Here is a 126,446-nt window from a genome sequence, read left to right on the forward strand (position 1 = left end):
GAACTTACAGGTTTCTAGTCAACACCAAGGCAACCCAAACGGCCCAGGTGCTGCAAATCACCAGTGTGAAGACACAAACCGACTATGCACCCCAGGCCTACGCAGCCAATCCTTATTTTTCATGTGATATCCTAATAATAACTTTGAAGATACTTGCAATGTCCACATTTTATTGCTTAATAAAAACTTGCATTTTTGTATTCTTCATGAAGCACCGAGTAACAGTTATTTTCCGCTTACCACATGATGAAATCAGAGTTCAAAATGAAGGTAGAAGTTGTAAAAATCAAAGTTATCCTTTAGCCCAAAGAGACTGAGAGTTCACTGGTTACGGTAAACTTTTTCAGAATATGAAAAGGATATCACTGAAAGCAGAGTAGTGCTAGTGAGCTGTTTACGGAATATTCCCAGATCTCATCCCCTGTCCCATCCACCCCATCCAACCTATCTGAATCTCTCTGCTCTCGCCTGGGCTCTGCATTTTTCAAGGATTTCCTCATGGAGGTCTTTCCCAGCTGCCCTGACCCAAGGAGGGTCTTCCTGCAGTGTTGGCCGTGTTGACACTAGATTATGTCAGCTAAGTGCTGCGTCCTGCCCTTGGGTCACAACAACCCCATGCAACGCTACAGGCTTGGGGAAGAGTGGCTGGAAAGCTGCCCAGAGGAAAAGGACCTGGGGGTGTTGGTCGACAGCCGGCTGAACATGAGCCGGCAGTGTGCCCAGGTGGCCAAGAAGGCCAACAGCATCCTGGCCTGTCTCAGAAATAGTGTGGCCAGCAGGAGCAGGGAGGTGATCGTGCCCCTGTACTCGGCACTGGTGAGGCCGCACCTTGAATACTGTGTTCAGTTTTGGGCCCCTCACTACAAGAAGGACATGGAGGTGCTGGAGCGTGTCCAGAGAAGGGCAATGAAGCTGGTGAAGGGTCTGGAGCACAAGTCCTGTGAGGCGTGGCTGAGGGAACTGGGACTGTTTAGCCTGAAGAAACAAGAGGCTGAGGGAAGACCTTGTCACTCTCTACAACCACCTGAAAGGAGGTTGTAACAAGGTGGGTGTTGATCTCCTCTCCCAAGTAACAAGTGATAGAACGAGAGGAAATGGCCTCAAGTTACGCCAGGGGAGGTTTAGATTGGACATTAGGAAAAATGTCTTCACCGAAAGGGTTGTGAAGCTTTGGAACAGGCTGCCCAGGGAAGCCATGAGTGACCATCCCTGGAGGTATTTAAAAGACATGTAGATGTGGCGCTTAGGGACATGGTTTAGTGGTGGGCTTAGCAGTGTTAGGTTTATGGTTGGACTTGATGATCTTAGGAGTCTTTTCCAACCTAAAAGATTCTATGATTCTATGATCCACGGATTGCCATGTGGGTTTTTCTAACAATGGCATAGGGTAGTAGTGCACGTGGTATTTCTCAAGAGCAGCACCTCTATACGCTAGTGGATCTACAGCACATAGCACCAGGAATTAGCTATGACAAAGCTGCATTGTAACAGTTCCATTGTGTTTGAGTCTTGAAGCAATTACTTAATGAAGCCCAATATGCTGGAGAAATACCTATCTTGAAAGATGGAAACCAAAACAGAAAGGGACAGCTGTGGCTACGAACTCCCCGTTTTCTAGGGTGTTCAGTGCATCTTTATTGTTCTCTGTGACAACTTTGAAATGCGGTCTGAAAAAATTTTTGTTCATGAGTAAATTAATGGTGATAATAACTTTATAGTGGACATGTCACCATCCTTAAAATCAAAACCAAACTGTAGCGTCCTTTTTCATTTCCCGATTTCCCTTCAGAAAACATTTGGAATAAAGGCTACTTTAATTAAAAGACCTCTCCTTTTTAAAAGACCACTCCTCGAGGCTTATTAACTTTGTTAGAAGCGCTGCATTTTACCTCAATTAATCGGCACCAGCTAACACAAGATAAAGGGGAAAAGAAAAACAAACCCCTTGCCACCCTTACTCTACCACTAACCAAACTATCCCCGAGCGCGGAGGGCGGGAGGTGCTGCTCTGCGCAGTGACTCCCCCGCCGGCCCTCGGCGGGGGGCGGGCCGCCGCCTGCCCCGCCTGCGCGGGGCGGGGCGGCGCGGTGCGCATCCCGCGGCCGCCGCCGCCGCCGCCCGCCGCAGACGGCGCGGCGAGGGGTCGTGGCGGTGGACGCCCGTGCGTGTGCCCGTTCCCGTGCCCCAGCCCAGCCCAGCCCAGCCCAGCGCAGCGCAGCGCACCGCCGGGTGAGCGTCGCCGGTTTGCGCGGGCGGGGGTTGGACTGCGGCGGTGCGGGGTCTCCCCGCCCCAAGTGCCCGCCCCCGTGGGTGACACCCGGCGGCTGAGGGGTGCCCTGTGCCCCCAGCCAGCCGGTCAGTGCCTCCGCGGCTGTCCGCAGTTGGGGCTGGGGGACTCTCCAGCGCTGGACCCGCTTCCCTGTCGGAGAGGAAAAAAGTTTGTGCGGTGTGGAGGGGTGCGGAGCGAAGTTGGGCTGAGTTAGGCGAGGCTCTGCGGCATCTCCGCGGGGGGACGGGGTCGGCGGGGTGGGGAGCCGTCCGGGCGGGCGCGGCTGTGCCTGCTGCCGGGCAGGGGACAGCGCCGGCGCTTCTCCCGTTTCCCATTGGCGTGATTTATAACGGTGTGGGGTAGTCGGCCCATCCGCCGTAAATTGCGCACAGTAGCGGTAGCGCCGTTCCGATCTCTCTCCTGCTTAATGCTTTTATGGCAGTCCGGTGAGCAATAACTCTAAGGTGGAAAATAAAATATCTCCGCTGTGGTGCTGTATCTTGCAGATGGAGTATGTCTCTATGACATCTTCGTAGTATGGAAGCCGTTCGTAAAAATCAGGAGAAACTGCACGTGACTTAATAACTTTTATGTAAATAACTGCATGTAATAGTTGTAGTTCTGTATTTGAGAATACAAAATCAATATTCTACTAACTAATAGATTGTTCACTATTCAGCTATTACTAGAAATGATTTGAATAAGTGGTGTAACAATGTATTTTTTGACTAACAGTAAGGACTAATAATTTTATTTAGAAAGTATTTTATATTTTGTGTCATGTAAAATGCAACTTACTGTGCATAATGCATATGTAACTAATTTCTACATTGCATATATTCTTCAAATTCAGTAACCAAAACACCTGTTATATAGTGTTTTTTTCCTGTTTTAAAAGTGCTGTTGGTCTAATATGCTCAACTCTTACGTGAATAGTCCTTTTCACATAGTTTAGTTTCTCACTGTTCCATTTGTTTCAGGATCAACTCTTGTGTAGATTTAAACTATTTTCTTAAGGATCTGTAAGAGGAGCGCTTTTAAAAGATACTTACTACGTAGGTATTCTTAGTGACTTCCTACATTTATAGCTGAATGTGTGAAATAAACCAAAACAAAACCAGAGTTGAATGAAAATTTTGTCTTAGCTAGTCCAGGCTAGTGTGCTAGGTCTCATCAGAAGCAAGCTGAGTTCTCTGTGTAAACTTCAGTCAATTTTGCAGAGGAATTAAAGAAACTATGGATGTGTTAGATCTTCATTTCGATTCTGTTCCAATAGCATAGTGTTTTACCTACATATTAATGTTGCTCTATGCATGCGTAACATTTCAATTAATACTGCCTCAGCTGCCTAAAGGTCTGATGAGATGCTTGTTAGCACTTTGATTGCTTTTTCATACATTATTGCCCCTGCATTTGGGATTTGGACTTTACATGATCATGGTGGAAAGTAATTACACAAGGTAATAATCTTTGGTGTATCCATTAAAATAGTAGTTTTTTTTCATTTTTATGCAACATTTGGGGACAGTTTTTACCTTCCACTAGGATTTTTTGTCAGAGGAGAACAGTGGCTCAGAGACATATGAGAGGCATAAAATGATCTGAGTATTGATAGACTGTTATCCGCAGGGTTACCGCTGAAACAAACATATCGTTGCCGTGTGTGATGGGATGTGACAGGGGTTTATGTTACGGTTGGTAATATTCTGCTTTGAATTCTAAATTTAACCCAGTCTGTAAAATGCTTTTCAGAAGCTTCTAATTACATGCTGTTTCACTAATATTAATAATATCTGTTTGTCCTTTTAAGACGAAAGAAGAAAATACTTCTTATGAAGAGTAAAAGTACTTGATTCTTGGAAAACTCTTAAAGCACTTCTGACTTCAAAGCTGGAGAAGGTATGAAGGAACAATCCATCTGACTCCCTCAGCATCTCACACAGAACACAAAATGGCTTTTCAGAAAAAAACTGTTGCTGGTGTCTTGGAGGAGTGGTGTTTAGAGGAACCGCTGTTTGGTTGCAGACGGCACCAGAATGTCAGGAAAAAACTGAGACTGATACGAATTATAGGGCTTCTTGTCAGTGTAGTGGCCATTAGTACTTTCTCTCTTTCAATCGGTGCCTTTTTCAAGATGGAACCACATAGCATGGCGTTGGCCAGCAGCCTGGATAGCCAAAACCTGGTGCGTGGGCACCAAAGAACTCTGATGGATTTTACGGAACAGAATGAAAACGGCACTCCAGACCCACACGCTTCTACGAAATACGAAGCTGAGCATGACAATGCAACAGATGATCATACCGAGGGAGAGTACCCCAAGGACCTTTTCTCTCTTGAGGAGAGAAGAAAGGGAGCAGTGATCCTGCATGTAATTGGAATGATTTACATGTTTATAGCCTTAGCCATAGTTTGCGATGAGTTCTTTGTTCCTTCCTTGACTGTCATCACTGAAAAACTGACCATATCTGATGATGTGGCAGGGGCAACCTTCATGGCTGCTGGTGGGTCAGCCCCAGAACTCTTCACTTCTTTAATAGGAGTGTTTATATCCCACAGCAATGTCGGCATTGGTACAATAGTGGGATCTGCTGTGTTCAATATCCTGTTTGTTATTGGAATGTGTGCTTTATTTTCCAGAGAGATCTTGAACCTTACTTGGTGGCCACTCTTTCGAGATGTGTCCTTTTACATCATTGACTTGATCTTGCTAATCATCTTTTTTCTGGATAACTTGATCATGTGGTGGGAAAGCTTAACACTCCTGACAGCATATTTTTGCTATGTGACTTTCATGAAGTTCAATGTTCAAGTAGAAGAATGGGTGAAGAAATTTTTAAACAGGAACAAGGTTGAGAAGGTAACAACAGCAGAGGCTGAAGGAAAGGTTGGTCAATTTTTAATTAGCATATATGTAATAATGTCCTTGTAAGTGCTGATCTTAATATAGTACACTAAGCAACATAAAAAAATTCCATGTTTTGCTAAAAGGTCTTTTTGTTTAATCAGTCCAATAGGATTGAAAATATAAAACATGAGGTAGCCTTCTAGTAAATCAATAGCTTTTAACTGCAGAATGATCCTAATCACACAGACAGCAAGAAAAAAATGCCAGCAAAAAGACATAAACCTTTACTCAGCATTTTGGCACATTGATGAGGTCTGAAATATCGCTACTATTTTTCCCCTAAGCTTTTGGATTAAGCAGTAACAATATCTGGGTAGGATCTTGTGACAAAATCTGGCTTTTTAAAGACTTTCAATGCACTTTCTTCCTCAAAAAAGCAAATCACTCGGAACAGTATACAGAGGTATTTTTATACATGTTTTTTCATCTACTGATATTGATATACAGTATTAACTTCCAGTTGTAATTAGTGGCAATTACATGAAAAAAATCTCTGGAAAAACCACAATGGCAAAAGATGGAGGTCCTCTGTTTAAGTAGGATGGTTTCCCATTCACGGTATTTGCAACTAAGCAAACTAATTTTTGGCCTTCTACCTGGCCACAAGTAGAAAGGGAATTTATGCACAGAGGGCTCGGTGAGTCTTCAGCAATTATTATAATCTTTTAAACAGCTCTCTTCTTAAAGCAGGCCATATTTAAGGGACTTATGAAGCTGAACCCATAAATACTTATCTATGTAGCAATATGTTAATTGGATGTTTAATACTGAAATTTAAATGTCTGGTTTTATATGACAATAGGGTTATTCATCAGATAAGGTTTTATTATCCAGTAATTATTCAGAGTCTCAGGGAACTATTCACTGTTTTGTTTCTTTCGTTTGACAGCCCTATATGAGTGGTTCAGAAGAGACACAATCCACTGATATAAGTGTACAGCCATATAAACAGGAGGATAGAGAGACAGAGCACATATAACAATAGAGAGGGGACACCTGCCTGTGACTCACAGAAAACTGATGATTCTCCCTGTACGACCAACTTTGAAGAGAGAAATTGTTATTTTAGCAGTACAGACAGGTGCTTTCAGTTTTGGGACAAGCCACAAAAAAGTCCACCAAAAATAAAACCAGAAAATTCTCAATTTTTTTATTTTCTAACCAAGTTTAACACCTATACACTTACTTGTAATTCTATATTTTCCTTTTTGTTCCATTCCATTCCAAAATCAGCATGCTCATCTTCATCTTTCTCGAAATGCACAATTAGAATTTTATAAGTAAATGAAAAGGAGGGTCAACACCAACAAAATATTTGCCCTAATGAATTGAGAGCTTCTTTAACTACATTAGTTGATTTCTAAATAATTTAATATTTCACAGTGCATTGTAAGTACTTGACAGTTTGTGCTAAATGTGTGTGATGACAGGAAGACACTATGGTATACGAAGCAACCGTTTAATGCACCTTCATCTGTCCATAAACTGGATTTGAAGGGCATGTGAATCTATAACTGGTCTTAAAACAATAGTCGATATGAAAAGCCACTGCCTTGGGTTGGGTTGTCCAGGCTATAAGGTGGGGTAGAGTAGCTATATACCATGGTAAGCGCTCAATTTTCAACTGGATGGAAGAAAATCATTTGGGACCCATATTGAACATAATAAATGTTTAAAGTACTCCAGATGGACTTGATTTTAAAAAGATACCTTTAGGAGCACTCATTTATTGTTTAATATATTAATTACTTTTTCTTAGAGTTTATTCGTATTATAGGAATTCAGATAGGGATGAAAAAATCAGAAAACTGGCTACTTTTCCTAAAAACACAAGGTTTGCATCGTACGTTTCATGAAGATATTTTTCATGAATTAACTTGAAGTTAATTAAAATGATAAAATAATGTATTCTTAAATCGTTGAGGGGTAGAGAGGGATGAAAGAGATGCTCTAATTTTGTTGCAATTTAGCTGATACGTATTTTTTGCTTCCTGGCGAAAATAGCTTCTGAAGGTATCAGACCATGTATTTCTTCTATAAGCCATGCTGTGAAGACAGGTTTTTGAATATTCAGCTAACACTTTGAAATTATAACTCATTATGAATTATTTTACTATTCAGTTGAACAGCATTTAGCAGGATGAATGAACTGATTTTCTGATAGCAAGGATGTCACAGATTACGTTCTTTGGAAAGAATCTCACTGAAGTTATGTGCTCATTTATTTACCGTTACTAGATAGTTGGTTTTGTTGCTTTCTAAATTAAAAAAAAAAAAAAAAGAGAAAAGAAAAACTGTGACATGTAGTCCCAAGCCTGATAGAAATGCTTACATTTTCAGCTTGAAAGTTATTGCCTTTAGGATCAAATGTTTTTGTAGCCTGAGATCTGGTGCCTAGCGATCTGGTGCAGTGAATGCAAGGCATATGGGTGCTTATTTCCTAACGAGTGGGGATTTTAAGTATTGCAGTCCTGGCTTTTCGTGGCAAAGGATGCTTCATTTCTACAGTGTTAGCTGTTAGCCTAGATTGCTTCCAGTCGTCAAGAGTGTGCTATGTCGAGACAGCCAGCATGGCTTCACCAAGGGCAAGTCCTGCCTGACCAACCCCGTAGGCCTTCTGTGATGGAGTGACTGCATCAGTGGACATGGGAAGGGCTACAGATGTCGTCTGTCTGGACCTCTGTAAGGCCTTTGACACAGTCCCCCACAACATCCTTCTCTCTAAACTGGAGAGGTATGGATTTGATGGGTGGACTGTCCGGTGGGTGAGGAATTGGTTGGATGGTCGCATCCAGAGGGTAGTGGTCAACGGCTCAATGTCCAGATGGAGGTCGGTGACGAGTGGTATCCCGCAGGGGTCCATATTGGGACCAGTACTGTTTAATATCTTCAACAATGACACAGACAGTGGGATCGAGTGCACCCTCAGCAAGTTTGCAGACACCAAGCTGAGTGGTGCGGTTGACATGCCAGGGAGGGACAGGATTCCATCCAGAGGGCCTGTCCTCCCCACATGAGAAGTGGGCCTGTGTGAACCTCATGAGGTTCAACAAGGCCAAGTGCAAGGTCCTGCACCTGGGTCGGGGCAACCCCTGCTATCAATGCAGGCTGGGGGATGAAGGGATTGAGAGCAGCCCTGCCGAGAAGGACTTGGGGATACTGATGGATGAAAGGCTGGACATGAGCTGGCAACATGCACCCGCAGTGCAGAAAGCCAACTATATCCTGGGCTGCATCAAAAGAAGCGTGGCCAGCAGGTTGAGGGAGGTGATTCTGCCCTCTGCTGTGCTCTGGTGAGACCCCACCTGGCGTACTGCGTCCAGCCCTCAGCACAAGAGAGGTATGGACCTGTTGGAGCAGGTCCAGAGGAGGGCCATGAAAATGATCAGGGGGCTGGAAGGCCTCTCCTATGAAGAAAGGCTGAGAGAGTTGGGGTTGTTCAGCCTGGAGAAGAGAAGGCTTTGGGGAGACCTTATTGCAGCCTTTCAGTACTTAAAGGGGGCTTATAAGAAAGATGGGGACAAACTTTTTAGCAGGGCCTGTTGCGACAGGACAAGGGGGAATGGTTTTAAACTAAAAGAGGGCAGATTTAGACTGGATATAGGGAAGAAATTTTTTACAGTGAGGGTGGTAAAACACTGGGACAGGTTGCCCAGTGAGGGTGGTAAAACACTGGGACAGGTTGCCCAGAGAGGTGGTAGATGCCGCATCCCTGGAAGCATTCAAGGTCAGGTTGGACGAGGCTCTGAGCAACCTGATCTAGTTGTAGATGTCCCTGCCCATAACCTTTAAAGGTCCCTTCCAACCAAAACTATTCTACGATGCTATGATTCTATGTCAATGTAAAATAAAATTGTATATAATCAAATTAGTATATCAAATGCAGACTTTGCGATCTCAGTTGTTTCTAATGGAAACTTTTTCATCCTTTTTTTCTCCATTAGGGCAGAGAATTGCTAGGCAGCTCTCTGTAATCGGTGGGTTAGAGTGTCTTGAAAGAACTTTATTTCAGGAGTGTACAGAAAATTCTCTTCTTTCCTCTAACCAATACTCCTTTTGCCTATCTATTGTTGATTCTGCTGTTGCCAAACTGGCAAGTGTTCTGTTAAAAAACGTGCCTGCCGTATTTATCTTTAAGACTTTGTGTTGTAATCTGAAAGCAGCTCAGCAAAGCTGAGCGGTCTAAATAAGGCATCATAAAGCTGGATAGTTGAAGGGTTAGGTGGCTTATTAGCAAACAAGTATCAAAGAGTAAAAATCTGATCAGATGAATAACCTCTTGAGATAGTAAAATATATTTTAATGTTAATTTCAGTACTTTTATTATCAGTCACCTTGAAAGGTTGAAGAAAGTTTTACAAGCTTTTTGCATTTAGAGTTCATGGGGGGCATTGGCAAGGTCCTGTTTAACTGTGGATAGTCTTGTGCCCCATCTCACCCTCAAGGAAACCTGATGGCAGTCTGATACTGATGAACTCCGGAGATCATTGTGACAAGGATGGAAAAAAGGAGGAAAGATGAAAAAGCAAGACGGCATGAAAAGACAGAATAAAACCCAGATGGCTAAGTTCTACAATGTAGGGTGGCATATGGCATACCTAGGCCAAGATGGATTTCTGACAAGTGACACCAAGCCCTGTGGGCTGCCCTAAATTGGCCCTACTGTAGGTAGTGTGATCCCACCACCGGATACTTCCAGAAGTCCCTTCCAGCCTAACTTATTCTGTGGTGTGACTTTTGTTTTATGTCGTTATCCTGCAAAGAATAGATGATTTTTTAGAAATGGGAGGAAAATTTTATATTAATTCTATATCTTCCTCAGTTGAGTGAAGATGTTTAAAAACAGCAGCGTGAAATTGAGTATAATGCACAGGAAGAGGAAAATGGAAAAAGCTGATGTATAAAATGTACTGATGTAAAAATAAGACTTTTTTGACCTTCAGCTAAGGTTTCAGTCTTTTCTTCATAGTCTGTACTGGTGAAGGCATGTTGAATATATTAGATCATGGTAAAACATCGTGCAAAATTATATTTCAGTTTTTAAGTACTTTTTTTTCTTTAATGTAGTATGGAGATCATTGCAGAAATACTTGAATCTGATCGCTCAGTAAATAACTCAAAACAGTTCTGTTTGGCAACTAGGAGAACAGAATGTGGGTGGCACAGGGATATTGTGCAATGACATCTGTTTCACTGACAGTACCATTTTAGATTAATAGCTTATGATATATACAAGACAGTTACAGTTCTTCTACATTTACAGAGAACTGCATTTGGAAAATGAGCTATTTTTACCAACAAGACATAGTTTGACATTATTTTATTGCCAATTTTCTTGTCTTAAGAAACTTGAATAGTTTGTGTGTGATATTTTAAGATCTATACTGATCTCAAGTGTTGCCACATTGTATTTAATGGCAGTATTTGCATTCTAAAGGAAAGGCTGTTAACAGTATTTTTAGGTACTTCTCTACTTGGTGGCTGTATTAACACTGCAAATGCACAGTCACTGTTACAATGTATGATCTAATATGTGTTTGTTTAAGGAAAAACACAAATTACCTGCGCGTACAGGAAAAACTGGAATCTGCAAAAGGTCTGAGTTTGTAGTTGGTTTGAACTCCTGAACAGTTCTTTTTCAGGGCTTCTAATGTTGAATCCACAGACCCCGTAACTGTAAGTCTATCTATAGTATAGCCTTTCTTCTCTCACCATCAACAAAAGGTATTTTAAAGTGGTGTTTCATAGTTCACAGGGAGATTGGAGTCTTATTCTACAGCCATTTCACAGTTGGTCTACTTGTGCAAGCATGTGTGTGAATATAGACTATGAGTATCTGGAGCTTGCATACCAAAGTAAGCAAGATGGTTGCATTATTCTAAGTACATGTTTGGAACATGAGCATCATCACTGTCCTTGTACCGTGTTTTATTTTGGTAAAAGCCTGCTTTTGTGTTATGTTTTATCTGCTTTTATTATCTCAAAAACTTTCAAGTTACTTCTGTGTTAACGTAATGTTACTCCAGTAGCAGTAACTGTTAGTTCATTTGCCTTGAGTATTTAGCATACTAAATTCAATTTAGGGCTATTACTGACATACCCAAAGGCTGATACTTTATATATGCAACTGTCAGTACAGTGAAATGGATACTATTCTTTATTTTAGTTTATTTTAGCGCCTCCCAGTAATTTATTGACTACAAAGCAATGATGATAGTGGTTTTCACCACTGGAGTCTCTTGGTTTTGTATGTATGTGCCCTGGTAATGAGCAGAAAGTGACAGCGTGGAAATGCAGTATAGATTGAATGCTCTTAAATCATGGCCATCCACTAAGATTCATTAGGCAACCCTTGCTAATTGTGCTGGGAACAGGAAGGCTAGAACTGTGCCACCTTTAATTAACACCAAAGGGACAACATATCCATCAATATATTTGAAAATAAAAAGCCTATGTAATTAAAAAGAAGTCAGATGATACTTCTTAGAGGCCGCGCAAAACCAGCGGTGTTGGCAAATGTTCAACATGCTGTGTTTCAGAAGAACTCCAGCCATGATTAAATCCATTGTGCTAGAAGCTGTACAAAGAGAGGAATATGCAGTCCCAAAGTCTGGAGACTTTATAAATGTTTTTCCTTCTGTCATCTCAGTCTTGGGTACTTTGGTCCAGATCCTCAACTGGATGTGGGAGCTACAAGAGACTGTAGGTGGAATTCCAATACCCAAATCAATATATCAGACCTCAAAATACTTGCCTGCTTGGCGGTACTTAAGCTGCACTTTTAAACAGAGAAAACCTTCAGATGCCATAGTTTTGTTGACTTTAGAGTGGCCTTGGCCTTTCTGAGTGGTGACACTCCGTAGCCAGCCAGCACTACACCACCAGGGCCACATGCCAAAAAATTAGGTTTGATGAAGTGCTTCTGCCCAGTTAATGATCTGAGTTTTTGTTGATTTTATTAGCAGGAGTCAGTTTTCCACTGCCAACTGTAGAGGTGAGAAAATAGCTCCTTTTGGGTTCTTCCTTCTTCTGAAATTGTTTCTAAGAATTCAGGCATTTTGCTTTTGTAACTGTAGAATAAGATTATAACCAATCTGAATTTGTTACTGCATAATGGATAGTATGTTCATACTGAAGAAAGTCCTATAACAAAAGCGATGTAGAGGTAGAATAGTGTAATGGTCAGGAGAGTTCTTAAAAATAAGGTACATGCCCACTCTTGTCTGGTGTTTGTGGAAAGCCAGGCTTTTTAACCATAGAAATTAGAGACCACCTGTGCAGAAAGCTTTTGAAAGGACTAAACCTAAAGTGGACAGTCTGGGTTCCTGTGTTCTGTTGCTTGTGGTTGGACATTTGTATGTTTTATAAAGATGGTGTAAGGCAATGCGGGATTTGGACATGTATTAACTTTCTACCCGTTAGGTACAGACAACAAACATACAAAACCAGTGAGTACTTTCTGGTAAACAGCAATCAATACAGTACCCGTATTTCAAAATTAAAATAGCTTCCCTTGGTCCTTTCGACCAGAATTCAAACTCTCATTTTAGCCAGCAAAGCAAAGAAATACAGAGACAAAGGAAGTCTGAAAGTTTATACCTTAAAAGATCTATGTGGGATGAATGAGTATTAAAAGTGTTTTATACACAAGGTACGGAACATATGGGAAGATGTATTAGAGATGGTATAATTAAACAACTGTAATACCTGTAACAATTGATTAAGACATTTCTTATCTATTTTGCAACCTTTCTTGCTATTTGTAAAATAAACTTTAATATAAAGAGTAAGACTTCTTAATTTCTCCCCAGTCATCTACAATGTTTTGCCTAACCTGCAAACTATGACTAGTGTGGTGTTACTCATTCTGTAGAATAAAGAATGGTGTTTCCTTCACCTTAACATAGATTAGCCATATTCCATTGTATTTCAGCCAGCTCTTATGTAAATATCACTTTTTATTATTTAATTTAATGGCTGGTTCCATTAATCTGTGCAGCAGTAAGTGTGCTGTTGGCACAAACTAGAGATTCAAATTCTTTCTTGGCACTGGCAGCTTTTTTAGAACCTAAAATGACAAGATAGAGCAAAATCAGATAATTGTAATGAATTTATTACTATGCACAGATCAGTTGTTACGCATCATATGGTGAGATACAGGTAGTTTAGAAAAAGAATGGTGACTGGTTTTGTGATTTTAATCCAAAACTCATTAAGTACTTCTCTTGAAAATCGCTATGTTCCTTTATCGATACAAACCAAATACCTTATCGATACAAACTAAATACCTTATCAATACTTAGCTGTGCATTTCAAAATTCTGGAAATTTGGGCTGTCAATGAGAACTCCTTACGGAATGCTCTTGACTCCATATTGTTCTGTTTTAACACAGACACAAATGTTTTAACTATTATTAATTTTCATACCAAAGTACCAAGATGATAATCCGGTCTCCATCACACTAGGTGCTTAGACAACTGTATGAAATTACAGTTCCTCCCCTCAGTAGCTGATGGTGGAAAAAGATAAATGCCATTCAGAGTACCTGGTAAGAAGAGTACGATTCATCATGTATATAATTTTATGTACATTGATAGATGCTTACCCTTCTATATAGTTAGCATACCATCAGACTTTTCCTCATCATCTGAGCTGTCACTGAGTTGCTGATCATTTATTGCACATAGATGTCCCGGAGGTAATTTAAAGAAACAGTTTGTTTCTCTATGTGATCTAGCAATAGATCTTTGCAAGTATCAGGCAATGATGCATCTAGTAGAAAGCAGCATCTTTTGTATAATAGGACTTAAGTGAAAATAGTAGTATTGGTTCTCTATTTTGCTTTTTGGGAAAACAGGCAGATAAGGTGGTTTTGGTTTAGTTTGGTTTTGTTGTAAATTTGTGTGTGTGAAATTCTTGCAGTTGTATTGTTAAGCACAGGTCACTGTTGCAGGCAAACCGAAAATCCTAAGTTAGAGCAGCCTGAGGGCATACTTTTGGCAAACCACTTACACCTGACAGAAAATATACTGTAGTACATTACCACATATTTCATTATTTTGCAGGCACTACCTGTAACTTTGAGGAAATACAGTTGCTATTTGCTGTCATTGGTGGTTTGTTGGCTTACATGTCTTCCTATCTGAAAAGAGAAGATGAAAAAAATGCAGTCATGGAAAAACAGCCATTGCCTTGCTGGCAGTAGAATTGAGCCTCATGGCTTGGGAGGGCAATGAGAGTTTTAAGTGTTGATCGTGTACTTGTTTCTACAGCAAGTGGAGGGTTCAGAGCTCATGTTGCCTCCAAAGCAGCTTTATCTAGCGATATAACCACTACTCTGCCTTAGTCAACAGTGGCTCACTTTGGGTAATATTACTATCCCTGTCAGATACAATCACATCAGGACAGTTCAAAGAATAGTTACTGCTCAGTTACTGTGTCTTGCATTATTCCATTACTATTCCACTGTCCTCCGTATCATTGAAGTTGTATTCATTTACATGAATAGCCATAAATAGCAATGATCTTGGATGGGTTCTTTTAAGGTGAGTGTGTGAGCATGGGCTTAAAGGTGTGTGTGCAATGATATTAACACCGCTATGATGTGCTACACTTAAGGGATGAATAGATTGGTGCACAATAATTTCTTGTTTGAGGAAAGATAGCAGGGAATTTGTACTGCATACTACACTGACAAATTACTAATAAATTTTCCTCAGGAATTAATCCTGCTTTATCACCTCTTAACTGCTTACTGCTAGGAGTCCAGTCTAAAGTCAGTGGTAATACCAGTGACATTTATTGCATAACCAGCTAGTGTAAACTTTTCACCCTCTCACATTGCTGTAAAACAGCTCTAGCGGATGTAGAGCACTAAAGAAAAGGTTCGTCCGCTGTCACAGCCTGTGTTTGGTGACCCTCAGGGCATCGTTTGAGACCTGTCCAGTTATGTAGGATTTTGCCCAAGGGAGAAGGTTGCAGTTTGCAGGGTTTGCAATGCTAGAGGATGAGCACCTCTTTTGGGATTAATCAGGTGTTAATTTTGTTGTTTAATTTGTGGTGCAAGCTTTTATCAAATTACTAATTAAATCCCTTTTATTGCTACCAGTCACCAAGTTATCATTTAGCTAAAATTTATGGCAATCATACGTTTGAGTGGAAAAAACCCAGATTTTGGAACTCCAGAAATTGCTTTGCCCAAGAGTAGTTAGAAATAGTTCATATTATTAAGTTACTTACACATTTTTAAAGCAGTCAGCTGAAGTAATTTGAAAGCATCATGCTGTCTAGCAGCTATTTTTTGTTTCTGTATAATTTTATTGCTATTTAAATATTCCTATTTTTCTGCATTATTCTTAATACTCATTGTATATATTTGCTGCACTTTGTTTTAATTTAGAATGTTACTGGGTGGAGGCATATCCTGTTTGAAGGCTTCATCTTGGCTGGATTTTTAAATGCTGCAGTGATATAAATAATTATGAAATACTCTGCAAAGTTTGGGTTAAGAAGTGCTTATTATTTCCTCTTTGTATTGAAACCATGAAAAACAGTTAAGTTCTCCAGTTCAGAATGAGTTTTTGACCCATATGTATCTTTGAAGCAGGCACAGCAATGCTAGTTTCTCTTCAGCAGTCACGAACAGAATACCTGAGTCTCCTCTCACTCAAAACCAATGGCAAAATTCCTCTAAAATTTAGTCAGAGAATGATCATGGACTAAATTTCGAAGGAATATTGCCATTGGTTTTTGTGTTCAGTTTCTGAGATAAAATTGCTACTTGCTGCCACTCAGAATCCTACTCTACACATTGTAATGAAGTGATCTCGTTTTCAGTCTGTACTGGAACCATTTACCATTTCTCTGTGTGTGTGTATAGGCACACCTGTGTGTACACGTGCACGCATGCACACATAATCATGGGTCTGAAAGGTGCCATGAAGGCCATATGAAAGGTCAATGAGATACGGTACAGATCCATAGGGTAGCAATTTGCATGCTTCCTACATCATTTCACCTGTCCTCTGTCTAGTAACCCATTTCCGTAAGACTTACTCAAATATTTAAAATTTCTGAGCTCCACATTTCTCATAGGTTTTTTCCAGATTAGCTGTTCAGAGAAATACTGTTTTTTCTCCTTAAATTTGGACTCCTTCCAAGCAACAAATCACTACTGCCTGAGGCCGAGGACATGACGTACTGAGCTCTTGACATATTTTATTATACTTTAATATATCATTTTAGTAATTCCTGCTATGCTGTGCCTCTACAGGGATAGAAACAGGAGGTCTGCATCACTGGAGAGGGATGATTTCTCGCTTCCCAGTGAGGTAATCAGGACTTGATTCTATCATGGGAATGGCCCAGGGCACTATTCTTTACTACATGACATTTAATGCAGAGAAAAGGCCATTTCTTATTCAGAGGAAAGGCCACCAGCTGGAATTACAGTAACTAAAATTTGTTACATAAGCAAGAAACTGCGCAGTAGGTTGGGACGTGAATTTGAAGTATTACTTTCTTCATTTAAAGTATCTACCCAGAAAGCATAAGTCGTCTTAAGCAAAGGAATAGAAAAGCAAAGGAACAGAAGAGTTGCCAGATCCATTCCCTACTTATTTGCAAATATATTAGTACATACATTTGTATGTATACATACAATATATTAGTAATTATTTGCAAATATCAATATTGAAAACAAGTATTTTAAAATATATTAGTATTGAAATGACTGAATTATTTGGATAACTTCCTTTGTCCATTGTTTATTTGCAAGTATATAGTATATATATTTAGCATCCAAAAAACATGCAACCTCTTCTTTCATATTAAGGGCCATGGGAAATAAATGCTGGTTTATAATCTCACACGTGGACATGCATAAAGAAACACAGACTCTCATCTTAAAATAACAGCAATAGGCTCAGTAACAGGCATGGACTGAATTGCAAACTCATGCCTTGGTTTTGGATTTAAGGGTCAAGATGCGGTTCTCTCTTTCATTTAATCTTCTTAGAAACCCGTGGCTTTCAAGCCTTGTAGAACGTTGTACAGTAGGAAGGTTTATTTCTGCTTGCTTGATTGGATTACTGTGTGCAAGAAAAACAATGGTCAGCATATTGACAGCAAAATGGTCTTGAGACAAGGCAGAACATGTGGTATCTGAGAGAAAAGTGGTAGATACAGCAGTGGTGAGGTGTGGTAGAAACTGGCAAACAAACCAGATACCATATATGAGGCTCTCATTTAGTGGCATGCTATTTTTGAAGCATCTGGGTAAGCATAATCGTGTTAGCAGCTGTTTTTGCCAAAGTTTTAAATGTTAGTAGGTTTCCTGCTTAAGAATTCTTCCCATCATTAACATTATTGTCTCTCCTTAAAAACATTAGGAGAAATAGTAGGGGAAAAAGTGAAACTGGACTTGAACAAACTTGTAGATGTAGATTTTTATAATTCCAAGAATTATTTTCTTTTTTTTTTGGTGAGGGAAAGGACTGTACTGAATATAAGGTAGATTTGAAGTTGATGGCAAGTTTTGGTGTTGATTTTGATGAAAGTGACATTAAGCCTAAAAGTCAGGACATTGAGAATTATGATGTTGCTGCTTCTCTGGTCTCTCTGTGCCACTGTATAATTCCAAGCCTCTGAGCTGTTCTCCTTCCATATTAAATCACCCCTAGCAAACAAACAAAGCAATTTCTTTTGGACTCAGAGCCAGCAAAACAGGCTTTATCAGCTTTCTGTGCCCTTGGACATAAACTGGAAAAGGGCACTCAGTGTTTCACAACCTGATCTATCCTGTCATGTGGCTAGTTTTTGGATTATTGATAAATCTCAAAGCGATTATTATACGATGGGCCCATAATAGTCTTTTCTCAGACACCTCATCCCTAGAAACGACTGCTGCCTTCATCATTTTTAGGAGTCCATTTCTTTAAGGGGAATACTGGGCACGGGTAAAATCAGTTAATTACTTTCTGAGATGTGGGAAAAGCTACTGGTCTACAATTATTTTATTAGTACACATACAGGCACATTTTTGTGAGTGATGCAGTGGAAGAGAACTCTTCTCTCTAAATAACCTGGTCTTGCTATGGAAAAATAGCATGCAAGAATAAAAAGGCAGACTAACTAATTTTCAGATTTAGTTGATCTGCATTCAAAATTGCAGATGAGAAGTTCAAGACTTAGACAATTGCAGAATCCAACTCTTGGCCCCAGATTCATCGGGTTTAGCTGTGCTGCCTGACCTATGAATATGGTCTCCACAGGTTAGTTCTGTGATCAGTACAGAGAAATGGGAATTTTTAAAGTGTGACTTGGATCTTTATTATAAGGATTAATCCTCTCCTGACCAGAAATTGGGCAAAATTAATCTGGGCCATCACCTACTGCAATAGGTTGGTAAAATCTGAAAAGCCATCTCCTGTGCTTTTATTGCAATAGCCTGAATACATATCATGGCATTGCCTTTTCTAACACCTGTGAAATTGCATCAGGTTGTGGTGGGGGTGACAATCACCCATAGGGGTGATTCAAAATTACTCTTTTTCTCTGCCACTGAGCAAAATAAAATGCTTATTTAGGTGTTAATCAAGTCTGTGAACATTTCATTTGCTCTCTTGGTATTCAGATCAGTATGTAGATATCACGTGTGGTTCCAAAGAGGTGCATGTGGCAAATAAGCTATTAAGTGAGTCTTACTGTTATTTATAGAAAAGTCACTGGCACTGCAGCCACAGAGACTGTTAACATATATGATTCATATGATTCATAGCAGATTTTTCTGGATTATCTTTTTGATAAGATAAGGTACAATTTTAACTTTCAGAGAATTACAATATTGGTTAACTAATTAACCCATTCTTTAATTAATTAATTAAATTTTCCTTAGCCTTCAATGTGGATGACTGAACACTTACAATGAATGAATTAAATTGTATATGGCTCCTAAAATAATGAGGAAACCCTTGTTAGGATTCTGCAACTCCAGCTTCTAAAGGAGAAATGAGTAGTTAATTATGAAAATTCAGCTTACATTGTTCTTGCTCCATCTGCTTTTCACTGCCTTTGGAAGTTTGTTCTTTACAATTAAACACTAATTGTTGTTTTCAAATATTTTACAATATAGTGAAGGAATAGAGCCTGCCGTGAGGAAGCGTATGGGCACACAGTCTCTTAACAAAAGGAAATCAGGTTGCACTCATGGCTCATTCAGACTTGTTGGTTGAGTTTGGGCAAGTAATTTTCTTTCACTGTGTCTAGATCCGTTCAGACTTCTAAAATCGTATGCCTGCCTTACTCATTTGTGAAAAAAACCCTGTATGTCCTTGGATGTCACTCTATTAAAATAATCAGTGCTGCAACATCTGTGTGTAGCAAGAAGACAGCGGCATTTCACTCATGACAGCATCGTCTGTTTGTTCCTGTTGCAGTGTTATTTCATATTAACAACAGATTTTGTACCATACATACCACTGTCCATTTGCCATGGAAAACCTGAAATTTACTGCCTTCCCTTTGCTGGGCACCCCTCTGAGACATGAGTGCTTCTTCCTAAGTGTAGGGGATGAGGTGCGGAGGACCGGCCAATGCCAAGCCTCAGCCAGTGCTCCCTGACCTCTTCTAGGGCCAACACTGGTTGCAATTTGTTCACCAAGCCTCTGACAGCAAAGGGAGAATAAGGAAAACTAGCACGTTTTGGGCAAGGAGCCGTGACCTTCCTAATGTCTTGGCATTTCTGTTCTGATGTGTCAGGTTTGCCAGATGCTGTCAGGGGCTGAGATTGTTGCATCACTGTTTCCTGAAGTGTGGGCCAGGAAACCCTTTCTGGCACCCTGTGAAAGACCATATAGCAAAGTGCTTCCTGAGCAGAAGGATCTGTTCTTTCAGCTCTAAACATCAGCCAGACATTGCACGTTGCAGAGGGCTGACAAGCTGCATGGGGCTGGCTTTCTGTCTGCAGTAGATGCATATCACCATTGTTGGTTTTAATGGGTTTTGGACACGTTCAGAGTGCTAGAAGAACTTCATGTAATTGCAGCGTACTCTGTGCAGAAAGTGATGACCATTAAGATGCTGCTGGGCAGCAAACGTTATGGAAAAGAGAAGGAGGATTTTCTAACTCTTGATGACATCCTGTACCTTGCTGACTTTTTGTATTGGAAGGGAGCTGTATTGCTGAATATTAACCCCCCTAGCAAGGAGAACTTTTCTGGAAATCTAGTTTTTCTAGACTTGAGAAAATCAGAACTATTACCATAGGATGTGTGCTACGCTCATAATGTAAGAAGCTTACTTAAGTTCATGAAGCTATGTGGGATGAATATAAAACTCAGTATTGAGAAGAACTGCTCATTTCTGTGAGCAGAAATATATGCAGAATGTATCTGTGTTTATGAATCTTACTTTTGGTAAATTGCAGCACCATTTCCTGTGAAAAAATCTGCTGCCTTATTCAGTGTACTTCCAAAATATGGTGCTACTATAGACAAAGTTGTATGTCCACTGGGTAAATTGATTCCTGGTAAAATGCATAAAAGCTTAAAAAAGAAATACAGGAGAAATGTTTTCCATGTGATGGAAGTATGTGTGGTGAATGCTGGCAGTGCTCCCCTGAGCCTGTGGTGGCAGTTCTGTTGGTTTTGGTTAGTTCCACTTGGGTATTGTATGTCCATGCCAGCGTGAACCCTCCAAACTGGAATTTAAGAGAAAAAGTTTCACTGAGATCAGAAGGTAAGATTAGATGCAATGCTGAAAAGTTAGGCTCCTTCTTGGCAGAAAGAGTCGTGTTTCTGATGTTTTCCAATCTTTCTCTTTAGCAAAGTTGCTGGCATCTCCAATGCAGCATGTATGCCAATGATACACTTGTCATAAAGTAAACGTCTTTTATTAATGCTGCTATCACATAAATCCCAGTGAAGATATAGGAGGAGTGACTGTGTTTTGCCAGAGTCAGAGCCAGTCAACCATGTGTGGTTTGGGACTTTTTGTGACAGTTGGCCATTTCCATCACATACTTAAAAGTTCATGGCCTGATTTTTTTCACTGTTTCACCAGTTATGAGTTTGTGGGAGTATAAAACATGGTTCACAAAAAAAAGGTATATAATGGGATATGTGGAAAGCAAAATAATAATCTACTGAGTCTATTTCTTTGTCCTATGAGTCAGGAAAAAACTGATCTGCAGCTTATATAAGGTTTCATCAAAACTGTATCTGAACAAAGCTAAAAGAACCCTACAACCTTAAAGCATTAGCAAGTCTAAATTACTATTCTAAGTTACTCTTCTAACACGCTATGGAATTAACCATGACTCACATATGAGTGGATCACAAATTAGTAGCCACAGAAATGAGCAATGGTTTGCTATTATAAAATTTACCTATCAAGAGTTGCTCAGGCCATTTATAAGTGTCATGTTAATTAGGAGTCTTGAAGTTAATATTTCTGCTCATGTTAAAAGAAGAGCTGAGGACAATCAAGAGAGAGGTTCAAATGTCAGCTTTCGCTGTCATATATGCAGTGTTTTGCTGATAGGTGTGCAGGTGCATTTTAATTGAGTCCAAGATGCAGCTTGGGTATGCTGGCTCTCTATCAGTATAATTGAGAAAAGTATGTATTTACAGTATGCCTAGGGCATGTAATCTCTGTATAATGACAGCAGAGGGTTTCTGCTTACCAAAGAGGAGAAATCAGCATAGCCAAACGTGTGTGCATTCATGCTGTGATATGTTCCCATTACGGATACATGCTAGTCCTTGAGCAGAGACATAAATAACAGAAGAACAGTCCCTTGCCTTTTTTTGTGTCTGTATTTAAATCTGTGAAAGAGCATCTGGTTCTCAGAGGACAGTTCCTCTGGAAGAATTTGTTAAGGTTGCAGAGATGAAAACAGAGATGCTACTCAACACGTTTGCCCCCAAATAAACATAGTGCTGCAGTAACAATACTACCAGTTCTTCCACAATTAAAAACTTTTTGTGTGTATTAAGAGACTGAAATCAGAAAGACAATGTGTAATAGTGCCATCTGGTGACCTTCTTTCAGATCATGGAGTGAAAATATGTGATTCAACACAAGCCATTTCACTTAGAAACACAAAAAGCCTTTAAACTTAATTTTTTAGGTTCAAACTCCCTCAAAGTTCAGAGTTATCATGAGAGGATATTGTTTCAGCCCATTAGAGATAGCTGAGGGTATGCTGTTTCAGCCTGGGTGTAAAATGCTGGAGGGTGTTTGTTTCTCTAGTGATCTTGACATTGAAAAAATAGAACAATTTTTACATATCCTGATAGACATATGTGGCTTCTCACTTTGGTTGAGAATTGCGGTACCGAGACTGTTTGATGATGAAATCAGATTATTATTAAAACACTGATTCTCCAGCAAGTGGGATGACACCTCCTGTAACAGGCCAGCCTCTCTGTTGATTAGAGCTGTTTCGTCACAGCATTCGTCGTAGGGCTTGATCTCTTGTGGGAGCAGCAGATTCTCTGCACTGCTGCAAGCCACAGCACGCTGTCGCTTACTTGAGCCTTAGCTAATGGGGCTTAAGATCCTGTTCAACTTCTCAACTGAAAAGAGCAACAATAAAATATAAGTACAGGCTCCTAGCTTTGCAGGTGAATGGCTTGGAAGACTCTCTTTGTGTCCTGGCTGGGCCTACTCAGAGGAAAGACAAGAAACCTGATAATGTGTCTTGCTCAACAGCAGTTGAGATAATGGAAGATCATCTTAAACATTTTTTGCTAGATACGTTTCCCATTTTCTTCACCTTCTTGTTTTTAGGGGGGGGAAGGGGGAAGGAGATACGGTTATTTTGGTTTGAGACCTAAGTAACAGAAAACTAGTGCATATACTCTGTAGTTATAATAGAATATGTTATCACATTTCCTTCCCAGTAATTATAGTCACTTGTAACAAGAAACACCTTTCACCTGACTATGCAGATAATTAGTTATCCACACTTTAGGCCAGAAGGTAATAAATGCCGGCACAGGTCAGTCGTCGTGTACATCATGTACAACAAGTAAGTTGATGTAAAGGCCCAGATATATGTGGGATGACTTTCAGTAAGTTACCAAAGTTGCAGATATAAACATAAATATACAAATAAATAGGTACTTTTAACAGGCAGACTGACAAAATAGTATGATTTTAGTTTCTGGCAGTAGTAAAAAGAAATACTGCAAGGCACACACCTGCAAAAGTATTTTGCCCTTCAGGACCTTAAATTCTGGAAGTCAGATGCCTGTGTTATATTTTGTGAGCTTGAAAGACAAGACCATTATAATTTCAGTTTTTAGCTTTCTTTTTTTATTGAAGGAACTTGATTGTATATATTGCTCCTCTGAGCACAGGCAATGTAAGCAAGCTTATTGAAATAAACAGCTTTCATTAAAGTACCTCTAATGAGATTCTGCATTTAGAATCACGCCAGGGCTGAGGCTGATGCTACCTCTGGGGATTGTCCAGTCCAACCCCACCTCAGGCAGGCTCAGCTACCACAGGTTGCTCAGGGTCATACTGAGGTTGGATTTGGATATCTCCAAGGAGGGAGGCTCCACACTGTCCCTGGGAAACCTGTTCCACTGTCTGACCGCCCTCACAGTAAAAAAAGATTTTCTTCCAAAGGTTAAGAAGAAATTTCTTGTATTTCAGTCTGTGCCATCACTTCCTGTCCTTTCCCTGGGCACCATTGAGAAGGGTCTGCCTCTTTACACCCTTCTGTCAGGTATTTACGCACAGAGCCTTCTCTCCTCCAGACTGACCAGCCCTAGCTCTCTCAGCCTCTCCTCCTATGACATGCTCTGGTCTGCATACTATCCTGAACACTTGGAATGGTAAACGGGCAATTATTTTTCTTTCTCATGGGCAAATTCAGGAATTCAGCCTCTTTCCTGAGACTGGTTGGATGCGGGAGGGGAACGTTGCCACCAGGGACAAGGAAAAGGCTGAGGTACTTAATGCCTTCTTTGCCTCAGTCTTTAATAGTCAGAGCAGTTATCCTCAGGCTACTCAGCCCCCTGAGCTGGAAGACAGGGACGGCTAGCAGGATAAACCCCCCATAATCCAAGAGGAAGCAGTTAACGACCTGCTACGCCTCCTGGATGCTCACAGGTCTGTGGGGCCGGATGGGATCCACCCGAGGGTACTGAGGGAGCTGGCGGAGGAGCTTGCCAAGCCGCTCTCCGTCATTTACCAGCAGTCCTGGTTAACTGGGGAGGTCCCGGATGACTGGAGGCTTGCCAATGTGACGCCCATCTACAAGAAGGGCCGGAAGGAGGATCCGGGGAACTACAGGCCGGTCAGCCTGACCTCAGTGCCAGGGAAGATCATGGAGCGGTTTGTTTTGAGGGTGCTCACGAGCCATGTCCGGGACAACCAGGGGATCAGGCCCAGCCAGCACGGGTTCATGGAAGGCAGGTCCTGCCTGACCAACCTGATCTCCTTCTATGAGCAGGTGACCCGCCTCGTGGATGAGGGAAAGGCAGTGGATGTGGTCTGCCTGGACTTCAGTAAAGCCTTTGACACTGTCTCCCACAGCATTCTCCTAGAGAAGCTGGCGGCTCACGGCTTAGACAGGTGCACTCTTCGCTGGGTAAAAAACTGGCTGGACGGCCGAGCCCAGAGAGTTGTGGTGAACGGAGTTAAATCCAGTTGGCGGCCGGTCACGAGCGGTGTTCCCCAGGGCTCAGTACTGGGGCCGGTCCTGTTCAATATCTTTATCAACGATCTGGATGAGGGGATCGAGTGCTCCCTCAGTAAGTTTGCAGATGACACCAAGCTGGGCGGGAGTGTTGATCTGCTGGAGGGTAGGAAGGCTCTGCAGAGGGACCTGGACAGGCTGGATCGATGGGCTGAGGCCAACTGTATGAGGTTCAACAAGGCCAAGTGCCGGGTCCTGCACTTGGGCCACAACAACCCCATGCAACGCTACAGGCTTGGGGAAGAGTGGCTGGAAAGCTGCCCGGAGGAAAAGGACCTGGGGGTGTTGGTCGACAGCCGGCTGAACATGAGCCGGCAGTGTGCCCAGGTGGCCAAGAAGGCCAACGGCATCCTGGCCTGTATCAGAAACAGTGTGGCCAGCAGGAGCAGGGAGGTGATCGTGGCCCTGTACTCGGCACTGGTGAGGCCGCACCTCGAATACTGTGTTCAGTTTTGGGCCCCTCACTACAAGAAGGACATGGAGGTGCTGGAGCGTGTCCAGAGAAGGGCAATGAAGCTGGTGAAGGGCCTGGAGCACAAGTCTTATGAGGAGCAGCTGAGGGAACTGGGGTTGTTTAGCCTGGAGAAGAGGAGGCTGAGGGGAGACCTCATCGCGCTCTACAACTACCTGAAAGGAGGTTGTAGCGAGGTGGGTGTTGGTCTCTTCTCCCAAGTAACCAGCGATAGGATGAGAGGAAATGGCCTCAAGTTGCGCCAAGGGAGGTTTAGATTGGACATTAGGAGAAATTTCTTTACTGAAATAGTGGTCAGGCCTTGGAACAGGCTGCCCAGGGAAGTGGTTGAGTCACCATCCCTGTATTTAAAAGACGTGTAGATGAGGCGCTTAGGGACATGGTGTAGTGGGCATGGTGGTGTTGGGTTGACGGTTGGACTCGATGATCTTAGAGGTCTTTTCCAACCTTAATGATTCTATGATTCTATGATTCTATGGTAACTTAATATTTTAGGTCGTTCTTTTCATATCTGAGTATTAATTTTCTGTGGGTTGTCTGAGATCACCATCAATTTGTACACAGACCCCCCTCACATTTGTTTCATATGTGAAATGAAAAGGAAGCAAGAAACGAAATTAAGGTGAGCCACGTACACTGTCCCTGCATCAAGGCAGCTAACTGTGTATCAGGCAAAATTCTTCTTAGTAACCTCAGAGTCCAGTTTTTAGCCACGTTGCAGTGAGAATGAGCAAGGTGTATTTGTATGCTGTGTATTACGTGTTACAGATACTCTTGTCCCAGGTCAGTGTTTTAGATTTTGCAGATTAAATTTTTTCTGATGTATTTCAGCTTAAATAACTGTTCAGACAGGGAAACCTTGCTCTGCACAGCACTAGGTTTAAAGGAATAATATGGAAGGTTGCTTTAAGATTAGCCTCCTGGACTCCCTGCTGCCTACTTAAGATACCCTAGAGAAAACACACACAAAAAACGGGCATATGGAGAGGAGATAAAAGAACTCATTAACTGATGTCCATGAAGAGCATGATATAAGCCAAAGGAGAGCAACCTGTCCTTCTGGCGCAGATGGAATGAGAACGAGTGGGGAATGGGGCACCTTTCTTATGGGGCTACAAATTAAAAGACGTTTGTTGAAAATGCTTGAGATATGCCACTTTTTAATAGCACGAACCCGTTCCTGCAGATCAGTTTGGCTGTCTTGCATAGGACAGCCCCATGGCTTCCTCTTGCTGAAGAAACTCTGAGTAGTGCAAAGCTGCCAGAAAAGATTCAGTCCAGGAGAACAAAAAGCAAGGTGTCCTAAAGCATCACTAATGCCAATTTCTAGAGAGTTGGTCTACATTATAGAAATCCTGTAATCTCTCTGATTTCTGTTGGTGCACAAGCCTGGTATGAAGTAGCATATGAGATTATGAATAAACAAGGTTAATGGGGACAAAACCTAGTTTTATTTTATGTGTAATTATAGCTAAAACCAGGCAGCCTAGTGTCAACATTTCTGAAATTTTGCTTTCTTTATTGTAGACTCAGTTTTTAAAGACTATTGACACAAGGGGAAAGTTTTTGAGAAGTTTTGGTAGCCATTACTTAGCAGGGCAGGTGCGTTGTCCATCACAGTAGGAGCTTTCTGATCTGCCAGCAGAAACAGCAGCTATACTCAGTCACCTGTTTTCTGGTAAGAACTTGGTTTTTGCAGTAGACACACAGTTTTGGCATATTGTTTTTGTTGTTGCTTGATTCCTATTAAGCCTCTTATGTGCAAGAAAAAAACAAAGCACTTAAGATTTGTGTGTAAGTATAAGTGTAAGTAAATGAATTATTCCAATGAGAGATAAGGAAATACAGTTTTAATGATAATAAACTATGAACCATGTGAAAAATATTTATACCCAGTGCAAACAGTTAATACTTCGCTTGTAGAATTTTACCTTAGTACCTGGTCAACTATAGGAGAAAACAGATGAAACAATGATGTGACTACATTCCAGGAATTACTTTAAGCAATTGTTTTTCCCACTCTAAAATCATGTAGAGAAACATACCAATCTCTACTGAACTTTTGTTCAACAACACGCAACATAAAGAAGATCATTTTGATTGCTCTAGAGTGCCATTATGAGCTGGCAACGCTAAGTTGTCACAGTGGAAGCCAAACGCCTTCTCTGTGAGCAACCTCTGAAGTATTAACTAGGACTAACTGAATGGATTTGTTTACCATAGGAGTGACATCTCATCGAGAACTTGGACTTCCAAGCAACTTTCAACAGCATTAAAATTGAGTTGTCTCCCCCATTTTTTGCTGAAATTACTAGTAACAGAGCCTGTTTCTGAGCAACTGACTTTTTTTTTCTCATGAAGTGAGAATAAGTTTATTATCACCTTTATTTTACCAGCTGTTTCTTCCTCAACACATTTATCTGTGTGCCTCACAGATTTTTGACTTTTTTCCTCTTAAATGAAAAAAAACCCACCCTTATATTTGCCTACAGTTACAGCAGCTTTTTCGATTTGAAGGGCAATAAAAATGCGTAGAAGGTCACAGCTGCTTGCTTGCACTTACAGCGAGGTGAGATTTGTCTCATAAGACTCCTCCAGTATGGGTATTGTGATCTGACTCTCTTTATAGCCCACGAAGAGAAGTAGATGCATCTGCAGTGGATATTCTAGACAAAAATTCCTGCATTGCACCCAGGAAATGCTTTTTTCCCTATTATGTGCAGGGGGAAACTATAGAACTCGATCAGAGGTAGACTGCTATATTTAGACAGATGCACCGCATCTCAGTCACCTGACAAAGGTTTTTTAAAATTCTTTACTCACTGTAAGGGATGAGGTTTTGGTCAATTGTAGGGATAATTTCAGAGCAAATTTGCTAGGAAAACATCTCTGTTTAATTTTTTTTTGCTAGATTTGGTCGCTAAACCAAAATAATCAATTAATTAAACAGCCCTAGCATCAGCTGCTTTCCTTGCAATTACTGGACCATGTCTGACCCTAAACGTGAAGATCTTTTTAAAAGAGACAAATAGCTAAGCAGGTATGTGAGACATGAGGTGAGGTGTAGTGGGGTGCTGCAACCCACCTTTTTGAGGTCTGCTTTGTTCACTGCCCCCCAGCAAGACTCTTTACATACGGCAGCACAAACAGTCCTCAGAAGAGTGACCAAGGTTACTAATACGGGACTGACCTCTATCTGGGAGCCTTTAGCTAGCAACCATGATGGGTAGGTAAGACACGGTTTTCTGCCTAATGCGTGGCAGGTATTAGGAGAGCGTTGCCATGAAGCGTTAAATGTTCAGTTATTGCAAGAAACACCTTCAGTATCCAAATCACAGAGTTGCAAGGATTTCAATTACCACCCCTTTTCTTCCCCAGCAGAAAGCACATCACTACATCAGGAGTAGTAGAAAGGATTGAAACAATTGAATTGTAATGAGTGACTGCCAAATGCGCTGTAAATGATCAAGAGGAGGGAGAGGGAGTGGAAAAATCTCAAGCTGGTAGCGTTGCCATTTTCTATCTACCATGCACCGATGATAGAAAAATGTCCTAAATTTGTGTAAAAGTAGAGCTAGTTTACCAAACAGTTAAACTGCATGAATGGCAGCTGTCAAGCAAAAGGGTTAATTACAGTTTTTAATGAGTTGGTTAGGAATAGGCAGAAACAGGCAGTGGCTGCTGTGGGCTTGACTGAAATAGACACACACAACAGTTTACTTATTTCAGGTTTTGCTACTCATAGCTTTATGCCCATGTGCTAAACATAGAAGTATTTATAATAAATCCTCTTAAACTACACCAACGCTTAAACTTCCATAGGAATCATAGCATGCTCTCTCACCGCTAGGACGTGGTGCAGAGGGCAGTGAAAGCTGTGGTTTGCTAATGTCTGTTGCACCAATATTCAGTGCACTGTAGTGGTTTCAGTTATCTGCGGGAGCTGCTGTGGCATTGCAGTGTCCTTTGCGTTCAGTAGTCAAGGGGCAATTTTAAAGCAGTTGTCTAGTTCAAATGTGGTAGGATTTAAATTTTTCTTGCAAGGAGATTTATCTGTGTAGGAGTCCTCACTGCATTGCAATTAACTAGGCACTCTGCATAAATTATGGTGGGACTAAGTAGGGCTGTGCGGGGTTGTTATTCAAGAAGAGCCGCAGAAACTTATCTGTTCTATCACGCGCTGTCATAATGTGGACTGTGAAGCGAGAGCACATTGCGACTAGGCACACTTGCTGTTTGTAAGACGGCTCCCTTCTACTCTGGTGGTGTGTACAGCCAAAGGCAGGTTGCTTCATGCTGATAGGCAGTGTGAAGTCATTCATTTAAACTTGCTGTAAACCAGCTTCTTGCTGTAGACGCCTGCCCAAAAGCAGCGTGCATCTGAAGATGCTTTGGCATTTTGTCTTTGTATCTCACTATAAGATAAAGGCAATGGATGAGCAAAGACTATGTGATACCTGACTGAAAATGTTTGGGGAAAATATGTTCTTGGACAAGACCTAAATATTGCTGGGTCACATGTTTATTTCTTCTTTCATGGAAGCACTCAAAATATCTGGGAAGAAGGTTCTTAAAAATCCAGCTGGCTATTTGAGGGTTCTCTGGGTAGAAGATAATCTGTCTTCACAGGCAGAGAGTGGTCTTTCATCCTATATACAGAAAGGTGATAAGAAAACAGAGACATTCAAAGCAATACTACAAACCCTTCCATTTGTGACCCTGTTACAGTCCCTCCTAGACTTTAATCTTTTCGGGTTCTTTTAGGAGGCTATTAAGACTTGTGTATGATAGAGAAATACAACAGTGAAGACAATGTTATTTTAAAGGACCATAGGGAATCTTCCTCTCTTAGTACAAGAAAACAGTTTTCCACGGAGAAGGTATTTGAATCCTGAAATCAAGAGTGAATAAACAGCCAGGGCATGAAACCCATGCACTTCCTCAGAGTCACATTCTCTAGTAAACAAGATGATACATGAAGCAGGACTTCCTTTACATATTACAAAATAAAAGATTTCCTGGGATGCCAATTAATGTGTGGGAGCAGAAGTTGTTCTGAAAAGCAGGTCACTAAGGCTGTGTGTTTAGAGAAGGAAGGTTAGACAAGGGAGCTGGAACCTCCGAGCTCATGTGGACAGTTTCCAGACTGCTGTGGTAACAAACCACATTATATTGTATCCTTTGGAGCAAGGAAGGAATGGAGTAAACCTATTTCTGACTCAAAGGTACTTTTTTGATCAACAAGTTTTACTGAGTGGTGTGTAGTTCTTCCGCAATGCCGTTGCTCAAAGTCTGGGGAGACAGCCCAGTCCCAGATGTTTTAATCAGACCTCAGACCCTGCATCACCTTATTCTATGCAAAAATTTGTGAAACAATGGTGAATAATGGGCAATTAATTTTAAGGAAGCTAGCCACCAAGGATAATGCTTCCTCTGTCATATTAAAAGGTTAGAAAGCCTAGTAATTACTTCAAGTGAGTATCTACATGACAGCTAGAAATTCAGAGCTGAATTGTTTTATTAACCAGCAGGTATCCACATATCTATCAGGTACCTGCTGGTTAATAAAACAGTTCAGCACTGTGAAGGGAGAGAAAATCACATTTCACAGAATGTTAAATTCCGAGCAGGTCAGTGGGTCCTGGTGATTCAAAGCAAAGCTGTCTTGTAACAGACATGCCCATGGCTTTCTGTAGAAACACCATTTCTTCCAGCCATCCAGTAGGAAGCAGAAATACTTGATTTAGTATCATTTTACCCTTTTTCTATGTTAGGCACCGCTCTTCACCTTACATAGACTTAGCATTCGGCAGCACTGTTACGTAAACTGTGTTATAGCCCATTTTGTTGAGTGGAGCTCAGTTACACAGCTCGCAGCCACAGTTCCTGGTATCTGAACAAGGACAGCATTCTGTAGGTTTACTAAAACCAGGACAGCTCGGAATGGAATTGTTGCCACCATAAGGAGTGGTTACTTGGTTTTTAAATGAAAGTTTATATTTGGCAGCACTGTTAATTGGCAAGGGTGATTCTTTGACAAAGTCAACCAACTGTTGAGTAACTTCCGAGTCTCTCAATAGAAACAATTAGGTTTTTAATTATTACATTGCTGCATTACATTATCTGTCATCTCATTTGGGTACTGTGCTGATTTTAGCCATCAGATAAGCCAACAACAGCACTATGATTCCTTTATATTCACGAGTTGATTTTTCTGAAAGCTTTAATATCACTTGGTCATTCTTAGGTAAGTGATGTTAGATAAGAGTGAATTTCTGAATTACAGTGTCTGTTGTTAGGAGAGTTATTTAGGTAGAAGTGCATCCCATCGAATGGAGATTAGATGCGTAAGTGTAGAATTTTGATGATTTTGAAAATGTTTGCTGATCTTGGAAGGACCTAACACCAGTGTTCCTGAACTGTGGATCTGCACATGTATGTAACTCTTCTCTATCGGTAGTGTTCCATAGCTGTGTAACTAACTTGTACATCAGCCTAGACACAGTGTGGAAACTCAGCCATCCTCTGACATAATGCCTGAGGTATCTCCTTATGGAAGACTTCTGTGCATCAGCCAACACACACACAAGAGGACTGAGCTTCTCACAAAATGAAGTACCTCAGAGGTTTTCAAGATCTGACTGGACACAGCCTGAGCCCCTGGGGCTGAATTCAGTGTTGTGCTTGCTTCGAGCATGGGCTTGACCTAGAGACCTCCCTAGGCCCCTTCCAGCCCAAATGGCTGTATAACACCCTTGAAATTCAGTGTCCACAACAAACAAGTTGGAAATCTAACTTCAGTTTGGCCTGTGAGAGATCAGTGCTGTCTCTCTTGGTTCCCAGGAGAGTATTTTAACCATCAGGCTGTAGGCTCAAATCATTGGGGCCGTACTTCTGCTTCCCTAGGGGAAGGTCTGCCATTGATTTGCCAATCCAGCGGTGAAGCATGGGGCAGCGTGAGTCTGGGCTTGCAGTGGGGACCCCCCTGCCTGCTAGAGAGATCACCGGCATGACAGGTGTCTTACGCATTTCTGTGAAGAGTATTTCAGTGAATTTTGAATTCTTCATTTTCATAGACCTGTATTGCTCTGTTTCTGGGCAAGGGAGAGGTAGAGGAGGGGGAGAACCAGCGAGGTGAACACAAGGTCAAGGGGCTACACACATATTTTTCCTGGGGACCTCAACAGCGGCGGCGGTGGTGGTTGTGTGGTGCCTGTAAGCTCTAAAGTGGCTTGCCGCACCACAATGTGGGCACTGAGATGTGGGCAGCAGCAAGAGAAGCGGCCTTTCAGCAGGCAGGAGCAATGCCTGCCCACTACCTTAGAGCAATTGTTGACATTCGGGAGCCAGCCATGAGCTGGGGCACGTAAGCAAAAATGTGCACCTTCCTGCCACCTGGGGTGAGGCACCAAAACCTTCCCCTTCTCTGTGTCCCCAGCCTCACCATGTCCTATTGTCTGTCTCAGGAGGTTCCCTGCTCAGGGTCCTGGGCGGGGCAGGACCCCGTTTTGAGGCACTTGTTTCATGCACTGAACGGGAAGCCTATGGGCCTCGCTTAGGAATTCGGTTCCAGGTTCATGTACCTAAAATGCATTCACTGACCTGAAGACTTTTCTTGGAGCTGTCCCCAGGTCTATGTAGTCTCTGCTATGTTTTTGCTCAGCGTATATTGGAATACAGCTCCCTTGCTATGCAAACAGTATCCTGCTAAGCAAGAACTATTGACATGATGGTAAGGGAAGATGTAGAAACAGAGGTTACTGAGGGTGACATTACTTTTGGTGACTGATAAGTGTGCAGAGGAAGAGCCAAACGAACAATTTTTTTATTCCTTATTAATTTCAAATAGGATGGTTAAATCAGGCCTCACATAGCTCACAATGGCATTTTCTGCTACACAGCTGCTGGCAAATTAGTTCTGTGCAGGATAGTTTAGATTAATTCTCCTATTCCAAGAAAAGAACAGGATGACATGTTTAACTCCAAAAGTTCTTGGCTCACTTGTGGGCTATGTTTTTAACTGAGGATTTTACAAATTCCCCCCAAAATTATCAGTATACGTATTTATGAGTAATTTCTGTACATCCAAAGTATAAACAGAATTCTTTGTAAGATGGGAAATAAGCTATGCTTGTATTGCATTTATTGCTATAATTTATCAAATTTTATGATGTTTATTTTTCTTCCTTGGTGTTTAAATTGACACTTGTAATTTATGAATTATGAAAATTGCAAGTGAAAATCAATTATCTAATGTTACTCTATGCATACTCACTTTTTATCTACAGAATATTGTAGGTGTTAAGTAAAATGATATATTCAAGGTAAAATCATTTTGCCATAATAAGACAGAGAATGCTTCATGTGATTTTCCATTTATATTCATTGTCTGCAGTAGATTTATGCAAGTAATGAATTTGGTCCTGCTATTGAAACACTTGCGATAAAATATTCTTCTATTAATAAGATTACAATCTATTATATTAAACAATAGGCTGCAACAATACAGCTGATTAGGGTTTGACTTCTTTTATAAACAACATTCTTAATTAACTATTCTAATATCATTATGGAAAACTGATTCTAAATGAGTCAGCTGCTCAAATTGTGTAAGCTATTTAATTTTTGAAGATGAATTTAGATTTTTTTAAATTAAGTGTTCTTTAGGACCTGTTTACCAAGGGGATTAGTTTAAAAAGAATTAAAATTGATAAGATGACTTAAAAATTACAATACAGCAGACCCACAATAATCCACGTATTGCTAATCCACACAAAAATTGGCAGTGTCTCCCCTCTTCTCAGGAAAGACTTAACAGCAGGTTTGTGTAGCCAGGGTTTCCTAAGCCATTAGTTTTTACAATGTCCGTAGCGTTCAGTTAGTGCATTCTGTGATGTTATCATAAATAATTAATATTCTGCTGCAATTGTGAAGTGAGCAAAGTACATTTTGAAATGCTTTATTCCTCTGATTGCGTGCTTTTAACTTACGTATTAGTACTATCAAACAAATAATTCGCTGCAGCTGCCGAGGTCCACCTGGCAAACAAAGTGGTACTATCCCATAGGGACAGGATTGCCTAGCAGTGTGTAGCCCCTTGTGCCAGTGCTCTCTGTGTGGCACAAGGGGACGGGTGGACATAGTGAGCTGCCATTCACTGCAGAGCTCCCTGTTAACAGCTCTGCTGATGCACTGATTCACTTTTTCTTCTAGAAATGCGAAATGCCATTTTTGCCAACAACTGAAATAATTTTTGAGTGTCCACATGAAGGGATCTCTCTCCTTTCTGCTCACTTTGCGTAACTTTTTAGCACCCAGGTATTCCTGCTGAGCATTACTTGAAGCCTTAAGCTTTGCAGCAAAATACTGATGCCATTCATGTTATGACCACAGGAGTGGAAATGATTTCCTAAGTGACTAAGCTGCATCTGTAGAGTGGCAGGTAGTGCTTGGAAATGATCATATTTTAACTCAGTTCATGCTTTCTTACATTCACATTCATCAATATGCAACAGTTTTCGTTAGTGCATAATAGTCCACTGTTTTTTGTGGAATAACAGTAATGAACAATTTGTTTCAGTGATGCAACATTCTAGTGGTTTCTGTGGAATAGCAATATTAGGAGGTTGCTTCAGATGGATTGAGTCAGCAAAATGTCTCTTTGCCTGATCCCATGGAAGGTCCTAGAGGAAGGGAGCAGAGCAGGCATGATCAGAAAGCCATTGCACAATGGTTTTCGTAGTTGTACCTGAAGCCTCTTGTAAAAGTCATGAAATATGAAATCAGGATCTCTTTCTCCAGTCCTTGAAAAAGAATAATAGACATTCTAAACCATTATTTTCATAAAGAAACGTTTAGGGGCCATGATTTCTGCCTTGGGGATTTAATTCCTTCCTTCCCCTTGCTCTACAGACAGGACTATTCACTGGTACAAGCTATTCTAGCTTTTTTCCTATCTCTATAATAGCTTTGATACATGTTTTTTTGGCATTTTGAAAGGTGAAAGTGAAGGTCACAGTTTTCTTGAAGTCCATGTCTCTGGTTTAGCCAAAAATTTACTTAAGTTATCATACCACCATGTCACATTATCACATTGCAATGCTACTGCTGGCAAAAGAATCTAAAGGCAGAAGTAGTGAAAGAAATAAATTGGCTATGCTTTTTTCCCAAGACTACATATGTAAATTTTAAGCAGAGATTTAGCTGCTATTCTTGCTTAAAGTAATTTTCCGTCAAAGATTAAAAAGAAATGAATTATACATTGAAATAGCTGCATAGGAGTGCTATGAGCAAATGAGTAGATTCCATCATCAAAAAAGTTTTTTCGCTAGCAAGTAACCTCCTTCTTCAAAAAACAAACTAAAAAAATTGGAAGAAAAGGGGCAGATACAGTGAAGCCTTGCAATACCTAATCTCTGAGCTGCAGGGGTTGAACTTTTGCTCCCTTCTGCAGGACTGCGGGGGGGGGAGGTAGAGGGAAAAAAGGGAGAATTTAAAGTTTTTCAGGATAAAACTTCACCCTTAAGTTTTTTGTCTGAGAGATAAGACCTAAGAGAACAGCCTCTGAAGAAGTGGACTGGGGAAAACAGGAGAGAAGAACATTTGGGCAATGGAGGAAGGAATATTCTCTTCTGCAATTTAATGTCACATGTGCAGTTCCTCCCAAAGCTACATCTGCTTGAACTTTCATAGATGCCACTTCCAAAGGTTTAAACTTCTGCCGTATCAGAAGTTTGAGGGGAAATTGAATGAGGGTTTTTTGGGAGATAGGCAGGTTTCTAAGTCAGTTTCCTGGCCTGTCTACATTTTAAAACATGAGCACCCTTGGATTAGACCGCATAAATGGCTGTGGAGGAGTTTGACTATACACAAGGCAAAATGCCAAGGTAGAGTGAGTTTAAGGTGTCTTTAGCCACCCAGACTCCTTAAGGAACCCGAGCTATGTTTGAAGTTTAAAATGTCATCTGGTTTCCACAGCTTGATGCTTGCCAGACCCCAGTGGTATGACTCAGAATGGTGTGTTGAATGCTAATTTTGAAATAGGAAATCCAGGTTGGGTGGTGGTGGTGTTTTTTTTTTAATAAAGGGGGAATTACTGAAATGATGACATCTCTATCTTTTAGTACTGCTTTAAGGTACATTTTCTCAGTGTCACTCTGACTTAAATCTAAGCTTCTTATGTTTAGTTAAGCATAAGGATGTCCCTGCATACTTCAGCATTACTGTTTAGAAGGATATTTCATAAAATTAGATAAAATTAACTCATTAGAACTAAATGGGTTTTTATGGGTTGTTTTTTTTGGCTTTGCTATCTCTTTTCAAAACCATGGACAGTAGTGTGTGCATATGCATGTGTGCACGTGCATGTGTGTTAGGCCAAGGGAGGCGTAAGGGGTTGCTACGTCAGACTTTATTTGCACTTGAAGGTCATTATTTCATACCATATCACTGTGGTCATTTTGCATCCAAATTAATAGCTGCATTCTTATTAAGTATTACAGGAACTAAATTCCTTTATAAAATCCAAATTAAATAGTCTGGCTTTAAATGGAAGCATTAGAGTAATATTTATTCGGACTTCCTGTCATATAATTTTTAGTTCTGCTATGTGGGATTATTTCACAAAGTGTGCTAAGTGGGTTTATTATAATGATAATGCAGTACTATGTTGTCAAAGTATAATTTTTAAAGTAAATCAGATTTCTGTTTTAAATTTTCGTGTGATTTTGTAATATTTTATTGATATGGCTAAGTATTTTAATGGACATAGGTTCTGATAAATTAAATATACTATTACTTTACATACTAGAGTTAGTCAACGACACGATTTCCAAGGGAATTAATGCTGTTACATCAAGCAACATATATACTGCCCTTAATTTTAAGTGCTATTATAGCACAGTAAAAATGTCCTTTTACTTTGCTAGGATGAGAAGATTTTAAAAGCAGTGATATAAATATAGTGCCCTGATAAGTCCTTGAATTTAGTTGCTATCTTCCATGGCTTAAGCACAATATATCCCATCTAGGTACTAGCAGAATGAACAAGAATTTTATATAGCCGTGAAATAGCATATAAGCTTGAATTAACTCTGATTGATTGTCACTTCACGTGCAGTTCTAGTTCACTTGTAGTAGTCCTAACTATAGTCAAAACCTGCTTCAGAGCAGAGGTGTTTGTTTCAAAATTTTCATTTAGTGTACACAGAGAAAGCAATTATATGAACCTTCTTGCACTTCCATCCTGAAAATAAGCAGATTTCTCAAAGTGACACATACACATCACTGACGTGCAAAAATATGCTTACTTTCTGTAGCTGAGATTTATTTTTGTAGATGATTATAAAGCTTTCCAAAGTATCCTTTCTGCCCAGAGTTCCTTCCTGGGAAACCGTTTACCCCAGTTTGTCAATCTTGTCTTCCCCACTTCCACGTTTTAAGTGGGAAACAGAGATGATGAGATCCCATCCTACCATGACTCTGCAGTAGTATGTCAACAACTGTTGAAGTGATGAATCACCAGTGAATCATGTTGGCTAGAAGGCAATTCAGAAGAAATAGGAGGTTTTGCTTATTAAAATAAAAATGCCTAAATAAATAAAAAACAAATTCTGATTCATTCTGAAGTGGAGTATTTTCGGGGGTGGGGAGTGTATGTGTGTGTGTTGAATTTGCTACTATGAATATCAGCAGTTTCCATTTTATAATGAAGGAGAATTTGGTTACTTGCACATAATCACCAAATGAATGAAATGCTCTTTTGATAAATCCTAATAAAATCAGAATCTCCTCCTAGATTTTCATCAGGATATGCTGCAAGTGCTCATTGCAAAACCTGACAACATAGCACCGGGATGGACTTCTGTGTCCTGTTGCTTGCAATGAGAGGCAATTATGTTATGCTATCCTTCGTATAAACTTGTCAAAGCCCCAAGAAAAAGGCAGATAAAAGTGCTGGTGCTCAAAATTTCACCATTCCCACATATGGAAACCCTTCCCATTTCTACACTAATTGTTTCCGTGGCCAGTTTATATCCTTTTGTTCTGTCCTCGTTTCACTGATAAATTTTTAAAATGCCTGTGTCAACCCATTCTGCGATTTTTCCTATATAGAGGAATCAACTCTGAGGTCTTCTCTTGTCTCCTGTTCATCTGTGTGTCCTTCCCAGCACCTGCCCTGGTCAGAACCCATATTTCCTCTTGGCATATGACTGTTCATCATCTTGCAGTTGAGTCTTTGTCAGTGCCTTTTTGGGGGGCTCCCAATCTGTATTGGAAATACTTTTCTTGATACATCCTAGCATTTAGCTTTTCGGTGAAAACTTGTACATGGCTCATCATCATCCTGTGATAGAATATGACCTTTCTCCTTTTCCATCACTTCTTACTGATAAGCTCCTTACTGATAGAAGGAACTATAGAACAGTTACGTTATTACTTACTGAACTGTGATTCTCTAGGTTTTGACCAGTTCCACATAATGGAGCTTCTGGAATGTCTTTATAAAACACGTTTCTGTATATAGACATAACTGTAGAAACCTGTCCAAAATATGCAAACTATTACTTACTTCACAATGTAATTTCAGTGATTTTTGCTGTTCAGTTATGGTAGGTGACTTCTGAAGACAGATGGATATCCTTGTTTTAACAGCAAGCTGGTAAAAGCAATGAAGTTCATCCATGGACCAAAAACTCATTAGAAAGCATGCTAAATATTTTCATTATCACTTTTTAAATTGAACAATGTTTTAATAAAGCAAGAATACTGAGTTCACAGATTTGATTAGCCATCATGTTTGGCTTCATCAGTACTGAAGGGAGTAAAAATGCTTAGGAAGTGAGATAGGGACAATATAACTTGATTTGCGGCTTTCTGCCCCAGTAAGTGTCTAAGGGCAGAGGGCATGCACAGAATGGTAGCTTTTTCTTCATTGTCTTCTCATAGGCTGTTCTTCCTGATGTGTATTTCTTAACCAACATGTACTTTTTGTAAGGTTGTAAATTAGGTCCTATGAAATGCTTTGAAAGCTTTACAAATAGTAAAAAGAAGCTGAACTCACCTGTTAACTCATTCGCTCCCTTTTTCTTTAAGTCACAAAACAATTCAAGTTAAAAATACTAATGCCTGAGTATGTCTCTTCTAAGGCAACATTCAGTTGCTTTCTTTGACCTTTTCATGTCTGATGGGGAACATCTGCACTGTTTTCATCAAACAAGAACAGACTGCAGTCAGTGTTGTCAGCCTGGCTGCCTTATCTGCACAGTAAGAGCTATATTACGACACACGCAGAGAAGGACGTGGACTGATTTCCAGTGCCTCGTTAGTACAAAGAACTCTTCAGTCAAATGACTGATATGACCAAACACAGTATTTAAGCTTCAACGTTCTTCACGAAGTCCAATAAATCACAAGATGGTAAGAGACAGGTGAAAAAATCTGAAAACCAGCCTGCCTTACACTATTTCTGGAGAATGCAGAAAATACGTACTCAAACAAAATAAATCAAAACAAAAATAAACAACCCTCCATTCCATTGCAGTTGATGCAGTGGGAGACATTGCATCAATTAAAATTCCACCAAGTGGGACTGGAATCAAGGAGAAAAACAGTGAATGGGAAGTCTATATAAAAATTACAAGAAAATGACCCTTTTGAACAAATCCCTCTCTGTAGGTTTGATAGAAAAAATAAAATTCATGGAATGTGTATTAAGGCTTCATTTTCCCTTTCACCATATTTTGAGCCTCCTTGGCTTGAAATCAGTAAATAAAGCCAAGAAGCACTCGAACAATTGGAAGATGCACTATGCATGCACCTGTAAGTGTAGCCATTTTTTGCAGAGCAAGAAACAGCTGTGACAATGCACATGCATTTTAGTCATTGAATAGTAAACATAAAAAATGCTGGTACAGCAACATCAGATCTAGGAGAAAGATTTAACTAAAGCAAGAACAGACCAGATCTTGAACTGAGATTGATAGAACCTGCTATTTTAACAATCTGGCCTCATGTGTACAACAACTAAGAAAATTTGAGCTATCCGTGTCAAGGTTAATGCAATGTCAACATCACTCCCTCGTATCTCATAATGCCTGCAACCTCTGTGAAAAGATAGGTCTGTACAAGAACTGCTTGTGTGTTGATAATGCTATTATTGTAATGACTAAGGGTACCGTAAAGCAGTGCATTTTTAGAACTCTGATGATGTCACACAGTTTCAATGATCACAGTGAAAACTGTGGTAGCTGAGTTAAACTGGGATATTTACCGTGGCTTCATTTCCCTGATTATCATTAACTGCATAAGCAACAAAGACCAAGACTTCTAAAGGAATTGATATGTAACTTCTGCTAAATTTGAAATTTACAAAACTTCAAAAATGCTACGTTGGCCCTCTTAGGCTGTTGAATGTCAGAACTCCTTCTTGTAGTTCGTCAGCAAGATTTAATTCGGAATTTATTCTTGTTTCATTCCAAGACTTCAGAAGCAGCCCAGAAAGTGCATGCCCAAAGGACAGGATCCTGCTCTTCTGCAGGATTCTCAAAAGGGTACAGAGCAGTATCAACTTTAGGGATGTGTCCCTGTGGCAATCAGTAGATATTTTACCGTTGATTCCAGAGAAAAGAAGTTCGTGCCTTCATTTTGACTGTCAGGGCATTGAAAGGATGTTTTGTTTTGAAAATTTCACAAAATCAAAAGTAAGCATTTCTTATGTATGTAGGATTTTAAAGTAAGGATTTCTTAAGTTATGTAGGATTTAGGGTTAGAGTAAGATGTACTTTGAACCTCTTGTTTGAATTTATATATGCATTTCAACAATAAAAAGCATTCTGAGCATCAGCCAGAAAGAGCAGCTCTTCAAATGTTTGTTTTCATCACTGACCAAAAACATTGCCGAAGATGCATGGGATTTAACTAGAAGCAGATGAAAATAGAAGTATCAATTGACAAGGGAATAGTGAAGGTACTGGATGATGGAGCGAAGTATTTAGCTCATTCATTGACTTCCATGTGTGACTGGCAAAGCACTTGTCGTGGTTTAACCTGGCAGACAGCCAATACCACGCAGCCGCTCGCTACTCCCCCCCAGCAGTGGGATGGGGAGAGAATTGGAAGGGTAAGAGTGAGAAAAACTCGTGGGTTGAGATAAAGACAGTTTAATAGAAAAGAAAAGGGAAAGTAATAATAATAATAATAATAACAACAATAATAATGATCATGATAGAATACACAAAATGAGTGATGCACAATGCAACCCACGCTGACCGATAACCAAGTAGCGATCGGTACTTCCTGGAACACGCCTACCCTTCATATACTGAGCATGATGTCACATGGTATGGAATACCCCATTGGCCAGCTGGGCTAGCTGTCCTGGCTTTGCACACACACACACACCCCCCCCCCCCCCAGCCTGTTTTGTTTTGGGTTTTTTTTAAGCTGAATGTCCTTGACTAGCGGGGTACTTAGCAACAACTGAAAACATCAGTGTGTTATCAACATTCTCCTCATACTAAATCCAAAACACAGCACTAGGAAGAAATTTAACTCTATCCCAGCCAAAGCCAGGACACACTTCACAAAAAGTCCATATTATTATCTTAATTTTGCAGATGGGGAAACAAACAGCAATACAGTTCATCAAAGGGGGAACCGAGAATACTTCTTAATCTTTTGACTGTTTGGTGTGAGTAAGTAGGACTTATTTGTAGGAATTTAAAACTCTGTTATTTGTCCTAAATGTACAGTAGTGGTGCAGCCCTTTCTAGAAGGGAGATCAACACGGATCAATCATGGAGGTTCTCGCTCTTTTCATATTTTCTGTGGCTAATCAAAAAGCCGCAGTATTCACTGAGGACCTACTTCACAAAGGTTCTTAAGCACACATTTTACTGGGATCAAAGATACACTTAATCAGATTTTCAATTTCAGAATAGACCCCGCAGTTTTCAGCATGTGGAGAAAAGCAAGCATTCTGCACGGCTGCAGAACCTGCACCGGGGGAAGGGAATATGCCAGTTACAGGCAGAAAGTGGATTTGTTCTTAGCTTCAACTCACATTAGCAGTATTATCTCAATCCTAATGTTTTACCATCTTTTGCTAGATATATCACAAGACGTGCTTGTAAGCATTTCTGTACTCTTTCCTCCTCCACCTCGGCGAGGACTGCCAAGATCATCCAAGTCTTACCTGTCTTAATAAACAATAAAGCTCTCCGTTAAGCCAAGTTCCTCCTACTAGGTCACTATTATCCTAGCAGGACTAGAACCAGTGGCTTGAAAACATTTTTAAACCTGCCATTTACTGGCAAATAAAGAAAGCGTCTGCCTTACAGGAATACAAACATTGTTACAGATGGTAATGCTCATCACTGGATCAATAATATTTTTCCTTTTGTATTTTAAAGAATTAAATAAACTCATATGCAAATTCTACATAGGTGTTTGCTTAGCCACTTCCAAACTGAAACATGGGAGCTTTCAGTAGCTTGTAGGACCATTTCCTGCCCTTGTAGGAGAATTTCATTCCCTGCCTTTGGTCATTGAGGTTGAGAAGTGATCGGATATATGGGGTTCAGCAGCACTAGTTGGTGCTGCGTGGGTCTGTACCAGCATTTAAACCAAGAATTCATCAGCAGTATAAAGAATGTAATGCCATTTTCTGTCTGGAAACAGGAAAACTGGACCTAAATCTAGCTCAAAAAGTTGACACCTTCTTTGTTAGAACTCATTTCTTTCCAGCTCTTCCTTATAGTGCATAACTGAGACCACTTATGTGTCCAAAACGGAGCAAATGCTAAAAGATTGTGTCAGATCCTCTAGAGGTATTTGTATCCTATAAAGCACTGGTATGAAGTGCTACTTGCTGTGTGTCTTGCAGCCTCCTTAGGGCTTTGTCTGGGCACTACCCTAGGTGACAAATTTGGGACTCAGCCTTCACTCGGAAACAGCTCTGACCGAAATATGTAGCTTGGCAGGTAAGTAACCCCTCTTTAAAGAAAATGTTAATAAGATACGGTGTACTGAGCCAAAATCTGTTAACTATCACATGGGAAATCTGGAGCTGTTTTACAGAGGTGAATGGAGTTTCTCTGGTGCCCAGTTTTCTGACATCTGAGTAAATTTGGGAATTAACATTGTTTAAACAAAAATGTGGACATATTGAGGGCAAGAGACCTTTCTTATTTTGGAGCTAGCATTAGGCTCCCTTATCTTCCAGCAGAGCAGAAATCTAGATCCGTAAGGCTGTAAGAAATGGATATGCTCACACTTAATGTGGGAATAGCTTTTCCTCTTAAAAAAATATGTGAAAGAGTTCTGAGGCTTTTAAGAGAAAAAACGCTGGAGTACCCAAAGAGCTACATTAGTGCGAGCAGGAAGTGTCCAGGGATGAATGAAGTGCTTGTTCTTATAGAAGAAATGCAAGCAAGGTCTTGTTCCCTCTCTCCTGCGAGGGAAAGTTATGTCCCAGCTATGTCCCAACCCCTCACAGGGAGGAGTGAGGTGTCACAAATTTGTCTGATCAAATGCCAGATCCTGCTTATCCTTGCCATTTGCATAGGGGACAGCGCAGCTGGTCTAAGCTGACTGTAAAGCACCTCTGGTAAGAGTTATTTGGATAGCCTAATGATCTTACATTTAAATGCGACTTATGTCCGCTACTAATTTTATTCCATTTGAAGCACAGATATTTATGCAAAATTACTTAGAACTTACTTATCTAACTTGTTAGACATGGCAAATTCCTGATACAGATGGAAGTGAAATTTCATCAGTGTTTCTATGGATCCTTAAGGGACTGCAGGGACAGCTTGCAGTCTTCCCCACTAATCCTGCTATTCCCCTTCAGTGCTTATCATCTGTGTGGGTGAAGCAGCAGGTCAGTGTTTGCCCCAATTCCAGGGTAATCCTTTGTTCTCACTTCAGTGGTTTACAGTCAACCTCAAGTGCCTCAGCAAAATTTCTGATATGATAGTCTAATCTGCTGATTTGTATAAGTATTCATTGTATTAAGATGTAGGACAGGAGACAACAATGAGAAGTCCCCAGGAATGATGGGTCTCCTGCCTTTAGTCGTGTGTAGCTGTACCAGGGATGCTATGAGAAGCAGTATCCAGCAGTGAAAGAAACCTCTCTATCACAGCGCGGAAGTGTTGGGCCTCCGTTGAGATTTGGCCTAGTCTTTCTGGGATTTATATAAAAAGTCTTTTAATAATAAGCATTGGAAGGAGCAGCTGCTGTTACATGTTATACAGAAAAAAGATTCTGGATGAGGAATACTATAAAATACATGTAGAGTACTTCACGAGCCACTTGACAGATGTGTGAAATGCGGGTGGAACATAGCAGACATGTGGCAATGTACTACAACAGTGTGTGGCAATGTAAATAAAAATGAAGAAAAATATTATGCTGTTCAATAAATATTTAATCTAGACCAAGTAGCCCCTATCACCCAGTTTTCCCAAGCGGTTTCTTGGCCTCTCCCTGTCTCAAATGGTTGTGTCATTTTACAGTGACCTGTAGCTGCCGTTCAGCAAAAGATATTTCAGTGGTAAATAAAGTGATTTTCTTTGATGGACAGACAGAACTACAGGCATTAAAATCAGTAGAAGTTTGTTTTTGATGCTTCAGGAGCAGGCCTAGTGGTTTTCAGTCCACTTTTCAAAAAATTCTTTGTAACATAAATATACAATCATCACAGTTATTTATGTGAGGCTTAGAATAAATGAAGTGACTGAAATTTCAATGTTATAATTGTTCCTCCTGCAAGCCGTCTGACTGAACAAAGCAAAGGCTTAGTGTTGGGATAAGGGTACTTTATTTTTGCTTACACTGTAAAAATATTTTTATTAATTTTGTGTCATTGAGACTAAACCGGGAGTACCTGTATTTGAATATAGTGGAGGAAAAATGTAAAAGTCATCTAGCTCTACCCTTAACACATGCTTATAATATATTCTCTAGAAATCCAAGCTCACCATGCCTGCTCATTCTGAATAGTGCTCAGTCATTCAGATAGTGAGCACTACTTGGTGAGAGTAAAAATGATAAACATGATGAAGGGAATATTTCTGTGTCCTCTCAAATCATTCTCCAAAAAACTTTCTGAACCACCAGTTTTTGTCATCCAAGATTTTCTCACACATATCTTCATTTGACATGGTGTCGTGGTTTAGCCCCAGCCAGCAACTAAGCCCCACACAGCTGCTCACTCACTCCCCGCCGGTGGGATGGTGTCGTGGTTTAACCTGGCAGGCAGCCAAATACCACGCAGCCGCTCACTCACTCCCCCTGCCCCCCCAGTGGGACGGGGAGAGAATCGGAAGGGTAAGAGTGAGAAAACTTGTGGGTTGAGATAAAGACAGTTTAACAGGGAAAGCAAAAGCCACACATGCAAGCAAAGCAAAGCAAAGCAAAGAATTCATTCACTACTTCCCATCGGCAGGCAGGTGTTCAGCCATCTCCAGGAAAGCAGGGCTCCATCACGCGTAACGGTTACTTGGGAAGACAAACGCCATCACTCCAAACGTCTCCCCCTTCCTTCTTCTTCCCTCAGCTTTCTATGCTGAGCATGGTGTCATATGGTATGGAATATCCCTTTGGTCAGTTGGGGTCAGCTGTCCTGGCCGTGCCCCCTCCCAGCTTCTTGTACACCTGGCAGAGCATGGGAAGCTGAAGAGTCCTTGACTAGTGTAAACATTACTTAGCAACAACTAAAACATCAGTGTGTTATCAACATTATTCTCATACTAAATCCAAAACACACCACTATACCAGCTACTAGGAAGAAAATTAACTCTATCCCAGCCGAAACCAGGACACGTGGTGTGTAGTAATTAAAATATCACCTGGCATGAAAAAAGTAAAGGGGAAAAATAATAAAATCAGCATTACTTAAGAAGATTGAGTCTGGCCTGTTGTTGGACTCGGGCAGAAGATGTCTTCGCTGCAGGTTCTGTTTATTGCTGCAGTGTCCATGTCTAATATAGTAGTTACATTTTACCATGGAAACAGACTCATCTTTTTATTTCCTATCACAATCAGTATTGTTGGGTTGGCTTATCTGTAAAGCCTTTCTAGTCTGTATTTTTGGATTATAATTGCACATAGTCTTCGAAGCAAAACTTTTCCAGGGCTGAAAAAGGAAGGAAAGTTAAAATTAAAGAAAGTGTAAAGAAATAGTTTGCCAAAATGGGAACTTTGCAATTAAGTGAGCCATTATCTTATTGAATGGCTTCCATTTAACCACATATGCTAGAAAGACAAAAGAATGGCATTTCTATGACTCTGAAATAGTAAAGTTTTGGAGATGAGAAATACCAAACACATTTCTGAAATGAATTGGTGAATGCTGTTGCAGAGTGTGATGAATGCATTACCATTTTTCCTGTCATTTGATTATGATTATTTCAAGATACGTGAAATTTTGCATCTGAGAATACAATTTCACAATTACAAAACCAAGACTGTAAACCAGTTTCATTCTGAAGGATGAAAGCTTGTTTCACAACATAAATTAAAGAGACTGCTGCTGAGGGTAGCAAATGTGCTTATGGCAGTAAAGCTAGGATTATTGCTTGTGATGTTAGCTCATGACACTCAATAAAAAATTTTAAGAAATATAGTGGAAGCTGGCTATAGCTGTGGGTGTTTGGCCCTACCTGATGTATCAAAAGAATATAAAGTCTAAGGACCTTACCACTTCACTGAGTTAAAAACAAAATAGTTAGGATGCAAAATGGCAACCTCCAAAAAACATTAGCTAAAAAGTTCCATTTAATTTAGTTTTGTTAGGTCATGAACTTGCCTGTTACGATCTGCAGAGAAATTTGTCTTCAAGCGGATTCTGAATGAAAGTGAAAAGAATGAAAAAGAAACAAATGCTTGTGGAGAATATACAGCCAATAGTGTGGAGCAGTAGTAACAAGTAGTAAGTGGAGCAGAGATGGCCACAGGAGTAGTGTGGCTGATGGATTTTGCAGCAGGTGAAACAGTGCAAACATGTAAAAGTATAAATAGGCTAGAGGAGCCAGGGTATTTTATCCCTTGTCTTAAGGAATGAAAAATCCTTTTAACAGAGAAAACATTTTGAAATATTGAAAGCCTAATATCGATATAAGATGTTGTAAAAGTGGAAGAAGTTTCTGTCATTTGTAATCTTTTCTAACAGAAGCTGAAACATAGAACATTGTCTTATGGAGAATGATTTCTTCAGCCTTCTTTATATCACTAAGAAAGCTTCAAGCTGAGCATTTAGATTGGAGATAGATCAAAATGCAGATGCTTTATTTGGTTACCTTAATAGCTTAATAGGCTTTAGGGATTATTACTCTCACAAGCCTTTTTGAGCTTATAAAATCCTAACGTATTTGCTCTTAGAAATTTGGAGCTCAGTCCCAAAAATTCTTACTTGCATGAGCCCCTTGGTGAGTTGCCTGATTTAGTTGCATTGATCTTTAAGGGTTTGCACGATTACCATCCTGTGCTTGCAAAAATACTGTGCAAGACAGGAAAGTGCAAGAAATTCCCACGGGGAGCCAATTACTCTATAAAACTACCACGTTCCACTCCGCTCGGTCCCTTCCCAAGATTTTTGCCCCATTTGCATTCACGCTGTAGCTAACCAAAAAGCAAATGGATTGTATGTGGTAGATGTTGATTGAAACCGTATCTATTTAAAACCTCTGGGTTTGGGTGACATTGATGATAAAGAGGTGTTCTCACCTAGCGCAGGTACAGTGCAGGAATTAGTCTTCCTGTAGATGTGTCACGCTACAAAGTCTGTTCAGCTGCATTTGAATTCAGAAAACCAGGCCCTCACAAGCAGGCATGAATCTACTCAAAAGATATATCTCCCCTAGTTTGCCATGGCTTTCCAAGGGATTAAGTTACACTGCCTCTATCCCCTAAACTGCTGGGTGCCCTGCCGATCCCTTTGGGTATCACAAGGTTTTCTAGCCTTGCTTTTTGTTTTGCCTTGTGATCTTTTCATATTACACCAAGTCTCTTGCACCATTGAGCTGACATTAAGTCTGTCTTTATACTGGCATCCATGGTGCAAAATTGATGCTGATGGGAGTTTTGCCAGATGACTACGTTTCTAGCTGGAGCTACTATAGCTATAGCCCTGAAAACATCTGTGGAGTTACTTGAAAAGGTGTAGTGAAGAGTTACTTATGAAAACTACGCACAACCTGATGATTCCTCAGTGTTCAGGGCTCTCTAGTTGATGGGCTGCGTTGGTTTTTTTAACACTGACAACTGCCTGTCATTTGGATATAGGCTATAGGCTTCTTCTCCAGATGTTTCTTGCCTTCAGTGGTGTAGTTCAGAGATAATGACCAACTATCACTGTGAGCTTTTCTGGCTCAAGTAGCATAAATGTGTACATTTGAAGTTAACAGACAGGAGTCATAATTGTATCTCTCCATGACGCTTACTCAGAACTGAGTCTGTTTCATCTGCAGCAGACAAATTCACTGCTATCAGCGTTTTTTTGAATAGTTCTGTTGATCTCTTGAGAAGAAGTGAGATTTGCACTGCATGGCATTTTCTATTCTGGTATTAAAAGTTCTGTCAGATATTTCTGACCACAGCAAAGGTCATATGTAACTTTTAGTCCTGAGGTCATTGACAGACCTTACAGAAAAACTGTCAATTTTAAAGAAAAATGCAGGACAAGACAGTGAATATGTTAGCGGTATAGACCTTATCAAAAGAAGAAGAAAAAAAAAGAGCAAGACTGATTCAGAAAGTGTTGAAAAAAAAAAACCCACATGATCAAATGGTCCTTTTGAGAACATGAGTCTGAAAACCAGTCTGGAACCAGACTAAGAATCCTGAATCAAACCTTTTCTGCAGGAGATTCTGAAACCTTGTTCATTAAGTGTGTGGAATGGGATTATTTCTGTTTAACATCCTAAAATTGTAATTATCTTTAAAGGACTTTAAAAAGGCGTAGGAAAAGTTCATTTCTTGTTCATTTGCAAGAGAGTTTCACTGAGAGGAATGTAAGGAACAGCAGCTATCAAGAAGCCGATACCTTCTACCTATGACTCTTTTAAAGAACCCTTCTACCCTTTAAAGACTTTTTTAAAGATCTTGGTGCAGTCATTGCTGAAAATTTTTGCTGATACCTTGGGGAAGATAAATACAAAAATATGGGATATAATGTATAAGAAGAAGGTTTGCTTCTGTATGCTAGACTGTATGCTAGACTAGCTCTTGCATGTGACCACACCACCACGCTCAGCCTTTTAATGCAGAAATGAAACTTGCTTGCTTTAACTTGTTTAATCCTAGTAAGTGGCTTATGTCAATCTACATTTACAAGGTTGTCTTCACAAGGATAAAGCAGCAAAAATATCATTTTATAAATGAAACTGAGATTCATGTTCATGGTTTAGTTTCCTCCTGAAATCAGAAGAATTTGTAGGTATTTGACACTAGGCATTAGTTTGCAGAAGTGATACATTAGGCAAATTTAGAGGAGATGAATGACCTAGCGATGAAATACTTTTTGTCATCAGCAAAAAGCACAGAGCTAGATTTTTCTTCAACTAATGAAAGAAGGGAGCAAATGAATTAAGAAAAAATCAATGTATTTTTTCTAAAGAAGTCAGGCACACACACATCACAATAAACTCTGAGGTCCGAAATGACAGAAAACAAAGTGCAGAAATTATTCTAATTCTCCTTTCTGTATAGAGTTCACATTACAAGAGATAAAATGCCTGAAATAATTAAACAAAATAGTGCTCCAATTCCCAGTAGGAGGAATTACATGAAAATTCATAATGAAAGATTTGCTGCAAAGGCTTTAAATCACTCTGTTTCGATTCAATAGGAAGCAGGGCATTATTATAGGAAATTCATAGTGCAGTGATGACAGTGAAGAAATTTGTCTTTCTAAATAAATTTTCTGTAAGTAGAATCCAAACTGCCACATGAGACTTTCATAACTCTGTGTCTAACCCGACTTCTTTTTGCAGAACTTGTGATGCAAGTGATTGGGTTTTGTTTGTTTGGGACATTGCTACTTATAGTTCTTTGTTGTTCTGATTTATTTAATTGTCTTTAGGTATGAGAGATGCAGTGCCTTTCTATTATTAGCTTTTTCACAGTACTTTCATCAGAGACATATGAAAGTCCCTTTGTTGGGTATTCTTTCATGGTCCAGGAAGGCATAGCTAACTTGCTCTGCAAATGTTTTACGATCACTATGATTTTCATACAAAAAGATGTAGTCTTAGATCTCAGGATTAATTTTCCACGTCAAGTCATGGTTGGAAAGATTTAGCCAACAGGTCTACATTTCTCTGGAAGATTTCTGTCCCACATTTCCAAGAGCTAAATAACATAAATTCAGCACCTTCCCCCAAAAAATCAATGGTTGGGATTCAGTCTGCCACTGGGTCCGTGCCTGTTTCTTGGGCAGAAAAGAAAGGCCGCCTAAGAAAATTTTCAGGCTATCAGTATATATCCTTATTTAATAAGAGGATAGATAAGAGAAAAGCACCCCTGCTGTGGGTAGAACACTTTCTTCATGCTCACAAAAATTTGTACTTTCTGTGTTTTGGCAGCATTTTTGTCTTTTTTAGTTTTGTATCTCTTGGCTTGTTTTCATCTAAGATATCTTGTCATTCTCTGTGGTCTAAACCAAAGGATGAGCCTTTTCTGTATTAATACAGTTGTAAATAAGGCTTGTACAGTTAACTAACTTATTTCCATCAGAGGAATGGATGTATGTAGCTCTTCCACAGGACAGGTAAGAGTCTGGAGAGCAGTTTTTCCAAAGGCTATGGAAAAAGACGCGATGCTGGCTTTAGGTCCAAGGTCTTTGGTGAAAAGACCAGTCTGTCCCCATGCAAATCTGCACTTTGCTTTTCTCCAGCTGTGCCCGGAAGATTACTAGGCATTGGCAATGTTGCAATAGATTCTGTTAGTACACCAAAATCTGCTATCACCTCGGTCAATTCTGCAGTCCTTGTTTCACAGATGGCACTATTAATCCAGCAGACAGGAGCAGCTCTTGTTTATTCCCAACCTGAACAAGCTTTCAACTAGAAATGAGACATGAAAGGGTTTGCATCCTGTTATAGTTGCTGCTTTGCCATCCTTTAATGAGCTCAGTGAGTAGTTTATAATGTTGCCCTTACTTGCCTGTGACTCTGAATGCGGTGGAGGCCAGGAGTGAAAGCAGTGAGGGGTGTGGGGGGTGGCTGATCCACAGTGTGACTGCCTTGCTGTTGTGTAAACCTGCTCTGTCTGGGTGCTGCTAATGAGAGTGGCCAGGCAGTCCTTTAGCTGGGAGAAACAGTGGCACAACTCACCATAATTTGCCATAGCATTGAGAAAGTAATTTTAAATGTGTTTTTTTTCTTAAATGGCTATCGCTGTGAGAGCTCAGTAACACAGGTGGCACATAAAGTTTCTTAAATGCTTTTTCCAAAAATACTGTGGCAATTGATATTATTGGAGCAGTTGAACTCTCCAGATCCCCAACCCAGTCTGATCTTGCTTGTCAAGGAAAGCAACTGATCTAGAGCCCCCACTCTTCTCAGCTCTGGTCATTGCAGTGTTGCGTGGCAGGGATGTGTAACTTTAAACTACACCAAGGTCTCAAAATTTTTGCATCTGTCTATGTGCTGGGTAAGTCTCCAGGCTGAGCTGGCAAAGTCCTGAGAATCTGTGGGGTGGAGGAAGAACCTGACTGTGTGACTGAAAAAGCCCGTGTCAGGCAAGGTCTGGGAGAAGGTGAGAGATAGGAGCACCTCCTACAGGTGAACTTGGATAAAACCACAGCTTAATAAGCAAGCAGTAACATCCAGCAAGAGAGACTTTTTATTTAATAGCATATGAGAGCTAGTGCTTTAGTGATTCTTATAGCTGCAAATGCGGTAGGACCTGTTAGCCAGTAGACCTCTGGGGGTGGAAAACATTCGTGTTGCAAAATGCATCTTTTATTTTCATTGTATTTTGCTTCACATGTAACAAATAATGAGACTGACACCTTGCTTCAATGTGCTGTGGAATAAATGTCACATTTGTTCCCGCATGCTCGACCAGATCCTGCTCTCAATTCATTTAGTTTTATGCTAATCCCATGGAATTAATTCGCAGTGGTGAAATCAGACTTTGAGCGAGTTTGTTTCTGTTCTTTTGATCTGTTGGAGGTTTTCCATACCAGTGTCCCTTGTACTTGTTATTTCTTTATTTATGTTAAGGTTGTGATTCTACCTGACCTTCTTAATTTTTGTCATGTAATTGCTAAATCTCTATGAGCCAGAATGAAAAGTTTTTGATAATTCAGATTTAACTAGAATATTGAAAAATGTAAATGGTTTGAGAGGAGATTTCTATGATTGTATATAAGGCAGTTCAGTTTGGAACAGTTAACAGGAATTGTTACAGTAACAGTCCTAATGATTCTTCCCCATTCAATAAGCACAGTTTTGAATTAAAAGAAAAAAAAAAATTAATATAAAAAGCACTCTTCAGGTATTGCCATAGACATCCACAGCAGGACTGCAGGAATACTATTTATGAAGCATATGAAAAATATATATGCACAGAGATATCTAAAGTAAAATTGCCAGTAAAACAAACAGGAGGCAGACAGACTAAGGGAGTTTTGATCTGTGTTTCTTTACATTCTGGCCACACAGTGTTTTACAAATGGAAAGATGGTATTTCAAGAATCAAATACATTAGTTCTCTCTGACTCCCTTGGTCAGCATTGTAAGCACAAAAGCTGGTTGAGATAACAGACCATGTGTAGAACACAATATAATAAAAAGTGGCTTAAATTCACAAAATCTTGATTGGAGCCTCACAAACTCCCACATGAGAGAACCATGTTTACTGACAATTTAGCTTGGTAGAGACTGCGGTTTCCCAAAGTTCAAGTGAATATTGTGAAGAGAACCATGTGTGTGGTGTTTGCTGAAGTTTTTACATGCTTGCAGAGTCATGTCGAAACAGAAACATGTAGATTCATAGCAATGGGAGTTTTCTAGAGAACCAAAAACTAGGTTATGGATTACTTCTAGACAGCTTAAGACTGCAAAGCACATAATGATTTCTGGCTTACCCTACCTTACAGTTTTCTTTATATGACTAATTTAGTTGTATTAAAGGTTTATCCTAGGGAACTAGGTTGTTCCCTCTTGGAACAACCAGATTTTTGTAGATCTGGCAGTATGTGCATTACCTGAAAACAGGGGTTTACATTGGGATGTCATTAAAGCCAAAAACATGCCAACCTGGAATGTGGCCACAGGAACTGGAGTTTGGCTATTAAATAATCAGCAAGTATTTATACTGAGGCTCAGAGGTATTCTTATTTGTTTTAATGGAATTCACACCCAGTATATTTCATAAGGGCCCGGCGTTGCTCTGCAAGTCCAAATCTTGTTTTCATATCCCCTCTGTCATGGTGACTTCACTTAATGCAAGACGGATCCCCTGATCCTTCAATTTCTTGTACCTTTTACACTGAAGAAAGCCTAGTGGAGTTGTGCAATATTGAAACCAGTGGGATGTAACAGCCCTCTCCTTGGTAAATGCAGATAGCTATGATCGTACTTCTTAATGAAAGCAGATAGCTGAAACAGTAGAAGCATCCATCTCAGACAAAGAGGTGTGCCATTCCCTGGAACAGAGGTGTTTGCGGTGGACTGGGCGTTGTGTGATGTGCCTGCCAAAGAGATAGGAGGAAAAAAGGCAGCAGGGAAGTCCAAGATGTGATGAAAGAAGCACAGGTTCTGGGAGAAAAATTATGAGAGGAAAAGACAGGCAGACTGAGCATTTGGGGAGCAACTGTGGCTAAAAGGAGGCTTGCAGCTGGGGGTAATGGCATGGTCTCCTCCTTGTGACTCCTGCAGTGCTTAGAGAAACCAGACTTTTTAAGTTTTTAAGTGGAATGGGATTACATAAAAGATGGATGGAGTTACTGTGAGTTTCTCTTTCTAATTGATAGACCTTGCAGATTGTGATTTTGGCTGGTGTCCAAAATAACATTTCTTAGCAAAAGTCCCTGAGAAATCTCATAATTCGCAATGAAGCTCATCTGGCAGCTTGGAGGTAAAGAAATGCTTTCGTCCTAGGCTGTAAATGGGAAAGAGAGGTGGAAGGCAGGTATGAGCCTGAGCTAGGGCCGCTAGCTGCTTAGGCTGCTACCCTCACTACTTCACCATGAACTCTCTCATGCTTTCTTGTAGCTATGGTCTCCTACTACGCCCTTCCATAATTCTGTCATCCCTAACTCCAGAGCATCTGTTTCCCCTAATGCCTTATTCTCTTTGATCACAGTGGGAATTCTCCTTGGAGCTGTAGGTTTACATTAAATACTACGAAGCTGTTCTGGGAGGACCAGGCTTTGCAGAGGAGAGCAGCAGAGCCACTGCTTCTGCATTATGTGTGGCAATGGGTTACCTGCAGTCATCTGGTTTGTAGTTGCAGAGACAAATCAATAGTATGAAAGGCAGTGTGAAACAGCAGGTTGAGGAAGGAAGGTGAGCACAAAGATTTTCTGTCTATCCTTTGCCATGCCGTGTAGGACATAAATTCCCAAATGAGATGCCCAAACACTGAGAGCCAAAATGGAGGAGGTCTGATTTAAGTTCTTAATGTTGTAACACAGCATTTAGAAACAGTGCCAATCAGGTCTTTCTGCCTCAGTTTCATCTCTTGGCTCTACAGAAATTAAAAGTAACCTGGCATGTGCATGCTGCAGGTTGTCCAGAACACATGCCTGGTGGTCTCCAGAATCCCAGCATACAGGGATGCTCTTGGTTTCAGACCCACAGATCTTCTCTTTCGTCTTAATGCAAAGGCAGAACAATGTAGAAGAGTAGTTAAAAGGCAGAAGGAATCAGAGTGAGACTGAAGCTGATGTGGTCCTTTTTTTCTTCACCTAATGTGAAGAAAACTATTTGTTTTGCTTTATGGCTGTAGATGAAATTTGGAAATTCGGACTTGCTTTTCTGTCCACAGCTCTGTCAGGCTCACTGGCAGTACAGTTTGGGTGTCTCATCTGCAGGTTGTTCTGTAAAATTTCTTTTTTATTTCTTTTTAACAGTTTTTCTTCCTACCATTTCTTACACCATCGTATAAGACAAACCCCTAGATGGCATTTGCATGTTTCAAGTGATCAGAAAGACCTAGGAGGCAGTGGTGAAAATAGCTGAAATCAGTTATCTGAAGGATGAATATGGAGGCAGATGGTATTCAATGTCAGTTATAAAGACAGTGAGCCTGAAATACTGTTGAGTCAAATACACAAAATTAAGGTATTTGCTTTTAGTAATACTTTGTTTTGCCTCAGACTTAATGCCTAGTTTCCCATTTTGAAACTGAGAAAGTGTAATATAATCCAGATAGTGGGTGAATTTTTAAAAAAAAAACCAAACCATTTTAATTGGTTTTCCTTTTACAATGTTGAAGAATCAGTCTAACATCCTATTGGATGTAAAAAGTACAAGTGTTTTTTGTGCTTTGATTGCATTGATTGTCATATAATCTTGTAAAGACCTGATTATAAACCTGTTAGAGACATAAATAGTCAAAAAATAAAAAAATCTTTGATGTTTCTTAACTAACAAAACATTGCGAGAGGTACATTTTGATCCTTTACCTATAGCTGTTGGAGATGCTGCTCTCAGAGAATTTCTGCTTTGCACCTTATTGCAATGAACATGTATGTTGTGCTCAGCAGAAGATGCAAAACCCGAAGAGTTAATTGCTGAAGAGAAGGCAGTCATATCCGGTAACGTGCCCCTAAAGCAATCAGCCCTCTTGATCAGAACAAAGTTCTTTACAAACAGTGTCTCTATTCCTAGTTTACAGGTGGGGAAGTGGAGGAACGAAAGCCAACTGCTAGATTTTGCCTATTGGGCTGGTGTAAAACTGACACCCAGAGTCCTGCAGCCTAGAGCTGGCAGTGTGCTCCTAGTGAATGAGGATTTTATGTTTGAAGCACAGTTATTCGAAACATATGTACCTTAAGCATCATCCTAACTGTTTTGGGGATGCTTTTCTTTCTCCCTGCTCCCCCTTTTTTAAAATGTGTGAGGTAGACCACTGTAAATGTTATTACTGTTTCATGGAAAAGGTAGTCCCACAGGATAGATACAGCATGCCAAGGCTTTCCCTCTGTCTCATTTAAGGGCCAGCATTCTGCCTTCTGTTCTCTGTCCCCTTCTGACATTGTGGGAAACACCAACTATTAGCAATGCTCAGCTAGCTTTCTCAATATCATTCATTATTTTATATGCCCCTCTCACATTTGATTACATTCTTCTTCCCGTTGCTATCCTGAGAGCTAGATCCGGCGTGAGTTTCTGCCAGCTGACAATAAAATCGGCAGAGATCCTGGTGGCAAAAAGTCACCTGAAGGGAAAAGGCAGCTGTGAAATAAGACAGAGAAATGAGCAGAACTTGATGGAAAGGGGAGGTGACCAGGGCAGCTGAGGATGCACTGATTCAGCATTTCCTCCCTACAAGCTGTGCAGCTGGGTTCTCCCCTGCAGCTGGAGCTCCCACGTCCTTCAGGATCTCCAGGGCGTTGGAGGCGGAAAGGGAGTGAAACTGCAGCCTTTTTGCCTTTGCGATGAATCCTCTGCAATGTACACCCAACTTACTGCAATCAGATTTATTCGGTAGTTGCAAATAGGCATAGCATCAGCAATCACTAAGATTTGTTGAACACTTTCCTCTCTGGGAATTATTGTACCCCTTTTAAGGCAAACTCTAAAACCTCCATAATCTGTAGCAGATCCTTTGTGTATTTAGGTAACCAGAAGTTTTAGGAAATGCTTTTTTGCTGCCTTCTTACTAAGCCATTCATGTTTGATTGAGTTGTAAGAAATGAAGAGCAGGCATCTCCTGTCAGTAGTCTCTATGGTGTAGTTGGAATTCGGCAGAAAACCTTCCCAGCCCCCTGCCCAGAATTTGCAGCTTGTTTCATGGGTGATTTTAATTCGGACACTTTTTAAATTTTGATAACTTAATCTTGGAACACTCACTAATGCTTTCCCATGTAATACTGTTGATGAAGTAGCAGCATATTAAACACTTTAAATCCAGGTATTTTAAAGCTACCCATGAAAATCCATACTGAAGTACTTAAACTGTCACTTGAGAACAAATGTTTTGTGTGCATGAGTATCTAATGACTGCTGTAAGTACCTAGCTTTAGTTTTTGAGTGTTTTTAAAGATTTTTTTATTCCCCTGAAAGTTACATAGACATACAGGGCTACGGTGCTAATTTATATAATTTAAAAAATAGCAAAAGGTGACTTCATTGGCAAGTCTTGAAATGAGGATAAGAGGACAACTGAAAACTGCCTAATTACTTCTGACACTAAGGTGATTAAAAACTCATCAAGTCTTTAAGCTTGCCATCCTAAGCCAAAGATACCTGACTTTAAGCAAGTTCAGAGAAGGTAAGAGACATGGGGCAGACTCTGACTTTCTTACACATGTTGAATAACTAAATATTATGTGATTGGTCCTACAGGCTGACTGGAAGAGTCCTATTTCATATAATGGTATGCATAAAAATTTGAAATTAAATCAGTTGACCTAACATCAGCGATTTTAGCAACTGATACCTTAAACCATCCATTTGTCACTGCTCAAATCAGCTAAGACGCATCTCTTCTGAATGTTTATGAGGATTCACTGTGTGTATGCACATTGGTTAATTGCATGAACAGTCTGGCATAAAAGAGGCAACAGATCTGAATGAACAAAGCCATTCTGTTTTGCCCAGGGTTACAACTTTCACACCAGGTTCCTGTAAACAAGCAGATGTAAATGCAGCCAGGTATTCCAATTTGATGGTCCAGCTCAATGTCTTTGAAAGTTCCAGCTTAATTTAATAAATTCTTCTTTTAGATGAGTAAAGCGAGCTTACAACCTCAATTTAATTTTGGATATGGTTCTTGCGAATCATATTTATTTTCTTCAACAATACAGAAGTCTACTTCTTTAGGTCGAACTCCCTATTTTACTTTACTTTTAGGGAAGAGAAAGGTGAAAGGAAGGAAGAAGGCAGGCAAAGTGAAAGGGAATTTTAGTTTATTTTTCTACAGTGTGCTTACTAAAGCTTTCTCCTCTTCTGTTTTAAATAAGATCCAAGGTTCTGTACTCAGTTCACAGTCTGGATTCAGGTAATGGTCTACTAAGCAGTAATATGTGAGTTAAAATCCTTACCATAGCTTAAATACGGAAATACTTCCCTGCAGCCAATTACAGCCTTTCTACACAATGAATCTAGAGAGTGGGGTAATGAGATGCATCACCTTCAGTTAGTAAGCTGTTCTGGCCCCACTGCAGCACCTGACAGAGCTTCCATAGACTGTGGTGGTGATGGTCAACTTTTATTTCCATAGGTATCTAGAAGAATTTTAGTTTAAGTATATTGAGACCACTAGGACTTACACTTTTCAGCTTCCTGCCAACCGTATAAAGTCTACCCGTTGAGTAGGCCAGGGTTGTAACTTGGGATTGTTTTGGAATATTCACAGAAAGGAGGTCTAAAAAATTCTAATTTGGTAAAATCCAAAGATGTACATGTTAAGAGAACTAGAAAAAATAATACCTTCATTTTTTTGTTCCTTCCCTGAGCTCATTAAGCTTATTTCTGAAATCTGTCTAGCTGACTTTGTTGCTTTGGATTTTAGTTATGCATTAACCTAACTTATAATTTCAAATAAATGCAGAACAGTTCTATTCCGAGTACAGTACTAGCATTCCTTCAGATACTGATTTTTAGAAATTATCTAGATTCTCTTAAGTTAACTAGATTGACTTCAATGTCCGCCTTTGAAATGCGTCTCGTTTTTCTGCAGTTCAGCCTAACAAAAAACCCACAGACCTTAAGCGTAATGTCTTGCAAAGATTAGAGAGCCCTGTGCAGCAAGAAAACTATCACCTGTAATTTACTTCAGGACTGACAAGCGGTGACTCACTGATAGGTATAAAATTGCAGAGTCCAGATGCCGCTTCTGAAAACAGGAGTAAGAGAGAGTAGCAGAAGTCCTTCACTATAAAACATCTTGAGACAATTTAGCAAAACCCTGTCTGGGCTCATATTCTACAATAATTAGAGACACCATATTGCATTCTGCACCACACTGACAACCACCAAACATCGTGAACTTTCATTATTCCCATAAAAGCCAATTAAAAAAAAATTAACTTTTTAGTTATTATAGTTGGAAAAGATTTAGCAAGCAGGAAAGATATATGAACCCACACTGTAGAGAGAGTGTTGAAATCCAGTTACGTTTTTACCTGCTGTTGTTTGACAGCCTGCTTTTCTCATGTTAGGAGAAGGGGGTGGGCAGTCCAGTTCACTGATTGTTTCAGGCTATTGAACCTGTTAACATGGAAACTTCAACCAGAGCAGCAACTCCCAGAGCTGCAGGCAGTCAGCTCTCTGATTCTGGTTTTGGAATACACAATCTAATAGACGATTCAAGTTACTAGCCATCTTTTATTAACAAGGATATTCTGTATCAAATACCTAGAGCTTTTTATAGATTCTGCTCTTCATTTGACGGTCATGATGCCCTTTATTTTAAAGGAAGGCATGAGGAGATTCGCCACATAGTGAGGCATCATCTCTTGCATGAATTCCTTCAGGAGCCTGTTTCTAAGGAACAGGTTCCCAAACAAGGCAAGGAAGATGTCAGGCTTAATCACTGATGGACTTACATCACTGAGAAAAAGAGATGGGTGAAAAGGATAGACCGCTTCTTCATAGCAAGTAGACATTTTTGGGATTCTTCTTGAAATAAAATGTTTTAAGACTTTTAGCACAGGTGAGGCAAACTTGAATACGTGATCACCAGTACAGACAGGAGGATGGACAAACTCTTACATACTGCCATGGCATACAGGAGAACCAACAAATATTTTGGTGAATTCTCTAAAAAAATTAGTGAACTGTCTCATGATCAATCTTTTTATAATTCTGATAAAAACATAATAAGGGATTGTGCCGCAGATGCTTTTGAATAAGAAAGTATACTAGAATGCATTTTTTTCATTTCGCAGAACTATAATAAATTCATGGCTTTAAAAAAATTATAACATGTAATTGCAAAGATCTTTTTTACTAGTAATTCCTTCAGAAATATATATAACGCACAGATGACACGGAATTTCCATCTCTTTCTGATTCTGAGGGAACAAATATGCAACAGTTGCTATGATTTAAGAGCAAACTTATCTTTATAGAAAATATGTCTTTTCTTTAAAAAAATCACTATTGAGTATGTCCAAAAAAATAGTATTCACTCCCAGTGCAAAGAAACACAACCATTTTAACCTTGGACCAGTTTTTAAGTGTTGTCTTAAATTAAAAGGTTATATAAAATGTCTAATACTAGAAGTTTCTACAAGGGAAAAATGATACTTCGGAATACTTTGCCATGCGGTGTGGGATACCCAAATTACATAGCAATGAACATGTAAATGCAAATGAACTGTAAACAATAGGAAAATAGTTTAATTTGCCATCTTAATGGGGACAAAATGCCACCAAACACACGATGTAAATAGCAACACCATAACTGAATTTTTCACTGCCATAGTTAAAAGCAGTGTTTTAAGGTGTTATTATTATTTATCCAGGAGATAATCCAGGCATTGTAAGTATTTAATATCACCAAAATGTCAAACCATTGTTTACATTCCTGTTTTTAAAACTGGGAGGGCACTTCTGCCTTAAAATTCTATTTATATTCCAGTCTTGAACATTTCTTCTAGTATGTAACTTGACTGGCAAGTTAAGCTCAGAAACAATTGTGTTACTAATCATGTGTGGAAAAAACAATTTAAAAAATCTGTTTCATGGTGTTATATCCCATTCTGTAGTGACAAAGAATTAAATTATTTCAGATGTGTTTTTCACTTTTCTTTTATTTCCTGAATGTATATGCAAAATGTATTTCATTATTCTTTCTCTTTATAACATAATTATCTTCTACAAATTAAATTATATGGTACAAATTATCATCTAGTTGTTTTTATACATTCATGCAGCTTCATCCCATTCCTTTTCAAGTAAATGACATTGTTTCCTTCCACATTAATTTTTCTTTTAGGAATGCCCTCATATTAAGCCTAGAGCACGCTCAGTATTTTTCAGGCATGCTGAATGTTCTCAATTCCTCTTGGCCGAAAGTGGCATTCTTCAGCACTTTGTCAGGTAGAACATGACAAATTACTCAGATTTATCAATTACATATTCTCATGTCTTTCAATATTAAAATTAAGAATCAAATTTCCTATCTTCAAAGTCCCAAATAACAATTTTTTAAACTTTCATTAAAGTTCCAGTTCTGAACACTCATCCACATCTCACAAACTTTACTTCTGTAACTATACCCACTGATCTTTAGGACTTGACTGTCCTAAATTGCTTCTCTGGAGACAAGAAGGACTTTTCCTGGCTTGTCCTTTGTGTTTTCTTGCAAATTTTGCTGCAACATAAATTTTCCCTCCCATGAAGGTCCCTCAAAGTATGCACAAATAAATCATGTATTTGCAAGTGTGTGTGTGGATTTGTATCTGAATGAGCATGTGTCTGTATACTATATACGTATATATACACACACTATGCAAAAAATTTCTAAGATGCATCCACTGTTTTAATGACATTTTAGGACACAGATTTTGTATTTTCTTTTTCTTTCCTTTTCTTTCTGAGATGGTTGTCTTCAATAGAGAGGTAAAACATTTTTTTTCTAACCGTTTCTCACATGAGGGCAGTCTGATTTCAGAAGTGCCTTTATTAGAACAAAGATCTTTTCTTTGCCTCATTATCTCTTCTTCAAGTTAATATTCACAGCTGGGAGGGTACATTTTTGACAAAGAGTTCAGTTCTGGTTATTCTTTTACTTATAATGGAACAGAAGGGATCTGCTCTGTTATCAGTGTTTGCTCATAACTGCTTGCCTTCCACTTAACCTTCAAGGATAATTCACTAACTCAAAAGGCCTGTTCTGAAAGTTAGCGTTGATGTGTGTCCAAAAACTGGGTTTCACTGCACTGGGGAGATTGTCCCATAGAACAGTTGCAACATAATTTGTCTTCTATGTAATGCACCAAACAAGAGCCTTGAGATGCAGAAAATTATTTATTTGCCAGCTTGTGGGGAAGGGGTTATGCTCAAGCAAGAATGAATGTGAGACAGCTGGAGTTTGCACTGTGTCCTATTTTAATTAGTACTTGATGACTGGAGTTTCATATTTTGTGTATTCTGTCCTCAAGATAAGCAGAATGACTAGAAAAATAACATGACTTTATCACACAACTTTCAAGATGTCATGGAAACATACTCCATGACAAAAGTTCTGGGTTCCTGTTTAAAACAAGTGTTAATTCTATTAAAGAAACAAGTAAAACTCGGGACTACAAATCAGATACAAAATTTTGCATTTGCATGTTTTCAGTGCAAATTCTGTTCTCCGTCAGAAATGTCTCCTGGTGATGTGCTCTGCTGCTGTTGTCCTAGGGATAGGACATAGGAATCACAAATCATTTGCAGGATACTTCACTTACTTGGAAGCATTAATTGCCTTTAAAATCCATCCAGAGTCTCATTTTCCTTCACGGCAGAGCAGTATGTGCCATGTTGCCTGCCCTTAACCAGAGCCGCCAGTTTGGGCTAAGTAGCCATTTGCTGGGAGCGGTTAAACTGAAACACCTTTTTTTCATTTCCTTGCCTAGTGCCTTCCTGCAAAATGCCAAGGTATTGTTACTCCTTTTTAGGCTTTTCATTGAACAGCTGGTCAATCCTGAGTTTCTTACCGCTTTTCGTTTTTCAGTCCTCACTCTCTCAAACTGGTTGACGTACAGGGAGTTCACCTCCCTGCGTAATTTCTATGAAGTGAACATCGTGATCTGCAGCCCAGCTGCTGTGTGCAGGGCCTGAAATGGCAACCGTTCCTGTCCAAGAATCTGACAAGAATAAAAGACTCCTGCAACACTGCAGTGTGAATTTACTCTGATTTACTTGATCACTAGGATGCTTTAATTCAAGTGGTTCACAAACCTATCACAACGGCATTTGTAGGATCAGAGATCTGTGGTGTTTTACTGCCTTTCCATTCTATGCATGCTCCATCTTACACTTCTTTTTGTTCTTTTTCCCATTCATGCAGTCACCTAACGCTGGCGACAAGGATGACCAAACACTGACGGTAGGCAGCAGTTAGTATGTGTCTGCGCAGTTATTTCTCAGGAGGGTGGTGAGACAAGCCTTGCTTTGGTTTGGCACACATCAGCATTTTTCTAAATTACTGGGATTTCTTTTCCCCTTCTATGCTGCTATAGAATTTAAATAATTTGTTTCCAAAGATAAATTAATTTTCTTGTTCAGTTTCTATCATTTTTCATTTAGTATTTGTATTACACCAAAGATTAATCCATGTACCATATATTACTGCAAAATACTATTTTCTTCAGGGTTGTTTTTTCCCTATAATTGGATTTCAGGGTCTTATTAGTCAGCAGTCTGTTGGCTCTGATTATCCTTTTTATTGAAACAACGAGACAACCATCCACAAAGCAGCTTTACTCTGTTGGATATATTAAATGCATCGATTATTGTACTAGACAATGGCATGGGGAAAAGAACCTCAGAATATGTTTTAAATTTCTTTAAAAGCACTTAAAAGATGCTCGTATGTTAGCTCCATTGCTGTAGGTGTCTGCACTGCCTTACCACACTCGCAATCTGTTTTTGCAATCAGTACTTAACGGATTGAACCAAAGCGAGGAGTATGTTTCACTCTGACTGAGCTTTAGGATTTTACCATTAAAAAAGGGTACTTTCTGCCCTTTTTCTCCATAATTTTGATAATTTGCAATGTACCGAGGTAATAAAAATTAGGACTTACTTCAGGGATTCAACCACAAGGTTCTGTGAAGAAACAAATTATGAATTCTTCTTGATGCAAGTATGAGGTTTTTATTTTCTTAACATTTTAAGAGTTTTCACAGAGGAGGATTCTTTTTTCCCTGATCTTTTCCTGAGCCCTGGGAGACTAATGACTAATATGATGATCCGTGCCCTCCAGAGAAATTGTCTATGTCTATACATATGGCAATGTTTAAGACAGTGTATAGTTCAATATAATCTGCTATGGGTGATGGTTGAAAACGTTTCACCGTGTAGTGAGATGTGAGATTCATTCATAGTGTTTCAGACCTGTTTCCACACAAACAACAAAAAAACCCTAAATTCTTTCCCTTACTTTTCCACCTAGACCAAGCCACGGCTCCAGCGAGGAGGAAGTTCTGCATCTCTCCACAACAGTCTAATGAGGAACAGCATCTTCCAACTCATGATTCACACACTCGACCCTCTTGCTGAAGGTATTCCTATTAATTTTTTTGGTTTTCTGTTGCAAAAACAAACAAATACTTTCCTTTTCTCTTCTCCCCATGAAACTATTTTTTGCATTTCATTGCTTTCACCAGTCTTTTCTGAATGTGTCTGAATTTTCTGAGAAAGTTTTGCACTCTTATGGCATGGTATACCTATCCCACCAAGACCTGCAACTTAGGAAATGAGTTCGTTGTGGTGCTAACTAGAACTGATCACTTGGTTGATGTGTATCATAACTACTGTTTCACTTCGCCTCTGGCTTCAGCAGCAATTTAAAAGTTTCAAAAACTGTCCTCTTGTACTTTTGTAGAGGGTTTTTTTTGTTTTCTTTCCCCGTTTTGATTTCAGTGCATCAGGAAAAAAAAGCCAAAATGGTGGGTGATTTGTCATATGGAATATAGAAAAGAATGAGACTGCTGGTTTGACTTTGGGTGATTTAATGTTCACATTAGAAAAAAATGCAACAAACATCCTTCTGTGTTACATGCATGTTAACAGTTTGCTTGCTTTATCCAAATGTGGTGTAATTTTTTTTTTCTTTGAGAAGTTAGCAGGAAGACCATGATTGCTTTGGTCTGAGAAGTTGGCAGGAAAACCATGATTGCTTTGTGATTGCGGGGTGATTTGAATCTCAGCTTCTGACAGACTTCCAAAAAAATTCAAGGCCAGGTGTTTATTTGGTGAATGTGTGTCTGTAGGACTTTTCTTGCTGAAGTAATAAGTGTCTTGAGAAATAGAGCTTCCGAAGGAATTGTGAGGGACTAAAGAGACCTAAAATATTACTGGCAGTGAGACCTTCCAAACTTCAGTGATCAAAAAGTACATGTAGCGCTTCCTTGCGTTTAAGTTCCTTTATGTTTCTCATTGTAACGTTGCGTACAGCTTTTTAAATTGCTCTGTATCTCTTGGGTAAGGCAAATCTACTTTTCCGTTTCCCTCTTCAAAAGCTGAAGCTGACGCTCGTTTTGTCAACACAAGGGCAATTTTAGCCCTTGCAATCTCTACACCATTATTTCTACTCTGATCATAATTCACATTGCTTCTGTCTTTGGTTAATGCTGCACTATTCACTGCCAAAGTCTGTTGCCTGTAGAGTGGAGTCATAAACAGACTGTGCCCAATATATTCCCGTTCAATGCCGAAAAAGGACATAAGAAATTTATTGCAGTTATACATTTGGCTTCCTTTATTTGCATCGCTACAGCGGGTGAGCAGGCTTTCTAGCTGCTGCCCCCAGTAAGTCTCATCTTTACCCCCCTGGTAGCCAAGCTTTCACCCTGGTAGAACAAGACTTCCAATCTCAATTTTTCACTTTTTAATGAAAAATTGTCATTTTTCATTACAATCCTTTGCACTCCTCTTCTCCCTTAAAGCAAAGCTTCTGGGCTGCGGATGCATCTGTGATGTCTCAAATACTGCTAACACAAACAAAAATAACAATCATCTGAAACAGTAAATAGACTTCATCCAATATTTTTTAAAAATAAGAGAGAACAGAAGCAGGTTGAGAAGAGCTCATTAGCAGTGACAGAACCTTTATGACAGATTGAAGACCACAGGAAATCTAGAAATGTTGACTGGAGTTCAGATTGGACTTAACAAAGATTCAGAAATAAGATCAGCTCTCAGGTATTTTTCCATTGGTCAAACTTATTTCACTTGTTTCCTAGACATAGCTTGTTCAGCATTCAGACCTTTTTTTCGCTACTTTTCCCCTGTAGCAAGCTTGCACCATATAGTGTGATCCAGAGGCTTCCCCCTTCATGACAGCACAGGAAAAAAGGGTTTTGAAATGTGAAATCCATCTTGGGAGACACAGAAGCCCAGCACTTTTGAAAATTAGGTGTTATAATTAAGCTTATTAGGTAACTCAGTGCTGTTCTTCATTATGTCAGTAGAACACTTGAGATCAATATGGATTGATAGAGATGGTTGCAATGCATAAATCTTACCTAAATTACTGCAGTAAAATTTTCTTCAGGGTTTCTTTGCTCAAAATACTTTACTGTTGGTTTGTTTTTTTCCCTCTCCAAAATCTTACTTTTGTCCTGATATTAATATTCTTAAAAAAAATGGAATATAAAGGTCTTGTGGCCTTTAAATCAGTGCAAGGCAGTAACCATCTGTATGTTTCATTAAAACTGACACACTGTGTTAAAATTTACAAATGGCAAAAAAATCTACCTACATTTGCAGTAAATATTGTATTTTAATGCACAAATTTAATGAAGAAATGGCCAAGAAGACACTGAAAAATAGCCTATGTATGTGCAGACATCTAAGTTGGTGTTAATATCAAAGGAGCTAATGTTTCAAATTTCCACTGACTTCACAAAATTCAAATTTTAATTTATGAGAGCATGAAACTGCCAATATAGGAGTGCAATTCAATAAATATTTTTGCATCTGGTTTTAGTTTTTTACAAATATGCCCAGATGTGTAGGAGAAACGTGAAAAAAATCCACCCATTTTGCTATCACACATTATGGTCATTAACCTTTTCTGAGGCACCATCTCATTTATAGGCAGACTTGGCTTTCAAGATCTTTTGCACTCTAGGCAGTTTGGAAGACAGACACAGGGTGTACTGGATATCTCCACTGAACACTCATATTATTTCCTGAGATTTTGAGCTTTTAAGAGTCCACATTCATTATTCTGTATTCAGATAATTCTGCAAAGCTCCATAAAAGAAAAGGTATTTTAGTTTGACATAAATACTGTGGCTGGCCAAGGCAGGTAGTACTAGTTAACAAATTTGGATGGCATTGTACTTGAATCTTACATTCAATTCAAAAGTATGTGTGATAATGGATATGGGCACCTGCTGTGTACAGTATTGATTATGTATTTAGCTCTGTATGAATTTTACCTACCAAACTCTCACCATCTTGTGTTTTAATCTTCCTGGGTATAATGACCATCAAACAATCAACTGGTGCATCATGTTTACTTTAACAGACCTTTACCATTCTAGCTAAGTAATTTTGTAAGCTGATAGCATTTCATTGTTAAGAATTAAAAGAAGGGGTAGTATTTATTAGAAGCGTCTGAGAAGTGCAATCCTTTGCTGTACAAACCCATCATTTGGGGGGATGTAAAAATGTAAAGGATTACCTGGTGCCTTCTCTGGCCCACTTCACACGCCCTTTCCTACTACAAAAAAACCCAAACATAATGAAGAAATAAATGAGTGATTTGTGTTAGAGTTTTGTGTAGGCAAAGGAAATTAGCTCTGTTGCACTACTCATATAATGAAAGACGATGAACCTGGTGCACGACCTGTGAGGTCAAAGGATTTCTTCCAAATCATTTAATGCGAGCATGGATCAGACTCAAAGGAATAGCTGAAAAAGGTTCTGAGCATTTTTCTTTCCCATTTTAGTCAGCTTAGATCCCCTCAGTATTTCTGCCAGATGATGACTTAGAGCAAGAGGTCAAAAACATTGCGTCATTAGCCGTATTTGTTGGATTTGCAGGAAAAGAACAGTATATGAGAATGTTACAAAGTGCCATTCTCGAAGGAAAAAAGTGTGAAAGGTGTAAATCAAAGCGGACACATATTCAGGTACTCTGGCACCCCCTGCACGTGGGCATACTCCTTCTGCCCTCCCCCCCCTCATTTCCTCTTTCCCCATTTTGCTACCGTTTACTTCCTTTGCCTTTCCTCATACTGCATCTCACTCATCTGCACCCACCTTCTTTCAGCCTCTTCCCTTAGGATGGCTGCCTCAGCGCTTCCTCCCCTTCCGGACTGCTGGGTCCATCAGTCAAAGCACTTCCCAAGCAGACGCTAGCAGCCCTGCAGCTGTCACAGCCAAGTGAACTGGGTTTGCAGTCTCTGGAAGAGCACTTGTAAAGTCCGGGAGCTCTGTGCTTGACTCTTCACAGCTTCCAGATCAAATGTTGCCGTGAGAAGTAAAATTTCTAGTTGTTGCACTGCGGCTGGAAGATCCAGCTTTTCCTCCTCTTTGCATCAATAATAAAGTTCACTGTTACATTCTCTTGAATAATTGCAAGGAAAATGGGGGCATGAAGAGGCACGCTGCTCTGTCATTTGGACTTGTGTGGGCTTTGCAAGGTTGACAGAAAAGAAGTCCCATCTAAGTCCTTTTGATAGCATAAGCAGTATAGAATGTATAAACAGGCTGCGTGACTATTAAAGGTCAGCTTGACCTACACAGTTTTACTGTTACATTAATATGCGATGTGTTTATAGAAAACCAGCTCATCATATTTACTCCTGAATAATTCATTTGTGAAGTCAGAACCAACCTCTACTTTAATTGAGAGCCTTTTAAAAATGCACTTGCTTGTAAGAAGGAAAATATGAAATGAGAGAGAAATGACCTTAAGAAGTTTTTACTTTCCACAAAATGTAGATAAACAGAGCGATCCTGATACACTATTACATGCTTGTGAACCTGTCCTTCCTTTTCCCTTCCCACACAAATGTGGTTTGCCACGGCTTGTGCCTGTCTGGTGAAAGCCAGCTTGTAAACTCTCTGGAATCAGTGGGCTTGCAAAATGTTCAGCCCACCTCTGACAGAGGAGTAACGTCTGAGATCAGTGGGAGTTGCTGGACATTTGGCACTTTGCATTCAGGCAGGTGTGCGGCCATGCTGTGGATTTAACAGTCTAAGACAAGGAAGGCTTCCCCTCTTCAAAATCTCGGTCTCGGCATAAAGCTTCTAAGAAGATAAGAGTTCAGCCACTCTAACAGGTGAATGTGTAGGGTATTCATTAATGGGACGTGAACTTTACATTACAGTTGAAACCTCATCGTTCATTAAAAATATAAATATCTGTATGACATCAGGTTTTTGTTTGCTTTTATCTTATTACAGAAATAATGACCTTGGTACAGATCATTTCCTGAGGATTAAGATTAATGACTGCCTGTGCATCAGGCTATCATCAACTCCCACCCAGTCATTAATCCCCAGGAAATCCTGTGCCATATTTGCTTCTGCTTAAGTGCTGGTCTGGCAATCCTTTATTCACCGAGTAGTGAGCTGTTCATAACAGCATTACCCGTATGAATAAGGATGGCATTATCAGACCTGCTGCGTTGGTCAGGCCCCGATCCAAAATCCAAGCAACTCGAACATAAATCATGGCAATCATGGATCATTTGTGGCTTTTTTTCTTCTGAGTCCTGTACCTTGGATACGTTTGTCCTAGTTTTGAAACGGACATTCCTGGGTTATGAAAATGTAGGATTTGCAAAGATCTCTTTACATTTTTTAGTGGAAGAGGGCTGTTGTTTTGCAGTGGGAGCAGGGGAAGGAAAAGCATGAAAGTATTTTGTATGAAAGTATATGCCATGAATAGTAAGCCTACCTTCTCCCTGCAAGTTACAGCTTACAGGTTACCTTAAAGAGTGATTCCTTCAGGATTGTGGAGGAAGGTTTTCCTCTCTGGAGGCTTCTACGGGTACTCTGTTGAAAATGGGAGATCCCGGTGGTGAAGTGAGGATTCAGCGCACCAGTGCCACCTGAGGCTACCTGCTTTTCTTGCACAGCTTTAGCAGGTGGTACAGGAGGAATGAGATCTTTTCCGTATCATGCCACCTTTTTCTGTCTGCTGATAAGGTGCCACAGGCCAACAAAACATCTTGCGCAAGGGAGGTTTTAGTTAGATGCTGACTCCCTTGCTCCCGTGTGACAAGGATATAACTCATATGGAAATGGCATTCTCTGCATGAAAATGAGTGTGGTATAAATCTCCGTCATGGCTCAGTCCCCAGTCAGAAGTAGGTATCTTTGGCAGTTCTCTCCTATTCCCCTCTCTAGTCCTATTCCAAAGTGGAAAACTACAGGTTGTACTTTTGCAGAAAAGTTGTTGTTTATCTTATATGCTTTACTTTTTTTAAAACATAAATATGGTGCATGTTATTGGTGAGAGAAGTAACCTTCTGTTACATAAAGCTGCGCTGACAGTTCTGTCACTTCCTTCACTGAATGCAGAAAAATACGGTACTGACATTGTCTGCTCTAGCAAAGAAAATACAGAAACCTGCATTCATGCTTCTCAGGAAAATAAAGAATGATGTGATCCTCAACTTTTTTGACATACTAGTGAGTTATTTATAATTACTCACTAGATCCTGTTGTGTTCCTAGATACTGATCTTAAGAATTTTCCAGCTTCTCCGTTCACCTCAAACTATTTTGCTGAATTTGCTGCTGCTGCTTGTGTTCTTTTCTGAGATTTCGTGAAAAATGTCAATTTACCCCAAAGACAGCTGACAAACATTGAGTATCCTTCACCTGCCTGGTCACTCAGCAGGCTCCCAGCTTTGGTCCCATTTTGCAAAACCCTTGTGCTCTTGTTCTTCCTTTGGCCTAGGTAAGCTGCAGCATCACGTCTGTGCTCACTCCCATTGGGAACCTTTTTTGGCTGAAGCTGTTTTTTTGTTACATCCTCGGAGAAGTAAGGCCAGGCAGCTCAGCTTATACCAACTCCTGGGTAATGCTCAGTTCCTGCATTGCTGAAGTAACCTGAGCACTTCCACTTTCCTCGGTTCCAGTGTGTGGATGCTGCAGGACTTCAGTGCATTTCCTAGCACCATGCCAGAGATTAAAGAAATAATTCTTCCGTGGCTTATAAGCACAACAGCATTTTATCTAACATGAGGAAATACGCAAATCGAGACAAAATTAATAAAAATAATTATGTACGTTATAAATATCTCTGCTTTAGGTCCTTAATCATTCTTGAGTGTCCTTTAGGCATACCCGTGGGCTTGCAAAGGAGCTCAGCATCCTTCTTCTTGCCCACTTGTTCTTACTCAGCTTGTAACAGTTCTTGCTTCCTCTTCTGGCTCACCAGGGAAAAACAGCCCTCTGAGCAGGGCGCTCAGAGCATTTTGGCTTTCTCGGCTGCTGAAGGCTGAAACGTTTGGAAGAGACTTCTGCCAGAGAAGATGGGGGTTCCCTGCCAGGCTCACATACAAATTAATAGCAGTTAGTTATAATCTAGTGTCTTCCCTTTATCTCCATCCCACGGTATCTCAGTCTGATGTGAAGATAGGAAACCAATAAAAAGGACAATTAGGCTTCCCTTCAAAATGGAGTGTCATGTCTTACAAAGGCTACTCATACCCTCTTCATGCAGCCAGCTTTCACAGATTTGTTTGGGGTTTTTTTCATGTAGCTTGGAAGGGACCTCTTGAATTACAGAATTCAGCTAGTCCAACCCCCTCCTCAAGCAGGATCAGCTAGAGCAGATTGCGCAGGACTGTGTCCAGTCATGTTTTGAGTATCTCCACAAATGGAGACTCCAGTGGGTTTCTGGGAAACCCATTCCAATGTTTGACCATCATCACAGTAAAAGGTGTTTTCTTGTGTCTTGGAATTTTCTGGGGTTTAATTCATGCCCATTGACTCTTCCCCTGTCAATGGGCACTTCTGAGAAGATTGTCATTCCCTCTTCTTCTTTCCCTCCCATCAGGTATTTATATGTGTGGATAAGATCTCCCCGAGCGTTCTCTCCTCCAGGCTGAACAGTCCCGGCTCCCTCAGCCTCTCTTCATGTGAGAGATGCTCTGGTCCCTTCATGATCTTTGAGGCCCAGTGCTGGACTTGCTCCGATATATCCACGACTCTCCAGCGCGGGACTGGACCCAGCACCCAGATATGTCTCACCAGCACTGGGTGGAGGGAGAGTATCACCTCCCTCGACCTGCCAGCAATGCTTTGCCTAATGGAGCCCAGGATGCTGTTGGCCGCCTTTGCTGCAAGGGCACATTGCTTTCAGTGGTGCAGTTCTCTGCCCAGTCATTAGTAAGAAGAAAGCTTTTTCCCCAGGAAGATTTTAAACAGCTAAATGAGATTGGTGAAGCGATGAGGTACATCACTCAGCAGTGAGGCCTCCTTTCCCCTTTCTTTACCTTTCAACTATGGTAGAGACCACAGAAATTGTGTTCCTAATTTAGGTACCTGAGGTTGCATGGTTAATGTAGATGAGATGAGTATTTTTACAGATATCTCCAAAATCAAACTGAATTCAGAAACTGTAGGTGGAACTCCCCACACTGCCAGAGTAAGCAACAGCATGGGTAGAGTAGAAACCATGGATTATGTGCAGCAAAGAGCAGATCTATTTAAATAGGCAGAAATGGTATTTTAGATAGCCCTGTTAATATCCGTCAGAAAGTTGAGAGAGAAATTAACTAGCTGTTTCCCCCAGTATTACTTAAGATTTCAAAGCCAAAAATGGATAGCAGTTGAATTTACAAACTTCCATGTAGCACACATAGGATATAAATGTCACTGTAACAGCTGTGGAACCTGAGCTGTCTACAAAGATGTGTGCTTTTGGCATAGAGAAAATGATCTTAGGCTAATGAAGAAAATTTTATTATGAATTTTTGGTTCAGCTGATTTATCTGAATGTCAATCACAAATTTATACCTACAACCAAAGAAGTAGACTTTTGAAGTCTGAATTATTTTACTGAGTGGGTTTATTTAGCGTATGTGCAGGGACCACTTCATTCTTGTCATATTTTGGGGATGTTGGTCTTGCTTTTTCTAAAGACAGTGGCTGCACTTCCACGACTGTCAGGTGAGCGGGCTTGCAACTTTTATCTTATCCACAGAATGTGTCAATAGTTAGTGACATATAAAAAATTGGGTATGTTTTTGTTATACGTAACTTAGGGTGCAAAGAAACCCTTACAAATTTCTCTCAGAATGGGCACTTCAGTGGCAAAATGTAGGTCTTTGTTGTGATACTCTCAAACTCTGCAGCAATAAATGTCAATTCTGCTTAACTTCAGATGTCCCAAAATACAGAGGGAAGGCAGCACTCATTGCTAGTTTCACTAATACAGAATTTCTAGCTACTTAAAAATTGGAAGAACAGGACACTTTTAAAATCAGTATTGCTCTTTGTAAGTAGCAAATTTTAAATAATGGAAGTTTTCTGATGCCTTTTTTTTCATTTATTTTTGAAAATCTGAAATTTAATCCTTGTCTTTGTTTTGTGGTAAATGTCAGTTTTCGCAACGATTTATTTCTGCATGTCACGTTTTATTCTTTTAACTAGAATCTACTCAAGCTGCTCACTGCAGGCAAGATTCTTGTCTCTCATCGCTATATTTTCCAGTGATGTTCTGTTCTTCAGACAGTATATTCTTCTTGGGATTCCCTACAGAGTATGCAAGGACGATATGAATATTTAAATACAAGTGTGATTCCAGAGCAGGGTGCAGCTGTCCTGACTATGCATTTCCATGCTTAATGGCTTTAGCTTCATTTTAAGTTTCTGCCTAACTCTGAATTTCCTTGTTAAAAATATTAACAACAAAGAACATGAGTAATTTATAAACTTGTATAGATCAAAGAATAATAGTAGCTCAGAGGGACTTTCAACTGAAGCTGAAAGTGGAAGGTTTCCTTTAGGAGAGTTTGCACATGGCAGATGACTTCATCCTCCACAGGTTGGTTGGATTTTATGACTGGATAGTGAGAAGACAATACGCTGCCCTTGCATTATTCTCCTAGAACACCTGGAATTTATGGCAGTTGGAGGAGTTGTATCCAGTACCCCACAGTGCCTGGTCCCACAGACACTCCGTGAAATCCTGACCTCATCAAAATCAGTGGTAAGGCTCCCAATATCATCAGTAGGATGAGGTTTTCAATTCTACATCTTGGAATTCCCATTTTCATGAATATTTGGAAATTCTTCAAAGATAAATAACCCCCTTCAAAGTCAGCAGGAATTGTATTTGATCCAGGCAGGGTCAATTCTGTTTGTCTTTTGGTGTTATTACATTCTAGAGAATGTGTGGCACCAGTCTTTGAGAGTTTGGTGGCAGATGGCACAAAGGTAACTTATGAGTGAAAGAAGATGGAAAAGGAAACAAAGCCCTCAGGAACAAGCAACTTTATGCTTTTCTTAAATTAAAAAAAAAAAATCACCTAAAGATATCAAAAGCAAGGTCTGACACACAATAGTCATTTAAATTACTTTCTTCTGTTCATAACATGCCATTGATCACCTCCTTAAAAATATTTGCATTTTAACCCGTATCAATTAAAACCCTGTGGATGCTCTGAGAAATTTCCTTTTGTTACCACAAGAAGATTTGCTAGACAGTATGGACTGTAAGAACAGTCTTCATTTTAAATGCTGCACTAAGAGCAGAGTAATAGGCAGATCTTGCTTTTGGGTGTTGTGACTATCCTGAGCTGCCCAGAACTCTACTGATATGATTGTGTAAATTTTTAATTATATTTCTATTCACACTCCAATTTGATAAAATTGCAATAAGCTAATTATAATAAAAACAGACAACTTTAATAAGATTATTATCAGGACAAAAACATCTACAATAAAAAACAGAATAAGGACACGTGAGGAGAGAGAACAGGAATAGGCGGCTTGCAATTTGAAGACAAGATGAAAGGTGACCACATGCGGTTTTAGAGCTCAGATGCACAAAGTATTGTATAATTTAGTTACTCCCAATGTACTGCCTACTGGTCAATCACCTGAAAGTTTTCATTTATATCATTTTTTAAATTTGCTTAGGAGTGTTAATAAAGCAGCACTGGTAGTAGCATAATCCAAAAAGATGTAATTCTAAAATGCATGCAACTATTATTATTTACTGTATTACTCAGATCCAAAAGAGGTCAGTTTGTATTTTCCACTGCAACAGCTCAGTGGCAAAGCCTCCATTTTGCAAGAACTGGCAGCTTGAAGGTCCACAAGTAAAAATGTAGGCTACAACATTTAATTATAACTTGCATAGTTTGTATTATCTGGAGGTAGTAGAAGAAAAAGTCTTTTGCTTTTTAAAACATTTGTTTTCTCTCCTCTGCATTCTGCAGTGATAATACATACAAACTCCCACAGCAGTCCCAGTCTATCCCAGATGGGATATAAGTACTCTATGAGAAAGTTAAGAAGTTTATGGAGGTCATAAAAGGTGGGAGTCAAAATTAAGATGAGATTCACTGAAAGAAAATTATTTCAAAAGAATTCTTCCTTTTTAAAATTCACAATGCCTGATACCCTTCAGTTGGTGGGATTTTTTGTGTTTTGCCTCAAATAGTCTATGTACAAAGGCATTATCTTTTATTAAAGATCTGCTAGAGGTTAGGACTCTCATTTTACACCTGTAAAGTTAATCTCCACTAGATCTTTCACAAGTTTTTAGCACTGGGAGTTCTTTGTTCCTAATCTAACGTCTTTGATGAAACAAAATCAAGCTTTCATTCCAGTTTAGATTGGATAGTCACTACAACTTAATCTAGCAAGGCTTTTGAAGTGGCCTGGTTTTTTTGTTTATAGATGAGTCTCTGATCATCTAACTGAATTTTCTCAAGACCATGACAAATAGAAGAAATGACAATAAAGATTAGGGAAATACAACCTAGTCCTCCTTGATGTTATAATATGAATTCCTCTAAGTCCTTTGGCCTAACTCCTCAGCCTTCTTTTAAAAAAACGCAGATAAAAAAAGGGGATCCTCTTAAGCATGATGACAACAGTAAGTGCAAATCACAGGTCATATCAGAAAGATGTAAAGGGGAAGAGTGGATTACTCTGTCAGTCTTTGACTGTCAGGAACTTGCTGACTTTCAGAATTATGTGTGCAACCTCTCGCACAAAAATTCTCTTCTGTCTCCAGAACTCAGTTAGGCTTCATGTTTACAATCTTTTTAATAATTATTTGCTTGCTTTTAAGTTGCAGTTCTTGGCTGCATGCTTATTCGCCATGTCATTATCAGTTTTGAGCCCTTACTCTCTCATTTCACTTCTCCCTTATGTCTTAATTATTCAACCTTTTGGTAGGTTGAATTTATGGGTATGAAAACTCAGGAAAAATATATGCTCTCTATCTGCTTGTCCCAGAATGCCTCACAATTCCTTTTAAGCAAGGCTCCCACTGATGCTGACAAAGGATTATGCTTTGACACCTTCATGACTGTGGAAGTCAAAACACAAGGAAGGTCAAGTAAATGCAACGGTGGAATTGCACTAAAAATTCAGTGATTACCTTCAGTGATTTCTCTTTAGCAGTTTTGTGTTGAATAAAAGATATGTCAACTTTGAAGCTGTTTAATTGCCTTGGAGAAGTGTGACATGAATGTTTATACAAATATGTTTTTATGCAAAGTGAAAATCTTATGCTTGTCAAAGAAACCCACAATGCATTACTTTGTTTTGAGAGTCTGAGTTCACATTTTTCATGAAGGGATACACACCTTTAGCAATGCAGGTTGCTATCTCTAAAATAGCTGTATGTCTTATGAGTATTTTGAGAAACTCTGAGCCAGGCTTATTTCTGACATAACTAGGGACAACTGCAGTCTCTATCTAAGATCTTCCTAGCAGGAGAGCAAAGAGAAATACTGGCTATGCTTTTCTTCTATGGCAGCCTGGGGCACTACACGTTAAAGGCAGAAATGAGTATTTCACCACAGACCATACCTACAATACTTAGTGAGTGAACATTGAAAATAAACTGAGTAATTAGGTCTATTATTTCATAGAATCATAGAATCATAGAATAGTTTTGGTTGGAAGGGACCTTTAAAGGTCGCCTAGTCCAACCCGCCCTGCAATGAGCAGGGACATCTTCCACTAGATCAGGTTGCTCAGAGCTCCTTCCAGCCTGACCTTGAATGTTTCCAGGCATGAGGCATCTACCACCTTTCTGGGCAACCTATTCCAGTGTCTCACCACTCTCATTATAAAAAAATTCTTCCCTATATCTAGTCTGAATCTACCCTCTTTTAGTTTAAAACCATTACCCCTTGTCCTACAAAAAAGTTTTTCCCCATCTTTCTTATAGTCCCCCTTTAAGTATTGAAAGGCTGCAATAAGGTCTCCTCAGAGCCTTCTCTTCTCCAGGCTGAACAATCCCAACTCTTTCAGCCTTTCCTTATAGGAGAGGTGTTCCATCCCTCTGATAATTTTTGTGGCCCTCCTCTGGACCTGCTCCAGCAGGTCCATGTCTCTCCTGTGCTGAGGACTCCAGATCTGGAGCAGTACTCCAGGTGGGGTCTCACCAGAGCACAGCAGAGGGCAAAATCACCTCCCTCAACCTGCTGGCCACGCTTCTTCTGATGCAGCCCAGGATACAGTTGGCTTTCTGGGCTGCGAGCGCACATTGTCGGCTCATGTCCAGCTTTCCATCCACCAGTTCCCCCAAGTCCTTCTCGGCAGGGCTGCTCTCAATCCCTTCATCCCCCAGCCTGCATTGATAGCAGGGGTTGCCCCGACCCAGGTGCAGGACCTTGCACTTGGCCTTGTTGAACCTCATGAGTTTCACACGGCTCCACTTCTCAAGCTTGTCCAGGTCCCTCTGGATGGCATCCCATCCCTCAGGTGTGTCTGTCACACCACTCAGCTTGGTGTCATCTGCAAACTTGCTGAGGGTGCACTCAATCCCACTGTCTATGTCATTGATCAAGATACTAAACAGTACTGGTCCCAGTACGGACCCCTGCGGGACACCACTTGTACTGATCTCCATCTGGACATTGAGCCGTTGACCACTACCCTCTGGATGCAACCATCCAACTAATTCCTCATCCACTGAACAGTCCACCCATCAAATCCATATCTCTCCAATTTAGAGAGAAAGGTGTTGTGCGGGACTGTGTCAAAGACGTTACAGAAGTTCAGATAGATGACAGCCATTGCTCTTCCCTTGTCCACTGATGTAGTCATTCCATCACAGAAGGCCACTAGGTTGGTCAGGCAAGATTTACCTTTGGTGAAGCCATGCTGGCTGTCTCGAATGTAATTTGAAATTACAAATAATGTAGCACTGTTGACTAACAACATTATACTTTCTGTTTACTTTAATATGGTGTGGCACCTACATACAGAGTAGAGAACAGTAGGTAATAAGGCAAATGTTGTTGTAATCCTTCAGGAATGTCAGACAGGATTACCAGGAACCTTCTGTTCTCTTCTGGTGTAAAAATGTGCAGAAGGGAACAAATTAATTCAATGACTCTGTCACTGTCGAGGATCAGCTGTTAAGCCACATCTCTGCATCCTCTTTGTTTCATGTGACCAGCAGGGATGCAGGTACTGGCTGTCAGCCAGTCTGTCTGCTATGACCTCCCCATGGGAACCGCATAGCATGTTCATGAAACTGAAATTGTCAAATTTTAATAGTATTGGATTTTGGGGTATTTTTCAAGTACCCTTTATCACAGTATTTCAGATTTCCAATTCCATTTAAAATCAGTTTATTTTAAAAGCTGATAACTTTTTCCAATACATTTTTTTTTTCAAAAAGTACTTCAATTCAGTTTGAGTTTACTTAGAATCATATTGAACAGAATCTTATTATAACAGGAAAATTCAAAAATAAATACCAAAGAGCAGATTTAGTCCAAATTTTACAGCAGAAGCCAGTGCAATATGTTGGAGGCAGACTGCACAGAAGCAGACCTTTCATGTTGCTGAGCAGCACTGACCCAAGTAATCTTGAAATCCACAAAATAGCTCATGTGAATACTTGGAGCTGATGTTTTCTGGCATCATTGTTGTGCATTGCAGTCAGTGGGCTGGTGATTGTATAAAATGTTCTGCTCTGGGTATAGGACTATGAAAGCTTTGAGAAACATAATCTCACCAGCAAGATTAGAGGTTTCCTGGAAATAATTTTGCTAACTGCAAGAATTAACCTAGTTTAATCCTTGGCGTGTTGAATTGCTGAAGTGCCCAGAACATGATGATCATCAGCGTCATGTACTCTCATGCATCTCCTTGTTTCTTTTCTCTTCAGTCTCTGTAAGGTCAGAGTCTCCTTTTTTCTTTCCTGTTTGTCTTGTATCTCTCACTTCAGATGGGAAGCAAATAGATCTAAACCGGACTGCCAGTATGTCAAGCGCCCTGCCTTTCTGCTGGTGCTTTGATTGCTTCTGGAGATTTAGCATAATTCACCGTTGTTGTTGGCTTCCTCTGAAACCTCTTCTGCTTCATCCATTAAGTCAAAGGCCTCATGCTATCATTCTGTTAATTCTTACTTTTGTTGCTATGGTACAACCTTCTCCTTCTCAGCTTCCTTCTTCTGCACCCCCATCCTTACTCTTTTTTTTTCTCCATGAGCTTATACAGTCCCTCTCTGGCAGTTTTGTCTCCTGCATGTACTTCCATTTCTCTGTTTACTTTTGGACTCCTTTTGGCATCCGTTTTCCACACCTGTCCTCATCCTCCAGTGGATGCCTCATCCCAGGCTCTGGCAAAGCGAACCCCAGACACATCAAGGCAGAGACCAGTGAGAATAAGTTTAAGCAAAGGTGCTGGCCGTAGAGTCAGCAGATACTGAGCTCTAATTAAACAGCACATGTGGTCCCCAACGCTGTATGCAGGAAGTCCATACTGAAGTTATTGGGAGCTCTTCCCAGGTAAGGAATTCAAATCTGTAGGACTAAAATCAAGGTGATAGGACAATAGCTTCTTTACGTAAAAGCAGCTATGAAGATTATGTTGCAACACTAAGAACATTTTTACAAAACAGTATATGCATTGTATATCATTATAAAGCAATATATTAAATTCTGTCTTTAAATGAGATCTTTCTTTGCTTTAAGAGAGACTTAAAGTAATGTCATACTCTATTGGGCATACTTATATGCAGATAAGACACTGCATTATATGAGCAAGAGTATGTCAATATTTGTAACTGGTTTTGATAAATTATGTCTGTGAAAAAATCACTACAATCCAATTATAATTTTTTAAAAAATTTAACAGTGATAATATCCTGTATTTCTTAGTTACATGGCATAAAGCTTTCTCTGTCTCTGCGAATGATGTAAGAAATGTTCATTTGGCAGATACAGGTATCTGCAAATAAATTGAAAAATAAAAAGGATCTTTCAAAGTATCAGATTTGCATATCATCACAGTATTTTGCAGTTAATAACTAATAGCCAGACGTCTATTGAAATTCACCTGTGCGGAAAAATATTGAAAGATCATGAGGTGCATCAGCTAAAACCAAAATAATTGGACAGTGTTTGTACATTTAATTGCTTAAGCTGTTTCATAAACATGAATAGAGAATATTTCCAAAGAAAACAGCACTACCAAACTGTTAAGTATCCATTTTTTAATGATTACACTCTATCAAAGGTTGGATGCTTAGAAACTCAGTTGTATAACTTTGCATAAAAATGATGAGTGAAATAATCCACAAATTCTTCAGCCAAATAATTTACAAATTCCTCCTTGTGCCTAATTTTTCTTTATCCTATTTTGTAGACCTTGTTGTGGTTTAACCCGGCAGGCAGCTCACTCACTCCCCCCCTCCGCAGTGGGATGGGGGAGAGAATCGGAAGAATAAAAATGGGAACACTTATGGGTTGAGATAAGAACAGTTTAATAATTGAAATAAAATATTATAATAATAATAATAATAATAATAACAATAATAATAATGAATAATAATAATAATAATAACAACAACAAAAATATGTAATGAAAAGAAAGATAACAAAAAGAGAGAGAAATAAAACCCAAGAAAGACAAGTGATGCAAATGAAAGGAAAAAACCAAACAATTGCTCACCACCTGCAGACCAATGCCCTGTCAGTTCTTGAGCAGCAGCCCCGCGGCTAGCTTTCCCCTAATTTATGTACTGAGCATGAGGTCATATGGTATGGAATATCCCGTTGGCTAGTTTGGGTCAGTTGTCCTGGCCGTGCCCCTTCCCAGCCTTCTCAGTCGGTAGAGCATGAGAAGCTGAGAAGGCCTTGACTCTGTGTAAGCACTTCTCAGCCATAACGAAAACGTCTCTGTATTATCAACACTTTTTTCAGCACAAATCCAAAACATAGCCCCAGACAAGGTATTAACTCTATCCCAGCCAACCTGCATTAATTATTGTATTTATATATATATTTACATATATGCCAAACTTTAAGAAAAAAAGCACTTTAAGAAATGAAGTGTAAAGCAACATCTGGAGAAAAAAGGTGATTTCATGCAAGATTGTATCACGCAGAAAAATAATAGTAGCCTAAAGATCTGGAGATCTCTGCATTCCATTCTTTTTTCTACCCTGCTAGAATATAGTAATGAAACATATTCAGATCTATTTAATGATTTAATTAATTTAGGTCTCATACCACCTGATGAAGTGAGTAAATACTCTTTTTTCTGATTTCACAAGTGACAAGAGTGGTTAAATTAAGTAACCCCTCTAAAGCAAGTCAACATCAGCACCGGTATCAAAACCATGTTTGTGGGACAGCAATATGAACAGTTCCTTGGATTATATGTTTTGAGATTTTTTGTTTAATTTGGATGCGTAAGTATTTGAATGTCTGATCTGGGGAATTTTAAAATAGCTTAGTTTCCAAAGCTCTTGCTGATTAGGTACTGTCAAGGTTTATTATGGTTTCCCAAATGTAAAGGCACCAAATTGGAAATCACCTTGAAAAGGCTGAATTTTAGATTTCAGTGCTTCTCCTACATCTCACTTTAGCAAGTTACTTGTGAAATTTTGGGGGGGGAAAGGCACTGCCATTTCTGTAATCCGTGTTTCGCTGTCCTGCAGAATTTTTTGCGTAATCACTGTTCGAGTTTATGAAGCACATGCAAAAACGTATACATTTCTTGAATGTCTGCTGGTTCCTTATCTTTGTGTCTTTTACTGTGATGTTGTAGAGCTTGGATCATATGGAAACCTAAAATATTATGACACAATGACTGAAGAAGGTAAGAAATATTTTAGAATTGTTTGTATCAGCTTTTTTTGAAGCCCTTTAAATGCTTTTTATGTGTTTAGTTTTTCCTTCATTTTTCTTAGTCCTATTTTCAGTTTCTCCATTTTTGAATGACTGCTTTTTTGCATGTCTTCATTGACGGTGCGATCAGTTATGGCTCTTTTTTCAAGTTTTTGTTTTTCAGCATTTCAGTTTTGCTATTTCAGATAAGGAAATACAATGGAATTCTCTTACTAAAGAACATACATGCAAAACCACACTTGCAAATTATACAGCACAGTATAACATAGATTGTAGATGCTTATTTTATGCCATGTTTTGCAATGCATTCAAGAAGATGAATTAATTTATGGATGTTCAAATCATGCAGTTTGAGAACAATTATTAAGTGACTTCAGTTTACTGTATTATTCAAAAGTAATGAATAAACTTTAAAAACTAGGCATGACTATTTCTGGAGTATCAATTGTATGCTTAATTGCAAAAATTACACAATTTAAAATCCTGATTCTAGCAATACAAGAAGGAAGTAATTAGGGCCTGAATCAGGGCTCAATGAAATCTTGGGAAATTTTTCTGCTGATTCAAAAGCATTGCAGTTTATTATACTAATTCAGGAAGGCAGTTAACTGTGTACTAAATTTCCAGCACATGCTTTCAGTCCTAGTGCGGTCAGCATTTCTATAATTTGGAAGTTTCCCTGAACTGAGACCTGATTGTTTGTAGGATCAAGGCCTCTTGTCCAGCTCTCTGATTATAATGCCAGACAGATGGTCTCATGAATGTTCAGCTTACTAAGTAGTGACGTGTTTGAGGATGGAGATAAGCTTGAGGCCTGTAGAAAAGTTAGCCGCATATGCCTACTTATTTGTAATGTTGGGAATATAAGGCAAATAGCTTAATTCTCTGTTTTTAAAAACACAGTTATTTTCTAGTTTAGATTAATCTTGAAGTTAAAAAGGTTTTAAGAAAACCTTCATTATATGACTTACTCATGATCATTTCTCTAGGGGGAAAAAAAAAAGTGATAACTTCTGACTGTTTCCCATTTTCTGTACCTGCTGCTGATACTCAAATATAACTGTAATATTCTGGGACTGGCTGTAGGAGACAGTTCCTTCCACCTTTGTTGGAAGATGTTGGAAGATGCTGTTTTCTTCTGTAGCAGGCGTGAGCTCATAGGGCAGTCTTGCCACACTGCCCTCCGTTGCCCAGATTCACCATCTGATTCACAGGGGTGGCACAGGTATAAGAAAGGATGTCTGAGAGGAGATTTTACCAGGCAAACAGTGGTGTCTATGTTGTTTAAATGCACCTCTCAAGCACCTGAAATGAGTCGTTAACCCAGACCATTCAAGTACGGCTACCAGAGCTAAAGCTTTTACAGTATCTCAGTCCATTACAATCAAGATGCGGTCATTTCTCGTTGTAGCCTTGGGGTTGGGTATGTTAAGGTTTTTATTTTTTATGCTGAAGTATTTAATCTACCGTTTCACTACATTGGTAGCCTTCTGATATTCATAAATACTCTATTGACAGTTAAATGTAGCTGTTTGTGGGAAAATACCCATGCAAGTATGATACATACAATATATGTATATATTAATACTGTGCCTATGCTGAAGTAATGCTGTTAATATTCAATGTCATCTCAGAAAGCACTCATCATGAATAAATAATCCAGGACCATACTGTAGCAATAGCAAAAATCAAGTAGCAAAAATCTTTCAGTAGCAAAAATGTCCTCCATTGTCTTTAGGAGTCTGTGATACAGTTTACCTTCTCAAATGCAACTGTCATCATCATTTTCACATGTCTTTCAGAAAGCAAGTAATGAATAGTGTATCCCAAAGCTGTATTTAGATCAAAGTGTGCTATATTTTGAACTTTCTGTTTGGATTTTCAAAAGTATAATCACTATCACTCTGCATCACACTTATTTGCATTATCCCTTTTCCTCTTTCTCTTCCTTTTTTGACTGAGTTTTTTATACATTTTGTGCAGAAAGTTAGTCACAGGAACATGTAAACCCAGTTACAAATCCATGGATTTTTTTCTAATAGAGTACATCCTTATCTCCAGGTCCTCAGACCCTGGGTGGAGATAGGTAGCAAATCTTTCAGTCCTCCAGTGGAGAAGCACAGGCATTTATTCTTGCTGCTACATCAGAACAATCAGAGACAAAAACTAATGGTTAGGTCGCAATACACAATCAGCTACAGCTTAATGGCCAGAGGGCCATTGTGCTCCAGGTCTTAGAAACTGATCTCTATTATTTTTTTGCTCCTATTTGGTCTGAAAGTGACTTTAAATGAATTGCAGTTCAATCAGGCCCAACTAGGAGAGAAAATATACCCTACCAGATGGGAAGAGATCCTCACAATAATCTTGTGCTGTCAGGTAACCTCCATCAACAGCCTACAACATGACAAAACTGCATATGTTTTCATTTGATGCTTCTGCAGGATTTTAAAGTTAAAGGAGAAAGCACGTGAGGTGGATTTCTGGAATTGATCAGTTGTGACCCACTAGTTGTGTTCCACAACTGGCCATGAGCAGGTCTGGTAGGTACAGTTCAGACTGCTCAACAGCCACAGATTTGAAATCTTTAGCCTCATGAAAGGTTGGCTAAAGCTGCATAGATGTAGTAATTTGCATTTGACCAGAGACTGAAAACTAGACAAATGGTAGAGTCTTGAATTTTTTAAACGAGTGAGTTTCTGAAGATAAACTATTTTCCTATCAAATCAAAGGCTTTTCTGACCCAGGGAATCTGTAGTCTGCAATTTAGATTGTAGTCAAAGGATTGGCTTTTTAATATATCCTTGATCAGAAGAAGAATCTCTGCCAACTGATGCCAGCTGAAGTTGCTCATGCAGATCAGCGCATATCTGTATTATACAATACTGGGTTTTTTGCATATATTCAAATAAAACCAATTTAGTTTTAAGCTACCTTCTTGCTAATCACCTGGCCTTCATCTGCTGTTCCTTCTACCCCATCCTTTGTAAACTAAAATGAGTCGCAAAATCTGTCTTGAGTTCAGTGAATCTAGATTAATTAAGAATTTTCTATAACAATCTATCCTATTTTGGGTCCATGAAATCAAGCATTTTCATTCACCTAAACTCTCATGGTAGCAGATGGTGTGAAAATTACTCTTAGGTAGTCAAACCCATAGTACATAGGACTGTTAAAGAGAAAACATAAGCTCCTACTTTCTCCTAGAATAAGAACAGTAACATAAAATTCCTATTGGATTATTTTAGTAACCCCACCTAAAGATGAGAAAAAAGGCGTAAGAGAAGATCTGTGCCTAAAATGAAACCTTTGGGGCTTTCTGTGCATTTGAATGACTGAGAAATATCCTGAGATGGTCCTTTTTCCTGGTGGCTCTGTGCTTCCCCTTCGCTGAACAAGTTTTGGTTTGGTTTGAGGAGAAAAATGGCAGGGAAAGGGAAGGAGGAGGCATAGCTCTGCTGTCTTTTTACATCTCACTGTCTTCATGCAGTCTAGTACTACTGCTTTCCTCAGGTCATGCTTTTGATAGTCGATATTATGTCTTTTAATCATTTCCTCACACTGTTTGTTACCCACACTGAGTGAATCAAATGGAAGGTAATGATGTAAAAATGTAAGCTGAACTGAGAAATAAAAATAAACCAAAATACAGTTTCCCTTTCAAATGTTGAGGTTAATTTCCATGACAGCGACTTATAACTGTGCAGCAGTCTCCTGAATGAAGCAGTATAACTTACAATGTTAAAAGTCAATGTAAGAAATTCTTCCTAAAGATGGGAGGAGGCTTTTGGAAATGTGAAAAAAAATGAAGACAACTTCAATTAAGCTAATCTAAACCAGTGTGAATCTCTGTGGAGACATTTTCTTTTCAGTTCAATAATGGCTAAAGTTTCTTTATTAAAAAAAACCTAAACAATTTCAAACAATCTCAAACAAAAGAATAGATATCCTTATAGAATTCCATATCACTTTAATTAAACTTTTTAAATTGCATCTTAAAGTAAAAGATCTTACACCATCCTGGAGTAGGTGGGAGATATGGACGGTTGCACAGATATTTCTCAGAAAATGTCTCAGTTGCATCATTTGCATCGTTTGCAAAAAATGCATTTGTATATTTGGGGCATCACAAGCCAAATTCTCAAACATAGGAAGCTGAGTTGGAGTCTGAAACCTAAAGCAATCTTTTAGCAAACTGACATACATGTTGTATGAAAATTATGCAGGCACCTTTCAGTATCTACACATGCTTCTCGATGAGCACTTTTTAAATACCCCTAGTGTTTCAAAAGAAGTTAGAAACAGACTTGATTCTGAGCATTTCAGCTTAAAATATTTGGAAATATGATTTGCATTTTTTCTTCTGTTTTTTCTTTCTCTTATCTGATATTCCAAGCAATTGCCTTTCTCTCTCTCTCTCTCTTTCTTTCTTTAACTCTTTGTTTCTTCTTCCCCTTCTAACGAAAATCTCTGCCACTGACCCTGTGCACTGAAATAATGAGATGGCTTGCTATTTGTGATTTATTCTACACTTAGATACTCTTTTGCAGGCAACTTTACTTTAGTACCATGTACCAAAAAAAATAATCTTTGCAATATATTGTGAATGGCTAATTATTTTTTGGAGCATGATATATTTGTGAAAAGATAGGGGCTGCTGAAAGGACAATACTGCTTATTAAATCTTTGTGATATTTTTATTACTTTCCAAGTGATTTGCTGTTGACAAATTAATTCCACTTCCCAGCAAATGATAGCTGCTATTCTCTGTGGACTGTGCATATGCTTTTTCACATGCAAAAGTGTTGGTACAGGGGTTTGAAGCTTCCATTTGTGAGAAGGGAAGAGAGGATTTCTTTCTTGACTAATGATTTATTCTTGTGTGTCTTTTATTTTAGCTTGGAAACAGTGACTGTTGTCCAACTAACTGAGTTCATTCTTGACTTCTCACTGTTACTTGCCACTGTTAATTAATTATATGATTCCATTTAAAAATCTTCTGGTCTTAAGCCTGCACTGGTTTTTGCAGCAGAGACACCAACAGTTTTCAATGGATTTTTTTAGCTGGAGATGAAGAATTAGAACAGTCACGGCGCTGTATGGTAATAGTGTTCTTAATTAGAAGTGTACTGTACTATAGCCACCAGTTATACTTTTGAAAGAGATAAAAAAAGACTTAAAGAGCAATAGCAATGAGGGTAACAGTAAAGAAAGGCAGATACATCATCTTTCTACACAACATAGACTGTCATAAGCTGTCCAAAGAGCCCTTACATAGAAAGATCAATCACTGTAGAGGAAGGACTAAATTAACTTCACTTAATATTTGCCATCTTTGACATTGCCTAGTTTGAATGTGTCATTTGGACTCAGTGGTCAGTAAAGAGTGACAGGACCTGGGATCTCTCTTAGGACAGGATGAGTTGCGCTGGAGACAGTCGAGATGGTGAGCTGCATGGTTAACGTCATGGGAGACAGAAACCACCCAGCAGGTTGAGAAGAAAATTTACCTTTTAGAAACTGGTATGGAAATCATGTATTCTGGAGATTTCTTCTTCCCCTTCCGAAGTATCTGTAGAAGTCACAGGCATATAGCTGAGTGAAGTGACAAAGTTGACGACAGTCACCATGATGCAATATATGGGTTCATCTGAAACTCTGTGTTACTGTACTACTAATTGAGACCTGAAACTGGTTTTGTTTGTTTCTAATATCTTTATTCATCTGCATTCATCTTCTGTTTAGGCTGAAATCCTACGCCAGCACTTTTATAGGTGGAACTTTACTGACTGCTTCCGAAGAAAAAGAATAGCTTTTGTTTTCAATTTCTTGTTCAATTTGTTGCTGAATTCTCAGAATAGAAAAAAAAAAAAATTTATTTCCACTAAAAAGAAAAAAAAGCATATATCAGAACATCAGATAGTGTTTAATAACGTTTGCTGTTTGAGAAGGGATGGAAATGAATTATCAGTACCGATTTATGGGGCCTAAGCTACAGCAAAGAAACTTTGCTTCTCAAAATGGCTGCATTTTAATCATGACAATGCTTTCTTTTAGGAAAGTTCAAGGAAAGGGCCTCGATTCTGCATAAGATCGCCAAAAAGAAGTGCCAGGTGGAAGACAGTGAAAGGCAGAATGGAGCTGCTAATCATGGTGAGTGCAGCAGTACAAATTCCTGAGGGCCTTTTTCACCGTTTTATATTGCTTGACAATACTTAGGGATTGATTTCTCCTTCTACTTCATTTATGCTATCTTAGTAAAAATATTCCGATTACCTGTACAAAAGAATATTAAACTTATGGATGGGACAGGAGTTAAGTGCAGGAAGAGAAAGTCAGTTAAGGCATCTAGAAAGCCTCCTAGCAGGGTTGAAAAGAAAAAAGCAATGCTGATTTTGGGTATGTGTTGAAGTGGCAGAAATAGAGAGACAAAAGTTACTTGCATTTATATGTGAAAATTTAATTAATTTATTGAGCTGCTCTAGGAGAATATGTGTTTTATATGGTATCACCCTTGCCACAAAAAGAAACAACCTTCATATTTAAGATTTGATTTGTTTATCTACTACTTGCTGAGAGTCATTAGACCCATGTATGCTAATGGTGCAAAATTAGCTTACTATGGTTTTCCATTAAGGGTAAGAATTTGTATTTTAGTTCAAAAGTTCCTATACTGAAAGAAAAGCTGTACTATGTCCTGTTTTCTCTACTTTACCTTGGCATGTTCTCTGCATTAGAAAACCAGATGCAAATGTGTCTGATAAAAGCTGAATCATTTTATTAGTTGACACTTTTTCTGACCTTGTGCTATGTTTAGATACTATTTGCTTCCAGAATCAAGCAGTTGGATGGGACACTCTGTTAATAAACCATAATGCTGGCTGTGGGGTTAAGAGACAACACACATGCACTGAAATAATTACAGATAGTCTGGCACTCCACTGTGGCTGTGATCTCAGATTTTTAATTTAGAAGAATCTCAAGATAGCAGTAATGTAACTAGACAGCTGTATTTACTTCTGTGCACAAGAGCATGCCATAAGGCATGTTGAACTTGAGTTAGACATTTCATATTGCTATTCCCCATAACTTTATATTGTCCAAGGCATTTTATGCCATTGACATTTTTATCTAGTACGTACTTAAAGAGGTAATTACTGTTTAGAGAATTCCAAGATAGTCAAAGTAAGAATAAATTTGAATAAATTTGGCATCAGAAACCAAAGGCCCAATTTTATCCCTTTAATTCCTGTAAAAGTTTAGCACAAGGACTACAGGATTCTGTTTTAAAGATCATCCTCTGTTACTGGATGTTATTAGACCATCCATTTATTCTTTTCCCACACTTTTGCATGAGAAAGAGCACGATTACAGCTTGGAATTAACTTTACTAATTGCAGGGGTTAGTGTGTTATAAAAGTTATATCTTGTTGAATATATCCCCTCATCTGTAAATGTAACATCTTGCATTCTTTAATGTCTGGGGAGAATGCTAGATATCACTTTTTACCTGAAGTGTTAGGCTCAGTGAGTTTAGCATAAACAAAGAACTGAATATTGCAAAGAATGTAAATTTTTCTAGGACATGAGTACCAGTAGAATAGTTTCTTCAAATGAAAGCTCACTACTCGTAAGAATTTTATTCAAAATGTGTACTGGTCAAACGGAAGACAGAATTTTTGCCTCTCTCTTTTAAAGGCAGATGTTGGTCCATCTTCAGTATTTGATGATTTACACAGACTGAATATATGACAGCAGTTTCACTAATAGATTTCTTACTTAATATTCTGTTCTGTTGTTTTCCCACTCTTATTTATGGATGATGCCACAGAAAAAAGTGCAAAAGTGGAAGTTGCAGTAACACCACCGAGTGATTCAGGACCAGTGCAGAATGGAATTGCCCATAACGTTGAAGAAGAGGTTAATGTCTTTTTTATTCTTCTTTTTATTTTTATATTGGTAAATATATTGCATGCTTGATTGTGCTTTTCACTGAGAGTATACATCTTAATTGCAAGAAGATGTTAATATGAACTGTCTACAATATATTTAATCTTCATTTGCAACTGAACCCAATGTATGGTTTGCCGTATATAAAAGCTCTTCTCTTGTGTCCCTGCACTTAAGTGTAAGGTAAGATGGTAGTCTGGAATGTATTCTTTTAGGAAATGTATTTTTACTTATCAGATAAGATGTTCGCAGCCCTAAATATAGCTAATGGAAATTGCTTGTCTGATTACCATCACATTGCACAAAACCTGTTCTCTTAGGAGGGTAGCCTGTCATGTTTTGCTTCATGGGATAGTTAAAAGTAGTTATAAAAGAGAAGCTGTACATGAACTACTTCTCCATCCTGCTTTCTGTTATCTTGAGACAAATAACAAATTAAGCTGAATGAGATATAGTATACTAGTGTTTCTGTGACTCTCACTGCATGTGGTTAAAGTCTGCACAAGAAGTAATTAAACACTTAAATATATTTATTTTAACATATACCTTTTGTAGACAATAAGCAACTGCATAACTGTGTCTAACTTGCACAATGGCTACTGAAACAGCTATACAGTTGAGCTAGCTTCTTTCTTAAATAAATTGTAATTCTCAAGAGTAGCTGAGTGCAGAATTTGGCCCTCCCAGGCCCTTTTTAAATGTCTTCTAATTTTTCAAAAATTTTATTAATACCACTTGCATCCCAAGTAGGCAAACAAGTGGAAGAATGCTGGTGGATTGATTTTGCTAAACTTGGGCACTGCTTTTTTAGACAGAGACAGCAAAACCTGCATAGAGAGAGAAAGTCTTGTTAAAAATAATCCTTGACACAGATAATGGTTTTGTTTGTACCGTTTGCTTCTTATCCTTCTGCTTAGGATATAGAGACACAAGAAAGTTACTGCAAGAGATGGCTGAAGCAGTGGTCTATAGCATAACATGAGCTTCCCCTTACTGAAAGTGGGATGAGCTATGTTCCATTTACGTACAGCAAAATCATGCAAAAAAGGCAATGGCCATGTTTTGTTTCGAATCATCCCAGGTTTAGGTTTTGATATTTTAGTTGCTTTCACTTATCATTTAACAAAATTGTTAGTCCAAGTCAGAGATCATCTTGCCTTCTTCATGACCTGAGCATTATCACTATTGGTGAAATTCTTTCCTTGAAAGGTTCTGCAAGTCACAGAAAAAATTAGAAGTGGTGTACAAGTAACGGAATGTGTTTATGTCTGTTGGCTGCTTCCTAAACACAATTATCCCTCACAAGGAGCATAATTTATACTGAAACATACTTATAACAGGGAGAGGTTATCCAATTTTTCTGCAAGACTGGGAGAAAACACTGCGATGTGTAGTGGTTTTTTGGGAAAAGATTCTGTTTCCTTCACCCAGCTGGAGGTGGAGAAATGACAAGGTGATTCTGGCCAATGGTGTGTTAGTGCACCAATAAAGCACCAGATAGCTTTAATTCTTCACTGTTCGCAGATAGTTTTTGGTCTCTGGGAATAGAAATTGAGAATCAGAATCACAGATCTAAAAGAGATGGGTAGTTTTTGATATCCTGAATGATCAGTAATGATAATGAGTCTCCCATGGAAAGGAGAGCATAGTAGAACATTAAATTACCTTTTCTGTTAATCTAACTTGTTCAGACTGACATGCCACTTAAAGATCCATGTCAGCCCAACACAGCATTACTCTTACGTAAATGAGATGAGTAAAATTTATGTAATAAAAAATACCAGCACCGCACTTCAACACTCAATATTTTAAGGTAAGGCAAGATCAATTTTCAGATCCATTTGGATCCTGTTCTGAGAGTCCAGCCTCACCGCTGCAGTGAAATAATGTCTTTAGACTATTTTTTAACTTCAGCAAAATAAATAACAAAATCCAAAGCAGAGTGGCTTTTAGAATTCTGTTCTCAAAGGTCAATAAGGGATGACGTAGCCTGGTGTAACCCGGTAGGGTGTACGTAAATCAGTCTGTGGGATGTATGAAAACTCTAACAGACTCTTAGAGTTCAGTAGCTTAAGGAGGAAACTGGCCTTGCTTTGTAAAATTTTTTCCACTGAGATTGTTCAGTGAAAACAATGAAGGAAAAGCAATCTTAAGCAATCACATCTCACAGCAATGTCCATATGCTATCATTTTGCACTGTAATGAAGCAGTTTCTAAGCTTGTTCGGAAATCTGCAAGGTCAAGCAGTCTCATCATTCAAGACAATGGTTTCAATTTCAAGCAACTGCAGGGTAAGGAGGGAAGATTATTGCAAGAGTACATTACTCAGCAATGTCTTCCTCTCATCTCCCTTTAGACATTTTAAACTTTCAGTGAGGCAGGGTTTGGAACTTTCATGTTAATTTCAGCAAGTATTAGGACATTCTGAAAAACTATTGTGCTGTATCAGAGGTGAGATACATTATTATCCTTATCCAAATAACAAGATGGAGCAAGCAGCGAGGTTGCTGATGGAGGAGTGATTCTGCAGATTTAGCTCCATCAATCTGGAAGAAAGGATTTTAGGTGTCTGCTCTCACAATAAAAATAGCAATCCCCTAATAACATTTTGAGATGGCCCATGCTGGGTTTCTCCACAGTGGCCTTTCTAATGTTGTCTTCTTCCAGTGATAACCTGACAGCTGCTGCTATCTCAGCTACTTCATTTATTGATACACTGAAACCTATTTTGTAATTTAAAAGTATATATTGGAATTTTTGAAAATTTGTAATAAAAATAGCCTACTCATCCATGTAATAAATAAATAAGTCTCTATGATACTTAGGACCCTACTTTGCTGTGAGGTTCTCTGCCTACTCTATAGTGTACAAGGACCCTTCCTCAACGTATTGCCTAGCTTTTTTGTGCACAGCTTCCTGATCCACCTTCCCAAGCTGTGGCATCATTCTGAAGCTAACACTGGGCTATTCAGTTTCCTTCTGCTTTTTATATTGACTTCATGGACACTAATAGGATTACTCCTGATTTACAGAAATGTAGGCAACGACAGAATCACACACATAGCATTTACATGACCTTTTTCTTTGATGAAGATTAGAATTTGAGGAAGGGAAATCAGTCATTGCCCTCCCAAGCCTTCTTTCTAGCTTTTCCAAACTTTACGCAGACACTACATACCCCTAGGAAATAGTATATCTTCAAAGACAATGATATCAGTTCTAAGAGCAGCTCTGTTCAGGTGAACAATACCAAAGGCACAGGATAGTATGCCAACCAGTCCTCATCAATAGTTTCTCCTTCCCTTTCAAAAACCCGCTCATTAAAGCTGAGCGACAAGAACAAACTCATTACAGCTCAGTCGTGACCTACAAATGCTCTTGAATTTTGATCTTTTTGTGAACAAGTATTCTCCATTTTACACTGAGAACATAATTTGCTTCTGTTCCATGAGTAGAATTCAATTTGGCGGCTTGAATTTTTGATGATTTTTCCTTACTCCGATGCAAAAGAAAGTGCTGTAGTGTCAGCATTTGGAAATATAGTATAAAATTGCTTCTCTCCAATTTACCACTTGTATATGTCCAAAGATACGGCTTTGTGATCCGTAAATGCTGTTTAGAAAATCTCTTAAGAAAACTTACCATTAGGGCCTCCATGTTCCAATGGTGATCATTTAGAACTGAGAAAATTAGAGGCACTGTACATCTTGAGGAACCAAGCTGCAAATACGCCTTTGGGGGAAAAAATGTTGTCCTGAAAACTGTGGGCTGGGAAATGGATGTACTCACATAGCAGGTGATCAAGTATTCCTAAAATATGTTTGCAGTGAGGATACAGAAGACATGCATAGGGATCTAATTCCTTCTCCTCCATTGTCAAGTTCCACTATGGTCTTCATGCTTTTCCCTCTTGCAAAACAAGCATAGTCATATTTGTGTTTTTTCTTACTTTTCACTGGTGCAGATTATGGTGCCTGGGTCTAAATCCCTAGACACAAGCATTTTAGTGGAGTTCTGTACTGGAGTTAGAATTGTCTGAAAATAAGTACATTAAAAATTGTATGTTCCACTAGTACAAAGAGAATATGGAAATAAATCCATCTTACTTATAAAACCCCTATTCTTTTAAAAGTATGATGTTGAGCAAAGGACCCTTGTGAAAGGAAGGTCTCAGGCTAAGACTGCAAGAAAAGGGGAAAAAAATAGCTTTTATGTTGTGTTTTAATTTTCATCTATTTGTAAATTAAACTTCTTTTTAAAAAAAGTGTAATACTCCAAATGCCGTGATTTAGTTTTCCTTATACCTCTCCCGGTTCCTTTAGGGGTTTTTTTGGTCATCTTTATATTTTTTCTAGACTCGTATTCTTTCCTCCTTTCCTTCTTTCTCAGTTGCACAAGGCTGAAACACTACACAAGACAGTGTCAAGGACACTGTCAGTTAATGACTTTCACAAGGTTTCATGAACTAGGTGAATTTCGCTTTATTTCCTTTTCCTTTTTTTTCTTTTAATTTCTTCATTTGTCTTTTCCAAACTCCACTGTCTTGCTTTTCCTTTTTTCCCAGGCCCTTAACTCCATTATTCTTACTCCACTCTCCTTCAGGGAACCTCAGCTGTCCTCTTGCTAGCCCAAGCCCTTGAGGAACAAGATAAATTCTGTCCTGATGTTGCTTGCAGAAATTCAAAAAGGCTTTCCAGAAAACGTCCTCAGCAACCCAGTCATTTGTCCCAGACAGTAAGACTCATATAATCCCACTCCCACTGTAAGCAGCAGCAGGTCTCCTACACTTTGATAAAACCAGGATCCTCAGCTGAGAAGGACAGACGGCTGTGGTCTCCTTCCCAGCCCCTAACCGGCACAGCAGAGGAACAATGCGTCCTCCCACCATACGGTCTGTAAGACGTTCCTGCTTCATTTGCAGCCAGAAATTGCCTTCTCTTCTGCTGGATGTTGCATCTTCCTCAGGGATTTTGTTCTACTTACGGCACTCTGTGTCTTAACCTTTAGCAGGTTGCCACAACGGAGAAGACTCTGTTATGTACAACTTCATAGACAGGTACCAAGCATGTATGAGAAAATGAAAGAAGACTAAAAGGACACTGACTATCTCATTAAATGTTTTATAGGGTGCCCTTCAGAGAAATGATCTTTCTGAGAAGTCCAATTGTCTCCCCTCCCCTCCCCCTGCCACCTTCTTAACAAGCATTTGATTAAGTGTGTTCAGTCGTAGTCGTTTTAACCTGTGGCTTTCCTAAAAATAGCTTCCAATCTGAAGATAACACCTTTTCCTCCCACCTACACACGCGCGCGCGCGCACAAGCACATACACACACGCACACATACACATGCGCACGCTTTTACCTGTTTCCATGGAAACCCTGCTGGAAAATGTTTACATGCCAACCATCAGAGATAACTTTTCCATGAAAATATAAGGCAACTTGTATGTTGTAGGAAAATGCCACAAATGCTTTATTGTTTTCATTGGATCTAATCCGCTTACCTGAGCCACAGTGAGGTAAAGCATGTTGTGCCTTCCCCACCAAAGAGCAGCACGGTGCGCTGCGTTTCAGGACAGAGCCCTCGGTGGGGACAGACGCCCTGAAGTACTCACTCTGTTTGCATCTAATTAGCAAATTAGATGTGAATCTGAATAGTGTTGTGTTCTCTGTCTCAGGCTATGATTCTGGGCTATATTAAACATTTCTATTTTGTAGAGGGAGGGGAGAGAAGATTAGAGCAGCCTTTGTTGTAAGGCCATGATATATTCCAGCAACCCTGGTATTTGTTTGATTGATCATTAAAAATACATTTTCCAAAGCCAAACATTTTTTCAGTTGCCATACTCAGTCTAAAGCCTGCATCTTGTTTGCCAGTATTGCTCTTTGTAACTTAATAAGAACGGCGGCTGCCATCAAAAGGGATTGATCTTTATTTTCCCAAGGCTACTCAGTTGCCTATTCCACATTTTTTTCTGCTGTATACCAGTTTGACTTACTTGAAAACTAGGACAGTGAAAAATGGCGTGAAGACAAAGGCTTATTCTTCAGATGTATCTCCATCACACCATAGCTGTTACTTGTCCTGGTGGGCTGACTGCAGTTTTGACTATTACATTCTGACATTTCTTTTCAAATTCAGGAAGAGTGCTGGCAGTAACAGAGGCGTAAAAGCTGCATATAAGCTCCGGGAGCTGTGCTTTCAGGTATTTGTGCAGAAGCCCTAGAGGACACAAGCTGCAACAGCAGAATCTGAGAAAATACCTAATGAGCCTTGCTCCTTCCCATAGGCTCCACTCTAAAGGTAGCTCTTTTCAGTCAGTTCACAGTGCAGAGAGGATTAATACAAATCAGCTGCCCTAAGCAGCAGTATATACAGAATGCATTCTGAAAGCTCAGGGATTTAATTTTACTCCCTGCTTGAATTTTACTCAAGAATTCATGAGGAAAGACATTGTTTTCTGTCTTAGTTACCCCACAGAAATTGCATACTGCTGTACTACCTTACTATCTCACCTTCTTTCACATATTTTTTTTCCAAATGAGAGAGTAGGAGAAGATAAATGAGCGATTCAAGTTACAGACAAGAAACAGAAAGTAGAGACTTGGGGCTGTTCACAGTAGGGCTCCAATTGCCTTTGTCCTCTGCCTTTCTAGTGAAATAAATTAATGTGAGATTTGCTATTCTAAAGGAAAGAATCAATCTCAATTCTGAAAATCGGTACTTACCTCTGAGACAGGTAACATTTTGAGACATCATAATCTTTTCTTGATTCATTCATTGTGAGAAGTTGGGTTTTACAGAGCTCTTCATTTCCAAGAAAAAAAAAAAGCTCAGCAGTCTTTTGCAGCTCTATCAGGCAAAGAAAGAAATTGCCTTTTTATAGCTGGTACAATATCTATACTTCAGCATAAGCAAATTGAACTGCAAATAGTTCCTGTCTGCAGTTTCCTTTCTTCAGGAGTCCTAATGCTAATTCTGTATTGATTAATGCTATCAGAAGTCAAAATGCACAAGAAATGTACAAGCATGAGAATTTATAGCTCAGCTCTTCAGCTTAGTTGGGCTAACAGAATAATCCTCAGAATATAATATTTATAATTCATATGCTCTAGCTGTTGTACAATACAGACTAGTTGGTAAATAGTGGCAGATTCAGTATTTCAGATAAGTTTGAGGTGGTTCATTGTGCTTGTTTTCCATTTTGTCCTACTGTGAGGCAAAAAGTATAGAAATGCAGTTTGATGTTGTGCCAGAAAAGCAACTGTTTTTCCTAAGATAGTATGAGTGTAAGCATCCATGGAGACAATGATTTTCTGATATCTGCTAGAAGCAGTGACTACATTGTGACTTTGGCAGATGGAGTTTGCTATAAGCTGTTGTTTATAAACAAAATAGTTATTGATGAAATGTCACCATATGTTTGTATTGTTTATATAATGTGAAACACACCATCATTTCCTCTGTTTGGAAAAATTTTCTTGGGAGATTGGGAAAAGTTGTCAGACCAGTCCTGAGCAAACCAGTAAGAGATTTCTTCTATGGGATTACAGACAAGTATTAGATAGATGTTCTTGGATGAAGAACTTGTGAAAGATGGAACGTCCAGAGATTTGGTCTCTTTTTCATTGTTTGTAATGAGTTACATAGAAGAATTGAAGTAGCAAGAATAGGGTTATGAATATACATAGAGTGGTTTAAAAGAAAAGAATAATTGTTACAGATGTATAAAAAAGAACACAGAGCTTGAAAATAGGGAAGGATAACTATATATTTTTGTAGTTCAAAGATGTACCGCATTACCCTGGTGGAATATGCAAAGGGAGCATTTTCCTATTAGAGAATTAATTTGGTTGTCATTATTGATTAATATGCACTAGGGTACCACGTCCATCCCATCTAGGCATGAATATACATACGATATTCAGCACTGCAAATGTATATGTAACAGAAAGACAGTCCCAAGCACAAGCAAAAAAAAAAATGAGGATAAAATAAATAAAGAGTGGAAAGAGTTATGACAGCTAATGAGAATTTCATAGAAACACATTAATGACTATTATGTATGAAGACCTAGTGTCTGAACCTTTAATGATTTGTTAAGGGATCAGGAGCACAAGCAGTGTTCTCCTCTATCCTTCTAGTTGCAGGGAATGATGAGGGAAGAAACAGGAAAACCCAGCAGATCAATAACTGGCTCCAAGGCTGGTGTCACCAGCAGAGTTTTGGGTTTTTTGATCATGGGTTGGTCTACACGACACCAGGCCTCTGGCAACAGATACGGTACACCTGTCTCAAAGAGGGGAAAGGATCTTTGCACAGGAGTTAGCAGGGCTCATTGAAAGAGCTTTAAACCAGACTTGAAGGCGGAAAGGGATGAAACCAGGCTTGCTAGAGATAAGCATGGGACACCAGTGTTTGAGGGACAGTGTTCTAGCAAGGTCCTTCAGTCTGCTCCACGATGTGCTGAGTACACTGGAGCACATTTGAAATGTCCCTGTACTAACGCACGCAGCACTTTAGCCATCTCAGTGGAGGTAGAGGGTGGAGATCCAGACAGCAGCAAAGACGCAAGCGTTGTCGATGCGTTAGAAACCACGGAAGCACCTGAGAACAGTCACATAGGAATTAGGGCTTCTCCCCCAGAAAAGGTGGCAGGATCAATAGCCCAGCTGAAGTACATCTACACCAATGCATGCAGTATGGGCAACAAACAGGAGGAGTTGGAAGCCATTGTGCAGTTGGAAAACTATGATATAGTTGCAGTCACGTAAACATGGTGGGATGACTCACACAATAGGAGTGCTGCAATGGATGGTATAAACTCTTCAGAAGGGATAGGCAAGGAAGAAGAGATGGTGGGGTAGCCCTGTATGTTAGGGAGTGTTTTGACTGCCTAGAGCTTGATGATGCTGATGAAAGGGCTGAGTGTTTATGCGTAAAAATCAGGGGAAAGGCCAATAAGGCAGATATTGTGGTGGGAGTCTGTTATAGACCACCCAACCAGGATGAAGAGACATATGACATATTCTATAAGCAGCTTGGAGAAGTCTCACAATCGCTAGCCCTTGTTCTCATGAGCAACTTCAACTTACCGGATGTCTGGTGGAAACACAATACAGCAGAGAGGAAACAGTCTAGGAGGTTTCTGAAGTGTGTGGAAGATAACTTCCTGACACAGTTGGTGAGTGAGTCAACTAGGGAAGGCATCTCACTGGACCTGCTGTTTGCAAACAGAGAAGGACTTGTGCATGATGTGATTGTTGGAGGCCATCTTGGGCACAGCGATCATGAAATGATAAGAGTTTTTGATTCTCGGAGAAGTAAGGAGGGTGGTTAGCAGAACTGCCATCTTGGACTTCCGGAGGGCAGACTTTGGCCTGTTTAGGAGACTGGTTGACAGAGTCCCTTGGGAGGCAGTGCTGAAGGGCAAAGGAGTCCAAGAAGGCTGGACATTCTTCAAGAAGGAAATCTTAAAGGCGCAGGAACAGGCTGTCCCTATGTGCCAAAAGACAAGCCGGCGGGGAAAAAGACAGAGAGTTTTGGCTGGAAGTCAGGAAAAAAAGAGAGTTTATGACCTTTGGAAGAAGGGGCAGGCAACTCAGGAGGACTACAAGGATGTCATGAGGTTATGCAGGGAGAAAATTAGAAGGGCCAAAGCCCTACTAGAACATAATTTAGCTACTGCAGTAAAAGACAAAAAAAAAAAGTTTCTATAAATACATTCACTACAAAAGGTGGGCTAAGGAGAATCTCCATCCTTTACTGGGTGCGGGGGGAGACACAGTGACAAAGGATGAGGAAAAGGCTGAGGTACTTAATGCCTTCTTTGCCTCAGTCTTTAATAGTAAGACCAGTTGTTCTCAGGGCACCCAGCCCCCTGAGCTGGAAGACAGGGACAGGGAGCAGAATGAAGCCCCCATAATCCAAGGGGAAATGGTTAGTGACCTGCTACACCACTTTCTGCCAGTATTGATGTGTTTAATGACTATCTAGAACACTTAGAATTAATGCTCTTTGTATTAATATAAGTAAATTGTTCAATTCTATGCTCATTAGCATATTCTGGACAATCCTTTCAGACAAATGGAAATGTAGGAGAACTGTGTCTGTGCACCTTCAGGTTTTACTTGACTATAATATGATCTGTGGTTTTGTGACAGCAGTTAAATTTAGGTTCACATGAAACTTTGTGTAGATACTGGATTATCATCAGAGTTCATAATGTCAACTAATGCAGCTTTCTCATATGTTCACTCCAGTATCATTAAAGCTAATTAACTACAGAGTCATAGCAGGCAATGAGTTTTGGGGTAGGACTCATTTGCATATAGGTGGGTAGGTAGTACCACCTGAGCTGGCCCAGAGAAATGGAGATTTTTGCATAGTGGTGGCAGGTATGTCATAAAAGGGCAGGTATGTCATAAATGAGCAGAATATTCTCCATTTCTGATGGAGCATGTGGAGGTAAAGTGAGATACCAGAAGGTATCTAAAATGGCACCACCATATATACGTTTAGGCAACTGAATTCCAGTGTCTATATGATGTTGTCATTATGTTGTTCTTCTTAGCATTGCAGCAAAGAATCATACCGAACATTGCAAGTACTGAGTTTTCATCATACAGACTAAAATACATCAAAACTATAGTTTCAGTATTACTTTCTACAAACTGTGAGAATGCATATTCAGTGTGCACATTGCAGACAGGCTGGAACCACAGACAGTGCATGCAATCTCTGCCATAAATCTATGCTGAGTCATTTTATATCCCTGCTGCTTAGTCCAGAGCATGACACTCACATTTGCATAGTTTTATAGCTGCCAAAATTATTTCCCCGTCATGTCTTCAACCTCAGTGGATAGTTCAGCATTGCTTTGCAATTCATGGAAGCTAGATTTAAAAATACGTTGAACTTCCTTACTTTCACTGATTTTTGGAAGGTCAGCATATGAAAATCAGATGCTGATTCCAATTTACGAAATAGGAAATGGAGATCCAGTAGCATTTGTAGCACATCCTGGAGGTAAACTAGCGAGAAAAAGGGTTTTGCCCTACTGCACTGTGAGCTTGAGTTTGGCCTTACATTTTGGGGATGGTTGTCTTGGGGAGAGGGATGAGGCAGTGCAACCTGAAGGTGAAAAGATCTCAGACAGATGGATCAAGGTTTCTCAGGAGACATCTGGCAATCTCCATATGTATTCTTTGTGGTCCTTTGCTACAGCCACTCATGTTGCCTGTGTGCTCGTGCTAGCCCAATGCTTTTTGACACAGACATGAGACCAGAATGAAGCCCAGTGTTGAAGTATGGTACATACTGGTACGTGAACCAACTTAGGTATTAATTTCCATTCATTTTGCACACTCATGCAAACTCAGACTGATGTAAAGCTTTTTTTATGATTAAATACAGTCATTAACCATGGCTAATCTCTAAAGATGGCAATTCAGGAAGTACTTTGTCACTCAGTGGTGTTTATGAAGCAGTCATTTATGGAGCTTTATTCCAGCTGAGTCCGCTGCTTAAATTATACACAGGCCACTCAGAAAGAGTTACCTAGGCAACCCTTCAATTGGTCCTTTTGTGCTCATATTTTACCTCAGTCGTCATATTTCAAAGCTGAGCGTTCATCTCAGATTGATTTTCCCATCCCAACAGTATCTGCCAGAATGGAAGAGGAATGGATTCGGTTTTTAGGAAGCAGCCCCACAAACTCCTGCAGCAGCCCAGTCCCCCAGAAGTCAGGCTTCAATAGATTGCAGCAGTGAAGTACAGATCATCTGCCCGCTTTGGTGAAGAGCTGAAAGCTAAAGGCAAAAGCTAGCCTCTTAAGCTGCTCAGGAGCCTCTTAAGTACTGTGTGGAGTGTGACAAATTGTGCCTATGTATGTTTTAAAAATCTTTTAATGATACCTATTATGATCTGTTCACTTTACTGTCATCTTTCAATCATACATCTTGTTTCACAAAGTGTAGGGGTTTACAAAACATTGTCTTCTGCTGACATCAACACATAACTATCAAAGTAGCTGCAGCCTGTCAATGTGTAAATAGGGATTTGCTTCCAGTCCATCCGTGTCAGGTGATACAGTCACGGTGGAAGAACCTGAGCTAAGAGCTGGACTTACTTCTGTATGTACTGATCAGTTCAGTAGCTGAGTAGTTGAACAATTCAGGAGTTCATAACAGTAGAATAATTAAGACTGGTTCTTCAATCAAAATTAGCAGTAAATAGAAAATGTTATGAACAATACATTCGTTTTGAACAATACATACGTTCATTTGGTGACATTTCATCAATAACTCTTTTGCTTAGAAAAAAATGACGTGGTCATTCAAATGACTGCTTCTTATAGCATTGTCATAAGATTTATGTAAGCAATCTTAAGACAGGGCAATAACTGACAAGAAACCTGCATTATAAATCTATGGGAAGAGTAACTTGCACACTGCAGAGAGGACTGAATTTTCAATTATTATCTTTTTGCAAAAGAAGAAAACAAGAACACTACATGAAGGAGTAGTTGTATACCTCTCATGCTCTCAAACAAACACAGTTTTCACCCAGGTACTCTTTTTTGGACTTCTTCAGCTTCCACTGAGTTCTCTAGGAATCTTTCCACAGGCTTAACAGGGTTTGCATTACACACATCTGTGTGAAAGAACTGTTTAGGCCACTTTTTCTGTTGCCTTATTCTGTGGTATAAATTAGATCCATGTGCAATTCTGGAGACATTGCCTACCTGTGTTAAAAGTTAAAAAGTTATTTTAATACATATACCCAAAAGGCTGAATCATGCTCACTTTGCTTTCTTTCTGTGGCAGCCTGCGAGGGCTCCATTTTGTTAGCAGAAGCAGTCTCAGTTAGGAGAAGTGTGTCAGCCAGAAGGTTTTCTGTCGTGGGAGAAGGTCCCTATACACCTACTCTGTAATAGAGATGACAGGTGAACAGCATACGATTGATATGAAGATCAGCTACACAAGTAGGAGAGGAATGTCTTTCCTTTAGTTTTAGCACCAAGTTGTTAAGAACATTGCTGCATTGTGGCTTGTCTAAGCACAAGAGGCTCAGGCTGGAGAAAAGGAGAAGGCTTTTCCCCCTGAGGAGAGCCCAGCGGTGGAGCCAGAGCCCAGTGAGGCTGGGCCATCTCCATCCTTGGTGGTTTCACAGCTTAACTGGGCAGAGCCCTGAGCAGCCTGGTCTGACCCCCTCGGCTGAGCAGTGGAGCTCTCCAGGTCCACTGAACTAGAACAAGTTCCTATGAAAAAGAAAATATATCTATATCTATATCTGTAACTGTGTCTGTATCTGTATCTGTATCTCTCTCTCTCTCTCTCTCTTAAATAGTAACCTTTAAAGTTACTCACAAAAGCTTAAAAAGTTAGATATATGTATACATATATATATGCACATATACCTTTCTATTTATATGCATATACATGTTTGTGTCTGTGTACACACACCCACACACACACCCCCCTCCATGTGGCTAGGCTTGATGCCGTTTTGATCCCCAACTAGACTAGCCCACATCCCAAGGGAGAGCCTGTGGGAAGACATATCAGAGGCACAAGGTTCCCCTCCAGGAAGAAGGCACGACACTGCTCCGTGCGTCCCAGGGGACCAGCATCACTGTCAGCATAGCCACAAACGGACATCCTCAGGCAGCCTGTGCTGCAGGGATACCTCATAGTCTGGCCAAAATCTTTTTACTGTGTCCTAGCTAATGTTGCTAGGTAGGTGTGGTGTTTTCAGACCCCGTGGGTTCTCACTGAAACACAGCACAGTCCTCAGGACTCCTCTTTAAAGAATCCCTAACTTCATTCATCCACTTCAAAATTCTGCTCACTGCAGCTTTTCTTACAGAATGAAGAGGATGAGGACCAGCCTCTCAGCCTGGCCTGGCCTGACACCCCACGCAAGCAGCTCACCTACCTTCTTGTATTACCCATTGTTTTTCCACTGTGGGCTTCCCTCCCAGATGTCAGAAAACCTGTAAGTAACTGTTATTGTAAGTCAGTGTGTACTGCACAACAGGTGGCTCTCTAGCTAAATGCAAAAAGGGACTGTGGTGGATTTATGTAAAAATAGAGCTAATGATTTTTTTTAATGGTTTCTTCTTTGAAGAAGAAGTCACAACATCAGTCTTCAAATCTTCGAATGGGTGCGTATGGGCAACTGGTTATTAATAGTTCTAATAAAGATAGCTATTCATATTCAGTACTATTTTATGACACAAAGTGAAAGCTCTTAAAACTTCTTTGGGGCCTTCACACTGCATTTCTAGCTCTCCACTGAATATCACATAAGTACTGAGGAAGTCTGTCCATCTGCAGTGCCCTAAAGGGTATGACTAGAAAGATTTTAAACTGTCTAAATTTTCTCTGTGGTTCAAAAATAATGATACGCATTTCTCTTAAATGCACTTTCTACTAGACCTTTGTCTTCTACTCGTCATCTTTTAATTTTCATACTAGAACAAGATCCGTAAGTCCTTCCATGTGTAAAATACTTGCTAGTTTTGTCCCAAACGCAGCTTGAAGTAATGTAAGACTGATTATTAATACAAATGACTTACTGTGACAAGTTATAAAGTCTTACCACTTTTATATTCACATATACAAATAGACCTGACTGGGGAGGCTCATGGAGGCTGAAAAGATCCTGTAGCAGTGTTTTAATCTCTTTTCCTTTCTGGATCAAAAATAGATTTAAAACTGCTGCAAGAGAGGGATGCAGAGCTTATAAGGTTATAAATCAACACCCTGAATTCTTTTTTTCTCCACACACACTGAAAAACTTGCCCATCCCACACACCGAAAAACTGCAATTTAGTGCAAGAAACAAACTAAAATAAGACCTCTGATTTGTTTTTAGACAAAGGTTTCTCAAAGGATAAACTGACATTTTCCTTTCTAATCTTTAAGCTCTCTTTTCTTAAAGTTTTCAAACAACTCTGGTAAACATGTTTTGTTTGGTAACACAAAGAGCATACTACATGAATTTCAAGATTGTTTATGTCTGTATTTATGCCCTCCTTTTATCATTCAAAACCATCCCTGGAATTTGTTTCGTAGTTTGGCCCAAAATGAGCAAGTACTGCTAAGAAATAAGTATGTGCATTATTTTCAGTTTTGAAAATCTGACATTAGCCTTATCCAATATTCTGTACTGTACAAATGAGAACAGTTGTTACAATAATGGTTTTGGAAAGCAAATATCTTAAGAAGTTGCATGCAAGTGTGTGGTGCGCGTGATTACTAATGCTAGTATTGTTCACAATAGAACTGGCATGCTGACATCCTACAGCTAAAATACCCTGCTGTAACATAGCAGATAAGCACAGTTGTATGTGCCAGATATGTCAATGGGCAACAGAGTTTTAAAATTTCATTCGGTGAAAGGAGTGGCTTTTTATACAGAAGTAAAAGAAATGTAGTTTGTAATTACATGTAGTAATAACAGAAGAGGAAACAGGCTGTATCAGTATGACAAGCTGCTTATTTTGAACATTGCTGTCAAAGAATTAACCAGATGGTTGCATCAACTGTCTGACTTTTCAAGGACGCTTCATTAGTGTGTTTGACTCTAAAATATTCTCACTTATACCTGTGTGCCAATCCCACTATGCCCTTCCTAACAAAAACAAAACCCAGTATCACAGCTCAGCATGTGCATCAGGAAACAACTTTCCATGAAATCTGTAAGGCAAAAGTTAAAACAAACCTAAAATAATACTTAAATAGATTTTGTATGTAGGCCTGCTGTCAGGGGCTTGATTTGCAAGTGTGATAATTTTAGTCAGAAACCCAAATTCTGCATCAGGATGCTCAGATTAGCATGTGGATATATAAAATGAACACTTGTATATACTGATTTGAGAGACCATATGGAGCCTTTGACATCCTCTGTGGGTGTCCACTTTTCAAAAATGAGTTCTTCTTTCCTCCTAGAGTCTCTTTTCTAAAGTATATTTTATCTCCACATAATGGAGATGGTTTGACTGCATTTACTTGTACTATACCAAGCTATATTTAGCTCCATGAGACTCAGAAGCTCTAGAAAAACTATTTCATATACAAGGTCTCTGGTTATAAAGTTAGCAAAATCCTTACTGCCTTATTACGCTCTGGTGTACACATATGCATATTTATATATACTTAGAGTAGATTATGCATTAGCTCAACAAACTCTCAGCTGATTCAATACCTGACATGTTCTAGTGTGTGTTTACTGCCTTAATAGTACCTGGTCACGTTAAGCCAGTATATATCAAAATCCTTACTATAACATCAATAATGTTGCTGGCTGTACACCAGATGTAGGTGTGCCCTAGGGGAATTTTGTATCTGACTTTTTGTTCAGGTGTTTTGAACAATAACAGGTATTTTTCCTGTACTAATAGCTTATTTCCCCAGTGTAAAGGCCCTTTCCTCTGTAAAGGCCACAGGCGTAACTGTCCACCTCCTGCAGTAAGGGATATTGAAAGATTGAAAGAAAGATGATGTGACCAAGGTGGCCCAGTGGGTCAGTGGCAGATACTGAACACCATCTCTTTTGTTATAGCCATACTGCACCGTCCATCCCTTTGTGTTACGGGCCAGAAAAATGGCTATCGGAGCTCCAGTCCTGCTGTCACTGGACCCATATAGGGCAGTTCATTGTACCTCTGCAAATTCCCATTACCAACAAAGAGGCACAACTTACATGAACTCTTGTTGCCATACAAAGATGCACTGTTACCAAGGGGACAAGGACAAGATGTTCCTGCACAGATCCAGTTACAGGAGCAGGTTCTGAGTAATCAGATTTAAGCACTGTCAAGTATGAAAGGAAGATCAAAGCTTGCAATGCAGATAAATTTATGTACGACACAAACTTATGATTAATTCAGGTTAAAGGTAAAGTAAAGATGTTGGTAATAGTCTTGGCTAAAATTAAGACAGTTACTTTGCCAATTATTAAGAACTCACAATCTTTCAGGACCAGGCTCTTAGAAGAAAAACCTTCATACTTGGATCATTCTTGCTACTTAAAGTCCTGTTTTTCAGACACTGGCATGAAATCAATACAGAAATGTACCAAAACTGCTGATGGACAGATACAGTACCAATCCAACCAATCTATAGTGAAACTACAAAATTCTTTCTCCTTTGTATGAACTGCATGAGCCATGGCTCTTCTCATTTGTCTGTTACCATGACCACCACAGAACCAATTGGTAATAAACTGGGCTTTCCGACTTTACAAGGCAACCATCACAACAGCTACCAGAAAAGGTGGAGAGAAACTTTGCTGTCTGCTGTCTCTGACTAATTCTTCTAGGAAAATGCTTGAAATTGGCAGCTCTCTATATTTCCAAGAGCTAGGGAGTTGGAGTGAGATAAATCTCAAAAGAATGCTGTCATTAGTTACAAAATAAGCATGATTATTATTATACTCTGGAAATAAAACCGAGCATCTGAAAAAGAATCAGCGCATTCATTACTGCTTTTTAAAAATTTCATCTATATGCAATTATAAGTGGCATCTATGGAGTCCGTTCATGATTTCATCACCTGTAATATGTACAAGCTTTAAATTTTGCCCTTTTTTAGTTTAAATGTTCCCCCTTTTAAAATAGGTAATTAAACTGTTAAGCCTATTAAAGTACTCTTAGTCTTGAACTGCTGCTTATCAGTTAATTTTACTAGGAGAGGATTGGCTAAAACAGACTAGGAATACACATGCTGCAAAGTTACTGACTGGCAATTCTTAGCCATCCGAATTCTGTGAGTGTCTGACTCAGGTAGGCAATGTCTTGTTATTTTGCAAGAACCGTTTGGTATGTATATCGCACTGACAGAGAGCTATTACTGGCCAGTACAGCTCTTGCTCAGTTTTGCGTAAGCCAATGTATGCTTGTATCTTGAGTGTTGTATAGTGATTATTCAAATTGCATTGCTATGAGGTGCTCTGTGTGGATTTTGTGACCAGCTGCAACAAGCTTATCACTTCATCATCTCATTCACCATATGTGTTGCCAGAAAATCCCAGTTTTTACAAGGAAGATAAAAAATGTTGAAAGTTGAAAGAGTTGGCTGCTAAGAATGGTGAAAAAGAAGTGCTAGCTGTTTAGTTTAAAAAAAGGAAATTGCTGTGTAAGTTCTGCTCCCACTGGTGTCAGATCGCTGTTTTAACAGCCATCTTTGTGTCCCTTTCAAATTGTGTTCCTTTTTAGACTAAGGTCTTCTGTCCCCCAATGCATGTAAAGTTTTGATTTTAAAATCAAAAGTCCATTTGAGTAGGTTTAAACATTGGAAGCTCATTATCACATTTTCTGATTTGATAAAACCTTAGAACTCCGTTTTGAAAAAGTAACTCTGTTTGCTCTGTAAAGAGTTACAAAGCAGTTAAGAAGCAGATCAACCGAAGTACCCTGGGCAGCTCTAGAAACAGTGCTTGTGACAGTAATGGAATTTATATGAAAAGGACGTTTCCAGGTGCCATTGTGGCTATTTATGCCTATATTTAAAGATAATTTAAAACACCTACTGGAATGATTTTCTTACTCGAAGAGAAGTTCAGTTATTTATTTATATTTGAGGGGGTTTGGGAGCATTGCTAAATCTGTGCCATCTTTAATGTGTTCCTGTGTATATTCCATTGTGGAGTTGTATAGCTTGTGTAAGTCAATGTTTACGAGCTCAGTTTTCAGGAGGGCATTTAGCACTGTGCAAAGTGCCCACAGGGAGTAAGTGTTCTGCAGCACAGGCCACAGCTGTACCTGCTGCTAGAGCAGATACGGACCTTTTAATTGTCCCGCCCTCTAGATGAGTGTGCACAATTGCCAGTGCTGACTTTACCTTTTTCCCATCTGTAATGACCTGATCTCATTCCATTTATGTCAGCAGAAAGAGTCTACACAATTTCAGTGAGCTGTGGACCAGCCTCGCTCTTTTCCGGTTCAGCTGACAAAAGACAGTGTCGTTCCCGCGTGATCAGCTCTAATGGCCAGCCCAATTCACTGAGCACCTCGTAGTCCACAGCCACCCATGCTGATCAATTCCTAAATGTGATGCTGTCCCATATAAATGCCTCCTGTCTCTGTTATACAAGAAAAGCTGGCTGTGCAGCTCTGTAAACTCCCTAAAAAAGAGGGCTTTATCATGGCTTGAGCAAGCTGAATTGGCAAAATCCAAGTAGTATTTTCTCTCCAAAAGTCATGTTAGGGAAAGCCCTGCAGTCCTGTCTGCTCCCACAACACCTAGGAATGACCCACAGTGCAACAGGGACATGTCCTGCAGTGGAGAGGGGTACAGGCAAGGTGCACTGCCCAAAAATTCTGGAGGCCCCTGCAGAGCAAAAAGTGGAAGTGGATTTAGCGAGGACTTCACAGGAAGAGGTAGTGCAGGATCAAGCAGCAGCTGGAACAAGTATTCAAAGTGTTACAACTTACTTCCACAAGCAGTCCTACTGGTTATTCATGAAAATTTGTAGGACAGTGATAGTGGCACGTCAGAAGTCATCTGGGATGAGGACCTGTGTTCAGAAGGTTGATGCCCATAAAGATTGTGGTTGCATTCAAGACTGGTAGCATTCATTCACAGTACAAATTTCATTTTAAACACTAATTTCATTTAGACAGTGATTGCCTGGTACAGTACTGCAGTCGTGTTTCCTTCCTTTAGTGGTTAATGTGATCTCTTTTTGTTACATAGATCTAGCTAGCCAATAGGAAATATGGATGGTGCAAAAGACTGGAAAGAATAGAAACCAAAATAAATCATTAATCTGAATATAACCCATTCACTGGCTGCAAGAACGCTATCTATTCCAAGTTTGACGTTAGTAAGGGAGACACTGAAACTGTAAATAAAGTTACTTTGGTGTTATACAGATTTTTTAATTCGTTGAAGGGCCTCGGAGTGTGTTTTACAGGTTTTTATGACAAACTTCTCTGCAAAACAAAGCGTGGCAAATATGTGCTTAATGTATCTTCTCTTCTAATTGAGAAAGTGGGTTGTTTTCCCAAGGAAAGTAAATGCCCTAATAAATGTTAGATATGTATTTTTTTAGCTCTGTCATATGGCAGCCTTTGTTATACTGACTGTGAAAGGTGTTGCGCAAAGTTATTGATGTATGAATGAAAGGTATGGGTACGTATTTTAGCAATTTGAAAACATTCTTTCTGAATAAGCATGAAGCTATTAATAAATTTAGAGGTCAAACCACTATTCAGCTAAACACATATGCAAACTGCGGCATAACAGAATATCATTGCCATTCATCATACATGTTGTTAGGAGGTATTATTTTACAACTTAAGTGGTTGGAAGAATGAGGCATAGGTAAGTATATACCAATGTAGGGACTCAGTTTCTTACCATTCTTGACATTTATTTTGATCATCTGATGATGATCAGAATAGTTGGTCAGAACAGGTGATCAGAAAAAATGAGAGGCCACTCTCATTTTGAGAAGCAAATAAGACTACAGCACATCAGCCTTCAACACAGGTGTTCACTGTTTCTCTTTGTTTTTGTTTCAGAGGTCAAGAAAATTTTTTCCTATCACATTTTTTGGCTCTATCAGCTGGATTGCATTTTTTTCTTACTTAATGGTCTGGTGGGCACATCAGGTAAGGAGGTGATACTGGTACAAAATACAAGCCCTGCATTGTGTTTTGCACTGTGAGAGATCATTTAGAATCAGAGTCCATCATCTATCTCGTGCTGAGTAGTGCTTTATTTTAGGAGCTGCAACCATGGATGAAGTAAATCACTACTCAGTAAATAGAAAGTAGTTCAGAGACCTGTGGTTGTCCTGACCCCAAGACTTGATCATTCTGGTACATCAGAGCCATCAGCAAGTGCTTGTCAATACCTACAGGTTCTATTTGAGAATCTTATCTTTCTCCTGAAACGTGGAAATCTGTGAAGACGAGTAATTCTCCAATCTTGCCTGTATTTTCCAAGCTAGTCAGCAAGCTCCAGGTCAATATTCCTAGTTAAACAGGTTTACAGCAGAAAGCATTTCTTTACCGCAGGACTTATTTTGCTGTTTTTGCTTAAACCCTTTTAGGTTGGAGAGACCATTGGTATTAGCGAAGAAATCATGGGATTGACTATTCTAGCTGCTGGCACATCCATTCCTGACCTTATTACCAGTGTTATTGTAGCACGCAAAGGTCTGGGGGACATGGCTGTATCCAGTTCTGTTGGAAGCAACATATTTGACATCACAGTTGGGTAAGTCCTACAGCAAGAAAATTGTGTCTATTTTAACAGGTCTTTTGTCCTTAGCGTGTTGCTGTGGTTTTGCCAAGGTGTTGCCTACAACAATTTTCTGCCATTGATGCTTAAAAAGGAGAGTGATGCAAATATGCAACGGATGTCACTATTTCAAGTGCTCAGAAGTTTACAGACATTTGCATGGCAGAATTGCTACAGATTTGTGCCTAATTCTCTCTTTGATACATTGCAGAGCTGCCCAGGCAAGTGAATTGTACTTAAAAAAGTATGCAAGAGCATTGTTCCAAGAAGGAATTTCTGCAGCTTTTTATGATTTTGTCAGGTTGCTGTTGTTTGCTTATGTTACCACTCATTATGCTTATACTAGAGCTTTCTTTATAAATGATGATCAGGAACAATTCATTGCCTCTGCAGTATTCAACATGTTTGCTGTAATAAAAACAGAATGTCATTGTCTTGTGTAGCTTGTTTAGGCTGTTGTTGCCATGTGATTTTTTTATATACCTGGCAAGTCCCAAATTACAAACCAATTTTCTATTAACACAAAGGACCCTTTGTATAGCTCTGACAATGAGAAGCAACATAAGATTGAGCAGAAATGTGCTATTTACACTTCACTGCTTCATGGCAGCTCTAGGATAATGTGTGGTTGGAATTCAAATTCCTTTTTGACTTTTGAGACCAAACTAGATCTGGTCCAGAAATGCTGTAATCTATGCCTCAGTGTTTCAGAAATGTACAGGAAATGTACAGACAAACTCTGTCTTTATTCCCACATTCCCATCTTCAACACAGGATAGAGGCACTGAGAATCATGTCCATGCTCTCAGTTTCTCCATCTTTGGTTGTTTCTTGCTATCACACACACGGAAGAACAGGTCTAGTCATAGTCGTCGTCCCGAACAGCCTAGTCGTAGAACAGGTCACGGTTTTCGCTGCTGAAAATATACCAGCAATTGCACAGGTACAAAAAGGGCTCCTGAAGTTAGAGTGGATAGTAAATGGCTTTTTTACTCTGTCTGTTAGCTAATGGCAGTAGCTTTGGACACAACAGAAAAAATGGGACACTTTTTCCTATTAATCCAGAAGCATGAAGTGTTTGAAATAACATCTATAAGCAGCAGACCTGCAAAATATATGAAAACATTATTCACTACCAAGTGCTTCAACTTAGAGCACGTAGGGTGCATTACAAAACTTCTCTCTTTTGCAATGCTTTCGTACTTTTGTTAAAACTTTTAGTCTCCCTGCCAATGGAAATGTTGTTGTCCTGTACCAGGCTGCTAGACCTGGTATATTTACAACAGCAGTGGCACAGTTGAGCTCTAGGCTGGTGTAGTTAGTACTGAGGCTATAATAAATTATTCTCCCTTGAGCTGCTTACTCAAAGTTAGAAGCACTCTTCATGCTTTCTAAGCCTGCTAAGCTCCGATCAGTGGCTTAAATATTTATTTCAGCTTGACATCTTCCAGAGGGATGTTGCCTCATTCTGTGGCATCAGAGATGAGAAATGCAATGACAGCAAATACAGAAGTAGAAATTAAGCTGGAGTTCAGTTGAAGTTCACATTTTAACATAGGTTTATACACGAAATGTGGATCAAGGCTTTTAAGGGCCAAAATTTTGGGGCTAGTGCCTTGCAGAGTGCTGGTTCGTCATGGCAAGGACATGTCTTTATGCAACCCACCCTCCTGTCATGCAGGCTCTTGGAAAGAGAGTGGAAGTAGATTCTTCTGCAGATGTCTGAAATCCAGAAACAAATGAAAGGAGTCTTCCTGCTCACAGGCAGGATGCCAGGTGATTTGTCAGCCAAGGGAAATACAATTCCTCAATGTAACTGCTGGAAGAGTGGGGAGCCTAAATCTCATGTGTTCTCCCCAAGAACCACGAGCAAGCTGACAAATTAGATTTATGTACATGTTAGAAGAGTTGAAACTCTTCCTGTCTCACTTTATGCAGAAAGCCTCTGGTTGTATTTTGAAGTGCCTCCAGAAACTTTCTAGTGCCCTTTTCTGCACCTCTGCAATGTTTCCAATTTATCTTTCTGTTTCTTAACAGCCTTCCTCTTCCGTGGCTCCTGTATGCTGTGATTAACAGCTTTGCCCCGGTGACAGTCAGCAGCAACGGTCTGTTCTGTGCAATTGTCCTCCTCTTCATCATGCTGCTCTTTGTCATCCTCTCCATCGCTTTCTGCAAGTGGAGGATGAATAAAATCCTGGGCTTTCTCATGTTTGGGCTTTATTTTGTGTTCCTCGTTGTCAGCGTCCTGCTGGAGGACAAAGTGATCCAGTGTCCTGTCTCCATCTAGTGGAAAGTGCTGTTTCTCGAGGAAAAAAAAACACACCACATAAATATTTATTAAAAAAATATATGTATCAAAATGAAACAGCGAAAAACCACAATGGAAAGCTTCTATGAGAATAACCCATGGATTTGTAAATTTCCTCTCCCTCAATTTTGAAAGAGAGAAAGAAAGAAAAGGATACAAAGGGTGGATCTCAGAGCTGAGGAATGACCACTGCTGGACAGTGCAGTCACACGTGAAGGGCTGAGTCCAGCCCAGCTGAGGTTTTCTTTGTCTGCTGCAGAACATCCTCGCCGCTCAGTGCTGGAGATGCTGCGCACGCACGGAAACAGTGAAAGCTACTGCTTCTCCTATGCCTATGGTACATATCCGCAGACTTCTTGTTCTCTCTAGTAGTATACACAGACACACAGCGTGCTCAGTTCTTAAAGCTCTCATCTTCTAAGGGGAATGCTAGTATTAGCCTTGTGGAGGCACCACCCCCCACACACCCTGGTATGGGATTTTTCTGATAATCTGCTGAAACTCCTGAGTGGAAAGCATACACGGCGCGCATGAGTCACAGACGGATTTATATGATGTGATTTCAGCAAAGCCAGGGAGTTCATCAGTGTTTTGCTCCTCTGCATCACAGGTCTGTAAAGGCAATCAGCAGGATGTTAATGGTGGTTTATTACATCTTGCAAAACTCTTCAGATTCCAGGAACTCTGGCTTTGGCACTGCAGGGGCCACGCTGCCTGGCCATTTTGTAACTGGTGCAGATTTTCATTGCATTCACATGCAAAGACCAGAATGGGGATATTCTTTCTTCTCTAATAGCAACACAGCATGCAGAGAGATCATACAGCTACTATGTGAACACACCATTTTTTCTATTGCAGCAATACCAACAACAGTACCAATGGCTTTCAGATGCTGTTATCATTATGAGTTTGCCTCTTCATGCCAGAAGAAAAAGGTTAAGTTGCTTATGCATAGTATTTCATACAGAAAATAGAAGTAGTTGTAAAGTGGCAGCCTAATTGCTGAAGTGGATATATGTTTTGCAGGCTATCTTTAACTATTACTTGGAGTGTAAGGACCTTCACAGCTACATATAGCCACTGCTGGAAGAGATCCCCAGCTGATGTACAAAGCTGGGCAGTTCATATTTGCTCTTATAAAACTTGAAACTAGGTAGGAGAAACTAACAATTTAAATATAGTGCAGCTGCAGGAAACCTACATGAAAATTTTTCAGTATTACTGGAAGTTTGAATGTCTAAAGAAGCCCAGGAAGGAGTGAAAATGCAATATTCTTTTACTGAAATCCTGAGAGGAGAAGATCCAAACCTAGAAAAAAAAAATGAGGGAGGAAGCAACGAAGTGTTCATCTTTCCTGTAGTTTGGATGATTAAAAAAAAAAATGGGAGGACTGGAATGGGTGTTAAGAAATTATTTCAGATAATCGTCGTTTGTTTGTTCAAGTCTTTTGTGCAGTTAGAGTTCATGAAATTTCAGCGCATTTCTGTGACCTGTTTCAGCATTGTTTTGTATTCGTATTGTGCTCACAGTGGCAATGCCATGCTCACAGCTGTGTAACAGAAGGCTCAGCACATTTTGTCTTGTCTGTTTTTGTGTGTTCCATGCTGTTTGCTTCTCACTCATCCCCTTTGTCCTTTATTGTTTTCCTGTTATATGTATTTCTATATAACAGTATCTGATTAGAGAGTAAGGACTTGACAGAAAACAATGGTAGAGAAAACAGTAAAAAATACATATTAAAAATTACTAAAATGTTAATATTATGTGATATCATGAAGAAAAAAGTGAGATACTAATGAACAAAAGCAAGAAAACTAGGAGTTACAATGTCTGCTACTCATGTCTTGTCCTAAAGTATTAAGTGCTAGCTACATTCAGAATCAGTATTTGATCTTAACCATACATTTGCAACATCTCTTGCTTCTTTGTGCTTTTTAGTGTGAGCTTCTGTCATTGTGAGCAAAACTTCGTCTGTGTATTTAAAATCCTTCATTGCTCCAGAATCCTTACCTGTATTAACGAAAGTGCTGCCCACTTCTTAACATTTGTTTCTACGGGTGTACACAAGGGAAAGGTAGGTATATACAGTGCTACAGTGCCCTCTACTGACAAGATCAACAATCTTACAAAAGCAAATCTATAACCCAAATTCTGGGCTCAAATGAAACGGGTGTCCCAAAATACAGAGCTGACTCCACAGTATAATCCGTCCCAGAGGAGTCATCAAATGCTTTTTTTTCTGATGACAGTGCTCAAAACAGACGATCCTTTCCCAAGTGAGCAGAATAAGACAGAGCGATCTGAAAGAGCCTGTGCAGGATCGTGATAGGTCTGTGGTGGGTGCTTACAACATACAAAGATGCCCAGATTCACTGGTCGGTCACTTCAAATCAAGAAACCAAGGAAGGGCAAGAGTCTGATCTCTGTTCAGTACATTAGTCCTTTTTCTTTTTCTTTTTTTTTTTTTTTTTTGGATGATTCATGGTCAGCATGGTGTAAATCCCAGACTGGAAAGGAAAAAGCCCTACCTGACCTTGAGAGCTGTAGGAGCACTCTGGTGCACTCTGCAGAGTAGGGGCAGCAGCAGCAGAGACTACTGCCCCGCTGAGGGCAGGTAGGGAGGAAAGAGTAACTGATCGAAAGCTCTACACACTGGGAGTATTTCAGAACAAAGCTGGCATCACAGCTTGAAGGAAGAATTTTATGTGTAGGGATAAGGGCTCGTGTAATGGCATTTTGTGTACTGTCTTAGAATATATCGGACTCATTTCTTTCCTGTGTCTGCTTGCCCCTATCAACATACTTATGGTGGAAGGTATTAAAAGTAATTTTTTCCCCTCAGGAATGAGACACCTCACGGCTCCCACTGCCTTGCATCTGCTGGGCAGATCATTATTCAAATGGCTGAATAACTGCGCAGTCAGTGGCAGCTCAGCTCCAGAGGTAATGGGAGAGATTTCAGTTGTGTGGTGCTTTCTGTGGAGGCTGGCTGTGAAAGCTGGTTATATTTACCAAGGCAGCTTTCTACATAACTGCTGGGGTAAACTGTTTCAGGATATTTGCACGCTGATGTGCTCTTTGATTATAAGGCAACAGCTGTGCTGGTAGAGAAAGAGAGGAATGGGATGGAGGGAGAAGCATGGCCCCTTATCTCGTGGGAGGAGTTTGAAAATCTTAAACTGGAGTGCTGAGAGAACAGCCAAGAGCTGCTGCAACCCAGTGACTGGATGTCCATAAGCTGTCCAGGCTCAACGCTGCCAAAAATGCACACCATTTGTTAGGACATTCCTATTTTACAATGACAGCAAATTTCCGGGCATAAAGTGTTTCTCATTGTTCATAACTGTTTCAGTGTGGGATCCATGAACGTTTCTCAACATTGTAGACCTAGAAGTCAAAATTAAATTTCTATTTTCTTCAGTCAAAGTTCTGAATGACTTCACTGGGGATCTGGTCCCACAAACGGGCTGAATTCTACAGCGAGTTGGTCAGCGTTGAAGCTGACCTGCCTGTATGCCTGTGCTCATTTATTCAATTGATGCTGCTGTCTGCATAATCCTTATGAAGCATAAATGAATAATTAATACAGAAATTGGTGTTATTATCAAGATCCTGTTCTAGCTTAGTGTTTTCAGGACACCACCAGGTTGGCAACACAGTAAGTAAGATAAGAATGCAACTTTGGGTTAAATAGCCAACTCTCTGTGGCACCATCACACCTGAACAGAACCAGTGTTGGACATGATTTTTGGAAGGGATTTTCAGTAGCATTTGAGGAGGATCGTGAGTCAGACTGTAACCTGTTTTAAAGATTTTCTGCACTAACTTCAGTGGAATTAAAGAAGAGAATGGGTCCCATCAGTACAAAATACCATTGGAGTCCTACAAGTATTTGCTGGTTTCCACTTAAAAAAAAAAAAAAAGCCGGCTTCCCTCTGTAGAAGATTCATGGTCGAATCTGTTGGGTAAATGCTAGAAAAGTGTGATAAAAAGTGTAATATGAGGATGATCTCCTCAAGAACTACATGTAGACATGGAAAAATCTTTCAGCAAAGCTCTGTGTATTTTAAATTAACTATTTTACTGAAAGCTAGTGCTTTCTTGTAGTGCAGACACGCTCTCTGTGTCTGTATGCCTCTGCTTATTTATTCAATTGACGTGGCTGTCTGCATAATCTTCATGAAGCATAAAACACAGTGCGTGACAAAGCAGCTTATCTAGATGTCATTTGATATTTGTAACGGCAATGAACCTTCCATGTAATTACCACATACGCTACTCTGAAGTAGTTTATGATTACTGTCACTCATGGTACTGTTGTGTGTGGATATGAAGGTCCACAAAGCGGTAGGTTAAACGTGGTTAATCCAAGTACTGTAAAAAATAGATGCTTAGAAATGTTCTTAATGTTTGAGTGTTTTTTAAGGGATTATTTCTCTGGTTGTCTTTTACTTCATTACATATTTTGCGAAAAAGGGGATATACAATGTTTTTTAATTATTCTTCTTTCAGCAGTAATTCCTTAAAATAGCATCTTGTGATCCATGTAACTTATGTTCTGCATCAAATATGAGTCTGTATCAGATGGATTTATTTAATTTATAACAAAGAAATAATCCCTTCTCCAACAACTGGCCCACTGAAATTCAGAAGATTTCTGCCATTGACTTGGGCAAGATAGATTTTTATCTTAGGATCCCGTATTTCATAAATGCACTTGTGTAACAAACAGAATTGTCCTGGGAGCTATGTACAAAGAGAAAAATTGCATTCACTTGTATTCTTGGAAACCATTTTACCTCTTGTAAATAACAATGACACAACTAACTGAGAAAGAGGCATGGCTAGGTCCTTTGAGCAGATGATTTCCTGCTATTCCTGGAAAGTTTGATGCAAGAACTTGCAGCTGGAAACATATCCGCAGAAAGTGATTTTGAGATTAGCAAATGGGATAGTTTGCACTCAATAGTGTGGAGAAGAGTCCTGCTCCAGCCCTCCAAGACGTGGGTTTCACTCCTGATTGATGTTAAAATGATCCTTTTTGGAGAAGTTATTCTGGAAGAGTAACTTCCAGACTGAAGTTATGCAGTTCAGTGCACCCATCCGATAACAGAAGTTGTACGTGTAGAAGAAGCCCCGTAGTCCAGACAAGACATCCTGTAGGTCTGCTGTGTGTTGCTAGTTGTCGGTCTATGGCATCTCAGGACTTGTCTGCCTGGATGGGTGCTAGTTTGCGCGTTCCCCTGGCCATAGACCTGCCTGGCTGGACGTAAGCCATCTCTTCTCCAGAAGCCATGTAATCACATTACCGTGGCACTGAGCCCGTGCTCCCAGCCAGCCCGAGGCAGGTCAGCCCCAGCCTAGAAGCCATGTAACCACTTGGAGCATGGGTAGACCAGACACACAACTGGCCACATCATTCCTACATGAGCCATAAGTGGCCCGAGATTGAGTAAGAAATAATGTAGTTCAAGATTGGTAAATGAACTGTACATTCATGTAGATTTATTGTAAATTCACCGCTCATCAAACACAAAACCAATCCAAACAATGAAATTTGTATACGTTTTTAAAGATCTTGCACTTTACTATTTTTTTTACTTTTATTTTATGTCACATAGTTGTCTTAATGCAAAAAGAAGCCATAAAAAACCCAGAAGACTAGTACGGGGTTTCTAAATAAGGGGATCATTAATTTTAAAGTAAAGAATCCATTTCATGTCTCTGTTTAGGGTATAATGTGAAATACTCTCAAATAAATGTACAGTAAAGCAGGATCTGGTTTTGCCTTAGTGAAGCTGTGAGTAAGTCGGGGGGAGTTTGCTCATACTCTTGAGCTTCCCTGTGGGACTGTACAAAATGCTGCACTCTGCCTTTGCAGCAGGGGCTCAATCCTGCCATCCTTGTTCACCCCAGAAGAAGGAATACAATGCTTGCAGAGTCGGGCCCAGTGAAGCAATTAAATCATCCTGTTACTCTAATGCTTTCTCCCACCGAGATCACAGTAAAGGAAGCTCCTCATATTTTAGTAAGTTTATAAGAAATGAGTTACTTCTGGTACGTCTGTTTTACAAAAGAGTTAAAGTTTTCAGGGTCAGGCTATCCAATAGAAATCCACCATTTCTTTTAATCCCCCATCAAAATTAAGTAATGCCAAAGGGATTTCGCTTGGTTTTGTGTTCATTTCCATTATCCAGATCTCTGTTACACAGTTTTAACTTTGCAATCCTGACTCTGGGGAGTTGACTCACATGAGTAGAAATTATTTCTGTCACTGAAGATGGCAAGATCACGCCACTGTATTGTCATGTGAAAATAATAATAGCATGTTATAACTGACAATCAGATGCTATTTTTGTAATAAAGCTTTTTAAGCTTGTTTGTTTCACTTTCTAGTTTTCATACTCTTTCATCTCTCATTTTCAGCTTACTGTAAGAAAGATCTGAAGAAGTCCCCATCTTACTCATTTCAAACTTAAAAAAAAATACATTGCCATGGAAGCCAGTCCAGGCAACCCCCTGAAAATACCAGTTTTTCTCATGTGTTTATGTGTATGCATCATTATTCACTTGATGAAACTCTTGTATCTCTGAATCAGTATATTCTCTGTGAATATAAGTTTGTATATAGTATGAAAGTTACCTTTATTTGTACATAGGCTCTCGGAAATAATCCCTTCTATCAAAGGTCCTACTTCACTGTATCTACGGAATGTTTCACTGTGGCGTGTACACTTTCTCACCTTATATCAGTACAGAGCTCTTCATATAAATCACTTAATGTAATTGAGTTGTCTAAGTGTGAATAACAATAACAACAATGAAAACTAATAAAAAGACTTAACAGTGTGTAATTTTGCTCAGTATCTTCTGTCTTAATTGTCTTGGATTTACTATGGCTCTGAAAAGAGTATTTTAACTACCTGCTCTGGGCTGAATGATGACCTGCAATGCTACTCTTCATCGTAAGTTTTCAAGCAGCACTAACTGCCTCTTGCCAGGTCACTGTGCTACCTCTGCGTACACAGAGTAAGGAAAAACAACAAGGTCAAGCACATCCTGCAAAAAGTGCAGCTGGTGTATGCTGCAAGTCGCAGATGCTTTGAAATTTAGGTTGGAGATGGAGGGTTTGAAAGAAAGACTCTTAGGCTTTGTCTGAGCACGCACACACGCCCCCACCCACCCCCACCTCCCACCCCCACCCCCCAACCCCCACCCCGCTGTGCTCTGTGGGTGTGGGTGGTCTTACCCCACTGCTTGGTAACATTTGATCCCTGCCTCAACTTCAGCCACTTTTGAAAGGAAGCAGAGGATTTAAAATCCTTCATATCACATCCTTGACAGTATATGACTGGTGTGAGCAGGGGAAGGAGAAAAATATATTAAATATCCTCCTCAATCCTGCCAGGGGGAATGATGGCAAGTTTCCTTGACATGTATTTCCCCTTCCGTGAGCAAGTACTTCACTGCCTTATCTGTAGTGCCTGAAAAAACAAACCTCTGTTCATTCACAAGTACTTCTTCATTTGCAGGTAGTTATATTTGGGGTGTTTATTGACAAGGAAAAAAGCGATGTGTGTTGTTAAAACTGAGTATTTGATCCCTCCCCTGGAAAGACTTCAGAGCTTCCCTTTAAAACAGGGAATTCCCTTCCTGTCCACACATCTCTCAGAGAAATAAGTATTTGTGCCAGATAATTGCAAAGAATACAGATAGACTAGAGATTGTAGCCCTAAAGAGATGTTTTAATCGTCCCTTCATCTATGCAAATCCCTATTTATGCAAATTTCCTCATCACAGTTTGGATAACATACATTTGTTGTGGGCAAGGATTTTTTTGGGCAGGTTGCTGAGGTACCGGTGATTAGTCTGTAAATCTACAGTATTGCCTCTGAGGCCTGAAACCCAAACCGAACCATTTCTCGCATGCTAAATACGAGGGTCACAGGCGGAGAAGTTACCAGCATCCGCTAAGTTAAAGAGCACCAAATTGCATGTTTAAGCAACAGATTGACAAGGATCTTTGAATGAACAAGAGGTGTCCCGCAAAGCTTTGAGTTACCTGCAACCACTTTTCACCCGCAAGGGTGAGTGAATACCAGCCCTCCACTGCAGCTTGCCCCTCGCTGCTGCCATAAATGTGTGAAACTGCACCTGCTGGTTCCTCTGTCATGGAGGAACCCCCCCTGCCTGCAGAGGGGCTGGGTCGGAGACGAAGAGGGGGTCTGCTTGCTGTCTGAGGCAGAGGAGGAGGTGGGTGTGAGAGTATGTTTATGTGTACTGTCTTGCTAGGGAAAATACGCCAATTCACTGGATCTTGAGTTTGGTGCTGTATTTCAGAGAGCAGGGCAGGAGGGGAAGACTATGAGGAAAACTGATAAGAAAATTACCAGTTGCAATTTATGTCTAAAAGGACACTTAATAGACTGCTTTCCTTCCTGTCTTTCTGCAGCCCAGCTTAATTATATTGTAAAATGAAGGAAGGGTTTTGTGCACTCTTTCAATTTGGTGACAGTGAAAAATACACTGCTCCCTTCCCCCTTCCCATATTTCCCGTTCTTGGTTGCTAACTAGGATGAAGGAAAAGGAAAGCTACTCCCAGAATTTTCTAAGCCTCTGTGAAGAGCTAGACCTATTCTTGTCATCCCATACTGCCTGCCTGCCTTGATACCATGCCATATTGCTGGTCAGAATTTGCCTCCCACAGCAATGACCAACTCTTGCTAATTTGGTATCTGCATTTTCTTGACTAAGGGATTGTAGCCTGATCCTTTGTAGCTATGAGATACTGCTAGCCAAAACTAGCTCTAAAGAGCTTGACTTATGTATCTCACAACAGCCAAGATTATTCAAGAAAAATTAGTTTGGGTGTTGGAAACATTAGCTCCTTCCAGGCTAACGTGCTGTATTGTTCAGCATTTGTGCCTCTGTCAAAAGTGTCAGTAAACCCATTTTCTGTTGCATTTTATAGCCTATTTTAAAAAATTAATCCCTAAAATCCAGTTTAGTCCCCACTCAGAACAATGATTTTCGGCAAAACTCTTACTGGAAACTGACTGAAAAGCAGAAATTCCTTAAGGTTCATTATTGTTAATAAACAATTTTTATCCCAAAAAGAAGTTTGCTGGACAACCTCTCCCCACCACCACCACCTGTCCTGCTAAAAACCTGTTTAAAATCTGCCAGGGTGTTGTCCTGAGAAGTGCAGGGGCAAGCATGGCAGAGCCAAACCTGCCCTGTCCTCAGCCTTGTTTTCACTCCCCGAGCCCCTCCACACTGCTGTCCTCTCTGCTCCCCACACTGCCCAGCATCCAAAATAAATGCTGTCACAAGGGGTGCCCCAGCAAGTGGAGGCAGGTGATGCTCAGAGCGTGAAGGGCTCCAGCCTTTTTTACCCCTCATAAGGCTCACGCAGTGGCAAGGACCCCCATCTAGAAGTAAATCCACAGCCCTGGCTAAATGGGCATGAAACAGCCTTGGTGTAGGTTCTCTGCCTGAAGGTAAATAGAAACAATTTATTGACATAATGGTGCTTTGGCACCTCCTCCAGCTTGTCCAGAGCAGCTAAAGTTACAGACCCCAAGGTCTTGTGAGCAGACACTTCTGGGAAGGGGCAAAAAAATTAAAATCTGCCACCCACCAGCTCTGCCACATACTGCATCAGGAAGAGGTGGGCACCGATCTCCCAGAGAGGCACTAGTCCTGGGAAGTGCCAAGGGAGGTAGGTGGACTGCCACACAAACAGGTCTTATCCTCAGTGCACAGAAGGTGGCTTATCTGGATTAATAACTAGTGCCAGCATGGTTGCTGAAGCTCTCATTTTCTTGGAATTACATCGATACCAAAGTGTCCAGCAGCAGGTGTACTTATGGACATTTGCAGGCAATCATCCCCAACAGGGAGATAATAATAAAACCCCTAACACAGAAGGGAGCAACATGCAGCCAAGGCAAGCACAGTAAGCAGGGTGGTACACCTCCTCGTGTCCTTGTTCCAAATATATACTTCTCTTAGTGTTACGGCAGCTGTTCTCCTCCGCAGTCAAAATCCCTGCTGGCCTTCCTTGCAACAAAAGCATCATCCTCTGGGCAGATTTTAATTCTGAATTTTGCAGGATAAGGGCAGTGACAGAGATAATACAGAGAGTGCAGTAAATACTGATTACGTCTGCCAATACAGGGTAGGTGCCTAAACAAAGCTCTAGGTTTCTGTAGGCTCCTGCACCTGTCCCAGGTAAGTCAGACAGCAGCTGGGCTTACATGGATCATTGCCTTTCTTCATCAACCATATAGGAAGTGGCTTCTCACTTAGATTCATGCAGGGTGAATTTCCTCAGCCCCACCACATGCCTGTAAAGAGCTGCGGGTGGTGTTTTCCTTCTACACTGAGAATTCAACAGATTTCCTTCTCCTGTTCACTATGTGTCCCGACTGCACACTAAGTAACAGAGCACATTCCATCATTTCCTGAGGAAGGGACAGTGAAGGGTGTCTATGCACCTGCAGGAGGGCTCTGGGTGAAAGCACACATTTGCTCAGCATCCAGAGCTACACAAACTCACCATGCAACCCGCAACCTGCCAGCAGGCTGCAGGGAATGGTTTGTCCAGACTGGTTGCATCTGAAGGCATAGGCCATGCTGATTTTTCTCCGTGGACCACCAATGAGTCAGCAGCAGAGTGAAAAAGGCTTTCATGACTTTGAGAAGCTGGGAAGGGGATTATGTCAGCCTACACAGAGCTAGAAACAGCAAAGGGAGGAGGCTCAATGAACCTCTCTCTTTTCCCTAGGTAGGAGTCTTGTTTTAATCTCAGTTAATATGCAGCTAATTTGAATGAACTAGCAACTAGAAAAATCAAATTCATATAGGACAGGTCATTTTTCTAGCCAAAACTTCACTTCTTCCTGGACTTCTCGTTTACTGTAGGCAGAAGAAGTTAATACCTTTATTTGGCTCCAGAAAAGGCTGTCTAACCAGAACTACGAGAAATCAAGTGAGAGTATATTTGAACTGGAATTTCTATGGAATTGGGAGACACCATCTGGGCATGTGAGTTTGTTGCTAGGAAGGTACGCTTTGCAAGCTATATGGAGGCATTTGCTGTGGGATAAGGTAAATGCAATCCACTTTGTGACACCAAAACTGCAAACAAAACCAGTGCCAAGGATCTCAGCTATTTGAAAGATTTTAAATAGTGAAAATGTACGTTTGTTTCCACCAGAATTACAAAATAGGTATTAAAAATATTTCTGTGCTTTATGGTATTTAGTGTCCTTCAGCCTTGCCCTCATATAACAGTATCCCCTTGACTTACCCCCTTCCCTACCCCTGTCTCCTGTGATATAAATGAAGTAGAACATGCTGTAGTTACAGGATGTCTGACAACTTGTTTCGCATACACTGCTGGCATATAGCTTATGCTGCAATTTTCAGGCATTCAGTGTTTATGCATTGCTTCCCATGTATTACTTTCATCAGACTGCTGCAGACCTAAATGTTTTCCTGGTGTAACTGTCTTGCTTACCTTTTTTTTAAACTGTGAGTAGTAGCACAGTATGCTCCTGAGGCTACAGCTCCTCATCTGCTTCTGTCCTCCAGCCTATGAAATGGTTAATCATTTGTTTTGTTCTGCTGAAAGTCATCCTGCAAAGATGCTCATCTTTATGAGTTGTAAGCATTTGCTTTAGGGCAAAACCCTCCTCTGGCATAAGGTGTCTGCTCTCTCTGGACTATGACAAGAAGAGATACAGAAACCTATGGGAGAGGAAAACTTGGTTCCCTTGCATTGGCAGGCCCTGTTAACATCTTTCTGCCCTTATACTCTGCTAACTGGGCTGTGGTAGCTAACACAGGATGAAAATCTAACAGAACACGCACATGTGTCTTCCGTGTGCATTATTAGGCTGAGATCGTTTTTACACCTTAAAAGCCAAATGCTGCTGGAAACCAGTGCATATTTCATTTTTCAGTGCAACATATGTTAATAACAGAGCTCCCACTGCTAAAATAGGTTTGAGGTAGGTGATCTCTCTTGACTAGAGCATTCCTGCTACTGACTTCTCTTTAATCTGATACCACACACCCTAGCATGCATTTCATCTTTCTACTCACAGCAGCATGGGGGAGAACCTATGAGGAATGATGATGTCTCATCCCTGAGACTCCTACCCAAAGCAATACATTGTGCATTTCCATAATTGCCAGTCTTTTTACATGACTGTGTCTGAAGGAAGGTATTTCTGTCATGGATAAGCAATGTTCAGACCTTCAGGCTGAAAAAGGCCTGTGAGTTCCCCTAACTGTGGGACGTTATCTGTGTCAAGGGCAATACTGGGAATCATAGGATTCATAGCAGGGAGGAAAAAATGCCCCCTTGAGTAGCTCTGAAGAACAATCTATTCATTTTACCTTCAGTGC

At 39.8% G+C, this 126,446-nt stretch overlaps 1 protein-coding gene across 1 annotated transcript; it reads left to right on the forward strand.

The window, feature by feature from the left end:
* The first annotated feature begins 4,167 nt into the window (after nucleotides 1-4,167).
* SLC24A2 (solute carrier family 24 member 2) lies at nucleotides 4,168-120,890 on the forward strand. The gene is made up of 10 exons (XM_075136487.1): nucleotides 4,168-5,156; nucleotides 63,549-63,587; nucleotides 64,656-64,764; nucleotides 82,435-82,485; nucleotides 88,572-88,667; nucleotides 90,346-90,434; nucleotides 104,334-104,462; nucleotides 110,998-111,087; nucleotides 111,531-111,697; nucleotides 113,759-120,890. Exons 1-10 carry the CDS (start codon nucleotides 4,221-4,223, stop codon nucleotides 114,006-114,008), a joined length of 1,956 nt encoding a protein of 651 aa, XP_074992588.1. The 5' UTR covers nucleotides 4,168-4,220; the 3' UTR covers nucleotides 114,009-120,890.
* Nucleotides 120,891-126,446: the final 5,556 nt, after the last annotated feature.

This window comes from Calonectris borealis, chromosome Z (genome assembly GCF_964195595.1).
Source record: "Calonectris borealis chromosome Z, bCalBor7.hap1.2, whole genome shotgun sequence".
Lineage (NCBI taxonomy): Eukaryota > Metazoa > Chordata > Aves > Procellariiformes > Procellariidae > Calonectris > Calonectris borealis.

Excerpts from the sequence above, each read along its gene's own strand:
- SLC24A2 (XM_075136487.1), top strand. The coding sequence starts at position 4,221 with ATGGCTTTTCAGAAAAAAACTGTTGCTGGTGTCTTGGAGGAGTGGTGT. Across the intron at positions 5,157-63,548 it reads CAGCAGAGGCTGAAGGAAAG|TCACCTAACGCTGGCGACAA; the intron begins GTTGGTCAATTT and ends CCATTCATGCAG. Across the intron at positions 104,463-110,997 it reads TCCCAGATGTCAGAAAACCT|AGGTCAAGAAAATTTTTTCC; the intron begins GTAAGTAACTGT and ends TTTTTGTTTCAG.